This window comes from Peromyscus californicus, unplaced genomic scaffold (genome assembly GCF_007827085.1).
Source record: "Peromyscus californicus insignis strain IS unplaced genomic scaffold, ASM782708v3 Scaffold_5__1_contigs__length_169319896, whole genome shotgun sequence".
Taxonomy (NCBI): domain Eukaryota; kingdom Metazoa; phylum Chordata; class Mammalia; order Rodentia; family Cricetidae; genus Peromyscus; species Peromyscus californicus.
The window spans coordinates 8,148,766-8,289,850 of NW_026294573.1; the positions used below are offsets into that span (position 1 = coordinate 8,148,766).

General features: G+C 50.3%; 4 protein-coding genes across 7 annotated transcripts; 1 reads left to right on the forward strand and 3 right to left on the reverse strand.

Moving 5' to 3' along the window:
• Positions 1–20,038: 20,038 nt before the first annotated feature.
• Positions 20,039–32,696, reverse strand: Miip (migration and invasion inhibitory protein). Of its 2 annotated transcripts, XR_008213854.1 has the most exons (11): positions 32,587–32,696; positions 30,843–31,043; positions 30,256–30,606; positions 29,793–29,877; positions 27,410–27,518; positions 27,273–27,325; positions 26,793–26,922; positions 26,586–26,682; positions 25,710–25,844; positions 25,215–25,436; positions 20,039–21,318 (listed from the first exon to the last, which is right to left on the reverse strand). XR_008213854.1 is itself a non-coding variant. In XM_052717859.1 (10 exons), exons 2-10 carry the CDS (start codon positions 30,954–30,956, stop codon positions 25,365–25,367), a joined length of 1,146 nt encoding a protein of 381 aa, XP_052573819.1. In that variant the 5' UTR covers positions 30,957–31,043; positions 32,587–32,696; the 3' UTR covers positions 25,149–25,364. The 2 variants fall into 2 exon arrangements, 1 of the variants encoding a protein (XP_052573819.1); XM_052717859.1 differs by lacking the exon at positions 20,039–21,318 and having other exon boundaries at positions 25,149–25,436.
• A 6,731-nt stretch (positions 32,697–39,427) lies between these two features.
• Positions 39,428–69,891, reverse strand: Mfn2 (mitofusin 2). 3 transcript variants are annotated; one of them, XM_052716540.1, is made up of 19 exons: positions 69,672–69,891; positions 68,405–68,544; positions 63,311–63,489; positions 59,695–59,830; positions 55,702–55,864; positions 54,137–54,261; positions 52,783–52,891; positions 52,573–52,680; positions 51,545–51,698; positions 50,788–50,855; positions 50,546–50,667; positions 48,266–48,392; positions 47,824–47,928; positions 47,514–47,616; positions 46,715–46,935; positions 45,269–45,424; positions 44,115–44,311; positions 42,747–42,881; positions 39,428–41,307 (listed from the first exon to the last, which is right to left on the reverse strand). In XM_052716540.1, exons 3-19 carry the CDS (start codon positions 63,483–63,485, stop codon positions 41,238–41,240), a joined length of 2,274 nt encoding a protein of 757 aa, XP_052572500.1. In that variant the 5' UTR covers positions 63,486–63,489; positions 68,405–68,544; positions 69,672–69,891; the 3' UTR covers positions 39,428–41,237. The 3 variants fall into 3 exon arrangements, with proteins under 3 accessions (XP_052572500.1, XP_052572502.1, XP_052572501.1); XM_052716542.1 differs by lacking the exon at positions 69,672–69,891 and adding an exon at positions 69,465–69,624; XM_052716541.1 differs by lacking the exon at positions 69,672–69,891 and adding an exon at positions 69,140–69,266.
• A 5,316-nt stretch (positions 69,892–75,207) lies between these two features.
• Positions 75,208–105,143, reverse strand: Plod1 (procollagen-lysine,2-oxoglutarate 5-dioxygenase 1). Its single transcript, XM_052717889.1, has 19 exons — positions 104,972–105,143; positions 99,102–99,193; positions 97,972–98,105; positions 97,389–97,552; positions 95,805–95,917; positions 94,665–94,728; positions 93,318–93,415; positions 92,248–92,349; positions 91,589–91,720; positions 88,054–88,175; positions 85,868–85,972; positions 85,482–85,607; positions 84,598–84,739; positions 83,242–83,355; positions 82,392–82,457; positions 81,728–81,832; positions 80,402–80,548; positions 78,483–78,608; positions 75,208–76,037 (listed from the first exon to the last, which is right to left on the reverse strand). The coding sequence occupies exons 1-19, from the start codon at positions 105,045–105,047 to the stop codon at positions 75,882–75,884; spliced, it is 2,184 nt and encodes a 727-aa protein (XP_052573849.1). The 5' UTR covers positions 105,048–105,143; the 3' UTR covers positions 75,208–75,881.
• Positions 105,144–110,052: 4,909 nt separating this feature from the next.
• Kiaa2013 (KIAA2013 ortholog) lies at positions 110,053–116,296 on the forward strand. The gene is made up of 3 exons (XM_052717771.1): positions 110,053–111,195; positions 113,561–114,414; positions 115,582–116,296. Exons 1-3 carry the CDS (start codon positions 110,163–110,165, stop codon positions 115,597–115,599), a joined length of 1,905 nt encoding a protein of 634 aa, XP_052573731.1. The 5' UTR covers positions 110,053–110,162; the 3' UTR covers positions 115,600–116,296.
• Positions 116,297–141,085: the final 24,789 nt, after the last annotated feature.

Here is a 141,085-nt window from a genome sequence, read left to right on the forward strand (position 1 = left end):
CCTGCGTGCTAGGCGAGCAGTCTACAGCGGCCCCACCAGGGGTTTTCCTTGATAAAGCAGGCCTCTCCATTAGGTGGCTTCAGGGGGTCATCTCTAGTCTGTCTCATAGCTGGGGCTCAGGCAGCTGTACTGTATGTCAGGTTACATCTAACACAAGTTCTCATATCATTTGGTAAGCCAAGGTCTGTGTGTTAGGAGCTTGGTCTCCAGTGTGGCAGTGTGGAAGCTGCTGGTGGGTTCCTGAAGAGATAGGGTCAAGCCAGTAGTCCCTAGGTATTTGGGAACCTACTCTCAGAACAGATTTGGGATTCTTAGCCTGTGGATTCCTGTTCTGGGTTGTTGTTGTGTTTTGTTCTTTTTTTTTTTTTTTTTTTTTTTTTTTTGGTTTTTCGAGACAAGGTTTCTCTGTAGTTTTGTGCCTTTCCTGGAACTCACTTTGTAGACCAGGCTGGCCTCGAACTCACAGAGATCCGCCTGCCTCTGCCTCCCGAGGGCTGGGATTAAAGGCGTGCGCCACCACCGCCGGGCCTCTGTTTGTTTGTTTTGTTTTTGTTTTTTTCCTTTTTTGAGACAGGGTCTCACGTAGTGCAGGCTGGTCTTGAACTTGCTCTATAGCCGAGGATGACCTGCCATACCCCTTTATAGGTGACCAAAGCGAGTCTCAGAGTTGCTGAGTAACTCCCCTGAGGCCATCCAGGTAGGACAGCTAGGATTTGGTTCAAGCCTTGTCTGGCTCTCAGGCCTCCTGCTGTCTTCCTCCCCTCAGCCCCTCTTGCCCTGGCTTTTGCTCAGAAGAAAGAGCACTTGGGGAGGAGTCTTGCTCAGGCCCCATGGCTGTGGGCATACGACTTCACTTTGAATGTGAAGGTGATGTGTGTGCTACCATAGTCTCCATTCTACACGCCAAAACCTATGGGAAGCACTCCAGCACTTTCTGCGGGGCAGCAATGTGGTAAGGGGTGGGGAGGGGGGAAGAGGTGGGGGAGTGGGCTGTGGCTTGGGATTCCTCATGGGACTGAAGTTAAGAGGTGGACAGGGGCTGGAGGATGGATTCCCTGAGCCACACCCGTGGCTGTGGGCAGGTCACAGTACCTCCGAACTGTTGAGCCCTGACTGTCTCCCAACGAAATACGTGCAACTAAACAAGACAAAGACCACCATGTCTTCAATGACCTAGCTTCAGAAGTCTTCAAGTGCAGTTTCCAGAATATTCTGTTGTTACACAGGCCACTCTCCTCAGTGTAGAGGAGATTGTATACCCGAGTCAGCACCAGAACCAGGGAATCCGGGGCTCAGATTCCAGTTCCTTCCTCTACCTGGCATGTAATTCAGTGGGCAGCCCACTCACAGTTATTATGGGATATGGGATCACCATGCCTTTAGTGTGTCTGTGTGTTGTTCCTTTTAAGACAGTCTTGAAGCCAGGTATGGTGGTATATGCCTTTAGTCTGAGCACTTGGAAAGCAGAGGCAGGCAGATCTACAGAGGAAGTTCCAGGACAGCCAAGGCTACACAGAGAAAGCCGGTCTTGCGGCAGCGGCGTTGGCGGCGGCGTGTGTGTGTGTGTGTGTGTGTGTGTGTGTGTGTGTGTGTGTGTTCAGTCTGGTGTGGTGGCATATGCCTTTTGCCTTTAATGAGACCCTATCTTTAAAAAAATAAGAGGGGTTGGAGAGACGGCTGAGCAGTTAAGAGCACTGGCTGATCATCTAGAGGAGCTGGGCTCAATTCCTAGCACATGACAGCCCACAATTGTCTGTAACTCCAGGTCCAAGGAATCTGACACCCTCTGACACCACCACACAGGCATATACTCAGGCAAAAGCACCAATGTACATACAAAATAATAATAAAATAAGAATCTCAAATAGCCCAGGCTGGTCTTAAACACACTATGTAGCCAAGGATAGCCTTAGGCTCCTCATCCTCCAATGGCTACTTCCTGAGGGCTGAGATTAGAGATATGTGCCATCATACTTACCTGGTTCACCACACTTCTGGAAATTTGAGATTTTTTTTGTCCCCCAACTCTGGATCCTCAGGCCTCTGGACAAGCCACAGGCTCAGGTTTCACCAGCTCTAGAGCAGAGCCGTGCTCAAACTCAGGCTTCCACTTATTGCAGGATGTGTGATCCAAGACACTCACTTGTCCATCAGGGTGTTTTGGGCACTGTGGTGGGTCTGTGGGAAAGACCCAGGTCTCATGTTCTTTCCTGGACCCTCAGGCAATGTCAGGTGGGTAACCACTTCCTACTCCTCTGGGACTGGACTGGTCAGCCTGCTGGTCACATGTTTTCTTCTTCTTTTTCTTTTTTTTTTTTTTTGGTTTTTCGAGACAGGGTTTCTCTGTGTAGTTTTGGTGCCTATCCTGGATCTCACTCTGTAGATCAGGCTGGCCTCGAACTCACAGAGATCCGCCTGGCTCTGCCTCCCAAGTGCTGTGATTAAAGGTGTGTGCCACCACCGCCCGGCTGGTCACATGTTTTCTAAGGGAATAAATACTTCCTTTGGTCTCCAGCATCAAGTTAGGGCTTAGCCTAGGCTTCAGCCTTAGGGTCTGGAGCCTTAGTGGAGCCCAGGTTAGCTTCAATCACATGACTTTCCACCTTGGGCCTTAGCACCCTAATCTCTAAAGTGTAGGCTGGGAATCAGCAATCCTAAAGTCCCTTTGAGAAGCCAGGGAAGGACAGGCAAGATGGCTCTGGGTAAAGATGCTTGCTGCCAAGCCTAAAAACTTGATGGATCCCCAGAACACACATGGTAGAAAGAGAGAACCCTGCCACATATGCATACACATACACATCTGCACATAGCAAATAAGTGTTGAAATTTTTAAGTCAGTAAAAAGAGATGCCCTGGGAGAATGAAGGGATGGGAGGCTAAACCCTCCCTCAAGGCATCCCCATCGCACTGAAGCCACTGTGAATAGAAGTGAGTCATTTAGACTTGCCGGAAACCCAGCCTAGTCCAGTTTTAATCACAGGTTCTGAGATACTGAGCACAATAAGGAAACAGAACCAACGGTCAGTAGTGGCAGCTTAATTTCGAGGTGCGCACGGAAGTGTTTCTATAGGTGTGTCCATGTGAGATGGGGACCCTGTGCATCTGGACCAGAGGGTGTGTGGCATGACCTCAGCTTCGAAGGGAGAATCACCTCTCACATGACCTTTCTTCTCCCTTCTGGGAAGTTCTGCCCCTCCTTAGACATGGAAAATATAAGGTCCGAGTTTGCTGGTTTCTTGAGACGAAAAGAAACTACCAGGACACAGATTTTGTGCATCTTGTTCCATGCCTGGAAAAAGTGGGTGTTTAAGACAAAGTATGTGTATTGGTGAAATTATTAAGGCCACTCCACGTAGTTAAAAGGGAGTTTTATTTTGTGGGGTAACTCACAAGTGAAGGGATAGTTTACAGGGTCTGGGAAAGGTGTAGCACAGTCCGGCGATGTTCCCTGGAGAACTCTGCTCAGTCTACCTCCAGCGTCCAGGGTCCAGGAACCAAGGGAGCCGGCGCATCCGGATCTCAGGTCTTCAGGGTCCTCTCTCGGCATCACCTTGTAGGTGTGACGGTTATCGAAGCCTCAGTGGGGGTTGGAACTTCATATGTGGGCCTGAGAGAGTCACTCAGAGCCAGAACATGTGTTTAGCATGTTTGACATCCTGGATTCAGTCCTCAGCAACACACAGACAACACAGACATGGAAATACACACATACACATACGTGCATTATCACAGAGACACATGCATACACACATGCATAAACACACATGCACACAGAATGAGTAAATACCACATGCTTACAAAGTATGCACAGTAGGCTAACAAAGAGATCATTGTTTCCAACTCTGAGAAAATGAATACTCTACAAAGTGACTTGACCAACCAACGTGTCCAGAGACACAGTAAACACCCAGAGCTGTGGCTCCAGGGTGACACACACACACACACACACACACACACACACACACACGCACGCACGCACGCACGGCTGTCATAGCACACAGTTCCTGGCTGCCGTGGAACCGGCTCTGGACTCCCCAGGACCCTCTATTGTAAAGGAATTTCTCTAAGGAAACTCACCTCACCTAATGAACGGTTCAGCAGTTAAGAACAGTTGCAATTGCAGCGACCCAGGCTGGTTCCAAGCATTTACATAGCAGCTCACAACCACCTGTAACTTCAGTCCCAGGGGATCTGACACCCTCTTCTGACTTCTGTGGGCACCAGGCACACACATGGTACACATACTTGCAAATAGGCAAAACACTCATACACATAAAATAAAATGAATAAGTCATAAAAAAAAGTTTTTTACAATTTTGAGGCCATCTCGGGCTATACAAGACCGTGTCATAAGAACAATATATAAGCCGGGCGGTGGTGGCGCACGCCTTTAATCCCAGCACTCGGGAGGCAGAGGCAGGCGGATCTCTGTGAGTTCGAGGCCAGCCTGGGCTACCAAGTGAGTCCCAGGAAAGGCGCAAAGCTACAGAGAAACCCTGCCTCGAAAAACCAAAAAAAAAAAAAAAAAAAAAAGAACAATATATAGTAAATAAATATAAAATCAGCCGGGCAGTGGTGGCGCATGCCTTTAATCCCAGCACTTGAGAGGCAGACGCAGGCAGATCTCTGTGAGTTTGAGGCCAGCCTGGTCTCCAAAGCGAGTTCCAGGAAAGGCACAAAGCTACACAGAGAAACCCTGTCTCAAAAAACCAAAGAAATTTGTGTGTGTGTGTGTGTATAAAATCAATAGGTACCCTATTGTACCCCTGTAAAGCTGAATAATTTTTCTTGTTTTCATTTATTTATTTGTTTGTTTATCTGGATGTGGGAACAGGATGTATGTGGAGGTCATGGAAGAACGCCATTCATCCTTCTTCCCTAGGTGAGCACCTGAGAGTCTCCCAAGAAGCAGCCTGAAGGGTCTGATGAGCCCCCAAGGCCTGCTGTTATCAAATCACATTTTACAACTCTGAATTTTCCAGAAACCAGGACCCTAGGATCTACTGAACGTCAACATTCCAGAAGCTGGAAGAAGGGCTGGTGAATCTACCAGCCTGCCCCTCAACCCTGAAAAGCCATGGTTAGTCACACCGTTAGTCAGGGTCCTGGAGGATTCTGTTAATGTATAAATCATTTCTGGAGAAACCGCTTGCTAAGTCATTGGCAAGTGTCACGCCTCACATGGGCTGTTTTCTCAGAAGAACCCTGGAGAATGGGGCCAGAAGAGTCTGAGTCAGGCACAGCCTGGCTTCTGCTACAGCCCCGGCGCATGACAACAAGGTCTGAGCTGCCCGCCTCAGCCAAACAAGCCCCTAGGTGGGACACTGGAACTGAGCCCTGTCACATTTCCCCACTGGCCTCCTTTCTGTGTCTGGTACCATCAAACTTGTCCCTGCCACAGGGCCTTTGCACCTGCTGGTCCTGCTGCCTGAAACCCTATCTTCTCAGATCTTCAAAAGGCCACTGTGCTAAGTGATAGGCATATCCATCACCTTGGTCGTGGGGACAGATGTAGACATGTCACAACCCATAAACTTTTGTACTCTCAGTATCTCATTATTTTTTTATGTTTATTTATTGTGTGTGTGAGAGAGAGAGAGGAGAGAGGAGAGAGGAGAGAGAGAGAGAGAGAGAGAGAGAGAGAGAGAGAGAGAGAGAGAGAGAGAGAGGGCACGCACTTGTGGAGGTCAAAGGACGACTTGGGGGAATAGGTTCTCTTGAGGGCCCCAAGAACTGACTCAGGTCATCAGGCTTTGTGACAAATCCCTTTACCTGGTGAACCATCTGAGTGTTCCTCAAACTTGTATACTCCAAGGAGGTCAGTGGTGGGTGTGATGAAGCAAGTCTGTAATCCTTGTGCTTAGAAGGCTCAGGCAGGAGGATTGCTTTGAGTTTAAGGTCAGCTTGAGCTACATAATACATCCCAGGCTAACCTGGCCACAGTATGAGACCCTTTCTCAAACTAAAAGCAAACAAACAAAAAAAGCAGCAGGCAGCATACCCCTTTAATCCCAGCACTGGGAGGCAGAGGCAGGGGGATCTCTGAGGTCAAGGCCAGCCTGGTCTACAGAAGGAGTTCCAGGACAGCCAGGGCTGCACTGAGAAGCGCTGTCTCTAAAACAACAAGAAGAAAGATGAAAACAGGAGGATTTTAAAAAATTGAGGTTGGGGGTTGGAGAAACGGCTCAGCACCTAAGAACATTTGCTGTTATCGCAGAGGACCCAGGCTGGTTCCAAGCATTTACATAGTAGCTCACAACCACCTGTAACTCCAGTCCCAGGGGATCTGACACCCTCTTCTGACTTCCGTGGTCACCAGGCACACACACGGTACACATACTTGCAAGTAGGTAAAACACTCATATGCATAAAATAAAATAATAAATCTTTTTTTTTAAGTTTTTAAAAATTTGGGGCCAGCCTGGGCTATAAAAGACACTGTTCCAAAAGAACAAAAAATAGTAAAAAATATAAAATAGGCTAGGTTTACTATACCTTATTGTATTCAGTAAAGCTGAATAATTTTTCTTGTTTTCATTTATTTGTTTGTTTGTTTGTTTGTTTGTTTATCTGGATCGGGGCACCCATGTGGAGGTCAGAGGACAACTTACAGAGTCAGTTCTCTCCTTCTCCTGTGTGGAGTCATCTGGATGGTCCTAAAACAAAGTTTTCAGATGCTGCCTGCCCTCTTTTATCTGAGACACAGTCTTTCTGTGTAGCCCTGGTGTGTGCTACCTGTCCGGCTCAAATGCTATCAAAACCCTGGCTCAGGTAAAAACTCGCCTAGGGCTTCCTCTCCTCCCTCACTGATGGTGCCACTGTCACAGGCTTGCTTCCGTTAGGACAGGAGCAGGGGGACAGACCCTGCCTGCCTTTTGTGATGTTCAGATTAGTAAATTGTCAGGTGCTATTTAAATTCACCGGGAAGCTGGTTCCGGAAGTGGGGTTGTCCACCATCACCCCCACCATTTCTAGTACGTTTGTCTGAAAGTGTCACCAAGAACCCTTGTTTGGGAATGGGCTGGTCCCCTCAACTCTGTTACTGGGAGGGAAGAGAACAGAAAGATTCCCCAAGAGCAAAACCATGCATCATTGAGAACAGCTGGAAGGGCAGCCATTGCCAATGTGTTACTATAGTTACCACCGGGTGATAAGAAAGTGCCTGGATGGAGCCTGAAGATCATCCCTCGGAGAAAGCTCCATTAGAAATTCTAAAGGTGGTGGTGGCACTGGCCTTTAATCCCAGAACTCAGTAGGCAGAAGCAGGTAGATCTCTGTGAGTTTGAGGCCAGCCTGGTCTACAAAGCTAGTTCCAGGATGGTAAGAGCTGTTACACAGAGAAACCCTGTCTCAAAAACAAAACAAAACAGAAAGAGAGAGGCGGGGGGAAAGAGAGAGAGAGAGAGAGAGAGAGAGAGAGAGAGAAACTCTAGCTGACTGCCTCAACTTCCCCAATTGACTTCTGTTGGCTATTATGAGACCTCAATAACTGATGATGTCATCTCTCTGTTGCTATTTGTTCTGTTACTTGTAAGTCTCACCCAGGGGACCCTTGTTCTGCCCAGGGCTCTCTCTACTGGGAACTCCAGTTGGCTGCCTCAGAGGGGCTTTCCCATCGATTCTGCGGGACGTTTCGAGAGCCTGATTTTGTGATGTTTTGCCGCTATCACTTGCTATTTATTCTTTTTGGATTTCTTTTTCTTTTTTGAGACAGGGTCTCTCTATGGTGCTCGATATGTAGACCAGTCTGGCCTTGAACTCACAGAGATCCTCCTGCCTCTGCCTCCCAAGTCCTGGGATTAAAGGCGTGTGCCACCACTACCCGGCTTATTATTTTAACTATTCCTGCTACATTTCAGTTTCGTTCAAAACTGAAAGTGTGGCCAGTGTAAATCATACTTCTGATGGTAGATATAAACAAGTGGCCCTAATTGTGACCAAGGACAAGCAACCTAGGAGGTATGGCAGAAGAATGTGAGATCTGGGGGGAGGCCGGGGTTCCCTCCAAGGGGTTGTTGAGCAGACCAGGGAGGGCCAAAGCTGCTCAAAAGGCAAAACCCTGAGAGAGTTAAGTAATATGGCTAGCCCTGGGAGCCATCAACCTGCTGTCACTACCCCAGGCAGGAATACTTAGTGAGGAAAGACCCACCCATGGTGGACTAAGTCCACCCATGAGCGGCTCTCTCAGAAAAATCTCTCGGAGATTTCCCCAGCCAATGGCAACCAGCAGCCAGGAAGGCCAGTGCCAACCAACACTCCTCCATTTCAAAGAAAAGGCCTGAGGCTAAAGGACTGCTCCAGCCTGAGGCTCCTAGCCACGAAATCCTGGAGCTCTGGGGAAACTGAGGTGTTCACCCCCATTCAGGCTTCCACTGGAACCAAGGCACGTGATGTCACCTCTAGTGACAAGAACACCTGAGAAAAACTCATTGGTTGGCCATAACTCCCAACAACCCATTGTGTTTGGGTGCAGGTTCTCTGTCCTTGACGTGGAGACAGTCTGTCTGAGGAGCCACGGTAAAAAGAACAACAACAAAAAGGTGGCATGTGCCAGAGCAGAGGGGCACACAGGTCTGAGGTGGTCAGAACACTCGGGGTGCAAATGAGGTAGGGAAGTCCTAGTGTAGGTGAATTCGAGGGGTTGATGGCTTTGTCACATCCTGTGATCAGAAAGACCTCCCTGAGAAAGTGGCTTCTCGGAGTAAGGAAGGAAGCAGGCAGGCAGAGAAGGTCGGATGCAGCCAGTGCAAAGGCCCTGAGACAGGAGGGGGCTACCCCTGAGGCTAGCAGGGTGGGGATGCGAGAGGAGGAGGCATCTGATAAGGGGCAGAGGGTGGATGGAATTCTCTGTCTGCTGAGAGGCTACTCAGGAGTGCATCCCTCTCCAAGCAGTGGGGGAGTCACTAGAGGTCTGCTGTGTTGAAAATAGATGAGGGACAAGGGCACACAGGAGCTCTCTCCTACATCAAGGTAAAGGAAATAGAGGCTCCCACCAGGTAGGGGCAGTGAGGAGAGAAGGAACCAGATTCTGAACCAAGTTTGGGGTAGAACTGAGGAGGTTTGCTGATGGCCGGATATGAACAAGAAGCAAGAAGCGACGCAGTGAGCACAGACTGGACCAGGCTTCCTTGGAGCTGGAGGAAGGTACCAGATCTGAAAGAGGGCAGACAACTGTGGGGACAGCTAATTCTGACCATGGGGGCCAGTGAGCGGGGACAGCTTCTCTGAAGAGAAGTCTTCCTGAGACCTAAATCAAGGAAGAGGCAGAAGGGGATGCTGGGAAGACCTTAAGGAAGGCTTTAGGGGGGACTTCCAACAGCCTCAGGGGACCCCAGTGTTGAAGACAAGGGGAGTGAGCCCCAGCGGAGGCCAGAAGTGGGCAAAGCCAGTCCAGGCTGCTGACTCAGCTCTGAGAAGGAAAGGGGGCTCCGGACTGTGAGCAGCCCAATCAGACCGAGAAATGCTGGGTGAGAAATAGCTCTGGCTGAGTCATCTCACGCCTGCTGCTCCAAGCCTGCCTTGCAGTTCACTGGGCCTTCACGCTACCACCTCGGAGAGGGCCTCTCATCTCCGAATGACCAGGTCAGCCCCCTGGGGCCCCTGTGTGCGGAGCGCCACCCTGCACGGGCTCGAGCAGTGAGTGGGACCGCTCTTCCCCGCCTCAGCCGCTCCGCGTGGCCTTCCCCAGGACTCAGATGAAAACAAACACCCGGTTTGTGTCATGAAAGTCAGTGTGTAATTGGAGGTATCCAGGCGTGTAAGAGAGAAAAGGGGGGCAGCTTTTGTGGTCCAGGCTGCTGGAGGAGTTCTCTGTAATACTTGTCTAGCGTGCAGGAAGCCCTGGGTTCTAACCCCTGTACTGCACAAAACCCGGTGTGGCAGCATAAGCCTATCTTAGTACTTAGGGGAGTAGAGGCAGGAGGATCAGAAGTTCAAGACTGTCCTCAGCTAGACGGTGAGTCTGAAGTCAGCCTGGGCTACTTGAGAAGTCGTATCAAAAATGAGAGAAGGCAGGCATGGTGGTGGTGCACATCTTTAATGCCAGCTCTGGGGAGGTAAAGGCAGATAGATCTCTGTGAGTTCAAGGCCAGCCTGATTTATATAGGGAGTTCCAGGCCAGCCAAGGCTATACAGTGGGATCCTGTCTCAAAATAAATAAATAAAAGCCAGGTATAGCGATGCTTGCCTGCAGTTCCAGCACTGGGGTGGAAGATGGACGTTATCGCAGAACTTCCTTTGTAGACCAGGCTGGCCCTGAACTTACAGAAACTCCCTCTCCCCTGCCTCTGTTGGATTAGAGGTCTGCATCACTATGCCAAGCTTAGTCTCCCCAATGATTTTCCCTGAGAGCTCTCTAAGCCTGTAGGATGTTCTGTGTATGGAATTTAAGTGTGGGGATGCTGGACCCCCAAGGTAGGAGTCCCCCAGTCTCACGAGGGACTACTAGCAAGCCTATCCAATCTCTGCTCGCCTATCCCTGACTGGCCTCCAACATGCTGTATCAGTCAAAGATAACCTTGAACTTCTGATCCTCCTACCTCTGCCTCCTAACTGGGATTACAGCCTAGATTATGCAGTGCCGCGGTTGGGATGTGCTAGGCAAGCACTCTGTGGACTGAGCCACATCTCCAGCCCTGAAAACACTGTCTCATTGCCTTGGAATAGCAATCCCAGAGGGTGGGAAGCCTTCCTGTGCTGGGCAGTATATAGATGAAGACAGATCTCGGCGTTCCAGGGCCTTTTCCTGGACAGACAACAATACTTATTAACTTTCTGAGAGGTTGTGCACATGCCAGCCATCGCAGTGAAGGCCGACCACTCCTAATCTGAAAATTCAAATGCCAAAACATCCCCAAATCCAGACGTCTTCAAGTGCCGATGCCATGCTGTAAGTGGAAAATCCTGTCCCTGACCTTATGAGATGCTCAGTCTTTACTGTCATCTTGACTGGTTTGGAGTGACCTGGGAAACACACCGCTGGACATGTCTGTGAGGACATCTCCTCAGAACTTCAGCTGAGGAGGGAAGACAACCTGAATGTAGGCAGCACCATCCCATGGGCTGGGATCCTTGACTCAGTAAAAAGGAGAAAGTGAGCTGGGCACCAGCGTCCCTCTGTCGCTTTTGGGCTGCAGACACAGCGTGACCGGGCACCTCGTGCTCTGTCAGCAGGTCTTCCCTGCCTGTGGAGGGTGTCCCTCTAGGCCTTCCCCCCTGTGGAGGGTGTCCCTCTAGGCCTTCCCCCCTGTGGAGGGTGTCCCTCTAGGCCTTCCCTGCCTGTGGAGGGTATCCATCCCTCTAGGTCTTCCCTGCCTGTGGAGGGTGTCCCTCTAGGCCTTCCCTGTCCTGTGGAGGGTGTCCCTCTAGGCCTTCCCACCTGTGGAAGGTGCCTTCCCACCTGTGGAGGGTGTCCCTCTAGGTCTTCCCTGCCTGTGGAGGGTGTCCCTCTAGGCCTTCCCACCTGTGGAGGGTGTCTCTCTAGGCCTTCCCTCCTGTGGAGGGTGTCCCTCTAGACCTTCCCTCCTGTGGAGGGTGTCCCTCTAGACCTTCCCTCCTGTGGAGGGTGTCCCTCTAGGCCTTCCCTCCTGTGGAGGGTGTCCCTCTAGGCCTTCCCCCCTGTGGAGGGTGTCCCTCTAGGCCTTCCCTGTCCTGTGGAGGATGTCTGTCCTTGACCAGGAGTGCAGACAAAGCCTCCCTGCCTTAAGTTGTTTTTGTCAGGCTTATGCTATTTTATTGGGTGTGTGAGTGTGTGGGCCCACGTGTGGAGATTAGAGGATTCTTCAGTGCTCGCCCTCTCCTTCCTCTGTGCAGGACCATGGCACAGAACTCAGTCATCAGGCTTGTGTGGTGGCAAGCACATTTACCCGAAGAACCATCTCTCTCTCTAGCCCTTGTGTAAGGCCTTTTTTTTTTTTGGTCATAGCTGCATGTGTATAAAGCACACTTGAATCATGTGTTTGGATTTGTGCCTCATGTCCAAGATGTCTCCTTGTGTATGCAAATATTTAAAATTCTTGAAATCTAAACTAGTTTTAGCCTCAAACATTTGAGCCTGGGGACAGTGGGTCTGGAGTAGCTTCCATTGGTCTGCCAGGGATGGGACAGAGCACCAGAGACTAGGATGCTTACTCAACAGAAATCTGACTGCTCCCAGTTCTAGAGGCTGAAGGCTGGTGGTCTGGCTTTCCTGAGGGTCTCTGTCCTTGGTTTGTAGACAGCCACCCTCTCACAGATTCCTATGCAACCTCTTTGTGCTTGCACTTTGCTGAGGTCCCGTTTCAAAGGACAGCAATCCTACTGGAGTGGGAACCCACCTAAACCTGCTTACCTTCCCAAAGGCTTTCCCTCCAGATACATCATGTGATGGGGTGTCTAGAGCTGGGATGCACAAATTGGGGTTTAGGGGCACAGTTAGGTCCGTGCTCATTTCTCTGCTCCACACCACACAAAGCGGGCATTATAAAAGGTGTTTTGTAGATAAGATATTGAGTTGAGCTGGGCAGTAGTGGCGCACGCCTTTAATCCCAGCACTCGGGAGGCAGAGGCAGGTGGATCTTTGTGAGTTCGAGGCCAGCCTGGTCTACAGAGCAAGATCCAGGAAAAGGCGCAAAGCTACACAGAGAAACCCTGTCTCAAAAAACCCAAAAAAAAAAAGATATTGAATTGAGGAAGCCGGAGAGATGGCTCAGTGGTCAAGAGTGCTTGTTGCTCTTCCAGAGAACCTGAATTTGATTCTTAGCACTCACATTGGGCACCCCCCCACACACCACATATACCTACATAGGCATATACACATAAATAAAAATAAAATAAATATTTAAAAAATGATACTGAGTTGAGGCAGGCATGATGACGTGCATTATTTAATCCCAGAACTCAGGAGATAGAGGCATGAAGATCTCTGAGTCTGAGGCCAGCCACAGCTACATAGTGAGAACCTGTCTCAAAAGAAAAAAATAAAATAAAATAAAAAGATACTGAGTTCAGAAGTGACTTGTTCAAAGTCATATCAGAAAAAAGAAAAGCTAGGGGTCTAATCCAGGGGTAGAGTGCTTGCCTAGCATACATGAGGCCCTGAGTTCAATTCCCAGCAAAGGAAGGAGGAGGAACAGGGAAATGGAAGGGCACAGGGGAGGAAGAGAGGGAAGGGGAATAAATAGAACAGCTGCTGCCAAGCATCCCACACAGCTGCAGGAAGAGTGTGTGAGCGCCAACAGGAAGACCCCCCAAATCTGATGGCGGGGGATGGGGTGTGCACATGGCAGTAGTCCTGGAGAAGCTCTGCCATCAGCTGGTGACCCCAAGCAACCCACCAGCCTTGCCAGCTAGCTCTTATCATAATTCTCTGAAGCAGCACTTCTCGGATGTCCCTCAGCAGGCCAAGAGGAGGAAATTTGAATGACATACTTAACGGGGTCTGTCCCCACACTCCCTCCCCCATGACGTCATTTCTGGTCTTCCGGTCTCCTTCCTCTCTGCCTTCCAACACTTAAACCGCTGGGCTGGCCAGCAGGGAAGTCCTGGGCCTCTCCCAGCCCTAGTGGACTGACCAAAGAAGCAGGTGGTGGCCTGGAGGCTTGGGGTTTGAGCACCAGCCACAGTTCTGTCAAAACCACATGAGAGAGATCGAAAACAGCCCTTCGCAGTCAGAATGAAAAGTGGGACCAAGAGAAACTGAGTTCGAGGCCTCAGCTACGGAGAAGCCCAACGGCAGCTTCTGTGAAAGACACGCAGCCCCAAGGCTGTTAAATGACTCAGTTCTGGGGCCGTGGTGACGAAGGTGGTGCCTCCTCAGCACGTGTGTGTGCGTGCATGCTTGAGTACGTGTGTCGGGGCATGTGTGGATACAGGAACATGAGGGAGGGGCCTGTAAATAAAAAAAAAAAAAAACCACAGCTCTTCTCTTAATGGGAATTAGAGATAGTTTATTCTGGAGCCATTCATGGCTTTGGGGACATAGATTTAGGTTACCCTAATTCCATGTTCCAGAGTGGAAGCAGTTTCATGAAGTTTATAGTTTACAGAACAAAGAAAGTCATAAATCAAGGCAAGTTTAAAATACATGGGTGACTATATCAGAGAGGCAGTTTCAGTGAGACAGGGAAGTTTTTCTATATGATGCTAGCTGAGCTTTTGGGTTGGTGGAAACTGGTGGTCTACTAAGTTAATAGATTCTAAAAGGCTTTTGTCTATTAGTCACAGGATGTTAGGTGGGCAAGGAATGGTTGTTCCAGAGAGCTAGAACTAGTCCAAGATAAAGTAACTAGCCTTCGGACCTGCCTCATTCCAATCTCTCCACAGAACTGTAGTTCTAATCAATGGGTTTCTGCAGACACAGCTTCTTTCCAGTTTTCATTCACATAAGGGAGGGTGAGAAGCTGAGATTATGGGTCTATGCCACCATTTGTAGCACCTGTCACTCAAAGGGACATCCATGGTTGGAGATGAGCCCTCCCTAACAGGACCATTTGTCTCAAGACACCTACAATGGATCCAGGAAGACTCTCCCTCCACACAGGGTCACATTCTGAGGTCCCAGGTGGCATAAATTTTGAAGGCCACTACTGAGCCTCCTTCATGGACTCAGAATGTGGTGAACTCTCCCTGTATCAATGATCATGGAGCCTTTGAGAGGTAGAGGCTGGGGACAGTCTCCACCTGGAGACCCCTCTCTCAGGAGTTCTGGTCCAGCAGGGCAGGAAGATCTGATGAGCCCACCCAGCCTGGGTTGGGAGACAGAAGTGAAAAGACCCATGTGATGACCCAAAGGCTCTCAGGAGTCCATACAGCCAGGGGGGGACCTTCGACTCCTTTGTCTTACCAGTTGTAACACTCTGTCCTCCAAACATCCCATGCAGGGAGCGCTGGAACCCACTGGATAGGCAAGAAAGCAGGCTCAGGTTGAGCGTGTCCTGACTGCCCAAGGGTGAGGGTGGACACTGAGTCCCAGACAGAGCCCCACCACCCACAGCTAGCACTTGGGCTCAGGTTCAGGGAGAGTCCTGACTGCCCAAGGGTGAGGGTGGACACTGGGTCCCAGACAGAGCCCCACCACCCACAGCTAGCACTTGGGCTCAGGTTCAGGGAGAGTCCTGACTTACCCAAGGGTGAGGGTGGGCACTGAGTCCCAGACAGAACCCCACCACCCACAGCTAGCACTTGGGCTCAGGTTCAGGGAGAGTCCTGACTTGCCCAAAGGTGGGGGTGGATGCTGAGGTCCAGACAGAACCCTACCACCCACAGCTAGCACTTGGGCTCAGGTTCAGGGAGAGTCCTGACTTACCCAAAGGTGGGGGTGGATGCTGAGGTCCAGACAGAACCCCACCATCCCCAGCTAGTACTGAGCCCCTGAGAACAGGAGGGTTGGTTCTGCTGCCTCTCTTTGTGTGGACCAAAACCTCCCAGGAGGTGGAGGAGTTGGCAAGTGTTGCTGATAATCCTGATGGTGCAGACATGGATAGACACGGGAAATGACTTATCAAAGGAGAGAGACAGATGAGCTGGGAATTGTGCCAGGACTAGACTGAAGTCTTGCCCCAGAGCTTGAGAGGGGGTCACTGGATCTTTTCATGGGTCATTTGCATGACATGTATATGTGCAGGCTCGGTTTCCCCGACACTTAGCAGGAAGGCTTCCAAACCCGCAGGCCAATAGCTGGTCCTTCATGTGTCAATCCTTGGGCTTTTCCTCAGCTAGCCTAGTTCCTATTCACCTACCTCAACAGGGAGGGCCCCACAGACACACCAGATTTTAGACCAGGAAAATTCTTCAGGCCTTCCCTTATCTTCCTCCCCAGGCTGAGACTTGAGGGTGTGTCCCCAACCCTGCCCAGCAGACACAAGCATCCTTACCATGGGAGCTGGCACCTGTCCCAACAGCAGGGGGCTGGCAAAACCAAGCAGTTTCTGCTGTCTCAGGGACTTTTGGTGTAGGGCCCTGCCCCCCCCCCCCCCCCATTTTGGGTAGTTGTTGCCTTGCTTGTTGACCTTGACCAGATGTCCTCCCTTTGTTTATTCCCTGCCGGTTTCTACACTCCTGAATGTTTAAGGGAAGTTCCTTGTTTGTGTACTCTGCATATTGGGCGTAAACAGCTTAGATGCAAGAATGTAGGACATGGGTAGCGAACTTCTGTCCTCTGGGATTCTCCCATTGTGCTGTAAGCCTGTATTTAAGGTTTCCTCCCTCCTTCAATAAACGGCATTCGGCATTCTGCTGAGGCGAGTGACCCGCTGTCTCTTGTCTCTGGTTTTTGATCCACAGCATGGTGAACGGGTGGTGGTAGCACGGGCGTTACCGCTACAAATGGAGGTCCCACTGAGATCCGAGAAAGAAGGGACGTCGCTGGTGGACACCCGAAGGTAAGGCTGGCCAGCATTTTAAAGAAAAGAAAAGAGAAGAAAAGGGTGAATTATTATGTATCGGTGCAGCTAGCTGGAAGTCGCTCCTTGAGGAAGTTAATTGGACTGCTGAAGCGTTTGGGCACCACAGTCAAGAAGAGCAAGACAGCTAAAGATTTTAAATAAAGAAGAAAATCTTCCCAATAGAGAAGAGGGAAGGAAAGGAGATTTCCCATTAGAAAAAGGAGAAAATTTTAATCAAGAAAAAAGGATTTTCCTGGTAAAAACGGGAAAAATTTTGAAACTAGGCCTAAAGATTTGGGGGCTCTGTAGAGGAAGGATAAAGGAAAGAAAAAAGCCTCTTCCCAGTGGTAATGGAGAAAGAAAGGGCTCTTTCCGATATAAAAGTTTCAGGATAGCTAAAACTCTGAGCTTTTTCTGCCTGCCAGCACAGCGAGGCAGCATCTGAATTACAAAGAGTCGGCAGGTGGGCCTCACTGCTGCTGGCTGAACAAGCAAGCAAGCCCAGAGGTTAGAGTTTTTGTTATCTGTTTGCTTAATTTTGGTTTAAATGTTTTCTTATTTTCCCCTCAGAGTGGGAATAATTCAATATTTAGGATCCCTTTGTGGGAAATGTTTTTCTGTTTTCCCTTATGGTGGGAATAACTCATTATTAGTAGTCCCTTCATGGGAGTAAGAGGAAGTTTAAATGGGGAGTGCGCGTGTGCGGGCCTACATGGTGGACAAAGGCACAAGCTGCTGCACGGGAGATGGCCCGGAGGAGCAGCAGCGGGCAGGCAGGTACGCACCAGTGGGAGGCGCAGCCGTGAGGTCAGCAAGGTAAATGGACTCACAGGCGGACAAGCGAACAGAGGCCCAAAGAGGGACGGGTGCTAAAAGTTTAAACGGGCCCAACTTCTGGTAAAAAATGGTTTCGGTCAGGACATGGAATGCTAAGTCAATGCTGTTTGAATTTCCAGGGATATTAATCATTCATTGTGTAAAGGATGTTCTATCCTTTTGATTGTCTTAATAAATCTTTGGATGAATGTTTGGTCTTCATGGTAGATAAACTAAAGGAACAGGATTCATAATTTTAAACTATATATTAGGTATGCTCTTGTCTGTTGATCATTACTGAAAATTTGGCTCTGCTCTTTAAGTTGCTTTCTAGAAATTCTGGTTTAATTCTATAAAGTTACCTCTTCAAATCCTATAGAGATTGTATTTAATGCTTTTATAATTGGCATATGTAAAAAGGACCATGGAAATAAAAGCTGGTGTTAGAATTACTCAATTATTATTGCTTTCATATTTTAAATGCAAAATGGCGCCTATATGTAGAACTGGAAGCTTTGGAAGTACAAAAAATAGTTTTGACAAATAGTTATCGATGATACACAGCCTAAATTAAAAATAAAATTATGGCCAGGCAGTGGTGGTGCACGCCTTTAATCACAGCACTCGGGAGGCAGAGGCAGGCGGATCTCTGTGAGTTCGAGGCCAGCCTGGTCTACAAAGTGAGTTCCAGGAAAGGTGCAAAACTACGCAGAGAAACCCTGTCTCGAAAAACAAAAAAAAAAAAAAAAATTATATGGGATTGAGATTAAAATATTATTAGATTCTGGTGCTCGTTAAGGAAGGGGATGGCTCAACTGCCTTTAGCCTACTGGCTATGGGGGGGTTAAGACTTCTGTTGGTCTTTTCTGTGTCAAACACAAAGATTGCAAGCCCATCGCCACTTTGATATCTTTAGCAACAGTTAACTCTGCAGCTCACACACAGTTGAGCCTGTATGATAATGAGTATTCAGAGACGGGTAATGCCTGGGGGGCACTCACCAACCTAAGGCAGAGTGCCTGTGTGGCCTGGGCAGGTGTCTCCATGACAGGTAAGGTGACCTGCTGACATCCCCATGCAACCTAAGTCAGAAGCTCATTTTTTAGTTAAAAGGGGGACCTGTAGGGCCCTGGCCCCCCCGTTTTGGGTAGCTGTTGCCTTGCTTGCTGACCTGGACCAGATGTCCTCCCTATGTTGATTCCCTACCAGTTTCCACCCTCCTGAATGCTTAAAGGAAGTTCCTTGTATCCTGCATATTGGGCGTAAACAGCTTAGATGCAAGAATGTAGAACATCTGCAGCAAACTTCTGCCCTCTAGGGTTCTCCCATTGTGCTGTAAGCCTGTGTTTAAGGTTTCCTCCCTCCTTCAATAAACGGCATTCGGCATTCTGCCAAGGCGAATGACCCGCTGTCTCTTGTCTCTGTTTTTTGATCCACAGCCCCTCAATCGGACATGGTGAACAGGTGGTGGTAGGGTGGGCATTACCGCTACATTTTGGGTCTGGGAAGAGGAACCTGTCACTGTCAGTACCAGATCAGAAGGGGCCTGGAATACTCTGTGGTCAGGAAGGACTCAGATCTGTGCCATGATGGGAATGTTTTTATCTGACTGCCAACCAGAAGATCTCAGGTTCAATTCTTGGCTGGCTCACCGACATTTTGACAGGAGTTACTGGGGTCAAAGTCTGGACCTAGCAGCCCTAATAAGCCAGATTCGGCAACCTTTCCTCATTAGTCAATTTTAAAGCATAGTGAAAAGCAGAAGAAGGCAATGTATTCAATGTGGCCACATTGGGAAGAAGAACAAAGAAATCCAGTGATTCCCCCCAAGTCCACCTGGGTCCTGCCATGAGGTTTAGGTTATAGCAGAAGTCGAAAGCTGTGCAGGGCTAAGCAGTCAAGGTCAAGGTGTGGTGCCCCCCCCCATGAACGGCCCCGCCCAGGCGAGGCCCCGCCCAGGAGTGACCCGTCATTTCTTTTTCTTCTTCCTCTCCTTGTTTGTTTGCTTTTTGTTTTTGCTTTTGCTGTTTTGTTTTGTTGTTCGAGACAGGGTTTCTCTGTGTAGCCCTGGCTATTCTGGAATTGGCTCTGTGGACCAGGCTGGCCTCGAACCTAGTGGTCTGTCTGCCTCTGCCCTGAGTGTTGCTAAACTGGTTCATCCTTTCAAATCCAGTCTCTCTTGCAAGGTGGTCTGACAAGCCAGAGCTCTGTGATTACACTTTCCCTTCTCCCAGCGCGAGGCTCCTGGGCCAATCCCAGCTTCTCAGGCTCTTTGCTTCAATTGTTTGAAAGTCAAAGAGTAACCTGTTCCAGCCAGGCTGGCTCCATTTCAACCCAAACCACCGCAGGAACCTTCCTGCTGCTGTGGACCCAACCTCAGGCCATTTTCACTGGCCACATCAGTCTGGATTCCCCTTTTCGGTTTCCTGTGCACCTCAGCCGTGCTAACAGCCACCTCAGCGCTCAGGTGCTGGTCACAGGGAAAGCCCTGGTCACCCACAGCCTCTTCCTCTCTATGGACAGAGCTCTGAGTCCAAAAATAGTAATGAATGAAAAAAAAAAGAAATACCAACGGGTGGTGGTGGTGCACACCTTTAATCCCAGCACTCAGGAGGCAGAGGTAGGCGGATCTTTGTGAGTTTGAGGCCAGCCTGGTCTACAGGATGAGTTCCAGGACAGCCAGGGCTACACAGAGAAACCCTGTCTCAAAACAACAACAATAACGACAAAAAAAAGAAAGAAAAAGGGAAAGAAAAGACATGACTGCCCCTCGGTATGGTGGAGGAGAAAGTTTATTGTAGATAAAAAGGAGAGCATAGCCAGATGGAGACATCTGAGAGAGTCCAGAGTGCACATGACCAGGCTGAGCTGACCCATGTGGGAAGATGGAGTGGGGTACGGATGGGAAGGTTCGGGTGGGGGTGGGGGGTCACGTACAGCAGTCAGGAGGCCAAAGGTACAAAAGGGGTGGGTAAAATTTGGTTTATAAAAGGAAGAGCCTCTGGGGAAGGGCAGTCCAGTCCCTGGGCTGGAGAGTTCAGGGTAGAGGGCAGGTGTGCCAGCCATACCCTGTATCAGGTAGGAACTGAGGGATGCTGAGAGAACCTGGCAGCCAGATCTGCTCTGATGTGTTAAATAGGCACCTCGGCCATTTTCCCCAAGTTTGAGACCTAACAGGTAAGAAGATGCATCCCATGTGTGTTCCCAGACAGGCAAAGGCAAAATGCCTGGGAAGGCTGAACAAGAGTAAATTCAGCACCTTACCCTTTTCAGGATGATCCTGGTGTTAGTACAGGCTAGAGCAGAGGACAGGAAAAACTGAGGAGGAGATCCTTAATGTCTCCCTGGTGCAAACATCCCCTACTTACTGTGGTTCAACTTACAACCTACAATGCTTTCACAGGAATCCCATAGAAGCCATCCACACCTTGGTCGTATCTTGACTTTTCCATGGGCTGGTACGACGTGGCCGGATCCTCATTCTTGATGCTGGAGGGAGACCCCAGCTCAGATCCCAGCCGAGACCATGAGGGTAAACCATCCAGACACTACATGGGATAAAATCTGCAGCACCCTGGGTGGCTGTATTGTCCCCTTTACCTCTTATTGGCATTGTCACAGTTTTCTAGGTGATGAAAGCCAGGTCAAGAGGTCACACAGTAGACCAGAGGTCACAACACTGGGAGGGGTGTTTCTGAAGCCATGCTCTGTTTTCTCCATTTGGGCTGAAATGCTCAGAGCAAGCCAAGAACAAGGCCGAGGCGGACCTGGGGCTGGGCCAAAATGTGAATTCCCAGAACATCAGAGCATCATAGAATACTTGTCTTAGAAGAAGTCAATAATCGTGTATTTCATGCTACATATGCACTCAGGAGGGACAGGAGTAAAAAACGGAAGAGATCTGGTGAAGCACACACCTGTATCCTGGCACTGGAGAGGGAGAGGAAGGAGGATCAGGACTTCAAGGCCAATGCTGGAGGCTGGAGAGATGCCTCAGAGGTTAAGAGCATCGGGTGCTCTTTCTGAGGACACTGGTTCAATTCCGAGCACCCACGTGGCAGCTCACAACTGTCTGTAACTCTAGTTCCAAGGGATCTGATATCCTCACACAGACATACATGCAGGCAGAACACCAATGCACCTAAAAATAAAGAGGAATCAAGGTCAGTGCTGGGTTCATACAAAAATATGGATGGTTAAACAAAATGTGGAATGGACACATAATGGAATATTATTCAATCTTCAAAAATGAAAATTCTGAAGGAAAAAAGAAAAGCACACTGTAGTCTTACTATTACCTAGCCTACCACTCCTGGCAGCATACTTACTAAACTTACTTTCTTCCAAAAAATAAAATTACTAAGGAAATCCTGACACATTACAACATGGATGAAACTTACATTATATACAGTGAAATGAGCCAGTCAAGAAAGAACAGCTGTTGGTCGATTCCAGTTATATGAAGTTCCTAGACTAATCAAATCCAAAGATACAGAAAGAATGAGGGCTGCCAGCAGCAAGAGGAGACAGACATTAGGAGGTCCAATTTAAAGGGGACAGAGTTTCCTGGATGGAGTGAGGGAAGTTGAGCAAGAATTCTTGTGCTGACAAGAGGGTTCCAGCAAGCCTGACGACCTGAGCTTGATCCCCAGGACTGACGTAAAGAAGAGACCTGGCTCCACAGGGTTGTCTCCTGACTTCCACTCACACACATTAGCATGTGCAATTCCTCACTACAACAGACAGATCCTTTAAGGGACAAACTGTCCTTTTGGATTCCAAACAGACCACCACCTGATGCATTTTACCTGTCCTAAATCATCTGTTCACAAATGTAAGCCATCATTAATTAAGTTTTCTACTGTGGAAATTAATAATGAGAAGACATGTGAAAAAAACATTTTAATATTCATTTATCTTTATTTCATGGGTTTGAGTGTTTTGCCTCCGCATACGTATGTTCACTGTGCGAATAGGCCAGAAGAGGGCGCTGGATTCCCCAGAACCAGAATTATGAATGGTTAGGAGTCACATGTCGGTTCTGGGACTGAACTCTGGTCCTCTGTAAGAGCAGCAAGCACTCTTCACCATTGAGCCATCTCTCCAGCCTCAGAAGAGGGAAATGCTGTGGGATGTTCTATATGACAAATGTGTTGCTCTGATTGGTCAATAAATAAATCACTGATTGGCCAGTGGCCAGGCAGGAAGTATAGACAGGACAAGGAGGAGAATAAAGCTGGGAAGTGGAAGGCTGAGTCAGAGAGACACTGCCAGCCGCCACGATGACAAGCAGCATGTGAAGATGCCGGTAAGCCACGAGCCACGTGGCAACGTATAGATTAATGGAAATGGATTAATTTAAGCTGTAAGAACAGTTAGCAAGAAGCCTGCCACGGCCATACAGTTTGTAAGCAATATAAGTCTCTGTGTTTACTTGATCGGGTCTGAGCCGCTGTGGGACTGGCGGGTGAGAGAGATTTGTCCTGACTGTGGGCCAGGCAGGAAAACTCTAGCTACAGGGAAAATTGTTTCTTAAGTAAAAGGTATGATGTTGTATATAAATAAGTAAATAAATAGAAAATTTTAAAAAATAAGTGAAATAAACCCTCACATTAAACCAGTTTGGGGCATTAACTCCTTACTGCCGCATGACCTGAGTCACCCTGACTCAAGGGGAATGAAAGAAAAGCATTTTCACAGCTGCATGAACATGAGTCACACGACAGTACAGCCCTCTCAGCTAAGAAACTTTAAATAAAAAACATAAAGACACATGTTTAGAAGCGCAAGGTGGTAGACACCTGCATCTCAGCAGCCAGAGGCTAAGGCCTGAGGACTGCCATGGCTTTGAAGCCAACGGGGCCCTTGATCTCAACACACACATGCACGCACGCACGCACGCACGCAGAACACGTGCCTCTGAATGGTTCGAGTTCCCATTTGCTCTTTTTTGTTTTATGAATCTGGCATTTTTTTAAAAAAGGTTTTTTTATACGTATGGGTGTTTGGCCTACATGTATGTCTGTGTACCACATGCATGCCTGGTGCCTGCAAAGGCCAGAAGAGGCCATTGGAGTTCCTAGAACTGAAGTTACAGAAAGTTATAAAATACCATGTGGGTGCTGGGAATTGAAACTGGGACCTCTGGAAGAACAGCCTGTACCAACTGCTGAGCCATTTCTCCAGCCTGAAAGTAGAACTTAAAAAAATAAAAAAGATTCCGTGTATGTCCTTATAAGTGCGAAAGTGTCTCCAGAGGCTAGAGATGGGTGTTGGATTCCCTGCAGCTGGAGTCACAGGCATCGGTGTGCCACCCAATAGGAGTACTCCAATGCCAGTCCTCTGATGGAGCAGTGTCTTCGTTACTGTTCCACAGCTATGGTCAAACACCACGACCAAGGGAACTTAGAGAGGGAAGGGTTTGTTTGGGGCTCATGGTTCCAGGTGAGCGTCCATAATGATGGGGATAGCCCGGCGGCAGGGCAGCTGGAGCTGGAAGCTGAGAGCTGAGGACTCACATCTAAAACCACAAACAGGACAGACAGAACACACTCCCCAAGCCCACCTCCAGTGACATACTTCCTCCAACGAGGCCACACCTCCTAAGCCTATCCAAACCCCACGGACACTAGAGTAAACCTTCACATGCCCGAGAATATTCCCACTCAAACACAAGTACTATGTGCTCTTAGCTGGGAGCCATCTCTCGAATTTTTTTTTGAAAAAGCTGAAAAAAAATTTTTTTAGAGATTTATTTATTTATTATGTATACAGTGTTCTGCCTGCACATATGCCTGTGTGCCAGAAGAGGGCACCGGATTTCACTATAAATGTTTGTGAGCCACCATGTGGTTGCTGCGAATTGAACTCAGGACTTCTGGAAGAGCAGCCAGTGCTCTTGATCTCTGAGCCATCTCTCCACCTTGCAAAGCTGAAATTTAATAATATATATTATTATATATTATATAATATATAATATAATATAATATATTAATATATAATATAATAATAATAATAATAATAATAATAATAATAATATACCTAAAGCATACAAGGGATAGGAGAAACAAGACCCCACTCCCAAATCCCAAATCTGTTCCTGACATCAGAAACAGATTTCTTGAATGTCAGTTTCCCAATTTATCCTACCTAGGGTTGTGGGTCACCTAGTTTCTAGAACCGAGCCCAGAAATGGGCATGTAGATGCCAGGGACCTCAAGAGAACCCTTCCAATGGTATCAAGGAGAATGATCGCTCACTCAATATAAGACATATTTTTCAGTGTGTGTGTGTGTGTGTGTGTGTGTGTGTGTGTGTGTGTGTGTGTGTGAATGCAGGTGCACACATGCCATGGTGTGCATAAAAAAGTCAGAAGGTCACATTGGGTGTTGACTCATACCTTCCACCGTGAAGGAGGGGTTTCTTTGTTGTTTTCCCAATGTGTATACCAGGCTAACTGGCCCATGAGCCAGCCATAGGCATTCCTCGCTCCATCTCTCATCTCCCCATGGGATTACAGACACTCAGTATTTGGCTTTTACATGGATCCTGGGGATTTGAACTCAGGTCCTCAAACTTATATAGCAAGGATTCTTATCCATTGAGCCATCTCCCCCTGCCTGAGATACTGTAACACTGACCTTGGCTCTGGCCTGCCTTGGAGAACCACTCCATCTGTCTGGTAGACAGCCATCTATCTAGACCTGACAGTTACAGAAAAAGCTAGAAGCCAGAGCAGGGCCCAGAGGACGTGCCTGTATTCCTAATACTTAGGAGGATCAGAGAAGTTCAAGGTCTCTGGATACATTGTGAGTTCCAGGCCAGCCTGAGCCATGTAAGACCCTACCACAAAAAATACACAAAAAAAGAAGCCACACTCCAAGTGATGGGTGCTGGTGTCTCCCTTAGGCAAAGTGAAACCAGTTGAGGCTAGGACACCTAGACATCAAGGGGACCAGCAGGAAAGACAAGTTACTGGGGACAAAAGCTTTATTTACATACCACTTATCTCCTCCCCCTCCCCCCTGGAGTTCCTACCCCAGGAGGCAGAAGGGCCAGGGCCACGCCTGGACCCTCGCATCTGCCCAGCCCACGACACACAGCACAGCCACTTCCATCTTGTCAGGATCCAGCCTCATCTTGAGGGCTTCCATATTGTCCCTTCTGAGTGGTCAGTCCACAGCGCTTCTAGTTGGGGGAGCGGAGCTGGGCAACCTGAGGCTCTGACCAGATGGGTGGTGGGACCCGTGTTGGCAAGGCCTGGAAGGTGAATAGGGAGGTGTTGGGGAGCTACTAGGGGATAGATGAATGGAAAAATGTTAGGGGGTCACTTGGGGATAGGTGGGGTCCAGTATTAGCCTCAATTCCTCCTGCACCTTGGAGTGAGGGCCTCCTTCCTGAGTAGAGTGGAGCAGGTGGCAAGGAGTGCCGAAGTTGGAGGGACACCTTGTCAGGGCCTGAGCTCCCATCTCGATAGGATCTGTCTCACCCCGACACCTCCCACCCCAGGTTGGGACAGACCCTGGACCCTACCCCACGGGATGAGCTGGTGGCTGACAGATGTTGGCGCTGCGCTCCACAGGAAACAGAGGACCACAGGTCAAGACTCTTGGGGACAGAGCTTTTCTCAGGCTTTGGAGGGAGGATGTCCCAGCCCAGCAGACAGTGCTGTGGAGAGCAAAGGTTAAAGGTACCTGCCATCCCCAACTATGGAAAAGCCCCCTGAGCAGCCAGGGTCCCTTCCCTGGGGCAGCAGGTGTATCTAACCACTGGTTACCCTAGGTCACCCCAATCTCAGTCCCTATTGACCTGGCCACTCCAACCCTCCCCAAGATGGATGAGATGATGTGGATATTAATGGAGCCCTTTCCACAATGGACTTGGCCCCGAACACCTAAGTTGCATGACCTCACTAAACCATCCTCGTGACCCCAATCCTGAGGATGTTCCCTTTCTACCCACTATAGGGGAGCCAAAGGGTCTTTTCCCTCTTCTCTTCCCCAGTTGCAGGTACTCTGTCCTTCACCAGGTATGAGCAGGATACCCTTTGACTTCCATTCTGACTAGGAAATGGGATGCACGATGGAAACATAAAGGTTTGGGTTCAAATCCTTCTCTCCGACCAGCTCTACTCAGCCTCTGTGGCCTGTGTGGGGTGGGGTACGGCAGTGGCTGCAGTGACTCTGGGAAACAGCCCTTCTAAGAGCCACGCACGTGGCACCCAAGAACTCAGCGAATAGGGCCCATGTAGACACCCAACTTAGACACCACGTGGGGGACGGGTGTCACACCAGCCCGGTGAAACCAGAGGCCTGCTAGCAAGGAGCCTTGGAGCAAGGTCTCTTCAAGGCTAGCTCAGGATCCTGCCCACATATGCCTGCCTCCAGCCTCTTTGGGCAGGCAGCTTACCCGAGGCAGAGCCAGAGTGTCAGATGCATCAAAGCTTTTCCGTCTGTGAATTCGATACCGGTGTGGGGGGTCCAGGATGGATAGGGGGATGCTGACCCTGTGTAAGAGGCACAGCATCAAAATCAGCAGGGGCCACATTCTGTACCCTACCCTAGTTGTAACTGCCCACTGGGACCTGCTAGGAATTCCAGTGCTCTTGACACTCACCTGACTTGAGCAGGCTCCATCAGAGTCTCAGGGCCCTGTTGGTCTCGGGGTACCCCACACAGGCGGCAAGGGGTACCTGGGTCCACTGGCACAGGAAACAGGCGCCGGTTGATACGGTAACAGTACACACCTGTGAGGCCCATGAGACAGCACAGTTCCCCTAAGCCAGGGAATTTGTTGCCGGGGGCTCTGGCTGTTCCTAGTCACATTAGCCATACCATCCATTGAGGAGTCACTCTGTGCCACTTTTTTTCCAGCCCCTCTCCTCCCAAAGTCTTGGGTCCACACCTAAGTTCAGGGAGAAATGTCCTCTCTGGGGCATTGAGAGCTACACCCCACTATCTCTGAAAGCTGCTGGAGAGAGATGGTTACAAAGGGCAGGACCTAAGCCAGCCAAAGCCCCGGGCCAGAATGGATCCCACACTGCTCAGACAGCAGACTGCCCTCAGTCAGAGTGACGTGGTGGAAGTGTACACTCACACTCGTGGTCCTCTTCTACACCACTGCTCTCTTGCAGGTCTGGGAACACAGCTCTGGGGGCAGGAGGGGAGTGATAAGCAGGATGAGTGACAGAGTCCCCTACCCACCCTCGACACTCCTCATGAACCCTTGTTTACTCAGGGGAGTTGCAAACACAGTCCTCTTCGTTGGTTTCTCGAAACCTCTGAAGTGTGGAGAAGAAGGCCTCGGGTTCGCTGGTGACCGTAGAGCTACTGTCCAGGGTCCCTGGGTTGAGCAAAGCACCACTAGGTGAGTTAAGGCTAGATGGGCTGGGGCCCCACCTCGCCTCTAGGACTCTTCACCCACTGTGACGACCAGCTCTGAGCACCAGCCTGCCCTGATATAGTCAGTCATCCACGACAACTCCCTCACAGAGCCCTTACAGGGGCCACACACTCGTTTTATTAGAGACAGTATCTATGTAGCCCTGGCTGGCCTGGAACTCCATATATAGATCAGGCTGGCCTTGAACTAACAGAGACTGGACTGCCTCTGCCTCTTGAGTACTGGGATTAAAGGCATACGCCTCCATGTCCTACCTACTTTTTTTTTGGGGGGGGGGGCAAGGTCTCATGTAGCCCAGGCTGGCCTCCAACTCAACACTTCTGCCTCCACCTCCCAGTGCAGAGATTATAGGCACACACCTGGCTCACATTCTTACTAGCTGAGGAAGAGTGGGAAGCTAGACAAGGTTCCCACTCTGAGGAGGCTATATTCTAAAGGGTCCAAAGACTAACTAGTCACCAAAGAACTCTGTGATGTGATACTGAATGGTGACACCTGCCGGGAAGCTGGAGGCCGGGCGGAGCCAGGTGGCTGAGTGCCACAGGGCAGAAGTTCCGAGGGAGGTCTGAGAAGGTGACCGGAGCAGAGACCAGGGAAGTCAGGTGGATAAATCAAAAGGATACCCCAGCTGGTGAAGAAAGCGGGTGCTTGGCATGTGTGAGGAACTCAGGAAGGAAATGCGACCAGAGGACAATAGTGGGCGGGGGTGGAGGAATGGAGTCTGAGAGGATTCAGGGACAGGAGCGTCAAAATCAGGTCAGCCATGTTTTTAGAGGACACATCCTTGAGGCTGAGAGGTGAGGGAAAGGGGGGCAGTTAAAGGGAGATCGTGGATTCTAGAAATGCACTAAGGAAGGTCTAGAGAATGTACTCATGGTCAGGACATGAAACACATAAAAGGGAGGCAGAGTCGAGGCTAGGCCCAAGGTCATAGCCTGACTTCTTAAGTTCACAGAGATAGGAGGAAGAGGGGGCGCACACAGGAGGAGGTGGAAACCAGGATCCCGTTATGGATGTGGGATTAGATATTTTTAAATTACATTTTATTTTTATTTATGTGTGTCTAAAAAAATTTTCAGTGGGGTGTGGTGGCATACACCTTTAATCTTAGCACTTGGGAGGCAGAGACTGAGGGATCTCTGTGAGTTCAAGGACAGCCTGTTCTATATAGGGAGTTCCAGGACAGCCAGAGCTATGTAGAGAGACCCTGTCTCAATACACACACACACACACACACACACACACATTTAAGGTACTGGCTGTGTCAGGCGGTGGTGGTGCACGCCTTTAATCCCAGCACTCAGGAGGCAGAGGCAGGTGGATCTCAGAGTTCTAGGACAGTCTGGTCTACACAGAGAAAGCCTGTCTTGGAAAACAAACAAAACAAAACAAAACAAACCAACAGAAGAGCACTGGTTGCTCTTGCAGAGATTCAGTTCCCACCTCCCACACAGTGGCTCACAACCATCTATAACTCCAATTCCAGGCTCTGACGCCCACTTCGGGCCTCCACAGGTACCAGGCATGCACATGATGCACAGACATACATATACGCAAACACACACAAATTAATAGCTAAAATGAAAAACCAAAAGTGCTGTGGGATGTTCTGTATGACAAATGTGTTGCTAATTAGTCAATAAATAAAACACTGATTGGCCATTGGCTAGGCAGGAAGTGTAGGCGGGACAAGGAGGAGAATAAAACTGGGAAGTGGAAGGCTGAGTCAGAGAGACACTGCCAGCAGCCATGATGAGAAACAGCATGTGAAGATGCCGGTAAGCCACGAGCCACGTGGCAAGGTATAGATTTATAGAAATGGATTAATTTAAGCTGTAAGAACAGTTAGCAAGAAGCCTGCCATGGCCATACAGTTTGTAACCAATATAAGTCTCTGTGTTTACTTGGTTGGGTCTGAGAGGTTGTGGGACTGGCAGGTGAGAGAGATTTGTCCTGACTATGGGCCAGGCAGGAAAACTCTAGCTACACAAAAGCTAAAATGGCACAATTTCTGCTGCACGGCTTTAACACTCAGTACACAGTAATGAGGCTGTCGGGAGGACAGGAGCCCTCGGGTACCAGGAGAAGAGCAGCAGAGTGGAGATGTGCCCACTAGGGTTGGGCAGGGGCCTGACCTCTATAAATGCTCAAATATAGAGTGGCCCTGATTCATTCACTCATTCAGTTTCATGTGTGTCCAACCCCGCCACTCACCTGCAACCCAATCATAGCTCAGGTATGGCCGGAAGTGCCAGTCACTCTCAGGCACTGTAGACTCTTGGGAGAAGGTCACTTTGGGCTGAGGAAGTAGACGAGGAGGGCATGGGCTAGATCAGCAGGCCTGGCCCAGAGGAGGCCCCATTCCAGGAGAACAACGCACTGTGTCTTGACTTAGACTCCAGGGTGGTGCTAACCTCAGCTGGGGAGCTCAGAAACCGGAAGGTAAGTCTGGCACCACTTTGGATGTGGCTTTGAATAAGCCTGGGCTCCAAGCCTCAGTCCCTCCATCTGTACACTAGGCTTTGCCTCCTTCTTCCCAAAGTGCTAAGAACTAATAGCAATAACTGGACCTTTTGGAAGCCTCAGCCCTACAAGGGAGGCTTGTCCAGGAACTTTGTCAGAGGGGGAGACTAAGGCTCAGAAAGCTCTCCCTGATTTTCAGGCACTCCTGAGTTACCTTAGATGGCTTGCTTGGTTGTGACAGGATGGATTTTGGGACCTGTGGCTTGTGAGGTCCCGGACCTTTTGGTCCTACCAAAGGCACTGGCCCCTTCAGGCCTTCAGTGGCTAGCCAGGGTACTGAGGGAGGCCACAGTCCATCCTGGAGCTCTGGGTGCTGGCATGTGGCAGGTGGGAGAGAGTCCGCTCTGCAGCTGTCCTTGCCATACTGGGTCATGTCAAATGTGTCTCCTCGATGACTGTCTAGTGGGTCCTGGGAGCTTGGGGCCACTGAGGCGGTGGAAGAACTCTCTTGGGACAGTGGCATTTCTAAGTTGCCGCTGCTGCTGCTGCTATAGTCCAGGTGTGACTGCAAGAAAGAGGTCAGGTTACCCAAGCAGCAGCCTGGCCAGTGCCCAGCCACTCTGGCTCGCTCTGGACACATAGGTCTTCATTCTGCTGTGGCCTCTGGGTGTCCCAGCCCAGTCTCTTCCTCCCAAGGCCTCAGTTTTGCAACATAAGGCTGACCCTGGAAGCTTGGACATAGTCTCAGGGGGTAGGCAGTCTTTTCCTCGCCACCTGGGCATTACCAAGGGGACCGCCTACCTTTGACACTACTCTGGCCACTGACCGGCACATGGCATCATGCCCAGCCCACAGCTGCTTCATCAGCTCCAGGCTGAGCAGCCGAAGCCGAACGGGGTCTTTAGTCTCTGCCATCTTGGGCAAAGGTCACAGCTTTTCACAGCAATGTCACTGGCTCTGGGCTGCAGGATACTCACAGGAGGTGCTCAGGCTAGGTTCTACCTGAAGTCAAAGGATCAATGACAAAACACAAGGGAGGGGACCTGTCACCCAGGCCTGAATCAAAACCATCACCAGGATTCTCCTTTACTGTGCCGTCTCACCCTGGTTAGTTAACCTCTCTGTGCCTCTTGTCCTGACCTGATTACCTACCATGCTGTCACTAGGGTAACACAGGACAGTGCATGTTCAACTCCTAGTCCGGCACTCGATAAATGTCCATTACTACTAAGCCAGCCAGGATGTCTGGAAAGTCCCCAGCATTCTTAATTCCCATCTGCTTTATGTGCCAATTGTGCTGTTTCTTTCCCCAAAAGACCACACCTCAGAAGGCTGTGCAGGGCTGTGTTTGAATGAATATGGACAACAGGAAATGCTTGCCTGCTGAGAGACTAAGACTCCCATTGGGCCTTCCTTACGTGATTCCTGGGGCCTGTGAGGTGGCTCAGTGGGTAGAGGTGCTTGTGGCCAAGCCTGACGATCTGAGTTCAATTCTCAGGGCCTACATGGTGGAAGGGGAGAGCTGACTCCCACAAATTGCCTTCTCACCTCCATACATGTGTCAAGGCATGTGCTTGCCCATACCCACACACAAATAAAAAATTGTTTTTAAAATCATCATATAGAAAGAGATGAGTACAGAGTGCTAATTCAAAGATTAACAACGTGATACCTGGTGCTGGCGTCGAACCCCAGACCTGCAGCATTAAGCCTGTTCTCTGACACAAAGCTACCCCCCCAACTTTCTTTCTTCTTTTTTTTTCTTTTGCACCTGTACCCCAAGGTCACATAACTACTAAGTGTCAAAATAAGGGTCTGAACTAAAATGTGGGTTCCTGGTTGTTGTGCAGAGGCTACTCCTCCTGACATTCGAGCATCTCCCTCCTGGTGGGAGGAGGGAGTCTCCTCAGAAAGTCGCAACAGTTTTAAGGTTGCTTTAAACAACTTTGGATCGGAGCTGCCTGCAAGCTGTACAGGGGTGAATCCGAACCCACGCTAGGTGGGTTTGTCAGTGACGCAGCGGCCTGCCTTTGGGTCATACAAGTTCTCAAAGTGACCCCAACACACTCATGGGTGGACCAGCTACACCTGTGTGGAATCTCTGCTCTGCTCTGTTGGCTGTCCTCCGGGCAAACAGACCTTTGTTGACATATGACTCCCGACTAAGGGTCTGCACTTAGGAAAGCCCGGCCCTGACAGGGTTGGTAGGTTCCTGGGAAACCTCCCCCTCCTCCTGCCAGCTTTGGTCCTTCAGAGGTCCAGCTCAGAGACACCTTTCTGCAGGGGATGTCTGCAGTGTAGGGAAGCGCTTCCCACTTCCGTTACAACCACAGTTCCAGACTCCTCCACCAGCACCAGAGCTTTAACTCCGGGTTGGGTCAGAATCCCTGCCTGCTCTGTCCCAGCCCTGCCACCCCACACGCCCCTGGGGACTCGGGTCTCCATGCAGTCTGCAGGGGGCGAGCAGAGAAGCAGACCGCAGACTCTCACTCACGAGCACCCACGCAGGGTGCACATCGGGCCTGGGCGCTAGCCCTTTCTCTACCTGGTCTAGCTGGACGTAGGCACGCCTCTCTGGTCCCAAGATCAGGGGCCGCTTTGGATAAAAGGACTTGGTCGCTCTCCACCCGGAAGCCCAGGTCCCCAGCAGCCCGGGGCTCCGCCCCCTCTGGGTGGGGCCTCCGACAGTTGTCCTAATTGGGTAATGCTGGGGCGGGATCTCCACCAGCTGTCCTGATTGGCCAATTGGCTGGGCCGGACACCAGACAAACGTTTTTCGCATCCGGAAGAGGCAGTTTCAATTTGGGGGTGGGGCTAATGGCCCCTCGTTGCTGATTTGCTGATAATGTCAAGTCTACCAACTCGAATTTTACTGAATGGAAAGTACCAGAACTACAGGTTCTGATTGGTCAATGTGGTCCAGCTACGTAAAATCCGGATGATTGTGAAGCCTTGAGTGACTGCGGATGGGCGGGACAAGCGACGAAGGCAATGCATTCCATCTTTCAAGCTTTTTTTTTTTTTAAAGAGAAAATCATATGAAGCCTAGCTTTGCTTCAGACTAAGGGCTCCTCTCGGTTAGTGGGGGAGGGTTGATTTACAGGCCTCCCCTATTATGCCTGCTTTCTTTAACACTTCAAGTCTTTGTGAAGTGCCTACTTTGTGCCAGAGACATTGGAAGGCAAAGATTTAAAAGAGTGGGGACAGAGAGAGAAAAGTCGCTGGCAAAATTACAATATAGACAACAAAAATCTGGTCCTGTAAAATATAAACCGAAATTAGCCGGGCATGGTGGCGCACTCCTTTAATCACAGCTTTCGGGAGGCAGAAGCAGGGGCATCTCTGTGAGTGTAATGCGAGTTCCAGGACAGCCAGGGCTATACAGAGAAACCCTATCTTAAAAAAAAAAAAAAAAAAGATTTAAGCTAAAATGTAATTAGCTCAGACTGGCCTCAAACTGCTATGTTATGGGGATGATCTTAGATTGACTCCTTCCTAATCCTGCAGCCTTTACCTCCCCTAATACTGGGATTATAGGCGTATTCCAGCATGCAGTATGGAAGTGTGTTACCATAGTGTTTTGAAGGGCACTGTGTTTTTTTAAAATATTTCATTATTATTTATTTATGTGTGCATGTGTGTTTATCTGTATATGTGCATGTATCTAAGATTAGGGCCATCCCCTGAATCTGAAGTTACAAGCAGTTGTAAGCTGCCTGATGTGGGTGCTGGGAATTGAACTCGGGTCCACTGCAAGAACAATACATGTTCTTAACCACTGAGCCATCTCTCCAGCCCGGGCACTGTGTTTTTAATACTCCTAGCGGTTAGCTGGTTTCCTTTCTCCCTGTCACAGTCAGAAGGCCAGCCTGCCCCAGGAAGAGGCCGTGCAGGACACTTCCACTCAGCATCCTGGAATTTGGTGTACGGGGCCTGTTCTGCCCCCACTGTCTTCATTCAACAAGCACAACTTACTGATATTGCAAGCGCCTACTCTGTGCCAGGTATGGGGTGGGGCAGGGGAGCAGCAGAAATGAAGTGCCCTGCAAGAGCATTACAATCAATACAATGCCATGGGTGTGCTCATGCACACCTTCAACCCCAGCACCCAGTAGGCAAGGGGCAGGCAAGAGTTCAAGGCCAACAGCATGGTCTACAGAGTGAGCTCCGGGACAGCCAGGACTGTTACACAGAGAAACCCTGTCTCGAAAAACCAAAAAACAAATAAATAAATAACTTAAAAAAAATAGCTCTAGGAAAAAATGTTCTGAGTGCCTCAACTGTCACTGCTGCTGCCACTTATCACTGTGATCGATACTCTGCTGATATCATCCTCCAGCTTCGTTGACCTTTCAACATGGATCTAATACCAGCCACTCTACAAGGTGCTCCTAGGCTATCAGGACTGGTTTGGACTGCTGAGCTACCAGATTCTCAGCCTCTCCAGCATACAGATGGCCACTTTGGACCATCCAGCTCTATTGTGTAAGCCAGGCTAATAAATCCCCTTTTATAACACATGCATACATTGTTGGTTCTGTTCCTCTAGAGAATCCTGTATTGGTGAAATTATTAAGGCCACTCCACGTAGTTAAAAGGAGATTTATTTAATGGCGTAACTTACAAATTAAGGGATAGGTAGGTCGCGGGGTCTGGGGAAGGTGTATTGCAGTCCAGCGGTGTTCTCTGGAGCTCTGCTTGGCCCACCTCCACCGTCCAGGGTCCCGGCACAGAGAGAGCGCTGGCCCATCCAGATCTCGGGACTCCAGGCGCCTCCCTTGGCCCCGCCTTGTACGCCTGATAGTTGCCGAAGTCTCAATGGGGGTTGGAACTTCCAGATCAAAGCTGGAATGGCTACCCACTACAATCCTGCCTAATACAAATGCTCAATATAACACTACCACTGAGGCCTGCTGGACCTTCCATATGGTACCCTTGTTTACCACAGGCACCTCTAGGGCAAGCTCCCATCCTGTGGCTTCTTCCAGAGTTTTCTCTTGCCCTGAGATTCACTCACTAGACAAATATAGACTAAAGCCACAGCCACAGCCACACACACACGTAGCTAGAGTTTTCCTGCCTCGCCCACAGTCAGGACAAATCTCTCTCACCTGCCAGTCCCACAGCCGCTCAGACCCGACCAAGTAAACACAGAGACTTATATTGGTTACAAACTGTATGGCCGTGGCAGGCTTCTTGCTAACTGTTCTTACAGCTTAAATTAATCCATTTCTATAAATCTATACCTTGCCACGTGGCTCGTGGCTTACCAGCACCTTCACATGCTGTTTGTCATCGTGGCGGCTGGCAGTGTCTCTCTGACTCAGCCTTCCACTTCCCAGCTTTATTCTCCTCCTTGTCCTGCCTATACTTCCTGCCTAGCCACTGGCCAATCAGTGATTTATTTATTGATCGATCAGCAACACACTTGACATACAGACCATCCCACAGCGCACACACACACACACACACACACACACACACACACACACACACACAGCTGGGCAGTGGTGGTGCACGCCTTTAATCCTAGCACTTGGGAGGCAGAGGCAGGTGGCTCTCTGTGAGTTCGAGGCCAGCCTGGTCTACAGAGCTAGTTCCAGGACAGCCAGGACTATACAGAGAAACCCTGTCTACAAAAACAACAAGTATATATTTATAATGTCTTGAATTATCTATTGGGTCAAGGCTGTAGCTCAGATGTAGAAAGCATGCTTAGCATTTGCAAAGCCCATGGTTCCACTCCTATCGTACAAAGAAAAAAATCAAAGGGCATACAAAGTGATTCACTGTACCAACTGTTGCTGAGGATGGGAAAAACTGGAACTCATCCACTGCTGGCAGGGACATAAAATGCTGTAGCTACTTCAGAAAAAGTTTGGTAGTTCTTAATAGTATGTAACCCAGAAATTCCAGTCTGTGGTATCTACCAAGAAGGAGAATTTATGTCCATACAAAGACCTGTACATGAATATTCCTATCAGCCTTGTATACTGGTACCACACAAAAAAAGCCAAACCATCTGATTGTGTATCAGCTGCACTCACTAGTGTCACATAAAACAAAGGCCACATATTGTATAATTCCACTTACATGGAATGTTCAGAAAGGGCAAACCTATAGAGACAGATCAGTGGATCCAATGTCCAAGTCGGGTGGGAATGGGGTGGGGGTGTCACCACAGATGGAAATTCAAATTTGGGTTGTGTTTGGTTGCTGCACAATTTTTTAACATACTGAATTTTTTCTTCAAGACAGAATTTCCCTGTGTAGCCCAGGCTGGCCTATAACTCAGAGATCCTTAAAAGCGTGCACCACCATGCCCAGCTGGTTGAATATACTCTTAAAAATGGACTTGTCGGACTGCAGCACGAGCTGATAGTCCTAGCACTAGGGTGGCTGAGGCAGAATTTTAAGGTTGAGGACAGCTAGGGCTACACAGAGAGACCTTGTCTCAAAAATATGGTGGGGCCCAGGAGATGGCTCAGCAGGTAAATCTCTTTAGCTGTGAAACATGAGGACTCTGGGTCCAATCAATAGAAGGCATATAAAAGCCAGATGTGGCACACCTTGGAAACCCTAGCACCCTTATGCTAAGATTGAGGGGAGGTAGGTGGAGACAGAATGGCCTGTAAGCTCCCTGGCCAGTCTGGAGCATGTCTGGAAGCAAACAAGAGACACCCTGCCTCAACAAGATGGGGGGTGGTGGTGCGGTAAGCACAGACTCCAAAGTTGTCCTGTGGCCTCCATGTGCATGAGATGGCACATCAATGCGTGGGCACGCACAAAGTTTCAAAGAGAGGTGTGTGTGCTGGGGACGTAGCTCAGATGGCAGAGTGCTGGTCTAGAGTGCACAGAGCCTTGGGTTTGATCCCCAGCATGCACAAACTGAGCGTGGCAATGCACACCCTTAATCCCAGCACTCAGAAGGCAGAGGCAGGTGGATCTCTGTGAGTTCAACCTCGTGAGCTCCAGGCTAACAAGGCTACATAATAAGGGTAGAGAGAGGGCTCAGTGTTGACAGCCTTTGCTGCATAGTCATGACAACTGGTTTTTTGGATCCCAGAAACTACATAGCACCCCCCCCCATACACACACACACACACACACACACATACACACCAGCTTTAAAAGTAAATTTTAAAAAATGTGTGTACACATTGTGGTGTTTCAAAAGGTGTACAGAATCTGACCCTTTTTGCCACTCCTGTTGCAGGCAGCCCAGGCCAGGGCACCTTCATGGCCCCCCTGGAGTGTTATTGCTAGGGCCTGGCTGGTCTCTTTGGCTCCGCTCCTGTCTGCCTCCAGCGGCATCGCAGGCCCCTACTAAGATGTGGTTAGCTCTTATGAGCCCTCTCTCCCCTCAGGCGCACTTGCCTCAGGAAAACAAAACACCCCATTCTGCCCCGGTCCTATCTACTTTCTCTCTCACACACTACTTTGGCCACATTCCTTCTGTTCTTTGAAGACAATGAGCACACTCCCACCTCAGGGCCTTTGCACATACTCTATCTGCCACTTGAACAGACTACCCAGATCTCCCAGGACTTCACTCCCCAGACTGTATTCAAGTGTTACCTCAGTTAGGTCTCCTCCAACCACAGCATCCTTTTACCCTTGCACACATTCCTCACACACCTATCTTTTGACCTCTTGTCTTTTACCTAAGTGATCTTGGCTCTTATCCAGACAAGCTCCATAAGGGCAGGAGTACTGGGAATCAAACCTAGAGCCTCCTGCATGCTGGGCAAGACAATGGCAGGGACTCCTACCACCAACCACCACCACCACCACAACCACCACCACCACACACGTGCACACACACACACACACACACACACACACACACACACACACACACACACACACACACAAGGTTTCTCTGTGTAGCCCTGGCTCTCCTGGAACTTGCTCTGTAAATCAGGCTGGTCTCTGCCTCCCGAGTGCTGGGATTAAAGATGTGTGCCACCATGCCCTGCTTTTCTTTTTCTTTTAAGACCGTCTCTATGCAGGGTTGCTAGCCTGAAACTTGCTGTCTGGGAGAGGGGTTAGTCTCCATGGCACCCTGTCACTGGAGGTTAAAAGATGCATGCCCTTGGTTCCCCTCACTTTCCAGTGGGCAGATGAAGCAGGGATGAGTCTGGCCTTCCCTGAGAATAATTAACTCAGTGTGTGGTATGAGGCAAGGTCTAGAACACCTTTCCCTGTGAGCCACCACCCATTGGGTCAGCGTCAGCAGCAGCAGCAGCAGCTTGCTAATGACAGAAGCCACCCCCATCCCCTGCATGTGCGCACTTGGTAAACTTTGTTTCACATATACGTGTACTGGATCCTGGTGCATTTCTAGTAGAGGGGAGAGTAAAGAGCACATTTGAAAGCTGACAGGCTTGAGGAAAACAAGTGTTGGCTCAAAAAGAGGCTTCACCCTCCCTTTCTTCCCCTCCCTAATCAGCCCAAGATACTAGACCATCATCAGCACGTCTTATTTCTCTGAACTTCAGTTTCCAGAAAGGGGCTGAACAAGCTGAATTCTTAACACACCTTTGAATGTCCTAGAACTGTGTCCGCCCACAGGCTTCCAGGAGCATCTGAGCTCCCCCAAAGTCCCAGACTGCTAATGTGTGAATAGCACTACTCTCCTGAAACACTGGAGCAGCCCTTACAGAGCCCGTTCTAGCAGGGGAGCCAAACACAGCACCTCCTGAGATGACTATTCTGGAACACATGCATATCCTGTGTGCTGCCCAGGGTAAGCTGTCAGTTCAGGGTGACGGCGGCAGTGGCACTTGTACACAAGCAGAGGGGGCAGGGAGGGAGGGCTTGATCTGAAGAAGCAGAGAAGAACTTGGGCCTCCATCCTGGAGGGGCTCTGGATGCTTGGAGTGTGGCACAGGTTAACTCCAAGTGAAGGGCTGTAAGGGTAAGGGTGGGAGAGGGGATAGCAGGAGCAGCTTTGATGGAGAAGAGGTCAGGGTCTCAGAGATTCATACAGACAGTGACAGATCAGGTACAGCATGTGTGACGGTCAACTTCATGACCCCTCAAGTTTGTGGCCTGGGAATCTGGAACGATGTAGTTACCATCAGCTGAGCTCAAGAGTTTCTGAGACAGATAAGTGGGTGGGGAGACAAAAAGTAGCCACCAATGGCCTTTCCCCCTCTAAAGGGCCCTTCAAACCAGAAAGGTCATAGCTAAGTTCTCAGAAGGCCAAGTAGGGTGGCCCGCTGAGTCACTGATGGTTTACATGAAAACTGAGTGTGTGGAATTAGAGAGAACTCTGTACCAGAGTTACTCTGGATCTCCCGGCCCTCAGAGGCTGGCTGTGTCTTTTCTTCTCAGACCAGCCCACAGATTTTGCAGGGCCACTGCCAGGCAGAGAGCTCACACAGGGTCACAACTGGGGCTTTATTTTAGTTTCCAATACAACAGTAGAGATACAGGTAACTCAGACAGCTGCATCACCTTAAATATACCAGAAGCAAACTCACTGTGTCAGGAGCCTTTCGTGCCCCAGCCAAGACCACACAACAGTTAGCAGCAAGAAACTAAAGTGCTCAGCTAAACGTCTCAGGTACAGGCTCTCCCTGGTGGTAACAAATGGAATTTTTACTTATACAAGCTCAAAATTTCATTCATTACTCAGGGGCTATACTGAAAAAGAGTTTATTCTATTTTTTTCCCCAAAGAGAATACAACATTCATTGGGATGTGACACTGATTTGTCCTGACCCACTGTGATCCCATCTGTCCAGGCTGGCAATACACTCACAACTTCTTCCCATTACATGCTGACCTTGACCAACACCATCACCGTCCCAGCAGACAGGGTAGACTGAGGGGCAAGTGAGCACACAGACATGGGCAGGAGAGACAGGACATGGCCACGGGCACTCAACCAGCAGGACCTTGTCCCCGGGGAGCTCCTGGCTGTGGGTTTCTGGGAGGGGCTGGAGCCCCATGGTTTGTCTCTAAGACACTGTCTATCTGGTCGACAAAGGCTTCATCACCCCGAAACTGCTTTTCTAGGACAGCCAACCTTGGTGACTGGACTCTTCCCCACTGTGACCAGTAACAATTTCAACACTCAGCAGTGGAAGTTCAGAGTCGACTGGAGGCTAAGCAAGCAGCAGCAGGTTTCAGGAGCAGAAGAGGAGGTCTGAGGGTCAGGGCAGAAGGAAAATGGCTGCCAGGCTTCTCATGCTGTCGTGTGGCCAGCTGCAATCATTGGCACAGGGTTCAGTCTAGAGGATGGTGGCCACAGGGAGCTTGCAGCAGGGCGGGAGGAGCTGCAGTTAGGGAGGTGAGCTCACAGGCTTGCGTGCCCCTCAGTGCTAGGTCAGACGGAGGGCTCTCTTCTGTGCCTACCTCCTCCAGACATCCCAGGCAGCCCCCATCCTCCACCATTCCTCCTGCTACATCCTTTAACCACCTGGACCAACTAGCTCTCACTAATAAACCAGGACTAACAGGCCAAGAGCTGAAATAAGAGCAAGGGCCGCAATGGCAAGAAGGGAGGCAAGTCCCATCTCATCATGATGTCCGACACCAACAGCACTACCACATCTGATACCCTAATCCACATACCTTCTCCTGAGCTCTCCCTCGGCTCTGGCTGGCAGAGGTCCCCAGCTTCCCATACGAGCTGCCTGAATCTAAAGCCCAGGGCGTGTTGAGCCTGGCCGCCAAGCACAACCGAAAGACTGCAAGTGGGGAAAAGCGCTTAAGCTGAGGGCCAAACACAAGATACAAGTCCTAGGACAAACCTGGCCCTTCCAGAACTACCCTGAAATCTTCCGGGGAGTCCAGTCATCCCAACATTGTCTTTCTCGGTAGGTGTGCTCGGGCTGGAGAAGGTGGGAGTGTCTGCCTGATGCCTGTGAGGGTTCCCCTCAGTCATTCTGCAGGCTGCTACCCTTAAGAAGACCTTATCAAATGCACAGTGAATTTCAACCAAGTGAACATGATGAGCAGACACGGACATGCACGACTCCTTGGTGCCAAGCCGTCCAACCCTTGTCAGTCTCCTTTAGGGTAGGAGCCAGGGTCTTCCTGCAGGGTAGGGAGTAACTGGTGCTGCAGGGCTCCAAACAGAACAAGACGGTGGGGGCTTTCCTTCTCTCTGCAGTGGCCAAGGACTGGAGCTGATGGGAGGCGCGGCCCTGCCTCTTCTCAGTGCAGGCCTGCCCCAGCTGCCCACTATCTGCTGGGCTGCAGGTACTGGTGTGTGAACATGTTGAGTTCACTGTCCAACCAGCCAGCTTTATTCCTGTGAAGACAAGATTGCTCTGTACAAACGGCTGACAGTGACAGGTCACACTAGCCTGTCTGAACCTTCATTTAATCCTTCAATAGCACATTTTCCCACTTTGCAGATGAGGAAAAGGAGGTCACAAGATGATGGGACAGAGCCAGGCTTTTTTAAAAAGAGGTGGGCTAAGACAGAATCTCAGTAGCCCAGGCTGGCCTGGAACTCATAGCCATCCTCCTGCCTTAGCCTCCCATGTACTCTGATTATAGGAGTGAATCACCACGGTTGGTTTCAGGTTTTTCTAGTTTCAGGTTTTGTTGCAACCCAGATTCCCAAATCTCTGGAGGCCAGCTTTCTTGATTGACAAGTGAAGGTTTGGGTGCTGGCTCAGCCTGTCTTTGTGGCTACCAGCAGCAGACACTGTCCCGAGAGCCCCAGCAGGTGAGCAGTGTGTCCCTGGTGGTGGGCAGGAGGGGCAGCGAGCTGAAACCCTGAGTGCCTATTCTCTAGCTCTGTCCTCTTTGGAACTCTGACATCAGAGGTGGGGGTAGGCTATGCAGGTCCCCATGTGCTGATGACATCATGGCCTCAGCAGGCTGAGGACTTCTACCTTCATCTGTGGTTGTCATGAAATTATAGCCTCATCTCACAGATGAGAGCCACAGGGCACAAGAAAGCTGAGGGGATGCAGGGCCAGCACCCAGAACCTGGCTCCTCCAACTGATCCTCCTCCCAGCAAACTTCACAGTCCTATGAGACCACCAATCCTGGTCCTGTGGAGAGACCTGGTGCTAGGCACTCCTGCTCCTGGGCTCAGAGAGGAACTGAATATGACTGACATGGGTGCAGATCTCACAAAGGGCAAGGAGAAGCAAAGTGCAGCCCACCTGCACCCCAAGTTCGATCTGGCTATTTCCTGTGGAGCTCCAGACAAGGGACTCAGCTTTTACAGCCACTAATTTTCCTATTAGAAAACAGAGCTGAGGTGATCATGGTGGCACACACCTTTAATCCCAGCACTAGGGAGGTGGATCTTGGTGAATTTGAGACCAGCCTCATTCACATGGCAAGTTCCAGGCCAGCCTAGGCTACAAAAAAGATTCTGTCTCAAACAAAACAAAAAAAGGAGAACTGAGGACCCACTCCTCCGGGGGTGACAAGCTGGGGGGACAGCCTGTGCCAAGTGCCGAGGCCCTGCAGTCAGGAGGGCAGGCCACGAGCTGCACCATCACAGCACCGTCTCGCTTGTTTCCTGGGTCACTGGGCCCCATCTGCAGACGCCCTGAGGACAGTGACACTGTGTGGAAGCCTCCAGCACTGGTGCCATCTGCACTAGAGCCTGGCAACATCTCACAAGATAGAGAGCTGAATCCCCAGAGAGCGCCCGGTGCCTATACTGGAGACACCAGAGGGCAGACAAGTCCCAACTCCCCCAGCTTGGCCACTAGGCCACTCACCTGAGCAATTTGGCTTTGCTCTGAAGTGATTCCAGAGCCTCAACTTTCTTGTTCATGGCAGCAATTTCCTGCTCCAGATTATCTCGGGTGATGTCAACTTGCTGGCACAGATGAGCAAATGTCCCAGACAGTTCCCTGAGGGGACAGAGATGGGATCAACTGGGCAGATGGTGGTTTAGGCAGGATTCTACTGCTGGCCAAGTCTACCCAGAACAGAGCAGCAGCTGAGTCCATCCACATCTGCTCTGGCCTGAAGGCCTGATTTTGGTATCCTTCCCACCTCTGCTAAAAACATGAACAGCTTCTAATGCCCACATCAAAGACACTGGGCATCACCCAGGAGACTCATCAGTCCAGCTGTGAACCTAACCTGGACACAAGAGGCCAGATTCTGACTCTGATGCTCATCAGTTAAGTGGTAAGGAAAGGGTCTCATCTTTGAGTCCAAGTCTCAGAATCCTCTCAAGTGTGTGTGTGTGTGGGGGGGGGAGATTGTGTGTGGGGGGGATGCTAGGGATTAAACCCAGGCCTCTATGTGTGCACGGCAAGCTCTCTACCCACAGAGCGATATCCCTAGCCCTAGCAGTGCTCTCACTCGAGAAAGCACACATCAATAAAACCTCCTGCTCACAGCTACAAGAGTAAAGGGAAAGCTAGTGTAAGCAGGGTCTGCCATAGCACAGTTAGGACAACCAAGCAAACTAAGCATGTGGCTCATGTCTGCAATCCCAGGACTCAGGAGGCTGAAGCTATTCTGAGTTTGAGATTAGGCGGTGCAGGGCAGTAAAACTGCTTCCTCAATGTTCCAAGATGGAGCAACCATAGGGACCCCTGACCTACTGAGGCACTGTAACCAGGCTTTGATTTAGGATCCCACAGCTCATGCCCTTCAAGGGCAACCTTTAATATTTATTTACTTACTTAGAGACAGGGTCTTATGTAGCCCAAGATAGCCTCAAACTCCCCACATAGCCAAGGATGATCCTCCTGCCTCCACCTCCTGAGTGCTGGGATTATAGGTGTAAGACATCATGCCTGGTCTACATCATATTGGGGATCAAGCCCAGGGCTTCATGCATGCTAGGCAAGCACTCTGCCAACTGAGCTACATTTCCAGTCCCAAGCCAACCTTTAAAATCTATGAAGCATGTCCCGGTTCCCTCATTTTCCCCTTCCTTCCCCTCTTGGGGCACTGGAGGCCTACCCGACCTCAGCCCTAGACCCCGTCATCCCTGGAGGCAAAACTGGCACTACACAAAGTCCTGGGGCCCATGATGCGGGGACCACAGGCTCTCGGGTCAGGTTCAAAGGGAGGTGGGAAGAGCCCACCTATTGGGGTGTCCTTCCTCAGGTCCCCAGGCTACTCACTGCTGGACTTGGTGGCTGCAGTTAGAGCCAGTATAACTGATAATGAGCTGCAACTTCTCACTGGCATATTCCACAAACTGGCGCTTGAAGGCTCTCTCCTTAGCTCTGGTGGTCCAGGTCAGCCGCTCGTAGACGTAGAGGAGGCCATACAGTCCAAAGGAGAGGGCGATGAGTCTCCAGCCCACTGCCTTCCACACCTGTAGAGACGCATGGTCAATGTGGAGCAAGGTCTCTGTGACCCTGCTGAGGCTAGGAGGGCAGGGTCTCTCTGCAGCTGGAAGTGAGGGAAACTGGGTGTTGGCCACATGAGATAACTTAATGTTAGGATCACTATCCTGATCTAGGTGAGAAGTTGGTTTTGTTTTGTTTTGTTTTGAAGTGCTGGGGATGGAATTCAGGGCCTGGCAGGTGTTAGGCAAGCTCTGTACTGCTGAGCTTTAGTCCCAAACCTGAGAAACAGGCTTCTTAACATCATCCTGGCTGGGTGAACTTGGGCTCTTCATTCACAAAGGAGTTATGTGGTGTAAATTTAATCCACAGGTTGTGTGGCTAGGTAAACAAGATGCTATAAGATGCTATAAAAGGGTCTGTCAAGGGTCACAGCTGCAGTTCATGACCCTCTTCTAGGCCACTATCTATGGAAAGAGCCGGAGGATGCAACTCTCTGTCTGGGGGAAGGAGCCTCGTGATCCACCTTGTACTACATGTTGGAAAAGCAATTCCTGACAGTGTTTGTGACAGTCACCCTGCCTGTGGGGTCTGCCTCTCCACAGTCTATAAGGGCATGAGAGCTTGCCAATACCACCAGGAGATCTCAGACGTGAGGGACTGTGGCTGCAAAGTGTCTTGAGTCGAAAAAGAAGGCAGAGAGGGGAGGGAGTTCAAGGGCCAGGTGGGTCTCCTTCCTAACCTTTGGCTGTTCCCCATCCTCTGCTTGTTATGGAGGAAGAGGCCTCAGTGTCAGACGGGGAGGGTTCGAACTATTGGTGGGTTTTTGCAAGCCATATCCAGGAAATGGGAACATCCTGTTAGCTGTGTGATGTCTCGATGGAACAGCTGTGTGTGAAAGGGCTCCAGCCACACAGCTCCCCAGGGTAGAAAACACTCACTGAGTCCCCAGATCCCCCCTCCCTCCCCAAGCAGGCGCCACTGACCACTCCTCCGACCACGAGAATGCCCATGGAGGTCCTGGATGTCAGAGAGGCCAGGCCGGTAACCATGGAGACCATAAGCTCCTCCTGCGTGAGGGAGCCCTGTGGCAAGGGGGGCATACTGGGGTTGGCAGGTGTCAGAGGGACAGGACGCTGAACCTGTGAGAGAGATGACAAAGAGGAGAAGAATGTTACAAGTCTGTCATTCAGGCACACCCTCAATGACTCTCAGACTAGATGAGGTAGGACAAGGACTGAGCAGCTCTTCGATTCCCAAGAGGTAGAAGAGGGAAAAAGCTTTGTATGTACCACAGTGGGCTATCTGCTTCCTAAGAGACCCGCTAGCCCAAGGTGAGTTCTGTGGCAGGCCACAGGATGTAAGCCCTGGTCACTGGGCTTGTGCCAGCACAGGACCTGCACTAAGAGCAGTCATACAAACATTTATGTGAGTGTGTGTGTGTGTGTGTGTGTGTGTGTGTGTGCTCGCGCATTCACATGCAGAAACCAGAGCAGAATGTCGGATGTCCTCCTCTGCCACTTTCTACCTTAAGACTGGTCTCTCAATGACTGGAAGCTTCCTGTGTCAGCCAGGCTGACAAGCCAACTTTGAAGAAGAGTAAGTGCTTGGGTCCAATGAACCATCTCCTCCTCAGTCCCTAACGCACTTTTTATTTTTTTTTTTTTATTTTTTTTTTTTTTAGATTTATTTATTTATTATGTATACAGTGTTCTGCCTACATGCATGCTTGCAGGCCAGAAGAGGGCGCCAAATCTCATTTCAGATGGTTGTGAGCCACCATGTGGTTGCTGGGAATTGAACTCAGGACCTCTGGAAGAACAGCCAGGGCTCTCAACCTCTGAGCCATCTCTCCAGCCCCCCTAACGCACTTTTTATTCCAAAATTTAAAGTGGTGATATGTATTTATCATAAGATTTAATTTTATATTTATGATTGTTCTGATTACATGTATGTTTGTGCATCACATGTGTGCCTGGTGTATGTGGAGGTCAAGAGAGCACTGGATGCCTTGAAACTAGAGTTAAAGATGGTTATACACCATCATGTAGGTGCTGGGAAGGGAACCTGTGTCCTCTCCAAGAACAAGCCCTCTAAACTGCTGAGCCGTCTCTTTTGTAGATAAGAATTTGAAATCAACCCCCCACTCCCTCCACCCCCCCAACGTAGTGTTAAGGATCAAATCCAAAGGCTCCTGTATACAAGGCAACTTTTTCCTGCTGAGCTACGACTCCAGCCTCCAAGCGGCCTGTTTTGAAGAGTGCACACTTAGACAAGCACTAGAAAATCCGTCTGCATTTGTAATCAGGACAAGGCCAAGTTGACAACGGCAACAATGCTGACCAGTGACCAAACGGCACACCCCACTAGGAGGCTGATTCACGTATTTGGTGGCAGGGTGATCTCCCATGATGGGGAAAGGAGCTTCTTGCCTGATCACTGTAGCCCATCAAGGCCCGGCGGCTGTTCTTGGGGCCCAGGAACCTGTTCACCAGCATAGTCCATCCAAGGGAGAAGTGGAACTCGATGTCCTCCTGAAAGTCAGCGCACAGCTTGTCACAGTTCAGGTCATAGCTGAGGGAGAAGCACTGGCGAGGAACCAGCATGTCTATCTGACTCCGCACAGACACAGGAAGCAGGGGCTTCAAGCCATCTGTCAGGGGCACAAGCAGGGAGAGAGTGCATCGGCTCAGGCCTGTGCCACACCAGGGCCCAGCCTCAGGCACAGAGTCACACCAGCTGCTAGGGATGCTGCAGCTCTGTGCAGAAACCACACCCAGATGGTCACCTCCCCAAACCTGACAGGAGTCGTGCCAAAGTCTCAGCTTGTATACTGTCCCATGTGGCAACCCAAGTTCATACAGAATGAATTCAGGACACCGGAACCTGAAGGTAGTGAGTTAAATCACTACCACAGAAAACAGATGAGGAAAGGCCATCCTAGCTGACTCATTACTTTGATTATGTGTATGTGCATGTATGTGTGTGGCTGTGTGCTCATGAGTTCAGGTGCACATGAAGAAGGTCGGGCATCGGATCTCCGGGATGGATCTGAAGTTCAGGCAGTTGTGATCCTCCTGACATGGGTTCTGGGAAGCCAACTCAGGTCCTCTGCCAGAGCTGTACACACTCTTTAACACCCTGAGCTATCTCTCCAGCCTGTCTTACTTTAGATTAGCCTCATCTTGGATATGGTAGCCCCACAGATCCCAAGGTCCCTGTGGTACAAACCTATCATGTCCTGCTGCATAGTCTGCAGGGAAGTGGTGATGGCTGTGGAGCAGCGGTCAGACATGTTCCGGCCCAGGCCTTCCTCTATATGGCGATGCAGTTCCTGCCTCCAGAAAAGAGAGGATAAGAAAAGAGGCACCACCATCAGGAGTCTCTGGGGGTTCAACCAGACCACCAGCTGACCAAGGAGGTCTCATGTCTCTGTCACTTCTACTCAGGGACCCTCAGACAGACCAGCTAAGGCTGTGCTGCTGTCTACAAGGTGATTCTGCCAACAGTCCCTTCCAAGAACACGTGCTGCTTCACTCACATTCTTATAAACCTTGAGGACGACTGGGGATGGGTGGAAGTCCATCTGGTACTCATCAACCAGCACAGAGAGGCGTCTGATCTCTTCGGCCATGGCTGTGGACACCTGCAGCCAAAGGAGGGCACTGTTAGCATCAAGAGGACTGGGCTTTGCTTCGGCAGGAGAGGCTGCAGTGAACCGCACACCTGTCCCCACACCAAGCAGCCTCCTCAGCTCCTCTTGATTTAAAGATGCAGAGGTGGAAGAAAATGGGCAATCAAAACGGCCCTGGAAGGAGACCCAAGGGAAACTCTGTATTCTTGCAGCAGGGCCACCGAAAGCTTCCCAGAAAGCTGAAGCAGCCCCTGGGGTGAGATGCCTTGCCCTCAGCACTGGCTGCCACTGAACCTGACTTTGACTGGGAGTCCAAACCTCCCCACAGAACTTTCTCTCCACTTCTCACCTGCCTTTCCACTTCCTCTGTAATCTGCTTAATTCTCAGCTTATAGTCTTGAGCCAGGAGCTCCAGCTGCTTGTCAATAAATCTCAGCCGGTCTTGCCGCTCTTCCCGCATTTCCAGACAGTAAACCCTGAAAGAAAAAGCACTGCTCAGAAACCCACGTCCCCACAGGACTAAGCACAGGAGCCAAGGAAGCTGGGAAGCTCCCCTAGGCCGCAGCTCTCCTGCCTGGACAGGGCGTCTGAGGCGGGCAGAAGACAGCCCCTCATCCCTCAGGCTTCCTTTAGGGGAGGGGTGGTGACAGAAGAGAGGTGGCTAAGGAGGGGAGGGTTGACAACCAACAAGACGGCTCAGCAGGTCAAACGCTTGCTGTGCAGGCCTGACGACTTGAATCCAGTCCCCAGGGCCCAGAGAGAGGTGGAAGGAGAGATCTGATTCCACAAAGTTGTCCTCGGACCTCTACATGTGAGCGGTGCCATAGACACACAATCTATAACAACAGTGTGAAAAAAAGACTTTTTTTTTTTTTTTTTTTTTTGAGACAGGGTTTCTTTGTGTAGCCCCGGCTGTCCTGGAACTGACTCTGTAGACCAGGCTGGCCTCAAACTCACAGAGATCTGCCTGCCTCTGCCTCTCAAGTGCTGGGATTAAAGGCATGCACCACTACCACCCAGCTCAGGGTAAAAATTAAAAAAAAAAAAAAAAAAAAAAACCCACGATAACAATAACATAAGAATGTTCCACTTGTCCAGTAATTGGGAAATGAAATTAAAGAGAGAAACTAGCAGACACCTGGAGGAAGTGGCTGTGTCTCACGATGTGGTGAGAGCTACGGAAACAGGAGGTCCTCCAGACAGGCACAGCAGATGCTCTGGAGTGCCCCCACGACAGGCCGAGCAACGGTGGGTCAGGCACATGGTCAGTTCCCAGCACCCATGTCAAGTGTCCCAACAAGAACAAGGGGAAACCAGGCGGAGAGGCAAAAAGAGCAGGTGCAGTGTCAACCCAGTGACGCCATGCCTGAACAAGTGTGGCCCGTGCCCAGTGGCCTGCAGTCTCCACACTCTCCTCGAAGCACTTTCAGTGTTGGGTAGTAGGACCACACAAACTCACCATCACTCCCTAGGAGCAGGTGGGACCACAGAATCAAGGTTACTTAACTTCTTTTCTGTTCTGTTTTAACTTGGCCAACACTGTCTTCTCCAGCAGAAGTAGAATATTTGTACATTATTTCCTGTGCTTTTCTATATTTTATTTTATTTTTTGGTTTTTCGAGACAGGGTTTCTCTGTGTAGCTTTGCGCCTTTCCTGGAACTCACTTGGTAGCCCAGGCTGGCCTCGAACTCAGAGATTCGCCTGTCTCTGCCTCCCAAGTGCTGGGATTAAAGGCGTGTGCCACCACGGCCTGGCCGCTTTTGTATATTTTAAATTCTCAAACTTTTTTTTTCTTTTTTCTTTCTTTCTTCTTTTTTTTGAGACAGGATTTCATGTATCCTAAGCTGGTCTCAAACTTTATTATATACCCAAGAATGACACTAACTTCTGATCCTCCTGCCTCCACCTCTTGAGCGCTGGGATTATAGGTTGTCATGACCATACCCAGTGTATGTGCATGTGTGCACGCCTGTGTGTTGGGGCTTGAGCTAGGGTTTTCTGCATGCTTGGTAAACACTGCCAACTGAGCACATCTCCTGTACCCCACCATGTTTTGAAAAGTGGCACACATCTTTAGTCCCTGCATTCAGAGGCAGAGATAGGCAGATCTGAGTTCAAAGCCAGCTGGTCTATATAAGTTCTGGACTAGCTAAAGATGCACAGTTAAACCCTGTCTCAAGAACAACAACAAAAAGGTAGGCTCAGGCCGGATGTGGTATGTTGGGGTGGGGACCTGAAGTTCAAGACTAACCTGGACTACATAGCAAGAATCTGTTAAAGCAAGCAAGCAAACAAACAAACAAACAACAACAACAACACCCCACAAACAAATCAGTAGTCAAGGGCTCTTTCTGGCTGGTGCCAGGCCTCAGTTCTGAACCCTGTACCACTGAAAATTAAAAACAAACAAATACCACAGCCAAGAGCCCCGACAAAGAGCCCTCCCTCACTGTCCAGGCCAAGTGGGATGTCAGACACCAAGCAGCCCTCCAGGCTAGGTTGTCTACGCAGCTCTTACATGCCCTGGGTGTGAGCCCATGGACTCAGCCCAACATTGCAGATCTGATCATAGATGTATCTTAGCACTGTAATTCCCAGCACTCCCTCTACTTAGCCTTGGGCTCTCACCGCTGCTCCTGAGCCGCAATGTGCAGGGAATCCATGATGAGACGAACGGCCTCTGCAATCTGCTTGGCCCGGACTGTGTGCTGCTCAAATTTGGTCTTCACTGCAGACTGGGAAATGCACTCCTGGAACAGACAGAAGTACCGAGGGAGGTGGGGGCCAACACCTCTAAGGGCCAGGCTGTGGTTTTCACAGCCAGGGACAGGGCTAGAGAGGGTCACCACGTACCAGAATCAAAGACTTACCTCAAATCGCCTCTCAAAATTCTGAAACTCAAACATCCTCACTTGAAATCCTTCTGCAAGGGCGCCCCCTAGGGGAATGGCAGTGTTAGTGAGGAAACAGCTGTACAGAGAGGGAAATGGGGACATCCCCTCTCTAGGTTACTTTTCTTTTCTTTATTTTTATTTAACTTTATTTTACATGCATTGGTATGAAGGTGTCAGATCTCCTGGAACTAGAGTTACAGACAGTTGTGAGCTGCCATGTGGGTTCTGGGAATTGAACCTGGGTCCTCTGGAAGAGCAGCCAGTTCACTTAACCATTGAGCCACCTCTCCATCCCCTCTAGGTTACTTTTCTAACCCTGTGGCCATAACCACCTGACAAGGAACAACTTAAGAGAGGAAAGCAGCCTCACTCTGGCCCCGGTCTGAGGGGTACAGTAAGCCACGGCAGGGAAGGAAGGGCAGCAGGAACTTGAGACCGCCTGCCCAGACCTCACCGGGCAAAGAAACAGAAGGAATGCTGATGGCCCGAGCTTTCTCCTCTCAGCCCATGGGATGCTGCAGCTCACACTCAAGGTGAATCATCCCTCCTTAGGATTCCTCTCTGGAAATGCCCTCAAAGACACGACCAGAGGTATCTCCTAGGCGATTCTAAGGAGCAAGGCCCGCCCTCCAGGCTCTGCTCACTACCTCACTGCCAGACCAATTCCACCAACAGACCCAGACTCAACATTTCAAAAACCCATAGAAAGGAGGCTGTCAACTCTCGTAGTTACCTCCTTCTGGCATGCCCTGGGCTTTCTGGACCCTGGCACTGAGCACTTCCTTGGCAGACACGAAGAAGATCCTGTCCCCGGCCTGAGCTCGATCCACCACGCCCAGCTCGTCCACCAGAAAGCTGGTGCAGCGTTCCATGTGCTGCCGCCGCACCTGGGCCCAGACAGATGGGGTGCATGAGCAGGGCAGGGCTGGGGAAACCAATCCACATGGCTCAACCAGCAAGAGGGATAAAGCGTTTCCACAACGAAAGGTCACCCACCACCTCTGCTCTAGAACTGCCAGCCTCCCTAGTTCCTCTCTGGGGGCTCTTGAGGCACAGAACAGGCTCCAGACTGCCTCCGGTAAAAGTCTGCCTAGAACTGTTCTTTCCCAGAAGGAAAGGAGCCTAAACCTGGCTCTACTACACTGACAAGTCAAGTCTCCCAGGACCTTGGTTTATAAGACAAGTAGGCACCCTAGAGTCTCAGCTCCCAGGTAGAACTTAAGAGGGCTAAGAGCCTCCACAGAGCCCCACCGTGTGTCAGGCATTGTGAGCAGATCCCACTCCATCAGGTGTGGAGACAGGATCACAACCAAAGCTCCACTGCCAAGCCTCAGCAGCATCCGGACTCACAAATCCCTTTTATCTTTTATTACACACAAATCAGAGTCGGGAGCTGTCCTAAGAAACACCTATCCTTCATTCTCTTTGAGCTTCTTTCCCAAGTGTCTTCCTAAAGTCTGTTTCTGATTGTACTGAGCTTTTGTGAACCAAAGAGTTACTGGCCCAAGGGAAAAGAAAACCAAGGAGAAAAATAAACATGGCAGGGATGCTCTTCTGACCTAAGAGAAATCAAGGAAAAGAAAGGACGTGATCGGGAGGGGAAGGGAGTGACTAATGCCACCTCCTACATGGGTAATCTTTGGCAGTGACTTTAACTCAGGAAATCCACTAGATCTGAGGCTGCTTGGGGACATAGAGCAGATCTGAGTGGTTAGTGTTCATGGCTCATGGCAGTCTTCAAACTGCCAGAAAGACACCCACCTCCTCCATGTACTCAGGCTCCGAGGCAGACGCGTCCCAGCGGTTGTTCAGGATGAAGATGTTGGGCCGGGAGAGACGCTCACTCACTTTGTGGAAGAACTGCTTCTCCTAAACAAAGGCAGGACCTTGGTGGAGGAGCGGTCCTGCCAGTCAAGGCCCCACTAGCTGCCCTGCCCAGCAGGCCCAGGGACAAGGCGGAGGAAGAGTTACCGTTTGCATCAGTGTGGACTCTGAGTTGGCCACCAGCACAAAGACATCGGCATCCAGGCAAAACTTATCAATCCAGCTGTCCAGCTCAGTGGTGACATCGATCCCAGGGCTGGTGGTGACAAGTATAATCAGTATGGTCAGGCACAGGGCATGGGCCCAGTGTGTACAGCCCTGGGACTTGGAAGGTAGCCAGGCAAAGGAGGGGAAGGAAAGAGCCAAGCCTGCCCTCACTGGGGATCTTTCCTTCCCTTTCCCTGTCCTTCCAGATCACGGAGCAATTCGGAGTTTGTTTTGAGCACCTATCACTTTTGTTTTGTTTTGTTTTTGGAGACAGGGTTTCTCTGTGTAGCCCTGGTTGTCCTGGAACTTGCTCTGTAGAGTGCTGGGATTAAAAGCATGTGCCACCACCGCCCGGCAGCACCTATCACTTTTATAAAAACCTAACTTGTAATTTTCAGTTAGAGATAGACAACTGAAGTCAAGTTTTGAATTTCTTCTTTTTTTCAGTTGAGGTAAGGTCTCATATAGCAGAGACTGACCTTGAACTCCTGATCCTCCTGCCTCCATCTCTCTAGAGATGTAATTAAAGGTATGTACCACCATGCCCAACTTTCAAGTTTTTATTTGAGTCTAGGTCAAGGCCATAATATTGTATTGTTTCGTGCAGGTGGAACGTGTCCAAAAGGCAGGGCAAGGCTTTCCTTCAAGAGGAACAAAATGACCACATATGCTACCCAAAACACACACAAAGACTCTCTCTCTCTCTCTCTCTCTCTCTCTCTCTCTCTCTCTCTCTCTCTCTCTCTCTCTCTCTCTCAATTCTGGAGCCACCAGCCTTCCCAGAGCAAATGTCCTGGGGATTGCTAAAGGCCCACTCTGCCAAGGGCGGTTCAGACAAAGGCAGACAGAACGATTAAACAGGTCCTAAGCTGTCCCAGGCTAGTCTATACACTGTTGTGTTTTGGTGTCCAGAAGGAAAGAACTGAGGGAGCAAGGAGCCTAAACGTGCTTCCAAGGACTGTCTTATAGGACAAGTGCCTCTGAAGCTCCGAACTAGCTTGGACTGGCAGAACCCAAACAGTGACTGGCCTGTAGAGCCTCCCCCATTTCTCAGTGCCCCTATCTCTCAAACAGCCCACTCCTGGGACATCTGCAGGGCACTGATGCTAATGGGCATGATAACCAACCAGCCTCTGGAAGAAATCCAAGAGGCAGAAGGATTTGGTTGAGCTGTCTGAAAGGCGCCAGTACTTAAACAGAGCCGAGAGATGACACAGGGACCTTCGACCTGAATCACCCAGAAATGGAGAGCTGGTACCCTCAGACCAGGCTTCTCGAGTCTCTCCCCTCTCACCTGTCCATCAGCACAAGGTCGTCCTTCAGAAGTGGGCACTTGGAGTTGGGCCACATCACACTCACCAGGCTGCCTGCATGCAGCTGCTCGTCTTGGTGGAGAGCGTGGGCCAGCTGGTTCACTGTCTGAAGGTGGAGACAGGAAATAAATATCAGGTCAACAAGTGTCATCAGCTGGGCGATCTCCTGTGCCACCTGCTACAACACAGCAGCCTGGGATGGCTGACCAACTGGCTACCCCTTTTCCTTTAAAAAAAAAAAGATTCAAGGGCTGGAGAGATGGCTCAGAGGTTAAGAGCACTGGTTGCTCTTCCAGAGAACCTGGGTTCATTTCCCAGTACCTACACGGCAGCTCACAACTGTAACTCCAGTTTCAAGGGATCTGATACCCTCCTGGATAGACTGTGTGTGCACCAGGCACCTATGTGGTACATAGACAAACAAGCAGGCAGACACTTATACACATAAAGTAAGAAAATGTTTTAAAAGATTCATTAATTTTTTATGTATGAGTATTTTGTCTGCATATATATACATGTACCACCTCTGTGTCTGGTGCCTCTTTAGGCCAGAAGCTGGCATTGGATCCCTAGGAACTGGAGTTACAGATAGCTGTGAGCCTCCAGGTGGATGCTGGGAATTGGACTCATGTCCTCTGGAAGAACAGCCAATGCTCTAAACCACTGTGCCATCTCTCCAGCCCATGCTTTGAATGCTATATTCTTGTACATTTAGTTTAAATAAATGAAAGAAAAGTTTAATAAGTTAAAAAAAAGATTGATTAATTTTTATCTATGTGCATGTGTGTATACAGGTGTCGACAAAGGCTGGAGCTGGAGTTACAGAAGGATGTGAGGCACCTGACAGTGCTGGGAACTGAACTCGTGTCCTCTGAAAGAGCAGCAAGCACTCTTAGCAGAGGAGCCATCCCCCCAGCACCCCTTTCTTTCACTGCCCTCCCCACTTGGAGCCTCCTTCTCAAGCATCACCCTGAAGCTCAGTTGATTCTGCAACGATTAATTCTCTAGGAATCAAAATGCACAGCTGGCTCCAAGCAGAGCGGCGGCTGCTGGCTGTCCAGGAGAATGCCAGGGCACACTCAGGAGCCGCTCCCTGCTGGCTGTCCAGGAGAATGCCAGGGCACACTCAGGAGCCGCTCCCTGCTGGCTGTCCAGGAGAATGCCAGGGCACACTCACTCAGGAGCCGCTCCCTGCTGGCTGTCCAGGAGAATGCCAGGGCACACTCAGGAGCCGCTCCCTGCTGGCTGTCCAGGAGAATGCCAGGGCACACTCAGGAGCCGCTCCCTGCTGGCAAGCCCAGGAAAAACATATGTGCTCTCCCCGCTGCTCCCTGCACAGGCCAGCCAGCTCGGCCTCTCACCCTCAACAAGCTGGGCCTTGTTCTTGGTGCCCCACTTTTCTGACCCTCCAAACACTCTACAATCCTCCACAAAGTTCATGAGAATGGAGGTTGGGTGAGTCCTGTGACACTGATGTGTTAGCAGTTCCAAGTCCAGACTGCACCCACTGGCATCCAAGGCAGAGAGCTGGCCGGCCAGCACCCACCTTGACGCTCTTCTTCTCTTCCGAGCCCTCAGTGAGGAGGAAGGCCTCATGGCCATCGGTGCCCTCCACCCGCAGGAAGCAATTGGTGGTGTGGCCAATTCCAGACGGCAGAACTTTGTCCCAGAGCATGGCGTTGATCACGGTGCTCTTCCCATTGCTTGTCCTGGGAGAAAACAACACAGTCTGGGCTGTCACACTGTAGTGCCCAGCCTAGGCTCCGGAGTCTTACTCTCTGCCATGTCAGTGGCACCCAGGCAGCACTGGAAGGAGGACTCCATTTATTAAAACGGTCAGGCAAACATCACTCAGCCTGAAGCTATTATGTGCTCATCACTTCGGCCCAACTCTCGGGCAGATGGTGCAGCAGGGGGCTGGTACATGTGACCTGTCTCACAGTCCAGCACCATTCATTAAGCACTGATGGAAACTGCCTGTCTTCAAAGTAAATCGTGCTCTTCCCTAAACCATGGGCCCTGCCCCCAGGGTTGTCTTCCTGTCCAAATGATCCCATGTCTCTGCTTCCCAACACTGGGCCTGCTATGTGTCTATTTTCCCATCATGCTTCTCCTCATACATGAAGTCCTACTTCTCAGGCCCACCAGTGCCAGCCAGGCAAAAGGAAGATTCCGTTAGTGTTCTATTTAGCACACCCCTTTCTACATCCCACTTCCTGCACACAGCTCTACTTGCAGACTTGCCCACTCCAGGCTTTAGTACTAAACACTCACTCATTCTGCACGGCAGCCCCATGAGGCACACAGCTTCAGAGCCACTGATTTCCATGTGCCCAGTGACATGGGCAGACACTAGCACCCAGGTGAGGGCCAGGCCGCACCTTCCAGGAAAGGACGAAGAAACAACAGGCCAGAAAAGCTGAGGGCACACTTGAGACCACGAGTCATCAGGGACAGGACTTGAGACACAGTGCCCACTCTACACTACCATTGTGTGCCAAGCAACAGTTTATCTAGGAACCTTTAACCTATGTAGAATTTTAATTTTGTTTTTAATACAGGCTGGCTTCAAACCCAATATGGAGGATGACCTTGAACTCCACACACACACACACACACACACACACACACACACACACACACACACACACGCTGCCACCTCCAGAATGCTGCTATAGGTGTGAGTGCCATCATGCTGAGCCCCAGGGCTTCATGCATACCAGGCAAGCACTTACCAACTGAGACACACCCCAACCTCGGGTGTTAATTGTTTTTAGTGCCTGATTCTCCTTATTACACTTGAAACTCTTAAAACAAAGGGGGAAACTTCACCACACAGCAGTTACCGCTTAGATACGACACCACACAGACAGGGAAAAAGCCCAAGTAGTTGATTAGACTACATCAAATAAAGGACTGGACACCAAAGGCTATGACTGACTGACAGAGTGAAAAGGAACCTACAGAATGGCTGAGATTTACAAATATATAGAATGTATTAAGAGGGCTGGAGCGGTGGCTCAGTGCAGTGGTCTCAACCTTCCTAATGCTGTGACTCTTTTTTTTTTTTTTTTTGGTTTTTCGAGACAGGGTTTCTCTGTGTAGCTTTGGAGCCTGTCCTGGAACTCGCTCTGTAGTCCAGGCTGGCCTCGAACTCACAGAGATCCACCTGCCTCTGCTGGGATTAAAGGCGTGCGCCACCACCATCCAGCATGCTGCAACTCTTTAATACAGTTCCTCATGTTGTAGTGATCTCCAACCATAAAATTATTTTTGTTGCTACTTCATAATTGTAATTTTGCTACTGTTATTAACTGTAATATAAATATCTGTGTGTTCTGATGGTTTTAGGCGACCTCTATGAAAGGGTAACCTAAGGGGGTCACAACCCACAGGTTAAGAACCACCGGCTCAGTGGTTAAGAGTGTGCACTGCTCTTGCAGAGGAGCAGGGTCAGTTCTCAACACCCATGTTGGGCAACTCACAAGTACCTGTCACTCCAGCTCCAGTGGGATCTAATGCCACTGGCCTGCACTGAGACCTGTACTCAAGTGCACACACCCACAAGCATAATAAAAAATAAATGAACCTTTAAAGAAAACACACCAATATATTTAACAGCTTCTACAATGAAACAGTAACCAAAAGAATAACCTAATGAAAGAATAGCCATTTCTCCTAGATATATAAAAGGCCAATCAACACACGAAAAGCAGCCTGGCATCACTAACTAACATTAGGAAATGGAAATCAAACCACACTGGGAGCCCAACATGGGGGTTCCAGCACTGAGGCTGTGGCAGGACCATTTGAGCCCAGGAGTCGAAGAGCAGTTTGAGCATCACAGTGAGGCCCCCATCTCCAAAAACCAAATGAAAACAAAAATAAACAAAAACAAAGAACTCCACATCAGGCTGTTACTTCTCACCACAGACAACTGTTGAAAGGACGTGCGGATAGGAACCATGCTGGGAACTACACAACAGTGCAGCTGCGAAGAAACCAGCCGCGAGCGCTGCAAGCTTCCGAACAGAACGGCAGTGTTCTTCAGCAATCCCACTTCTGCATACAAACCCCAAGAACCAGAAGCAGGGACCAGGAAGGACAGCTACACACTTATACACATAGTGACATTAACTGTTAGAGTCAAAAAGCCAAAGAACAATGCAAATGTTCATGGAGATGAACAAATAAAAAGTCACATGCACTTGTAAAGGAATATTCAAACTTCCACGGGAAGGAGCTGGCCTGGGGAGATCTCCGGAACCCATAGAAGAGCCAGGGAGGTGTGGCAGCCACCTGCAATCCCAGCTCTCTAATCCCTGGGGCAACCTGGCTACCTAAACAAGCTTAGAATTGCTCAGCTCCAAATTGCTCAGTTTTAAAACGTGAGAACCTGCCTCACTAAAGTAGAGAATGATTGAGGAAGACACACAACCACCAGACTACACGCGCGCACACACACACACACACACAGCAAGTTCTGACATGTCCTACAACATAGACAACTGTGAGGATACTATGCTGAGACAAGCCAGTAACTGAATGAGAAACACTGTTGCACACGGTGGTGGATATGGCAGATGCCTTTAATTCTAGCACTCAGGAGGCAAAGGCAGGAGTATTTCTGTGAGTTTGAGACCAGCCTCGTTTACATAGCAGGGCTACATGGACAGACCCTGTCACAAACAACCTCTGAAAAATTCTGTATGGTTCCATGTATGTGGTATCTAGAAGAGTAATCAAGTCCCAGCACTGGGAGGCTGAGGCAGGACGACCACAGCAGCAGGTCTGAGACCAGAATAATGGTTGCCAAGGGCTGGGGCGGGTGGGGACCAGGAAGTCATCATTTATTAGGAACAACTTCTGTTCCACAAGATGAAAACCTCTGGGGACTAGCTGCACAGCATTATCAACATCTCACCAGGGACACATACCTTCTAATGGCTCATCCAGGAGACGGGGCACAGCTCGGTGACAGACACAGAGCTCAGCATGTGTAAAGCCCTGGCTCCATTTCCATCCATAAAGATTTTTTTTTTTAATGGTTTTTTTCAAGACAGGGTTTCTCTGTGTAGTTTTGGTGCCTGTCTTGGATCTCGCTCTGTAGACCAGGCTGGCCTGGAACTCACAGAGATCCGCCTGGCTCTGCCTCCCGAGGTGTGTGCCACCACAGTCCAGTGTAAGATGTGTATGTTAAGTATCACATTTAAACATTAAAAAGGGCTGCTGAGATGGCTCAGTGGGTAAAGATGCGTACTGCCAATCCAGACAGCTTGCATTTGATCCCCAGGACGAAGACAAAAAGAGAGAATTGACTCCCATAAGTTATCTTGACCTTCTTCACACATGCAATTTTGTGCACATCCCCCAACAAATAAATAAAAATGTAATTAAAAAAAGCAGTGTTCCCTTTTTAAAAAAATCAGTCAAAAGGAGCACGCCACTGCTCCCAGTGGTGAGGACCTCCTTCCTCACCTGTATCCAGCCCCACACCCTGGCTAGGAAAAGAGAAGCAGGAGGGCTTTGAAGTACTCACCGGCCAAAAAAAGCCACCTTCATGTGCCGCCTGGCCAGTACCTCGCTGATTCCCCTGACTTTGGACAGGTACCCTTTGACGTCCAGGACCTGCTCTTCTGTAGTGACTGGATCCAGTTCTGCATTCCTGTGGGTGTCTGGGAGGAGGATGACAGTGTGTCAATGTGTGGTTGGAGGAGCTCCAGAGTGACGACCTCCCTCGTTCGTTCGGAGGCCTCCTTCTCCAACACAAGAGCACCTCTGCTGACTCCCTGCTCTGCCACCAGGTTCAAGTCCCAGACTCCCTACTGTGGTCCTACTGTGTGGCAGCTATAAACAGACTGGGAAGCAAGAGTGACAGGATTCCCCCATGCTGCATCTTCTTTCATAAGAACAGCAGCATCTACTTCCCAAAGTGTCTAAAAATGAAATGAATTCAAATGCAAAGTACTGGGTGAGCACCTCAACACTGACTCTTTACTTCAGTGTTTTTTTCTTTAAAAAAGAAAAGTGCATGTGTGTGTGTGTGTGTGTGTGTGTGTGTGTGTGTGTGTACAAGCACATAATGGAGGGAGTTTATGTACATGTGAGGTCAGAGGACAACTTTCTGGAGTCAGTCCTCTCCTCCCACCTCCACCTGGGACCGAGGGTCTCATTCAGGTCACTAGGCTCGCTCAGCAAGTGCCTTTACCTGCTGAGTCATCCTGACAGCTCTCATTTTCTTTCTTTTCAGATTTTATTTATTTTCATGTTTATCAGAGTTTTGCCTTCATGTATCTATGTGCACTATACCTGTGCCTGATGCCCTGGAGGTTAGACAGAGCATCAGATTCCCTAGAACCAGTTACTGATGGTTGTGAACCACCACTCAGTGCTGGGAACAGAACTTGAGTCCAGTGCAAGAACAGCCAGTGCTCTTAACTACTGAGTCATCTCTCCAGCCCCATCGCTCCCATTTTGTATTGACAAATGCTTACAAAGTTCTCGAATACCAGGCACTGCTATAGTCATTTTGTTGGTTTTTTGGGTTTTTTTTTTGCTTTTTGAGACAGGGTTTCTCTGTGTAGTTTTGGTGCCTGTCCTGGATCTCGCTCTGTAGACCAGGCTGGCCTCGAACTCAGAGAGATCTGCCTGCCTCTGCCTCCTGAGTGCTGGGATTAAAGGTGTGAGCCACCATTGCCAGCCCCCACTTTTAACTCTACCACACCCTCTCCCCAAACTCACCAGCCTCCTCTCCCTCTAGGCCTTGCTTGCAACTATCTACCCCAATTCACTTGATGCTCTAAAGACCAGACACACTGCTGTGAAGTAATGTGGCTCATTTCCACTTGGCCTCAGGTCTAGCATGGCCAGCACAGGCCCAGGAAGCCTTCCCTGGCTGGCACACTGCCGCCTGCGCAGATCCCTGTCTGTACATTCATAGCATGCTGTACTTCTCCCCGATGTAACTGGTCAGCACACCTGTCTGCATTATCTACCATGTTACCATACGATGGTTGGACCAGCAGGTGCCACATCACTGGAGTGGATGGATGCTTAGAGGACTGTGTTGCTTTTCTCCAGTGCCCTTGACAGGCAGATGCGGGGGGGGGGGAATCACTACAGAAGATGAACTGAGCAAGATCCAGCCTCACCCTTCCACCGATAAGTGCTTCAGCTATCTGACAAGCAGATGGGTGTTTGGGCCTGCAGCAAACTTGCAAATTACCAGGCTGGCAGTCCCCGTCCCAAGAACACTCCCAAAGCATCTGGAGTATGACAAGTGGCATGTCAGAGACTACCTAGTGAGTTTTCCCTCTAACTAGTGCCATGAAAGGAAGTGACCCAGCCAACATGCTCCCATCCAGCAGTCACCCCACCCCAGATGCATCAACATTCCTCCCTTATATGGGCACATGGGCATGACCTTTGCAATGCTTCACAGGAGGAAGCTGGCTCTCAGGCACATGGCTCCACCGAACAACAAGCGCCTGCAGGCTGACTAGCTCTCATTATTTGCCTGGGTAGGAAGCCTCCTCTCCCCTGACCGGGGCAATCTCAAACACAGCTCCAACACTCAGCCTCTTTCCTTCCATGTGGTCAATAAACAAGGGCCTCATATTTTTCACAAAAAGACACATCAAAGAACTGAGACAGGACACCTTCCCGAAACACCTGCCTGTCCACAATATCATGTGAGTGAATGACTCAGAGCATAGAGGTCAGTCGGGCTCTGGGAAGGCAGCAGCCTGCTCATCATCTCTGCATACCTAGGCCCAGCTCAGGGAAGACAGAGCAGAGCTACTGCTAAATAAACAGGTCGTGACCTGCACTCATTTCAGCCTCAATCAAACATTCAATTACCCAGGGGACATTATTCTTTCCTTAAGCCCATGCCCAGGGCAGGGCACAGGTAGGTTAGCAATCTGGACATGATCCTTTTCTTTAAAGGGGCCTCATGTACCGGCTTGCCCATGTGAGACAATGAGCAGGCTGGAGAGATGGTCCACCTGAGCTAGGGGTGGACCCTTGCACCACTGGGTCTGCCAGGTTCTGCAGGTAAACCTGAAGATTCTGAGTCTCACATGAACCCCCCTTTCATACAAAGGAAACCAGAGACAGAGAAGACTCAGCACCTGAGTCTCCACAGACAAGCTCCAAACCTATAGCCAGACACCCTTTAAGGGAGCCTGATAGCTAGTGGCTGGAACTGCCCGCAGACAGAGAGGGGTGCTGGGAAGTAGTCCTCCACCGACAGAGGCTGTGCTCAAATTAGTAACTGGAGAAAATCCACAGTGACATGAGTTTCCTGCGTGCACTTCTATTGCCAATCTAAAAATACCAGCCAGAGCACCCTGTCTGGAATAATCAACATCCAACAAACAGGGTTTGGTGCTATGGCAGCCAGAACTAGGCCAAATAAAACACATAGGTTGTGGCATGAGAGACACCTGGGAAAAGCTAGTCACTCTGATACTAAGGCATCACTAACTCTCAAACTTTAGTCTACTTGCCTTTTAGTTTTCTGTTAGATTAGTTTTAGGAGACAAGGTTTCACAAAGCTCAAGATGATCTCAAACTCATCAGCAGCCAAGACGTTCAACTCTTGTTCCTCCCACTGCAACTCCAGGGCTGGGATTATAGGCATGCACCACACACCTCTGCATGTGATGGGGACGGAACATAGGCTTTGTGTAAGCCAGGCTTCACCAACAGAGCAATCACCACACCACTCCTCCTGCCTGCTTGCCTTTTTGATGAGGATAAGATTCACCTATCCCTGAGAGGACATGGTGGCACATGCCTTTAACCCCAGCTCTCATGAGGCAGAGGCAGGTGGATCTCTGAGTTTGAGGCCAGCCTGGTCTACAGATCAAGTTCCAAAACAGCCAGGGCTACACAGAAACCCTGTCTTGAAAAAAACAAAAAAACAAAACCAATCGCCTTCACACGTTTCTGTGGAATCCTAACTTAGCAGTTCACACCTGATCTTCCTGGCTCCTGGTACTCAGGATCCACAGGGCTCCAAGCAGAGCACAGGTGAGTGAAGGCAATGAGACACCTGGGCTTGAGTTTCCCTAAAGCAGGCCCACTTGGGACCCCCATATCCTGCTACTCGAATTTCTCACAGGGCTTGGCTGAGAAGGGGCCCAACTCACCTTCAAGGAAGCTGGCACTCTCTTGGATGTAGGCCCCCAGCTGCTCAAAAATGCCATTGATCTTTTTCTTGGCAGTAACGAAGTGCTTGAGTGGGGAAGCATTCACCTCAGCCATGTGTCGCTTATCCTTCTTGACGGTGACGATGGAGTTGCATCGAGAGAAGAGCAGGGACATCTCGCTGCGAGAGAACCAAGACTGTATGAACACAGGCACACTCGTGTTTGGCCAGGCTGCTGGGGTACAGAGGTGGGAAGAGAGCCGGGACCACCAAGAACATGGGGTACTCCAGACTCTCTCAAGGGAAGCAAGGTCCCAACACCTTTAGCAGGAAGGGCGTTCTCAGTTCACTTGAGCCCATCTTCGTGTCACACTGTGTGGATTCACAAATGCCTGGTTGCAGAGCCCCGAGCTCAGGCTTGGTGCTGGCAACCCTCGCCTTGCCTGTTCAACACTGACTCAGAGAGGGGAGGAATCTTGGGATGACACAATCACACACACAGGAATCCTCAGGTGGAAAAGTGGTCGAAACTGGACCTATCTCCTCAACACCATCACCCTGAAAGAGCATCAGACAGTGAAAGCAGAGTGCACTCAAGGTCAGGGTTACCCACACCCTTCCAGGGCTACTTTACGGTCCAGGAACACAGTGGTCCTCATTCCTAATGGGGCTTGTTAGTGTGCTTACTTACAGAGTAGAGACAAAGACAAGTGATCTTCAAGTGACAGAGATCTACTTCTAACACTTGGGAGCTGGAGCCAAGATCAGGAGTTCAAGGCCGGCTATGACTGCACAGTGAGTTTAAGGTCAGTCTGGGCTACAGAGATCCTGTCTCAAATAAACAAATAAATGACAACGACAGACTGCCAGTTTCTCCTATGATAGCATATGACAGAAGCCTACTTGGAAATGAAAGGTAAAACCCTGGGCATTTTGCTCTCTGCTAGTCTATCTTGCTCCTCTTTTTTTCAGTTTCACACATCTCCACAGAAGCCACGACACTTAACTCCAGAGTCCTAGAGATCCTTGATCAAAGGTCAAAGCATACACCAGTGTCTCCCAGGTGTTGTTGGCCCCCAAGTGGAGCCCTGGAAGGTCCTACTTAGAGTTCCAACCATGGAGAGAGTTATTTCACCAGCAAAGCCCGCAGATCCTGGGACATGGAAGGGAAAGGCCCTCCCAGGATGAGGGAAACGTGCAGCTGTGTGCAGCTGTGTGGGTCTCGTCCTGTCACTCTGTGCATGGCCACCCTACCCATGGTGCCTGCCATCAAGCCTCCACCCCAACAGCCCTTGTTCATGAGTGTGCACACAAGATAACCCAACAATGGTGTCAACAGCTGCAACAACACAAGGTCCTTAGCAGGAAGAACAGCCAGAAAAAGGCACAAGAAGCCTGAGTGCTACAAGCGGATCTTTGAGAAAGGCCACCTTCAACGTGGGCAAAAAGACAGGTCCAGAGATGGGGACGAACCTGTGTAGCTCAAATCAACAAACCTGTCTGCATGTGACAGATTCTGTAGGGCCCAGGGGAAGGAAGGGAGCACACTGCCGTTTCCACCTTCCCCCTTCTTTCTTCAGGGTGTGTGGTGGTGGTGATGGTGGTAGTGGTGGTGATGGTAGTGATGGTGGGGGTTGTGGTGGTGGTACTGGTGTTGGTGGTAGTGGTAGTCATTGTGATGGCGGTGGTGGTGGTGGTGAGATAGGTTCTCATGGAGGTCTTGAACTTCTCATTCTCCTGCTCTATCTCTCAAGTGCTACAATTATGGGAGGGCACCACCACACCCAGCTTCTGAGACAGACAGGCTTTCTCAACTAGGAAAGACAACAGAGCTCAGAGAATGGGCACTAGAAATAAAACAACTCAACAAAGCAAAGGAAGAGTGCCTTGAAGTCATGGGGTGGGCGGGAACACGAGAACAAGAAAGGGAAAGGGGAGGAAAAAAGAGTGTAGGATGGGGTAAGGTTGCACAAGACAGAGATTTTGAAATCAACAGCAGAGTCCCTGGGTTCTTCCTGCATAAATGCACGCCAGTCATTTCACGTTGGAACCCTGGTTTCTCATATTCAACAAATAAGATATGGTATGAATTGTAAGATGACTACAGATAATGACACGGGCAGCAGGCTCAGCACAGTCAGGGCTCAAAGGTAGATACACACCTCATGGTCTCCAACAGTAATAAACTACAGCCAGATCACAAGACTCTCCCCATGGCCACCCAGCAATCCAGCCTAGGATGCTGGGCGCAATGTTGGTGAGTAACCCTACCAACACATCCTGTACTCCCCCACCCGCTGCCATGGAAATGGAGTAAACAGGTCAGCTGGAAAAGATAAGCAGTGCCCAGCCCACAAGTGACTTGCTGTTCCTTGATAGCCACTGGGCTTTTAGAAGTGGGTGCTTCCAAGGTGCAGGCCATTGTCTTCAAGCCCAAACCATATAAACCAAGAGCTGTTAGTGTTCAGTAAATGCAAGACTCAAGGGCATGCACACTAGTAAAGCCAAGTGGCTGGAGGTTAAAGGCCTGCTGGGTGTTCAGGTGGTCAGGAGCTGCCCTGATCTCACACCTGCAGCTATGCGTGCTAGCCCTGCAGAAACCTACCACAGCTGGCTCCAAGCTTGAATTTCTCTGGCTCTGCTAATTTCCCAGGCACAGTGTCTGCATTTGACCTTGCTTTCTGTCTAGAAACCACTGTCCTTTTCCATTCATTTTGCATACTCTTACTTTCCTCCTAGACATAGCTCAAAGTCACCCACACGCAGGGGACACAACCTTACCAGATTTTTCGTTTGAACTGCTTTTAAAATCACTTTCTCTACCTAGGTACTGAGCCTCTCGAAAGCCAGGCTTTGACAGCATGGCATGGTCCCCATCCCACCTTCCTCATCCACAACTGTGAACGGTACAGGCTGTGTCAGTGAATACCACTGAGGGAAACAGCCTAAAACCTTCCACCCCTAAATACCCAAATCCACTTTTTCCTGAAAAGCAGTTTCTAGCTAAGTATTTGGAGCTCAGCCAGTCAAGAGAGATGAACAAATTTTTCACATTCTGAAATCTAATCCAAAGAGCAAACTGCACATATCCATGTGCACAAAAGGACTAAATTTGTAAATATATACACAAAAGCCCCCAAAGAACCCCTGCTATCTGGGGCTTTTCCTGTCAGTGAGGTAGTGGGACGATGCTGAGTTCCTGTCCCTCTTCTGGAAAGCCCTGATAGGCCTCACCTTACCACAGGGCTCACTGCAGGCATGTGGGGCCTGTCCCCTAAGTACAACTGGGCCAGAGGTCTGGTTCAACATCAGTTACACGAATTTAGCTATGCTAAATGGCACACCCTGAGTTTCTGTGACATCCTCAAAGTGCTTCGGATTTTGGAGCACTAACAGCAGTATTTCCCAAAGACTGATCTCCAGAACTCTAGTACCCAAAGGTCCATGCAAAAAAAGTTCCACATGGACATCAATGTGTGAAACACTAGTACAGCCAAATCATTTCTGTGCACACGAATGTGGCAGAGACCTGGGAAGGAAGGCAGACTTAAACACAGTGTCACTGCAACTGATTGGCACTGAGCAATTTATTCAATGATGATACTTTTTTTAATGGCTTTTTTTTCAAGATTTATTTATTTATATATTCTATGTATAGAGATGCTTTGTCTGCATGTACATCTGCACACTAGAAAGGGGGCATTGGATCTCTTGAGACTACAGTTATAGATGGTTGTGAGCCACCATGTAGGTGCTGGGAATTGAACTCAGGACCTCTGGAAGAGCAGCCTGTGCTCTTAACCCCTGAGCTATCTCTCCAGCCCTAGTTTTTTGTTTTTCAAGACAGGGTTTCTCTGTGTAGCCCTGGCTGTCCTAGAACTCTCTCTGTAGACCAGGCTGGTCTTGAACTCAGAGATCCGCCTGCTTCTGCCTCCTGAGTGCTGGGATTAAAGGCGTGCGCCACCACCGGCCAGCAGGAAGACACTTCTTAACAGCCTGGTGGTGCACAAGTGCATTCCTAGCACTTGGGAGGTGGAGGCAGGAGAATCACCAGATTGAGGCTGGGAAGGAGAGATGGCTCAGCCATTGATAAAAGTTCTTGCTGCCACACCTAACGACCTAAATCCAATCCTCTGACCCCACATGGTGGAGGGAACAAATTCCCACAAGCTGTCCTCTGACCTCCACATGGGCACTGGGACCCACATGCATGCAAAATAAATAAATCTGGACAAAAGAACAAGAAGAGAGAGCTTAAGGTCCTCAGTTAATCACGGCCAGCCTGTTCATGTGACCCTGCTTTTCTCAAAAGAAAAGAGGGGTAAGGTGAGAAGAAACTTCTAACAGACTTTAAAATTCCTTAGAATTTTAAAATTCCTTAGATCTCACTTTAGGGAAAGGCTCACTCATCTGACAGTCTTCTCCCACCTCTAGAAGTTGCAAGAGCACATTTACAGCATATTAACTTAAGATCAGGAAACAAACCCAGTTAGGGACAGAAACCAGTATTAGCACTTGAAGGCCATCAGAAGCTTTGCCTCGACCCAGGCTATTAGTGGAGGAGCATTAGGTGTTTGCACAGCAGCACGAAATTCAGTGCAAGGTATTTGGAGCCAGGTGTGGCCCTGAATCCACATCACCTCCTTACCCAGTTTTATGTACAGCAACTCCTAGCAGAGAAAATAAAATGGGTCCAGAGATGGTCTGCTGCACAACTGGAACAGAAGAGAAGCTGAGAAATTGAAACAAAAGAGTATACAGGGTAACAGACAGAGCAGACTCTTAGAGCCATGATAAGGAGCCAACCTCTGCCAAGCAGAGGCGGAGAAGAGCCAGCACAGGGAGGAAGAACAAGGGAAAGAGACTGATTCTTCAGGGACCTTAGGAGATAGATCCTGGCCATGTTTTGAACTGTCAATTAGTGAAATCCCATGGAAGCAGAAAGGAGAAACAGCTTCTTCCAACAGAAGTTGGAAGCGATCAGCTCTGTGTTCTAGGGTCCCATCCAAGAGACTTGCCACCCGAGAGCCCCCAGAACACACTCTTTTGCTCTCAATGCAGATCCATGGTGCTCCAAACTACAGCTTCCACTTACTTTTTAGCTGGTAAGAGACCTTCACAGGGTGGGCATCGTGGACATGGTTGGAGTCAAAAAGATGAAAAGAACTTGAGGTCTCTTCTGTGCTGACTCAGGTCCAGGTTGGCTACTGATGGTGTTGACTCCACCTGTCCCAACTTTTGGAAAGCAAAAGGGAGCAGTCAATAGGCAACCAGGAAGAAGAACCTAAACATGTGCAAAACATGTCTAATTAGGTGTTAAAGCCAAACTAACTCATCCCTGAGGGAAGTTACTCACTGAGGTACTTCGGGAGCAGGTGAGGAAGTGTGGAGGGGGAGGGGAAGACGATGACAAGGGACACAAACACAGGCATGCACAAACACATTCTTAGCCACGTGCTAGCGCAAGTGTCAATGAGGTTCCCGAAAAGGCACATCCAGCGGAGAGAGAGGGAGCTGAACCAGGACAAGGCCTGGCCGTGAGGACGGGGAAACGGTCAACTAGCAGGGGTGTGGAAAGAAAGAGAAGGAGACCTGACTGGAAGCCAGCATCCCAGCTGCTGAAAAGGAACCCCTTCCATTCTCAGGTCTATGGAATAAACTTGGGCTTAGAATACTTAGATGTATGCAGTCATGTGGCCAAGCTAAAACCAAGGTGCACGAGCTGTGACTCCAAAGCTCACTTGTGTTTTCCAACGTAAGAGACAAAAAGCGGACAATTCTGAAAGGAGGGAGAGATGACTGAGAAAGCAAACAGGGTGGGGAGTATTACAAGAGACGAAGGATGGCACTTTTGCCTTTCTGCATCCAAACAGCTATCCTTTTCAGTATTTTCTGAGGCCTTCAATGTGCTAGGTGCTAGGGTCAGTGACGGATCAGAATAACTCCAACCCTCGAGGGTCTTAACGGTGCAATGAGAAGTCATACAGGTAAAAGGACCTCCGCCATAAATGGGGTAGGCAGTGAACTGGGTCCTGAAAACATGCTGGCAGAAAGAAAACAGAAAAGTATTGGATGAGAACTGGGGAAGGGTCAGGGGTCAGGAATGTGACCACAGGGCTGGGAAGACCAGGGTGCGGGAGCTTCGAGGAGCCCACCTCCCAGCCCTGGGTCCTGCGGCCCGCCCCCTGCTCAGAGTCGAGGAGGGCACGGCGGCGAGGCCGGAGCAGGGGAACGTCCGTGTGACCCGAGCCTGAGCCCGAGCCCCAGGGGCCCCAGCGTCCCAGCGTCCAAAGCTGGACGGCTCAGGACTCTCCCGGCGGGGGCCTGCCGGTTCCACCACCCCGGCGCGCTCGCCCTCTCACCTTCACCGTCCCGGCCTCGAGGCGGCCATCACACCCACGACGTCACTAGCTGGCGCCACACCGAGAGAAGAGGGAGGGGAGGGGGCTGCGCTCGTCACTCGCCCCGCCGCACCCCAGATGAGCTGATGGCTTAGGAGCTCAGTTACTTCAACCCTACCACTCCTATGCGACAGCGTCCAGAGGCTCCGCGCTCTAAAGGAAGTCTCCGCGTGCCTGGTAACCGTCCCGCGTCCTATGCAGATGACGTAATCTTTTGGGTGGGGTTCCCAATGCATCATGGGAGTTGTAGTTTAGATGGGTGCCAGGCAGGGCGGGGTAGGGCGGAGCCTCAAGCTGTCAAGCATGGGGGTTGGGGGTGGGGAGAGAGGCGGGGACGACGACAAGGGTGCGGATTAGAGGTCTGCGTGCGTTTTCATTTGTTGCTTCAGAACTTGACCCTGTAACACTTGCCAAGTTTGAAACCCAGACTTGCATTTCAAAATCTGAGAGAAGCGTCTTCAAAGGGAACAGACCGTTAGAGTGAAGTAATTGTCTTTCAGTTGCCTTTGAGGCAGTCAAAACAGCAGCCACTATGCATCAGGCACCTACTAGGTACCAGTCACTGAGCTGGGTATCTAACATACAATTTTTTAAATTTTCACAGTAGTTCTAGGACACTCAGGGCATGATTATCCGACCTCACATGTCACTCACTGACCCCTAATTTTGTGCCAGGAACTAGAATACAACCGACAACCCCAAACTGGGAGGGCTCCAAGCCTGGGTTCTGTAACATCACCAACCAGCCACTTGTGGCTACCGAGGCCCTGAAATGCAGCTACTGCAAACTGAGAGATGCCCCAATGCTAAATATGAAGAAAAAAATGCAAACTACCTCATTCATATTTTTATACTGATAGCATGTTGTTAAGGCTTTGGATAAACTAGACTAAATGAATACATTATCTTAATTAAATTCACATCTCTTTTTACTTCTAAAAGTATAGCCAATAGTGGAGGTCCTAAAATGGCTCAGTGGGTAAAGATGGCTGCTACCAAGCCTGCCAACTCCAGTTCCATCACCAGGAACCCACATGGTGGAAGGAAAAAACTCCACTCCTGAAAAGTTGTCCTCTGACCTCCACACATGCACCACGGCTTGGTGTATCCACCCACACGCAATAAGGAAATTCGGCTGGAGCCCAAAGAGATGGCTTTTACAGAGGACCAGACACCCCCATGTCAGCTCACAACCATCTGGAACTACAATGCAGGGGATCCGACATCCTCTTCTCTCCTCCATGGGCACCAGGGACATGTGTGGTGCACTTTCATAAGTGCAGGCAGGAACTCATACACATTAACTAAAAATAACAAACAAAATCCTTAAAAGCATATAATATGGCTCGTTGAATATTTTAAGTTACCCAAGTGGCCTGCATTTGTGGTGCGTACTACATTGCTTTTTTGTTTTTCTTTTTTTGAGGCAGGGCTGCCACTAGGTGGTCCAAACTAGCCTTGAACTTCCTGCTCCACTTCCCTAGGGCTAAGATTGTAGTCAATCACCACCACACCTAGTTCTCATGTTATGTTTTCTACTGACTGGCTCTGCCCTACAGCTGGGGTAGAGTCATGCCACAAACAGCTTTAGAGGTAAGTTGGCACTCCAGTTATGAGTCTCCAGGGAGGTGAGTCAGGGGAAGCTGGTCTGTAGTCACTGCTCCCAGGGCAGCTCCTTTCTGTAATGTTTGACTCTGGACTGGTCAAACCCAGCCCTTGCCTTAGCGTCTGGTGCGCACTCAAGTCTTAGCTGCACTGAGTGTCTCCTCCTCCATCATCCCCAGCCTCCCTAGGGAATTCTCTGAGCACAGAATTGTAGACTCCATTTCCTTTCCCTTTAGCAGAATCTTAACCCAAGATGGAGGCCAGGAAGACCTCACCTAAAATATCTCCCGTCCATTCCTCCTGTCCTGTAACCTCCCTGCAAGCTTTGGCCTAGGCCCTAATCCCATCCTAGACAGCAGAAGGAACTTATTAGCCCATTCCCACACTTCTAATTTTACCCTTCATCTGGGCTTTTCTGAACCAGAACTCCAAACCATGAGGCCTTCCTTTAACCCCTCAATGACTAAGTTCCTCCAGTACTGCTGACTGCCACTAGCAATGGGTCCAGGGAGAGCTGGGGTCCACCTGCAGGAGGCCTTCCTTATGTCATTCTTTCCTATTCTGATTGACTTTACCATGGTGGATGTGAATTACATTTGTAACTAGAAAAATAATCACTATTAGTTAAAAACAAGCCTAGACAGGGCATGGTGATTCATGTCTGTGGTGATATATTGTGTACCCTGATACACTTGCCTGAGGATCAGAGGATAGAGCCAGCCACTAGATTAGACACAGAGGTCAGGCAGTGGTGGAACACACCCTTAATCCTATCACTTGGGAGATCCACCATCTGGATCTCTGTGAGTTCAAGGCCACACTGGAAACAGAGACAGGCAGTGGTGGCACATGCCTTTAATCCCAGGAAGTGATATCTGGGCAGAGAAAGGTATATAAGGCGTGAGGAAACAGGAACTCACTCTCTTTAGGCTGAGGATTTCGTAGAGGTTAAGAACTAGTGGCTGGCTGTTCTGCTTCTCTGATCTTTCAGCTTTCACCCTGATATCTGGCTCTGGGTTTCTTATTAAAAGACGATCTAAGATTCAAACAACACATGTCTATTATCCCAGCACTCAGGATGCTGGGGTAGGAAGATCACAAGTGAGAGGCCAGCCTGTAATCACACGGGGAGTCTTTGAACAAAACTAAAGAATCTTTTCTTTTTAAATTTTTAGTGTGTGTGTGTGTGTGTGTGTGTGTGTGTGTGTGTGTGTGTGTGTGTGTGCACGCATGAGAGCTCCATGTATGTCGGGGGTACATGTGTGGAGTTAGTTCTTTCCTCTACCCTTTACATGGTAGGTTCTGGGAATCGAACTCAAGCCACTGGGTTTGTCTGAGTGACTAGAGGATGAGCCGACTCACAGCTCCAGTCTACACAGTCCACAAAGGACTGCTTGTTTCCAAGTGGAGTTCCAGCCCCTTTCAGCTTCCTTATCGTTTGAATGTGCTCTCTGTGCTAGTCAGATTTTTTTTTTTGTTAACTTGACACAAGCTAGAGTCACCTGAGCAGAGGAAATCTCAGTTGAGAAAGTACCTCCCTAAGATTGGTCTGCAGGGCCAGGAAGCCGCACTCCTCCACAGCCTCTGCCTTAATCCTTGCCTCCAGGTTCCTGCCCTGACATCCCTCAGTGACCGAGTGTGACTTGAAAATTATAACCTGAAACAAACCCTTTCCTCTCCAAGTTGTTTTTGGTAAGGGTGTTTTATCACAGCAACAGAAACCTAAGACACCACCCATGTTCACTTGTTGCAAACTTAATTCTGAGAAAGTCCCGTTAATGGCATTTGGAGAGAGGGCTTCTGGGGAGTAAACAGAATTAGATGAGATCATGAGGCCTTAGTGGAAGAGAAATCTGAGGTAGCATGTACCCTCTGCCTGCCCATGTGATGTTCGCCACCATGGTGCAGCTCCCAGAGGTGCAGAACTCATAGACTTCTATGGTTTTTTTTTTTTTTTTTTTTTTTTTTGAGACAGGGTTTCTCTGTGTAGCTTTGCGCCTTTCCTGGAACTCGCTTTGAAGACCAGGCTGGCCTCAAACATCACAGAGATTCGCCTGGCTCTGCCTCCCGAGTGCTGGGATTAAAGGCGTGCGCCACCACCGCCCGGCGACTTCTATGCTTTGATTTAGTTTGTTAATTGTTTTTTTGAGATGGGGTGGTCTCTATGTAGCCCAGGCTAGCCTGAAACTTCCCATCCTTCCACCTCTGCCTCCCAGTGCTGGGATTATACATGTGCACCACCATACCCAAAGATATAAACTTCTAACCCAGTTATAGCCAACCTGTGGCCTAGGGGTCACATGTGTCCCAAGACAGCGATGAATTCAGCTCAACACATTTGTAGATGACAGCATCATGTCAAAAGTTTGGATACCCCTGCATGTTTACAAATTACCCAGACTGTAGTACTCTGTTACAGTATAGCAATAGAAAAGAGACAAAAAGTCAATCCTGAAACCTTAGCACTTGGGAGGCAAAGGTAGGATAGCCTGGGCTACATAGAGACGCCATCTCAAAACCACAATAACCTGCCCCCACTTTCTCCATGAGAAAATAAGACTAAGACACCTAGGGAAATAGTCCTTTACAGTTTGACCTGCCTTCCCCACCTCCTCCAGCCACCTGCATCCTCCAGGCCTCAGGGGACTTGGCTCACCGGGACCCCACACTGTGTCCCTCCCTCCCCCTCACACTAAGCCCCAGCTTCAGTGGCATCTGCTGACAAGCCTTCTCCAGAACTACTGACATTTTAGGATAAATCTTTTTTGTCCATAGTGGTTAGGAGCTGCCCTGTGCATTCCTAGTCTCTGTCTACTAGAAGCCAGTAGCACCCTCCTTCCCCAGTTGTAACAACCAAATTGTCTCAGACATGGCTAAAGTCTCCCAGGAGGCAAAAATCATATAAATTAAAGCAACAGCTTATATTAGCTGGCCATTCCCTACTGCTCTACACAGTTTTGTTCTTATGGCCATTGTGACGTTTGACGTTTCTCACAGAGTCCAGAAGGAAGCACACATGGTTCTTTTTCTGCCTTCCAAATACTGATGCCAATCCCTCAGGCAAGGTTTTGATTGCTTCAATCTCTGAGACTATTCTCAAAGGCCTGTTCCTACCACTCACTTGCTATGTTCCTGAGCCAACGACTCTTTCTCCACCTGTGAAGAAGAAATAGCCCTCACCCAGGAGGGCCTGACTTGCACCAGCTTACTGTAAGAGATGGCTAGATGGTAGTTCTTAGCAGGGAGTGGTGGTAGCATGCCTGTAATCCCAGATCTTGGGGTTCAAACAGGAGGATCCTAAATTAGAGTCCTGCCTGGGCTACATAGATGTTAGATTTTTGTTGTTGTTGTTTTTTTGTTTGGTTTGGTTTGGTTTTTTTTCAAGACAGGGTTTCTCTTTATAACAGTCCTGGCAGTCCTGGAACTCACTCTGGAGACCAGGCTGGCCTCAGACTCACAGAGATCCACCTGCCTCTGCCTTCCATGCTGGGATTAAAGGCATGTGCCACCATCACCTGGCTAGATGTTAGATCTTATTAGCAAATGCCCTAAAACCAAACCAATGTGCCCAGGGGATGGTGGGGGCCACCCAAAGTTCTGTTCTTGATATCATAGTCTCAGCTGCAGAAGGGTGAGCAAAGGCTATAGAGGCAATGACAGGCAATGCAGGTCTTGACAACTGAAAGAGTATGGCCCAACCAGTATCCAGTTCCTGGTAGAGACTTTTAGAATACATTAATGCACCCTGGAGGCCACACGGCACTGGGTTTGGGAGATGGGAGTCCTAGTGTCTGCTGACAGTCTGACCTACCAGCCAGAGGCCCTTACAACCCTCCCTGTGGATGTCTGCCAGTCACGTGCACGCTGGCCCACCCCAGGCTTCGCTCATACAGTGGTTTGAACAACGTTTAATAGAACTCTCATCTCTGCCCCTGTCTCCGGAGGCATTGGGACAGGGTGACCCAGTACAGTGTGGACAAATCATGCCCCACCCCCAAGCAGGGTCAGGAGAGAACCAAGCTGTGGCACAGATGTCTTTCCTGCCCCTCTGGGAGGATTTCTGAGTCACAGTATCAATAGAGAACAACTGTTAGTTCCGGCGACACAGACTGGGGAGGGAGGGCTTCAACAGTCCTAAGTCCAGGGCTGGAGCTGGGGGTAGGTATGCCCAGATCTTGGTGGCACTAAAACCTGAAACAGAATCCTAGGGGCTAGATCTTCCACAGGTATTCTGGGCATAGCTTCTGACTCTACAGTCTCCCAGGCAGCTCGAGCAGAAGTCTGACCCCAGAGAAAGTCAGAGGAAGGAGGAGGGCCGGGAACTCCAGGCATATGAACATTACCACCGTCTCCTGGGACTGGTGGGAGCACCATGGGCAGCCCCAGTCTTGGAGGGGCGCTCCATCTCTGGTCTACGCCCGATCTTTCCAACTGGCAGCTTCAAGAGCAACAGGAATTCAGGAATCGGAGGTTGGACTGGGTTCCTTGGGACCCAGAGGTCCCGGGGGCTGCTGGGCAGTAGTTGTCAATGAAGAGAAAAATCTAACAGAAGCAGGCACTGGCCAGTTAGGGATCGACGAAGGACACAGCAATATAGCGGGTGCCCTTGGTGGTGGGAAGCCCTTCATGGTAGTGTGTGAGCCGCCCAGGGTGCAGGAGGGCCCAGCCCTTCCTTGGGGCTCTCACGGAGCAGTTGTAGCGAAGAAATCGGCAGCCTCCGCCCTGGGAGAGAGGAAACACCAGTGAGTTCTTTCCCCATTCACACCCCTTTCTCCATAGCTCCCTGTCCTCTGTTCTATCACAGCCAAGGAGCCTATCGGCACTGAGGTCTGGGGATGCCTTGTGGAGTGATAGTCATCAGCTGCCTGAGAACGGCACTAAGAGAAGCAGAGGCTGACCTTGGAGTCAGGCAGCCCCGAGCAAAGGTCACCTTCATCCTTGACCCTTTACCAAGTTTATGATTGCCCCAAGCCTCAGGTTCTGCGTCTAGAGACAGCTGACAGAAATAAGTAAGAGTACACACAGAGTTTAGTTTAGCCGGGTGTGTGGCAGGGCCTGTAACCCCAGCACTCAAAAGGTGGAGGCCGAAGCATTAGGAGTTCAGTGCCAGCCTCAGCTTCATAGCAAGTTTGAGGCCAATCAGAGATACATGAGACCTTGTCTGAAAAGCAAACACATACATACATACATTCATACATATAGCTTAGTACTGCTTGGGAGTATGGCTCAGCAGGAAAGCACTTGCCTAGTAAGCAAGAATCCCTGGGTTCCTTTAGCTCATGACCAAATTACTCATTCCTAGAAGTACAGACACCTGGTTGCCAGGGACAGTCCTGGGTAATCCTGGCCTCTAGTCATACTAGATGTCAGGAACTACCACGGTCTGACACTTCGGAATGTCTTCAAGCATCGCTAATGTTCCCCAGGGGTCAAAACTGCTCCTGGTTGAGAACTCATGGCTCAGGGCTATACTGCTTCACTGTTAACTTGTTTCGTTTGGCTTTGTAAAAGACGGGTATCTGCATAGCCCTGGCCGTCCTGAAGCTCACTGTATAGACCAGGCTGTATAGACCAGGCTGTATAGACCAGGCTGTATAGACCAGGCTCCGGCCACTGCCTCCCAAGTGCCGCTACACCACACGTAACTTCCCACTGTTGAGTTCTTGAAAATCACAGTTCGACAGAGCAAAACAGTGCAGAGGCTCCTCCAGCTTATATTCTTGCTGAGGCCATTCCAGGTATAACTAGAATGTGATCTCCTTGATGGAGAATCCCATGGAAAATTACCCAACTCTCAAACTGCTTACGTTGTGAAGCTCCCTGTCACAGCTGCCACGTGAGATGACAGGATGTGGCTTCTGCCTTAAAAAAACCCCAAGTTCTCATGCTGGGCAGGGTGTAGCACATGGAAGGCAGAGACAGGTGGATCTGTGAGTTCGAGGCCAGCCTGGTCTACAGAGCTAGTTCCAGGACAGCCAGGGCCACACAGGGAAACCCTGTCTCAAAACAAAACACAACCATGTTCTGGACACTTGGGGGTACCACTCAGGTCCCTGAACACTTGTGTAATCCCAACCAGCTGGAATAAAGACTCCCAATTAACTACAAACTGTGTCTGACTGGCCATCTCTGGTGAGCTCCCTGTAACAATAGCTGTTTTGGTTTTGGATTGGAAGATGGAGTTCTCATGTAGTCTAGGCTGGTCTCAAACTTGCTAGGTAGCTGAGGACAGCCTTGAATTCTGATCTTCTTGCCTCTCATTCCTAAATTCAGGTGTGCACCAGCATGCCTGGTTTTATGGAGTTTGGGAATGAACCCAGAGGTTTGTACATGATAGGCAATCCATCACGCTACCCACAGAGCCACACACATCTCCAGTTTTTATGGGTGTCCTTCACAGTGCCTAGTCCAGGGCCAAGTAAGTCCAAAAGAACTAAAAAAAAAATAGTTGTAGCTGGGCTTGATAGCGCACGCCCTTAATCTCAGCACTGAGGAGGCAGAGTCAGGCAGATCTCTGTGAGTTTGAGTCCAGCCAAAGCTACAGTGTAAGGCTCTCTCTCAAGTCAAATTTTTTTTTTAATTGCATAAGGAATGGATGCAGGCCCAAGCTAGCTCACTAACTGGCCCTGTGCAGAGGCCTAGCTGAGGCCCTCAGAATGGCTTTTCTTGACCTTGATGCCTTCTTGGTTTCCATAGCTCTTTCTTCCAGCCACAAGTTTGTGCCCTACGCCAAGGCTAACAGTCCCCACACTCCCCCGAAAAAAGCCTTCTTCCTTCTCGTAAGGAGAACCCCAGACTCCTTCACCAGTAGCTGTCGCTCATTGAGTATGTACTGGGGTTTCTTATAAGCCATGACCTGGGTCCCCTCACTTGTTCTCACAACTCAAATGAAAACAGAAGGAAACAGAGAAGCCAAGAAACCTGTTAGAGGGCACAGGGCTACTGAGGAAGAAGTCAGGGTGCAGAACCACTGCCCAGACCTCCTGGAGTTTGTGCTCCGGCTCCTGTGAAGACGCTTACGCTGCCGAACTGTGCCTTGATCACACTCTCCCAGGAAGCTCTCCCCACACACCTGGCACCATTTTCCTCCAAGCCCCTGGGCCCTTTGCTCACCGGAGCCTGGCTCCTCCCTTCTCCAGCCTCGGAGCCCCGAGGCCCTGTGCTCACCTCATAATCTTCCCCGACCCTGTTGAGGGCTATGTTGACGGTGAAGGTGGAGGCATCGTGGTGAGGCATTAACGAAGGCTGCTCGTCAGGCTTATAGCGCACAACGAAGGCGAGATCAAACTGGGCCTGTGACAGGGCAGGGGACAGGAAAGCCGACATCTGTCAAGAGAGGCTGGGAGGGCCAAGGAGAGGTAGAGCGTACAGTGAGCTCCCATCTACTCTGCTATGCTGTTCACTCTCAGAGCGTGGGGCTACTTAATACCAGTGCCTGGGGCAGCAGCTGGCACGTAAGAGTCCCAGGAAGAATGTAAGGAAAGGAGGGAGGGAGGGAGGGAGGGAGGGAGGCAGATGGGAAGAGAGAGGAAGGAAAGGAGTCAGATTGAGACAGGAATGACTCCAACTCTGTTTGCCCTTTCTGGCCACTATATAGACTAATGCTTCCCTGGGAATGAGCCCAGCTACACTAGAGAAGGTGCGCTCTTCCAGAGGACCCAGGTTAGATTCCCAGCACCCACATGGTGACTCACAACCATCAGTAACGCCAGTCCAGTGCCAGGGAACCTGACAACCTCTTCTGTCCTCCTCAAGCACTGTACACTGTGGTAAACAGACACACATGCAGGCAAAACACTCACACGCATCAAGTTAAAAAGTCAGGCATGCCTGTGAGGCAAGGGAACTGCTTCAAGTTCAAGGCCAGCCTGGGTCTACACAGCAAGTTCTAGCCAAACCTAGGCTATTCAGAAAGACCCTGCCTCGAAAGGCCAGGAAAAGGGGGTGAGGAGGTAGAGCTCACTGGTGGAGCGCTTGCTTGGCATGCATGAGGACAGACTTGTCAATGATGCCACCAGAGAGACAGTAGGGCATGGAAAGGGCCCGCGGCCAGCTGAACGGTTTCTCTGGTGGCCTAGTGGGAGAAGGAAGACGAGGTTTAAATACACAGAGCACAGGGCTGGAGAGGCGGCTCAGTGGTCAAGAGCACTTCATGCTCTTGCAGAGGACCTAGGTTTGGTTCCCAGTGTCCACAGGGTGGCTCACAGCGGTCTGTAACTCCAGTTCCAGAGGATCCAGCACCTCTCTTGAACCCTCAAGCACCCATACGCAAGTATACACAGCTACATCATGCTTAAAAATACATTTTAAAAAGAATAAATTCACAAACAAACAGAGAGAGGCACAGAATGCTGAACGAACCAGGAGGTGCACCTCCAGAGTCCAAGTTACTCGGGAAGCTGAGGCAGGAGGGTCCAAAGTCCTAGGCCTGCCTGCGCTACAAAGTGAGTTCTAGGTCAGCTTGAGCAAGTCAGTGGGACCTTGTCTCGAAACAAAAAGGGAAAAAGGAGAGCCAGGATGTAGGCCTGGTGGTTCACACCTGCAGTCCCGGCTCTTGGGAGGCCAAGCAAGGAGGAGCATCTCAAGTTCCAAGGCCAGCCTGCGCTACACAGAGAGACCCTGTCTCAAAAGACCGATTTCTGAAGCCAGGCGGTGGTGTCCGGGCACACGCCTTTAACCCCAGCACTCGGGAGGCAGAGGCAGGTGGATCTCTGTGAGTTAGAGGCCAGCCTGAGCTACAGTGTGAGTTCCAGGCTACACAGAGAAACCCTGTCTCGAAAAATTTAAAAAAAAAAAAAAGTAACAAATAACTAACATAGGAATGACTCACAAGAGGCACAGTCAGAGCCTAGGACAGCACAGTGGACCCATAAGTGCCTCTCAATGCCCCACCCAGAGGCTTAGTGTACACACACACACACACACACACACACACACACACACACACACACACACCATTCCCCTCCGTACCTCACCTGACAGTGTGGAGATATTACTCTAGTGTGGGGACCAAAACGTCGAGCATCTCCCTAAAGCTGGAACTGTGCCCACCATCCCCCCAACCCGCTGCCTCCAGGCAGACCCACCCTGGTGTAGTAGCCAGGGTAGAGCTTCTCTGTCATGGGGGCGATGTACTCCACAAGGAACTTGTGCCACTCCCGCTCAAAGGTGATCTGGTTCATGTGGATGTCAATAGTGGGGACGTTTTCATAGCCGCCCTGGATACGGTTGTCCTGGAAGAGACCACGGAGAGAGAATCTAAGACGACACCTGGACTCCCATGCCTAGATACCCAGCCTCTGACTCATTCCTTCCCCTTGACCTTGGCACAGGATGGGACATTATATGACAAAGAGGAAAGGGGTTGCAGATGTCACTGAAGTCCTAATCCCAACTTGGCGTTAATCAACAGAAAGGTTATCCTGGGTAGTCAGATCTATCCCCAGAGCCTTTTAAAGGAGAATCTTGGGCAGACAAGTCATGGTGCCTGCTGGCCTTGGAGAACCTAGCTGTCCCAAGTTCTCCAGCTTTAGGGAACTGACTTGCTCCAACAACATCATGAGCTAATAATGAGACCCCAATCCATAGATAAAGAACAACTCCAGCAGACCCCGAGACTGCAGCTTTGTGAGGCCCCAGCAGAGGACCCGGATAAGGCATGCCTGGATCCTGGCCCTCAGGGAACTAGGAGACAATGAACGGGTGCTTTGGGAGTTGTCTTGGTGCTGAGAACCGAACCCAGAATCCTGCAATATTAAGCAGGTGCTCTGCCACTGAGTTACACGGTGTTTGAAGCCTCTTAGAAATGGCATAGAAACAGGGGGGAGTGGGGAGGGAAGGGCCACTATTCACTGAGGCTCAGGGTCCATGGACTGTCCCTGTCTGCCCAGACATCAAAATACCTAGGTTAGGCAGGTAACCAGGAGCGCAGCAGGGTCAGAGATCAGCCGACTGGGGGCACACAGATCTAGGAACTTGTGCATCTTTAAAGGCAATGCCAAAAGTTCCCAAGTTGTGTGTAGGCAAGGGACTCCTCCTTCTGAGAACAAATGTTCGTCATGCCACTTGCATCAGATGTCTAAAGAACTTGGACCTGGTACCCAATGCCCTTTGTCTCCCATTGGCCCATGTCTCCCCATTTCACATGCTTGCCCGGGGCAGGGAGCTGAAGCATTCAAACACCAAGCCGGAAGGGAAAACTCTGAGCCTCGCTGTAAGGCAGCTCAAAGCCACACAACTGGCAATGTCTGCTTGGGGACCAACACTCCCAGTTTCTAAACCTCGTGTTCTTGCCTGCTTGCACCCCGAAAGTAAAGAGTCCTGGGCAGGCTGGCTAGGTGACCAGAGGAGCCTAGAAGGGCATCCGAGGTGAAGGCAGTCTCCCCCTGCCTCCCAGGCGTCTATGGCACTACCTTGTTATCACCCAGAGACCACTGGCCATAGTGCTCCATCTCCTCCACCAGCTCATCACAGGCCGTCTCTGTGAAGATGGGGAACCAGTAGACATCCGGACAAGGCTGGGAAGAGGGAAGACGGAGCTCTTGGTGAGTCTCCCCCAGCCCCTCACCAAGCCTCAGGGGAACTCACTGAGTGTCCCCGAGGAGGGAGGGCTCAGTGGGTGCTGGTTAGACTGAGTGAGGGGCTGAAGAGGGACAGAGCTCGGATAGACTTTCCAGCCAAGGTTACAGCCACAGCTACCATCAGCCACGGGAGAGTGTACACCTAGGGCAGGGACTGCAGATGTGAGTGACAGGACAGAGGCCCCACCCCTCGTTCTTGGCTCGGAGGCAGCATGTGGGGATGGTCCCTCGTCCTCTTCCTTGAATTCCGGATGCTTCTGCCTCCATCTCCTGAATTTTGATATTACAGGCCTACACCACCATGCCCAGCAGTTCCATCCTTCTTGTCAAAAGTGTCTACAGACCTCGGCTGGAAAGTGCTGCTGAGGGGGAGGCCAATCCACCCCAAGCACTGCCAGAGCAGACAGACTGAATGGTTCCTCTTGCATCTTCCCTCACATTCAAGCTCCACCCCCATGGATCCCAGGGCAGCAACTGTGGGATATGAACCCCTTACCGTCTCCACCAGCTTTCCCGCCAGAGCCTTGGTGTAATTCTCATGGATGTACTTCTCTTTCCAATCCTGTAGAGAATGCAACATGGAATGGGGTTCCCAGGCCTGGCCTGAGTCACCTTAAGCTTAATGGTCTGGGATGCTCCCAGGGAGCCTCTAGCCTTCAGGTCCCTCAAAACATGAGTAGGTACGAACTCAAGAGAGGCTGGCAGGCCGGGCGGTGGTGGCGCATGCCTTTAATTACAGCACTCAGGAGGCAGAGCCAGGCGGATCTCTGTGAGTTCAAGGCCAGCCTGGTCTACAGAGTGAGATCCAGGACAGGCACCAAAACTACACAGAGGAACCCTGTCTCGAAAAAAAACAACAAAAATAAGAAGCCAGCAGGTTATCATATGTGCCTGCTGGGTGTGAGAGTGTTATCTGGATACACAGGATCTCACATCTGCACCTTCATGTATATTTGTGGGTCTGTATGTGGCTATGTATAGGCATGTACAAATTGCCCATGTCAGCCACACACCCCATCATTTAGGTATACTGTCATATACTGTCACAACTGCTGCTTGTGACACTTGATCACTGAGACATCCTCAGAGGTAAGCCAAACCAGGGAAGAACAATTTTAGAATCCAAGTAAGTGTGGCCCAAAGGTTAAAAAGACTCAAATAAGTCAGAGCTCCCTGCACCACTAGAGGGCGATGTGTCTAAGGTTCCCTCTGTACTAGAATAGAATAGCGCTCTGGAGGTGAACTTGGACATGTGGAGAACAGGTCACGCAGGCGTCTCTGGCCACAAGACCACTGAACTGGAGTCTCTGTGACTCCCAGTCCAGGTCCACCCACCCAGATCTCACCTCAGGGTTGCTGAACACCTCCCAGAGATCATTATGGAGGTGGGTGGTCTGGTAGTTATCCAGGGACAGCAGATGGCCAAAGGTGTGTCGGTTGGTCAGGAACATGAACACCTCCTGTGGAGAGTAGATGGTTAGAGAAGCCTCCTTACCCTGCAGACCCCGGGAAGGGGCAGTGCAGCGTTCCACCACCAGATTCAAGCTGACAAGATTAAAGACCTATGAGAACAGCGTGTGTCCCAGGACCAGCACAGCCCCACCCCTGGGGATGCAGTCAGGGAAGGCTTCCTGGAGGACTGAATATAAGAGAAAAGGACTCTCTCCCCCTTTCTTGTTTGAAGCACTGGGGATCGAACCCAGAGCCTTAAGCCTGTAGGGCAAGAGCACTCCCAAGGGCTACGATCCTGACATGTTGGTCACAGGGAAAAACCGAACCATACTGTTGATTAAAACAAATTCATCAGGGCAGGTGAGAAAGCTCAGTGGATAAAGTCTAACACCCCGAGTGCAATCCGTGGGACCCATGTAAGGGTGGAGAGAGAAAATCAACTCCATGAAGTTCCTCATCTCCATACACACACACACACACACACACAGAGGAAAAAATTCACATTACCGAGTGAGACACTCAGTTTGATCCCAACACTAGAAAAAAAAAAATCACAAACAATACACAGTGGAAGCAGGTGTCACGGCACATGCTTCTGCTATCCTAGCACTCAGGGAGCAGAAGCAGGAGGATCATGAGTTCAAAGCCAGTATGATCCTGTTTCAAAACAATATACAAAGCCAGGCAGTGGTGGCCCACACCTTTAATCCTAGCACTAGGGAGGCAGAGGCAGGCAGATCTCTGAGTTCGAGGCCAGCCTGGTCTACAGAGTGAGTTCCAGGATAGCCCTGTCTTGAAAAAAAAAAAAAAGAAAGAAAAGAAAAGAAAAAAGAAAACAAAACAAAAAAAACATTACACACACTAAAAAGATGAAGATGATGTGAAGGTCTCTTGGACAGACATACTTCTCAGGATACACTGAGGCTATATCAAATTTATAAATAAGCTGGATGTGGTGGTACACATCTCTATTCCCAGAATCTGGGAGACTGAGGTAGGAGGATCAGGAGTTCGTGTCTATTGTAGGCTAAAGGTTCTATCTTGATACATCAACAAAACACACAAAAAATACACAGACAGTGCAACACCTGGTCCCTGCAGACCTGAGGACCGGCCTCACACCCAGTGCCCAGAAGTCCATGCTGGCCCCTCAGAGCTCCTGGGCCTACAGTGACAAGATAGCCCAGTGTGCTGGTCAAGGCTGGAGGACCACACTCCTGGCACAAGGACCTCCCAAAAGCCACACTGACCTGCTGCCGGATATTGGCACAGAAACTCATGTCGGCATCCAGCTTGCTGTAGTGGAACAGGTCTACGTGCCGCAGCTCAGCCCGCAGGGCACTGCCCTTAATCAGGTAGATGTTTGAGATGTAAGGCACGTTCCAGACGCCGCTGCAGGAGAGAGAGGAAATAAGAGGGTCACAGTCCAGCAGGAGGGCTCACAGCCTGGAGCCGGAAAGAAAAGGTTGTATCAAAAATATGAACAAGCTGGGCGTGGTGGCACACATCTATAACCCCAGAACTTGGGAGAGGGAGGCAGGAGAATCAGGAGTTCAAGTCTATTGAACTTGAGGTCATAGCCGGTGTTTGAGGGGGGCATTCATCTGAGGGTGCTAATCTGCATTTTTTGTTTATGTTTTTATTTCATTTTGTATACATGCATGTGCGAGAGAGAGAGAGAGAGAGAGAGAGAGAGAGAGAGAGAGAGAGAGAGAGAGAGAGAATGCCATAGGACATGTGTGGAGATCAGAGAACCACTTTCTCGGAGCTGGTTCTCTCCTTCTATCATGTGTGTCTCAGGGATCAAACTCCAGTTGTCAAGCTTGGCAACAGGTGCCCTTACTCACCGAGCCATCTTGCCAGATCTAAGCTGTCTTTACAAATCTGTCTTTTATCTTGTTTCAGTGCTGGGCCCAGACCCAGGGCCTTGTAAACATTCTACTGCTGAGTTAAATCCTAAATTCGACAGTGCTAATCTCCTCTCCCACCCCAGGCCTGGGAGCCCAAGACAACTTTTAGGATTTCTTCTGCATGTCTGACTCTAGTCCTCTTTGCTTGAGGGCAACCAGAACAGGAATGCAGGGAGGGAGGTACCACAAACCCAGGAGAAGCGATGAAGGTGATGGGTACTCACACACGCCGACCCTGCACAATGTCCACGTAGTCCTCAGAGCGGGCGTAGTACCCATCTGCACTCAGTGCTCCCCAGAAGTTGGACCAGAGCCTCCCATGGCGGGTCATGAGTGGGGCGATGACATTCCTGAGTAGGGGGCAGGGGCGGACAATACTGAGGATGGGGAAGGGGAGGGGCCAAGCAACCTGTGATTTGCACACTGGGATCTCTACCCTTGTCATTGGGGCAGGACAGGCCTGGCTCATCAGAAACCTCACCCCTCCTATGCTAGGGACAGACTAGGGAAGGTGCCGGTCTGTCAGCCCTTGGAGTTTTCAGGCTGGGAGGCCCAAGAAGAGGGGCTTCTATTTGGCCAGGCTTTGCTCGGGGGCCACCCACACTCTTACTTGTTTTGCTCAATCAGGAGCCGTAGGCTGTCTGGCTCCGTCAGAGCCACATCAGCATCCATGCTGAAGTAGTAGGTGCAAGTCTGGTCCTGGCGGCACAGGTCTCTGTGACAGGAAAAAGGGTGAGGGGCAGAGGAAGGAGGAGGTCATCACAGCATCTCAGGCTGGTCCCAGAACTTCCCCAGAGACACCATATCTGTCTACAGTTTGACAAAGGGCCTTAGAACTCCTGTGAACTCAGGTGCAGGCTGGGACCTCAAAGGTCCTCCTCCAACCCTAAGACCCAGACCCCAGGCTTCTTAGCTCTCAGGTCAAGGACTTGGCAATGGCAAAGGTTTGATCTGGGGGAAGCACAGCCCACCGGATGGGGCTCCATGCTGCATGTCTTGAGAGCAACTGGGCAGCTGGACCAGCGGAAGCTGGGGGTATCCATCGGGGCAGAGCACTTGCCTGGCATGTATGAGGCCCTGGGTTTATTTCTAGTACCCCACATTAAAGAAATAATAAGAACAGGCTGGGTGATGGTGGCGCATGCCTTCAATCCCAGCACTTGGGAGACAGAGGCAGGTTAACTGAGTTCGAGGCCAGCCTGCTCTACAGAGTGAGTTGCAGGACAGCCAGGACTATTACACAGAGAAACCCTGTCTTGAATTTTTCTCCTAAATAATATAATTAATAATGATAATAATTTTTTTGAAGTATGCTGCTGGGTACGATGGTGCACACCTGTAATCACAGCACTAGGGACAGAAGAATCTTAACTTTAAGGCCAGCTTTGGATACACGGGGAGTTTGAGGCCAGACTGAGCTATATGAAACCCTGCCTCAAAATGCCAAAAACCTCCTAAAAATGTCCCTTTTGTTCAACTAGTCCAGGGTTCAGAAAATGACAGTCCCTGCCCTGAGGCTCTCCACTGCCAGCTTTGTTCTGCCCAGAAGCTAAGAATAGTTCTCTGTTCTTAAATGACTAGGAAAGTGTGTGTGTTGAGGGGATCAAAAGAAAATTATGCTTTCCTTCGAGGAAGTCAAATTTCAGTATCCTGAAATAAAATCTTTCTGGAACACAATCCCACTCATTCATTATACACCAGTGGCCATCTTTATGGGACAAGGGCGGACAGCTCGGCAAGGGCGACAGAGCCCGCCTTGCTGACTGGCAGAGCCAGTAACTATCCAGCCCTCTAAGGGACGTTTGCCAGCCCCAGATTAAGACAGAGGATTTCTTTTTTTTTTTTTCTCTGTGTAGCCCTGGCTGTCCTGGAACTTGCTCTGTAGACCAGGCTGGCCTCAAATTCAGAGATCTACCTGCCTCTGCCTTGCCAGTGCTGGGATTAAAGGCCTGTGCCACCACCACCTGGCAAGACAGAGGAATTTTAATTTTTTTGAAACAGCATGTAGCCCAAGCTGGCCTTAAGTTAGCTATGTACCTGAGGATGACCTTGAACTCCTGACCCTCCTGCCTAATTTCAGGTGTTTACTACCAGGGCCAGTTTATGTGGTACTGAGGATCAGACACAGAGTTTCACACATGCATGCTAGGCAATCACTCTACCAACATCCCCAGCCCTGTATCAGTGGCTTCTTGTGTCTTTGATTTTGTTCTGGTTTATTATTATTATTATTATTATTATTATTATTATTATTATTATTATTAGTGTGTGAGCACACCACAGCATGCAGGGTGTCAGAGGACAACTCTGTGAGTCGGAGCTATCCTCCCACAGTCAGGTGGTTGGCCTCGGGAGGTAAGCCCCTTTAGGGAGACATCATATTTTTTGTTTGTTTGTTTGTTTTTCGAGGTAGGGTTTCTCTGTGTAGCCCTGCAACTGTTCTGTAGCCCAGGCTGGCCTTGAACCCAAGAGCTCCACCTGCCTCTGCTTCCTGAATGCTAGAGTCAGCGTATTTTTAATCAGAGGTTGTCTCTGTCAGCCTTGGTCTACTTCTGGCCCTCCAGTCTCTCCCCTTTCCCTAATTTGCTTCCTAAATCCACATGACACTATCTGGGTGTCCCCAAGTTGTCCTGACAGAGACTACTTCCTCATTTCACAGGGGAGCCCTGAAACCCAGACAGGGACAGGACTATGCTGGAGACCACAGAGCCTTCTGAATTTCCAGCCTGCTGCTCCCAATGCCACGGCCCACCCGCCCACCACCATCCACGAAGAGAACCCCCAAGCCTGACTCACGCGCCCATGTTCCTGGCGTCCGCGTTGGCCATGCGCACCTCAGGACCCACTAGCTTCACGGACTGGTACTCACTGCCGTGCTCTGCCAGGAACTGCTCTACCTCAGGCTTGTGGTGTTGTTCCTGGGGGCGGGACGGCAAGGTGCAGATGAGGGTGAGGTTCCAGGAAACAGAACCGCCGTCACTTGCCAGGGGATGCTCTGCCTCTGGCACACTCCTGCCACCTGCATCTCTGAAGGGACTCTAGCCAGCCGGAGCATGACAAACATAGCTCTGGCAGGCCTCGCCCCTCTCCCCCATTCCCACTAGATTACATTCCTAACGCTAGTCTCTTATTTGGCCATTTCCTCCTCCTGAGGCTGACTACCAAGGTCCAGCTATCAAAGTACTGAAGTCCAGCCATCAGAAGCCCCCTTGGCTCACCTAATTAACATGCCCGATTAAAATGAAACACCTCATCCTAACACAGGTTTCCCCTTGTACCTTTATAAACCACCATTTGCCTATGAGCCACGTCTGTCTCCTCTCTATCCAGAGGCGGTCCTTTGTCCCCTCCGAGACAAATGCCCCATTCCTTGTCCCCTTCCCCTTCTCCCTCATCCTCTATCTCCTGTCTTTGTCCCTTATTCCTGCCCTCTGTCCTTCCGGGGAAAGAAATCTCCTTCGTGCCAAGAACTTGCTCTCGGGGTGTCCTGAGCCGGTTCTGTTCCCCTCAATCTGTCAGGTGTCCTTCTCTGGTGATCCTTTCACACCCATCTTCCCCGGCCAGGCCCCATAGGCCTCTTCCCAGCTTTATCGTCAGGACAGCTCCTCCTCCCAAGGACCCCACATCCAGAAGCTCTGATGATCTTTGGGGTATGGTGTCAACCAATGTACCAGGGGATCTAGATGCATACATGGACAGTCTGCACCTGCCCCCGCCTCCCAGGACACGGAGTGAACAGGCTTTTTATTTCCAAACCTAAGCAGGGATGTCCAACCTACTGACATTGTGGTACCACATCAGCATCATCTACAAATGCTATCCTGGGATGCACGTGGCCTAAGGATCACAGGTTAGGTCCACGAGATAGACCAACATCTGCTCTGCTACAAAGAGCTCATGACCCTGGATAGGGCCCTTCACCTGTCTCTACTTTAGGGAAAGATATCTCCTCCCTCAGGTCACTGGGAGCAGGCCACTGGGAGCCAGCACATAGTAGATCCTCATGTCTGTGACTGTTCTCTTTCTATACAAAGCGGAAGTTCATGCAGGGGAGCATGTGAGGGCAGGTCCCATTGCCTTTCCATCTGTGGTGCCTGCTGTACATCAGAGGTGAGTGTGAGGAAGCCAGGAAGGGAGCCGAGCTGAGTGGGAGACTGTGGGTCCCTGGGACAGGACATCTTGTTGCAGCTGGAAGGTATACAGGGGAGACACAGACAAGACAGCTGAGCAGGACTCAGAGAAGACAAAGGGCCCCATAGTCTGGGAAAGATCTGGCCAGTCAAAGACACAGCAGAGCAGAGGAACCCAGGCTTTACCTAGCCAGCAGAGTACTGAACCACCAAGCCTGCTCCCCACAGAGCTCAGGGCTCAGGACTTGTACCCATTTTCCCTGAAGGTGCTAAAGCAATGGAAACCAACTTGACTTTGAGCAGCTCAAACCCACAAGCATTAAGGAGACAGGAAACAAAAATGGCAGCAGTCAAGGTGTGGAGGTTTGAACGAGAATGGCCCCCACAGGCTCATACGTTTGAGCACTTGGTCCCTAGATGGTGGAACTGTTTGAGAAGGATTAGGAGGTGTGGCTTTGTTGGTAGAGGTGTCGCTGGGGGTGGGCTTTGAGGTTTCAAAAGACTCCTGCCATCCCTAGTGCTCTCTCTCTCTCTGCCTGCTGCTTGTGATTCATTCTAGATGTGAGTTCTCAGCTGTTCCTGGCACCACGCCTCTGTTCCACCATCATGCACTCTAACCTTCTGGAACCAATTTACTATTATTTTTATAAGTTGCCTTGGTCATGGTGTGTTGTCACAGCAACAGACAGGTAACTAAGGTGCAAGGGTACCCACTGTGTGCTGCCTGGAAATGGGGCAACCCTTTCATTCCTTACTGTTAGAGATAAAACCTAAGGATTTGGGATTGAAGAGACTGATTGCTCAGCCACTAAGAGTACTTGCTGAGCTGGACAGGCATGGTGGTTCACACCTTAAATTCTGGCACTGGGGAGACAGAGGCAGGCGAATCTCTGAGTTTGAAGCCAGCCTGGTCTATATAGTAAGTTCCATGACAGCCGTGCCTACACAGAGAACCCCCACCTCAAAAACACTGAACGAACAGACAAACAGTGGGTGCTTGCTGCTCTTCCAGAGGACCTGAGCTTGGTTCCCAGCCCCCATGTCAGACAGCTCACAACAACCTGCCACTCCAGCTTCAGGGAATCCAACACCCTCATCTGGCCTCCACGGGTACCTGCACTCACGTGCCCGTGCACACATACATACACATAGTTCTAAAAATTAAAATATTTAGAACCCAAGGTCCCCCCACACACTAGGCAAGTATACTACAGCTAAGCTACATCCATAGTCCTCTATAAAACGTTTTTTTTTTTTTTGTGGGAGAGGGGGAGGCTCACTATGTAGCCTAGGCTGGCATTGAACTTACAAACCTCACACCTAGGCCTCCTCAGTAGCTAGACAGATCCTCCCCACCCCCCTACTCTTCTATGCACTTCACAGGTCAACTTGTTTAACCCCTGCAGCAATTTAGTGTGATTATGTGGGAGCCCACAGAGGTTTCCTACTGAGATCTGAGCTTGCATTACCCAGCAGGGCTGCATAAGCGGATGGACTGACCATGTGCGTGGTTACCAGGTGTTTGGAAGGGTCTGTGCTTGGCTGTGCTGGGGGAGGTCTTTTGCGCTAACTCTTGGCATTCCTTTAAAAAGCCCTTTAGGGGCTGGAGCGATGGCTCAGAGGTTAAGAGTACTGACTGCTCTTCCAGAGGTCCTGAGTTCAAGTCCCAGCAACCACATGGTGGCTCACAACCATCTGTAATGAGATCTGGTGCCCTCTTCTGGTCATACATGCTGTATACATAATAAATAAATCTTTAAAAAAAAAAAAAAAAAAAGCCCTTTAGAAGGGACAGAAGGGGCTGGTGGATGAGGATCCAGGACCTCCCGAGGATATCCTGTGTTTCTATCTGTCTCTCCCCTCTATATTTCTATCTAAATCTCTTATCCCTCACTCCTCAAGAGTACCCTGAAGGAAAAGGTGGGGATGGGTCCCCCACAATTACCTCAATTCCAATCTTGATTTAATAAGTGAGAAAACAGGAGCAGAGAGCTTAAGGTTGGTGTCCCAGGTCACACCGCCAAGAAAAGTCACATTGCTGGGATTCAAGCACAGTCCGCCTGACCTGGTCAGCCTAGTGATGTGGGGACACAGCCCACTACCCACTTCCATTCGGCCCACATTCAATGGGATCCTCAGAGGTCTTAGGATCTCTAAGGCTGAGCTCTTGAGTCGAGCCCCACATGGCAGCTTCTACTCACATGGTTGTGAATGAAGAGCCGCATCTGTTTCCGGGGGTATCGTAGGCGCAGCAGCCGCAAGAAAAACAGGGAGAGGAATGGCGTGGGCTGCTCAATGAACACGCTGACCAGGACGGTGGGCAGAGCTTCATCCTGCAGAGGGAAGGATAGAAGGAGTCATGCAGGGCTTAGTCACTGCCTGCCACTGAGCCCCTACCACAGCCCAAGGAAACCTCAGGTGGAGGCACATGGCCGTGGGCAGCCAGATGCCCAGGTCGCGGAGCATCAAAGCAGGCCATGCAGGTGTGGGGCTGGCAGGACACATGGCGAGGCCTGTCTGAGAAAGGTACAACCAGTTCCCAGGCTCTAACAAGGGCCAGTGGATAGCATGACACCAGATCCTGGCTGGTGTGGTGTTCAAGCTGGGCCATAAAGGCTGACAAGGGCTCACAGCATAGGAAGAGGCTAGGGGAGAGTAAAGGGCTAGGGAGAAGAAATGGACTCGGACATCAGGAAGGAAGCTGGAGCCTGTGCAGTCCGGAGGAGCTTCCCGGAAGAGGCACTTGGGTGGTCCCCCAGACAGAGAAATAGCCTCTTTACCTCTCACCAGTGCACCTTCCCTTTCCCCCATCTCACGGCACTGTCCTCAACTGTCTCCCTCAGCTCAGGCCTGGCCTCACCCCAATGCCCCTGAGGCTGCGGAGGCCCTCATCGCACACGGTGCAGCCGGTCTCGAAGGTCCAGAATCGAGGAATGTAGTTGCCCAGGTAGTTCAGCTGCAGCTGTTGGGAGTCAAATGCAGTTGAAAAGGCCAAGTCAGCCACACCCCCAAACTAGCAAATTCCATCTCCCTCCTGCCTGCCATCTTTCACGGTCTTGGGGGGAATGCTCCCTCACCCAGAAGAGCAAGCAGCCCTGGAGTTGGGGGCTTATAAAAACCCAGATTCCTAGGGACTGGGCCTCACAGGATTCTAGGCAGCAGAGCTGGGTGGAACCAAGATCTGCATTTTTCTTTTTCTTCTGGGTTTTTTTTGGGGGGGGGAGGGGGAAGAGTCTCAAATAGTCCAGGCTGGCCTTGAACTCACCATGTAGCCAAGAATGACTTTAAATTCCTGATCCTCCTGCCTCTACCTCCCGAGTTCAGAGATTACAGGTGTGCACTACCATGCCTGGTTTATGTGGTCCCTGGTGATCAAACCCAGGTCCTCAGGCATGCTTGGGCAAGCACTCTGCCAGGTGAGTTACACCTCCAGCACAGATCGGCATATCCCCCTAGGGTCTCTTTCTTCTCCTGCCCACAGGATTCTAAGGCTGGTGACTGACAAATTTTCTATGAGCCATAAACCAGTCCTCCAGGACCACTTAGGTTTGCTGTCCCCAGCCACCATCTGTCCCAGCCCCTCCCACAACACCATGAGTACAGACAGCCACTTTATTTATGACGGATTGGTCCCTGGTGCAGGTATCCAATACACGTTCATTCAGTGAATAAATGCCATATCACAACAGCAAGATGGTTCTGGAACCTTCCTCAAAGCCTAGATGGGGACAGTGGCCTCTAATGGGTCCTGTGATCCAGCAGGGATGGACAGGGTACCACTGCCCACCACAGTGGAGAAACAGGCACCAGGCCAAGCTTGTGTCAGAGGACCCCAAACAGTGGCACTAACCCCAGAATGCAGTCACCACAGAAGCAGAAATGGGACTCTAGCTTCCTCCCACACTCCCTCAAGGTTGGGCCCCTCCTTACCTTGGTGGGCCCATTGCCATGGATGACCACTGGAAGGGTGTCATAGGCCAGGTTCCGCGCTCTCACATGGCCCATTTCAAACTTGAGTACGACTTCATCTGGGGACCAGAAAACACAGACCCATCTAGCGGCAGAGGGGCCAAGGCTGGAGCCTCACGGGCTGTGGCTCGGCGAAATTCATTTCACCCCTCTAAGCCTCAGTTTCCCCATCTTAAATTCCTTCTTTTTGTTTTTAAAGATTTATTCTTATTTGTGTGTGTGTGTGTGTGCGCGCACATGAGTGCAGGTGCCCACGGAGGCCAGAGGCATCAGATCCCCTGGAGCTGGAGTTACAGACGGTTGTGAGCTGCCTGACATGGGTACTGGGAACCAAACTCCCATCTCCTGGAAGATTTCCTAACCATTTTGAAAATTACATTGAGCCAGGCATGGTGGCTCACGTCTTTAATCCTAGCAGGCAGACAGATCTCTGAGTTCAAGGCCTGTTTGGCCTACAGAATGAGTTCTAAGACAACAAGGGCTACACAGAGAAACCCTGTCTCAAAATAAAAATGAATAAAATAAAAGTGACATTGATTTGTTTAGTGTCTGGGGTGTATATGTGGAGGTCAGAGAACAACTTGCCAAAGTCGGTTCTCTCTTTCAACCATGTGGGTTCTGGGGCTCAAAGTCCGGTCTTCAGGCTTGGCAGCAAGCGCCTTTACCCACTGAGCCGTCCCTTCTTCATGGGGTAAATGTGTGGCTAGCAAGCATCTGGCACAGCAGCATGGAAGGAGCACAGAGGCCACAGTGACCCCTCTCCTTCGTGTGGTGACTCACTGGAGCCAGAAGTGGGGTGGGGGAGGGGCAGCAAAGACTAGATCTTCCCAGCTTCAGACACAAGGTGCCCACCGAGAGGGGTGTGTACGACACGTGGTCAGTCAGGAAGACCCGTAGCAAAGCAGTCATCACCAGCCTTGGGCCCGAGGAGAAGGGGTCACTTGTACTGGCGTGGCCTGCATGGTGCGGTTGGGGCCAGATGCCTGCCATGGTTATCACTGCCTCCCCCTAAGCGGAACATCTGTGCTTCTCCCACCTTCTGAGAGACACAACTTTGCCCCCACAACATCTGGAGGGTCTCTGGGATCCGGGCAGGAGGCTGACATCAGCCCAGCGCAATGACCAAGGAGGATCCACTTGGTTTTCCTTCTTCGGTCTATCCCTGACAGGAATCCTCAACTCCTTCCAACTCATTCCTCATGCTTCCCACCTTAGCCCCTCTTCCTCCTCAGGCCCCACCCCTCCTCCCCTCTCAGATCTCACCTCCTCTTCTCTCTGGCCCCACCCCCTCCCGGTGCTATGGCTCACCCAAGGCTCCATCCAGGTTCTGGAAGATTCGGCAGCGGTGGTCCAGGCTGATATTGATTTGCTCCTGCAGGAAGGAGGGCCTGGGCTGTAGCAGGGACAGGCCCCAGCCAGCCGAGACCAGGTCCCCAGCACACCCAGCATGGGGAGCCTGTCCCCACACTGGCTCAGTCTGCCATATCCTGGCTCTATTCAGAGAAGCAGGAAATCTCAAGACTGGAAGGAAGCTAAGGAAACAGCTGGTCCAGCCATACGGACGACAGCCACATGACAGCACATGCTGAGGTGTGATGTTACTATATGTCAGTCTCCAGTCCTGGGTTCCTATGTACATGTATGAATCTGAGCTTCACACTACTCCTGTGAGAAATGCTAACAGTATGGTTTTTCACTCCTTAATACATTAACTTTTGGGTTCTGAGACAAAATCTTAGAATGTGCAGGCTGGTTCTGAGCTATGTAACCCAGGCTGGCCTCAAATCCATGATCCGCCAGCGTCCCACAGGCTGGAGTTACAGACACACCATCAGGTGTCACTTTGTTCGTCAGTTTTCATGTGGATGAGTGTTCTACCTGCATGTATGTAAGTGTGCCATGTGCATGTACCCACAGAGACCAAAGGAGGGTAACAGATCCCCTGGAACTAGAATTACAGAAATTGTGAGTCATCCTGTGGGTTCTGGGAACACAACCTGGTCCTCTGCGGTAGCAGCAGGTGCTTTTACCCCCTAAGCATCTCTCCAGCAGCATACGTTTATTTATACGTTTGTGTGAGTGTGTGTGCCACAGTCACATATGGAGGTCAGAGGACAATTTGTAGAAGTCTGTTCTCTCCTTCTACCATGCGGGTCCAGGAGACTGAACTGTCATCATGCTTGGCAGCAAGTGCCACTGAGCCACAACACAGGCCCTTGGCTTTGCTTTAACCCAACCACACTTCACCCATTACTCCAGAACAGTAAGCAATGACCATCTTATTTTAAAGCCCCCAAGTCTATGGCAGTTTGTCACAACAGCCCAAATGGACGGACACACCAACCCAGTGGCTCAGACCCCAGGACTGTCCCCAGTGCAGCCTGGCCAGTGAGATCCAGGGTCAGGATTCCCCAGACCCCTCTCCCCAGCCCACCTACCACCTCTTACCCTCTTCTCCGGGTCCAAGAAGATCTTGGTATAAAAAAGCTGGTCACTGTCACTGTCCTGGCCCTCCCACTCGGCCACCAGTTTGCTGAGGTTGGGGGCATAACCAATGAAGCCTGAGAGTGGTAGAAGGGACAGAGACACACTTCGCTTCCAGCCTCTGGGCTAGCTCCCTCCATTCCCCGCCACCTCCCCCACTTCACTCATAAACCTTACCTCTTCACTTCTGACTGAGGGGAGGTGTGGTACAAGCTAGCTAATGTACCAAGCATTCCCAAGATGCTGGAACCCACTGAACTGAACCCACTTAGTGCTAGGCCCCTAGAGAGCAGATCCACAAGGACCCCGGCTTGGATCCCCTTTATAGAGTCATCTGAGCAGCTTGGATCGGAGAAGAGGGGAGGCTGGAAAAATGTCACACAGCACTCCAGGGCCCGAGCCCTGACAAGCAGGGAGAGCCCCGAGGAGCTCCTGGATAAAGTAAGGGTTGCACAAGCAAGGAGGGAAGAAACAGGGCACGTGAGCCCTGGGCTAGAAACACACACACACACACACACACACACACACACACACACACACACACACACACACACCGACACCCCCCCTCCCCGCCCCCAGCCGCCAACCATGGCAACTGTGTTAGCTCTCTGGGTCAGTGAGACTAGTGGGTGGGGCCTGTGGGTTCTACTCTCCAAAAGGACTAGAAAGGGCTGAGGGCTGAAGTGCCAGAACAGTTCCAGTCACGGAGGGCCAGGCTCAGCATCAGGAAACGAGGAGGCACAGAGGGTGGTGGGTGTGGGTCTGAATAGATACAGGGGCTTTTAAACTGTTTTTGAGAAAGCGTCTCTCACAACTCTGGACAGCTTTGCCCTCATTAGCTAACCAAGGATGACCTTACGATCCGCCTGCCACCATCTCCCCAATTCTGGGATTGCAGGTGGCACCATATCCCCTACTCAGGGCTGGCCGTGGAACCCAGGGCTGTGTGCATGCTAGACAAGTGTTCTACCAACTGAGCTACAGCCTCAGCCGCTTTTTGTGTTTAATTTTTTTTTACACATTTATTCGTGTGTGTTGTGTGTGTGAGAGAGTATGTGTGTGTGAGTGAGTTGTGAGTGTGTGTGAGAGTATGTGTAGTGTATGTGTTAGAGTTGTGTGAGTGTGCACGTGTGTGTGTGTGTGTGTGTGTGTGTGTGTGTGTGTGTGTGTGTGTAGGTCAGAGGACAACTTTCAGGAGTTGTTTCTCTCCTTCCATCATATGGGTTCTAAGGATCAAACACAGATTGTCAGGTTTGATGGAAGCTATGCCCACTGAGCAATTTCATTAGTCCTGTCTTTTTTTTTTGGATACAAGTTCTCATGTAGCCCTGGCTGAGCCCCTGGACTCTATACATCTTTGGGAAGCAGAAGTGATGTGGAAGGTGAAGGAGTCAGGGGTGACTCGTTTCTCCAGCACAGCTGGATGGCCCTTCAACAAAGTGAGGAAGACATCCCTCAGAGGCTCTCTTTGAGACTGTATGCATTTGGAACCCATGACCCACAGTGAGGTCAGATACCAGACCCCACACCCTGCACATGGCCTCTTACCTCCAGAGCCCAGGAACCTCTTGCCGTCAGAGACTGTTGGATACTTGGCCTCCAGTCTCCGGTCGGGGTAGATGAGCTCCTCAGCTGAGAAGACCACCTGGCTCTTGGCCTGCTGGAACTTCTTCAAGAGTTCCCGAGGCCCCGAGGCAAACACCACATCGTAACTGTGGCCAAAGCGAGAAGAAGTTGAAGCAGGTCCAGAGAAGGCACCCACAGAAGGACACAGGGATCAGGAGCCCCTCACATCCTACACCAGTCACCATCCAAGAAATGGATCTGCAAGCCCTACCTCCCTCAGTCTGCCACATTTCCATGCCCAGCTGGGCAGGACACAGTCCCCATAATCCATGTCCTTGTCATATTCGAACATGGCTCATCTGTCACCTTTGGCAGCTCACACCTCCCATCTTTCACCAAGAGGAGTATTGGCCTACATCAAAGAGACTTATCCTGGGGTCTCTTAGATAAGCTTAGCTAGAGGGAGCCCCCCTTATATGTGATGTCCAGGTCTTATTTTGGACCCCCTGACCCCAATACCACCCTGCACTCCAGGGACTCACGCAGGAATTCCCAGCACACCCACCTGTCAGTGAAGAGAATAACCAGGTCCTCCTTGTCTGCATGCTTTTCCAGAGCCTTCTTCAGCAGCCGAACCTTCTGCCCTCCACCTGCTGACGGTCCTCTGTCCGAGCTCCAGTCCTCCCCCAAGCCCAGTGCCTGCAGAGAGAGGCCCCCAGCTTTGGTAGAGAAATATTCTTCCACCAGTTTGGGTAGTGGACATCTTTGCTTCCTTTCAATCCAATGTAGGGAAACAACTCCAGGTGATGCCAGTGGTGGTCATGTGACCAGGGACAACCAATCACTATCCTCCACTCCTCTGTCCCTCCCATAGCTAGAGCTTTGAGCATGTGACCCAAACATGGCCTATCAGAGTCTCCCCTGGGACTGCTGTGTTAAAATTAAGGCAAGGCTGTTATGATTGGCTAAGGTTGTAAAGTTCGGACGCAGAAGTCTAGGGCTAGAGTCACCACAATGGAGAGAGCCTGCTTCTGGAGATAGAAAAATAAAGCTCTTTGCTGCTTGGGACCCTGGATCCAGCTATGTCCGAAGTAACACCCTGCTTTCTCACGGGTCCATGATTTCGTGATGATACCCTTTATTCCTGGCTTCATACCTAGCTCTGTGTAGGCCACGATGAGGCCGATGTGAGTACATCTGTTTTCCCAGTGCCCAACACTATGCCTGACAGAAGGACTCAGAATGGCCCTCCAAGAGGAGGGCTGACTCCCGCAGGGCTGGGCCCCATGAACTGCCCACAGAGGCCATGAAGCCCATGCCTGGTAGACAAGCATGTTTCTTTGTGACAATGTACACATTCCAGAGGTCTTCAGACCACATCCATTCAAGATGCCCCAGGGGACTATGGGAATGATGGTTCCCAGGTCCTGCCATCCATGCTAGCCTTCCAAGAGAGGCCTCTGCATGCTACCATCCATGCTACTCCACATCTCCCTCTCGCCTCCTAGAATCCGGTCACACTCTGACCTTCATCCTAATTCCTGCCCTTCTTGGCACCTGAATCTGCCCAAGAGCCCTAACTGTGGGAAGCCCTAGCCCCTGGATCCCCCACCATCACACACACACACACACACACACACACACACACACACACACACACACACACTGTCTCTGCCTTACCCACGAAGCCCTCACCTGAACCTTGTAGTTGAAGAACTGGGCTGAACGCTTGAAGCGGCGGAAGCCCTCGGTCTCTTTTGTGGCCACAGTGAGGACCAGAAGGTTGTCTGCGGACAGAGAAGGACATGAGGGGCTGAATGGGGACAGAGGAGAGTCTTGAATAGCGGCCTTCTTCATCACACCTCTACAGACAAGGGTTCAGGCTGTGCCAGGGGCCATCCAGTGGGTTAAGGACAGAGTTGGGGCATAACCCTTGTTTCCCTATTCCCTGGGCTCCCTCTATGTGGAAACTGACAAACAGGACAGGCAGCACCCAGGGGAGGGCATCTGCACCCTGCCTTATGAAACCAAGTCTCTGGCTTTAGAGGGTGCAAGCATCATGGGGGTGGCGGGGAAGACGCCCTGAGTGCTGACCATGGGAGGATCTCTCCGGCCAGCGCTGGGCATTAGAGCGGGAATAGCAAATGCAGAGTTCACGAGGCCACTTGCTCTCTATGCATACACTGAGGGTGGACATACTCATCCACTCTGGTCTCCCCCAAGCCTACGAGGCTGACTCTCCCAATGCCATGCTTCCAGTTCAGGCTGCCTGGGATGGAAACCGACTTGAAATCCCCTCACCAGTCCATGTCTGTGGTCCTGAGCAGCTGGTACTCTTTCCTCCCTCTCCCTCCCTCTCCTTTTGAAAAGGGGTCTCATGTAACCCAACCCCATATCCGGCTAAGTGGTAACAAAGCTGCCGTGAACTTCTCTATTGATTTTCCCGCCTCCACTCCCAAATGCTGAGGTTGCAGGCATGGGCTACCATACTCGACCACACTCCACGAGCCTGGCTTTGTCAATACCCTCTTAACAAGGGACCTCTCCCCGCTCTGCAGTGTGACTTCACCCCTGCAACAGAACGTGCTAGAAGCATCCCCCAAGACATCGTCTGTGGGAGTCCCCAGAAGGCCCTCTCGACCCCACTGTGAGGCTGTGATGCCTGAGGAGTTGGGGGTTGGGAGCTGGCCTGCCTGGCTAGATCCTTGCAAACTCTGTGAATCCCAGAGCCAGTCATAACGACACCTCTCCCTTCCCTACTATCGAGTCCTGTGAATCCCACTCCTGCCCTTGGAGGGTGGGGGGCAGGCCCACTACTCTGTAGGGGTATTTGCTCCGCCCATGACCCTGGGCTGTACGGCCCAAAGGAGGTGGTGCTTGCTGCAGTGAGCTCAGATAAGAAGCTGGAGAAGGGACACAGGTCCCTTCCCCTGGCTCCTGGCTGAGAGGTGGATTTGCTCCTGGTCAGATCAGAGGACGACTTCTGCTGTCTGCTCCGTTCTGTAATTGTGAGTGTTATATGTTAATAAATTCTGTTACCCACTTAATAGACTCACGTGGCTGTTATGGCTCCTTTGCACCCAGGACTCCCATTTACCTAGGTGAACAGAAACACACACACACACACACACACACACACACACACACACACACACACACACACACACATTGCACACACGCACACAGAAAAAACAAAACAAACCCCAAACCCAAAAACCCAGCCAGGCCAGCGACAGGCAGGTAAGGCCTTCGCCTACCACTGGATGTAAGGAGTTAGAGCTGGGAGAACAAAAGGCCCAGCTCTCCCAAGCTGGCTGAGGCTGCATAGGCAGGAGGCTGTCCCTGCAGCAAGGGATCAATGCCAGCGGGGCAAGCAGGGATTGGCAGGACCCAGCAGGGTGGGCCTGGGGAGGAGCAGACAATGCCATAAACAGCTGTGGAGGAGTAACCTTAACCTCCCCACTTGACCCACTTGGGGGCCCAGAGAAGAAAGCTGATGCTTACATGAGGGGAAGGGCTGCCTCCAGCTCTGGCCTGAATGGTTAAGTCTCCCTGCAGGTGAGAAGAACCAGTCACTAGCTCTTTGAGGCCCTCTTGCCAAAAGGGGGGCAAAAGAGTGTCATAGGCTAGCATGTGTATACGTGTGTGTGTGTGTGTGTGTGTGTGTGTGTGTGTGTGTGTGAGAGAGAGAGAGAGAGAGAGAGAGAGAGAGAGAGAGAGAGAGAGAGAAAGAGAGAGAGAGATTGATTTTCTGGGTTCTCCAAGGGAGGAGGCCAGAGACGAGAGCAGAAGAGGGCCTAGGCAACAAGTCTTCCATTCTCAAGGCCCTGCTTTCGGACACCCCTAAGCAAGGATGGCTAACCTTAAGCCAGCAAGATGGTTCAGCAGGTAAAGGTGCTTGGCGCCCATCTGAAGACCTGAGTTTGATCCTGGAAGCCACATGGTGGAAGGAGAGAACTGACTTGGGCTCCTGCCAGCTGTCTTCTGACCTCAACAGATGTGAGTAAATGCAGAAGAGAATGAAGGAAAGAGAGAGAAAGAAGAAAATGCCCATTTCTTCATCTGCCTCAGGAAACTGGCTGATGGGGCTGAAGCAGAGGCCCCTGGCTTCCCAGACCTTCCTCATGCCTCCCAGGAACCCAGACTCCTGCCTCCTCTCCATTCCACTAACCTGTCCTCAACACTCACTCCTTCCCCTGCCTACCTCCTCCAGGCAGCCCTCCTTCATTTCACTCCTGATCTGCCCACTTGGTCGGACCAGTAGTTGATGTACCCATACGAACCTGGCCCTTTTCCCTAGGGCTACAGCTCTTCCCTGGGCCTTCCTCTCTCACACCAAGGGATAATACACTCTGTTGTTTAAGGAGCAACAGGAGAAGCTGATTTTAGTAAGAGTGGCCTTCAGCTGAGTCCTTCTAAGACGCCACATGCTGCAAGAAGCGAGCTATGTTCATCGCTGAATTCATCACTCCATGAGGAGCTAGGCATGGTAGCACACACCTGTAATTCCAGCATGAAGGAGATGGAGGCAGGGGCATCCCGAGTTCAGGGTCACTCGTCACTATATCCCAGTTCAAGACCAGCAGGGCCTAAATGAGATTCTATCTCAAAAACAAAGAAACAAACACACCCTCTAAGGGCAGTACTACTTTTACCTTCTTTCTACAGAAGAGGAAACTGAGGCACAGAGAAGATAAGGATGTGCCTAAGGTCACAGACCTGGAAGTGAAACAAGTGAACTGGCTAGCATTTTTGTTTTGTTTAGTTTGAGACACAGTCTCACTATGTAGCCCTGGATGGTCTGAAACTTACTGTATAGACTAGGCTGGCCTTGAACTCATAGAGATCCGCCTGCCTCTGGCTCCAAAGTGCCAGGATTAAAAGCATTTTCCATCATGCCTGGATGTTTTTTGTTTTGAATACAGGGTCTTACTAAGTGGCCTAGCCTGGCCTCAAACTCACAATCTTCCAGCCTCAGCCTCCCAAGGGCTGTGACTGATTACAGCACTGTACCACCATGCACAGATCACAGCCACATTGTTTTTGTTGTTGTTTTGAGACAGGGTCTCTCTACATAGCCTTGGCTGTCTAGGAATTCACTATATAGACCAAGCTGGCATGAACTCACAGAGATCCACCAGCCTCTGCTTCCGGAGCGCTGGGATTGAAGGTGTGCGCCACCATGCCCAGCCACATCCTCTTGGCATGAGCTCACAGAGATCCTCCTGGCTCTGCCTCCCGAGTGCTGGGATTAAAGGCGCGTGCCACCACCACCTGGCCCCACATCCACACTTTTAACCTGCCACAGTACTCAGCAGGGTAGAGCATCAGACTAAACACAGAATCCAGAATTCCTAGGGCTTCTCAGGCTCCTCCAGTGCAGGTATCCTCTCCAGTTCGCTCTCAGGCGTACAAGAGCTCTGGGCCACCCACACCGTGTCAACAGGAGGCTTAGGTTACACCAGGGTACCACCCCCACTTCCCTGATGCCTGTTTTGTATGCTCAACAGCCACCAGGGCCACATGGGCCTGGCACCCTGTAAGCTTAGCCCTCCCCAACCTGCTGCCCAAAGTCCAGCAATCATTTCCCCAGATGGACAAACTGTGACCCAGGTCTTCAGAGAAGAAAGAGAGATGGCAGAGCAGGGTGGTAAGGACAGATGGCTCAGCCAGTAATTTAGCCTCCCTGTGCCTCAGTTTCTTCATCTGCACCACAGAAATCATGGATAAAGGAGCCCACTTTCAGAGACTCTAGTGAGGACTCAACAAGTATCTGAAGTCTGAAGAGCTGAGCTCAGTGTCTGTCAGGTGATGCCTCAATTCTTGACACAGAGGGGTACCCTGCCAAGAGAGGGAGCTGTGCACCCTCAGGCACAGCCCTTCCCCTGGCACTGCTGGGTCAGGACACCTGAAGCCCTGTCATCAGCAGGGGCCTGTCTCTGACTTCCTAGAGAGCAGCTGAGGCTCTAACTGGGATGGTCTGGAGTAGAAGGGCATGCATCATCAGCAGGAGAAGGTGAGATGGAGGGGATGGAGGGGGTGGCCAACTACAGAACTCCAGGCTCCTGCCAGGGAGTGGACCCAGGCCCTTTGCACACATTACCAGCTGAGCCCTGTGGTCAGACTTCCCTATCAGATATTCTCCTCATCTATCTTCCTGCCCTCCTGGGTTAGACCCTCCAGGAAAACTAGTTAATCTAAGCACAGAGAGAAAATGCCCAGTGCCTTGGCTTTAAGGGGATTCGGGGACTGGCCTCATCTGAGGCATCTCTCATGATCTCTAGGAATGAGGTATTGCCACCCGGCATTGAGGTCATGAACACCAATATTCTCAAAGACTGTGCATCATCAAAGTTACTAGTGGGAGGCGTGTGACCCTGTGTATGTATAATTTAGCACAGAATCATCAGGCATGCAAAAGTCCGTGGTTCCCAGCACATGAGTTTCAAAGCCAGGTTCCTTCCTTTCATTCTTTTTTTTTTTTTTTTTGGTCAGGGTCTCGAGTAACCTAGACTGACTTCAACTCTTTATGTTGCTGAGGATGACCTTGAAGGTCTGACGACCCTGCCTTAACCTCCCTGAGTACTGGGGTTATAGACATGCATAACCATGCTCAGTCTCTGCAGTGCTGGAGATCAAATCCTGGGCTGCATGCATGTCAGGTATGTGCTCTAACAAACTGGGCAGCTTCTCCAACCCATCCAGATTCCTTTAACTATCCTATCATCCACCATGTCCAGGCCAGCTCCCAGGTCCTCCAGCAGGATGGGCGGAGGGGAACAGGATGCTCTGGAGAATGTGGTCAGTTTGGCTTTGCCTGTCTGGGGTGGTCCACAGTCTGACCTAGGTGGGGGTTGTCTCAGGGACTCAGAGAACAGTGCTGGGGTGGTACAGTCCAGCAAGGGGTGGGAGGACAGGAGCACTCACTCAGGATAGTGGGACACAGTTAGAAACCCAGTAGCCCTTGGAGAAGCAGAATGAGCACTTGGCCAGGAGTCCGGCCGACCTGGGACCAACCACTCTCAGCTGCATGCCTCGCTTACCTCCTTCACTCCAAAGCCCCTCCCTCACCCTAAAGATAACAAGAGCTCCGAGCTGGGCTCTGGAACCAGACACACCCAGAGATGGGGACGAAGCCATTTCCAATGCCCACAAGCTGTGGGGGAAAACAATCAACTCTGGAGCCTCAGTTTGTGAAGCTGGAAAATGGGGATGATATAAGCAAACACTCCCAAAGTAGCAAACGTGCTTAACTGGTGAGGCCGGGCTGCAGCAGCTCGTGTACGATCAACAGGAGCCTTGCTACTTATTATGGGAATTATCACGGGCTCCTCTGAGCATTGAATGGTGGTGGAGGGTGTGGGGTGCTTTGGCTATCTCCTCTCCTGCCCGCTGCACAAACGTGGGAATCGTGGCCCCATGAGAGGAAGTGATCTGTCGGAGTCACTCGCGGGCAAGTGGACAGATGACCGCAACCCAGCTCCCCCGCCCTCCCAGCCCAGGTCGCCTGGACACCCCGGTCCTCGGCAAGGCAGCCGGTCACCGCTCCCCCACCGCGCCCTCACCCTCCAGTTTGGCGTCGTCCTTCGCCTGGGCCAGAAGGAGCCAGGCCACGGGGGCCAGGAGCAGCAGGGGCCGCATAGCCAGGTCTGGGTACGATCCGCGGGCACTGAGACTCGAGCTGAACTGGAAACTTCGCGACCCGGCGGGCGGGCGCTGCCACGCACTGGGCCCGCCCCGGGGGCGGTGCCGCGTACTCCTCCGCCCGCCCCGGGGAAGGGTTTTCTTGCTTAGGCGCGCAGGTCCTCCAGACGTGGGGCAGGTCTTTATGGTCCCTGGGTCCTGTGGCCAGCCGGCCCGTGCTCTTCCCCTCTCTCTCTCTCCAAGGGTTGCAACGCTATCCAGAGAAAAAATTGGGCTAGGAGGGCGAGGCCTTGATGTCTAGAAGAGTGGGGCTTAACATTCACTGGGATCTGCACAGAGATGGTGGGATCTGTCGGGCACCTCAGAGTTGCCTCTTAGAGATTTCATTTTCTTTATGTCTTCCCCCAACTCCAGAGGTGAGGGTTTGAGCCTAGGGTGGACGCGGGTGTTGACACCGCTGAGGATGCTGGAACTATAGAAAGTCTAGCCCAGGCTCCCAAAAGGAAATCCCTTAATTCGCCTTTTCTGCCCCGGGAGGGAAGTCTGAAAAGAGTCAAAGAAATTCTTGCTGCAGAGGTTAATTGTGGTATGGATGTGTGGGTGGGTGGATGGATGGGTGGATGGAGTGAAAATTTTCAAGGCATTTTCACAGACACCCAGTGTAAAAACGGACCAAAGGTTTCCGGAGCAAAGGTTCCTGGTCCAGATGTCAGCTGTGCACATCCACATCTGGACGGAAATCCTGCCCAGCTGTAGAACAGAGCTCAAACAGGGACCCTGGATTGGACTCTAGGGCAGGATTTTGGGGGAAAGGACTCAGAGAGTTCAAGAGAAGTGGTCTTTCATGGGCGCTACTGTATCTACAGAATGCTAAGTGGGAAAGGCTGTCTCTTCAGTAAGACTCACTCATTAAAAACAGATTCTCAGCCTTGTGGCCAGGTAAAAACAATGCTGGGTGGGGTAGGGTGAGATGTGCCTAAATCCCAGCACCCAGGAGGTGGAGATAGGAGATCTGTTGTCCAAAGCCAGCCTCAGCTGCACAGTCAGCCTCAGCTGCACAGCCAGACTCTGTCAGGGAAAAAGAGAGTGAAGGAAAAGGAAACGCCAGGCATCTCAGATAAGCTGGAATCCCAGCACTCAGGAGGTGGAAGCAGGATCAGGAGTTCAAGACATGCTCAGCCATACAGCTAGTTGAGGCCAGCATGGACTGCATGAGACCCTATCTCAAAACAGCCCCCCCCCACCAAAAATAAATAAAATTGCAGACAAATGTTTGCAAAGATCATTTCCAGGTTGTGGTATAAAAATGTACATAATTTACACAGCATTTCTATGTCATATTATTTCTGGACGGTTCTTTTCTTGTCTCTTTTTTCCTTTCCCTTCTTTCTTTCTTGAGAAAGATGTACAATATTTGTACAACTGAGGACCATGTGCCCTTTGGGGAAAATGGGAACAGCCTGGAAAACTGCAGAAGTTTATTGTACAGAGGTTTACTTACACAGTAGAATTGAGGCCCAGGACTACCCAGCAGCAAGCTCAAGGTCACAAGACAAGCCAGAGGAAGAGGCCTAGAACAGAACCTAGAACATTTGCTTCCTAGCTGGGAGCTGCTGCAGCTGGGGTCAGGACTTGGTGCCAAGCTTCCCCCCCCCCCCCCCCCCCCCCGCCCAGCTGTTTTGGGCTCAGAAGGCTGCAGACTGAGATTCCAGACCCTTAGAAGAGGAAGTGCAAGGACGAAGGGAGGAAGAGTCAGCCAGCCTGGCTCTTTTTTGGGGGGGGGGTGTTTTAGTTTTTCAAGACAGGGGTTCTCTGTGTAGCCCTGGCTGTCCTGGAACCCACTCTGTAGACCAGGCTGGCCCCAAACTCACAGAGAGCTGCCTGCCTCTGCCTCCTGAGTGCTGGGATTAAGGCATGCACCACCACCACCCAGCTCAGCTGGCTCATTTTTAATGATCTCATTCCATGCTCATAATTGACTCTAGTCAGGCAGTTTGCATCCGTTTGCAAAATGAGAAACTGAGGTTCAGAGAAGCATCAGCTTGGCATTACACAATTGATGTGGGACCACAGTAAGGAAGCATCAGACAGTTCCCAGAGTCTAGGGAGACTCTCAATAGTGATATGCCCTGGACATTCCCAGGCACTCTCCAGAGTCTAAATTAAGAGGGATCGGTTTTAGAGACTGCCTGCCTCTTCAGGAGGAAAAATTCACACTGGCAAAGCTTTGCTTTACTCTTTTGGTGTCTGTTTCCTGTTTGTTTCACCAAAGTGCTTGAACTTGAACCTGGTCCAAGCACCATCTAGAATGGCCTGTCTCTTTAAGCAGAGGTGGTGGCTGCTGTCCAGATGTTGCTTCTGGTATTTCTAGTACGTGCTATGCGTGCTATGGACTGTTAAAGGCACAGGACTCCACTTTATTAGGAAGGTGTTGGACAACTGCAGGATGGGGAAAGGTGTGTGTGTGTGTGTGTGTGTGTGTGTGTGTGTGTGTGTGTGTGTGTGTGTGTCTCATTTCCTTTGTCGGCCTGTGAAGGAGCCACAGCTTCGTGCGATGACCACACTTTGAGTTGTCTGATGGGCTGTCATTTCCCACTGGTATTAGCCCCAATAGAATACTAGAATTCTCTCAGCTTTTTCTTTAAATAAAACAAATAATAAGCAAATATACATCTTACGCAACAGTTTCTGGCTAGAAAAATAAAATGCATATATTTATCTGCAAAGCAAATAGACTGGAAAAATGTCCTAGAAACAAGTACATTGGTTGCACCAGGGCTGGGGCCTCAGGAGGGAAGATGACTCTTTGGCGCTAAGCTAAATAGTGAACGCTTCATATGAGCCATGCAGTGTGTTAAACTTCAAGCACTTGTCCAATTTAAGTCTCAGAGCAAGCCTAATTTATTGTATGATACCCATTTTATAGGTAGAGAAACTGAGGCCCATGGGGTTACTTGCTGTGGCCGACTCCTGCCTCTGAGCACTCCCATACCCATGCCTTGGGGTATTTGAGGATGACAAGGAGTTAGGAGCACACGTAATAAATAAGGCTTTGATCTAGAAATCTGTCTTGATGAACTGCTTCCCAAGAAACATGCACAGAAGTAGGTCAAGATATACTTCCATTACACCAGTGTTTGTAGCAAAAATACTCACAGGGGCTGGGGTGGTGGCTCAGTGGAGGACCTGAGTTTGGTCTCCAGTACTCATTTTAAAAAGCTAGGCTCGGTGGTGTGCACTGAAATTCCAGCACCGGGGGGTAGGGACAGGAGGATCTCTGGGGCTTGCTGGCCAGTCATTCTAGCAGAATCAACAAGCTCTGGGTTCAGTTTCAAAGAATAGGATGGAGGGCAGGTAAGATGGCTCAGTAGGTAAGGGGGCTTGCTGCAAAAGCCTGGCAATGTAAATGCGACCCCTGGAACTCATCCAAAGGGCAAGGAAAGAACTGGCCTCCCAGAATTGTCCTCAGACCTTGTGTAGTACAAATATCCAAACACACATAAATCATGCTCACATGCACACACAATAATTATACATTTTTGAAAATTAAAAAGAGAGGTTAGTGGGATGGCTTGGGGGTTAAGAGGCCTGCACCCCACATCAAGCAGCTCACAAGTGCCTGTAGCTCCAACTCCAGGGATCCCACACCATCTTCTGACTTGGACAAACCACCCTGTGCATTTGGAGGTCAAAGGACAACTTGCAGGAGTTAGTTCTCTCCTTCCGTCATGTAGGTCCTGGATACAGAACTCAGGTTATCACGCTTGGTGGCCAGCTTGCACGATTTTAATCCTAGCGACTAGGGATGATAAGAAAAGAGGATGATCCCTTGGGCCCAGGAGTTGTTTGAAGTCCAGCCTGGACAACACAAGAGAGATCCTGTCTCAAAGATAAATAAATAGTAAAATACAATCAGAACAGGATGAGCACTCTCCCAATGGGACACTGGCTCACAACTTCAGCAAACAGCTTTCCGTCTGCTTACGGTCCACTACAAGCCACCTCAAATGACCATTTAATTGTCGACTGCAAATTTGCAACTGGCTGGCTGGCTCTGGATTGCCCAGTAGCCAAAGTGGAAACAATCGCCCATTGTTTGCCCCAATCCAAAGTGGAAACAACCACCTATTGTGTGCTGGAGTGCCCCAGTTGAATTTTTTCCCCCCTAGATGGATGCTGCAGGCCTTGTCAAAGTATGAAATCTTAATGTCTCATGTTATTTAATGAATTAAATCTCAGTATTCACATCAAGAAAACGACTTGATGCGCTCAGGAAACAGACAGTCCTGGGCTGGATTTATGACGTCCCACTCTGGTGTACTCGCAATCAGGCAGATTTGGGCACGTCAACAAAGTATTTCCTAGGAAATCATTTTTCACTAAGTACTCTTTTCTTCCTCCCCTGCCTTCCCTCCTCCCTCCACTTCCTTTCTCCTTCCTTCCTCCTTCCTTCCTTCCTTCCTTCCTTCCTTCCTTCCTTCCTTCCTTCCTTCCTTCCTTCCTTCCTTCCTTCCTTCCTTCCTTCCTTCCTTCCTCCCTTCCTTCCATTTACCCGTACTCACTGAAAAGCTAGGCTTAGTGGTGTGTACTGAAATTCCAGCACTGGAGGGTAGAGACATGACGATCACTGGGGCTTGCTGTCTTTTCTTTACTCAGGAATAGTTTTACAGAAACAGTACGTTTTAACTTTAGGGCTGTTGAAACCATCAGCAGCAAACGAGGCGCAACACATGTTGGATTTGGCTTGCTCTGTGATTTTCTTTTCTTTCTTTCTTTTTTTTTTTTTTAAACGGGAGATTTGGACTCCGGCCCACCCCTCTGCTCTCCTAATGCCTTCCCTCTCCCCCGCCCCGCCCCGCGTCCCGGCCACGCCCCCAGAGAGACTCCACCTCTCCTCCAAATCCCGCCCCCGGCCGCTTTTCCGTCTGTCGCAAAGGACTCGGCGACGCTTTACGGCTGGCGGCGTTTGACGGCTGGGAGGCAACCGAGAAGAAGGAGGAAGCGGTGGCGGTAGCTGCCGGGACGGCTGCGGCTGGCGTCGAGGTGGTCGCGGCGACGCGGGCCAGGGAGTGAGTGGCGGCGGCCGGGCGGGCGGGCTGGGCGGCGGGCCCGATGTGGCTGCAGCAGCGCCTGAAGGGGCTGCCAGGGCTGCTGTCGAGCAGCTGGGCCCGCCGCCTCCTCTGCCTGCTCGGCCTCCTGCTGCTGCTCCTCTGGTTCGGGAGCTCCGGAGCGCGGCGGGCGGCGGGCGGCCTGCGCTTGCCGTCCTGGGCCCACAGCGAGCCGGGCGCCGCCGAGCCGTCCGCCTGCCTGGAGGCGGCCACCCGTGCGTGGCGCGGCCTGCGTGATCGCGGCGAGGCGGTGCCGCTGGGCCCCGGGGTGCCAGCCCTGGTGGCCAACGGCTTTCTGGCTCTGGACGCCGCCTACAACCGGCTGTGGGTGACGCCCGGGGAGCGGGAGCCTGCGGTGGCGCCGGACTTCGTGCCCTTCGTGCAGCTGCGCCCGCTGAATGTGCTGGCTGAGGCTGGAGAGGCGGTGCTGCTGCTGCGGGAGGGCCTGCTGCGCCGAGTGCGCTGCCTGCAGCTGGGGACCCCGGGCTCGGGCCCTGCCTCTGGTGTCGCCGGGCCAGCTTCGGCCTCCGGGCTCTCCGCGGGGTCGGGCCGTGACTGCGTGCTACTGCAGGAGGACTTCCTAGCGCACCGAGGCCGACCCCATGTCTATCTGCAGCGCATCCAGCTCAACAATCCCACGGAGCGCGTGGCTGCGTTGCAGACTGTGGGGCCCACCGCGGGCCCAATACCCAAGTCCTTCACCAGCACTCTGGAGAAGGTCGGAGATCATCAGTTTCTCCTCTACTCGGGCCGGTCCACACCCCTTCCATCGGGGCTGGTGCACCTGGTAGTGGTGGCCTCTAAGAAGTTAGTGAACCGGCTCCAGGTGGCTCCCAAGACACAGCTGGATGAGACGGTGCTGTGGGTGGTGCATGTCTCTGGTCCCATCCACCCCCAGGTGCTCAAAAGCAAAGGAGCCAAGGAGCTCAAGGCGCTGCAGGACTTGGCAAGGAAGGAAATGCTGGAGCTGTTAGAGATGCCCGCCTCGGAGCTGCTTCAGGATCACCAGCACCTCTGGGCCCAGCTGTTCAGCCCAGGTGAGGCCTTGATGGGGGCTTGGTACACAGTCTCCACTCTGCACCAGTGTGCATACGGTCCACTTTAGAAATGTTCTCCATGCTCTGCAGTGGTCACACCGAGGGTTAGAACTTGGGCTTGTGTGAAGGGTTGAATCTCTTCCTAACCTTTGAATCTGTATGATCTAGGCTCTATATGGTCTTAGCTTTCTGAGCCTTAACAGTAAGTTTTATGGGGTTTTAATGAAAATCTGGGTGTAAAGGTTCAGTTTTATTGTTTGTTCTTGGCCTTGAGGCCTGACCTGAGCAGATGGAGGCTTTTGTTTTGTGTGGGAGGGGGTCAGTTCGTAAAGAATAAACCTTCAGGGAGGATACCCCACACCCCACCCCACCCCTCACTCCCTACACTTTGCTTTGCCCACCACAGCCTGCCTGGGCCTGGCCTCAGCTTCTAATGTTTGAGATTGCCGTTGTGGCTGCAGCTATTTTTACCAGACTCCTGGGGGCTTCTTCCAGTAGGTTGGAATGTGCATGCTAAATGAAAACTTTACTTTGTTGCTGTTGTTTTAATACTCTTATTTGTTCTTTGCAAGTGAAAACCTTTCCTGTCAACTGTTACAGAAAATGCAATCATAGTACTGAGTTTTGGTTTCCAGGGTTACAGGTATCGGCACCTGTGGGGTTGTGCAGAGGGAGTTTAGTTCATTCAACAGGTATCTATTCATCAAGTGCTTTTGCCGGAGGCTGTTGGACAAGTGAGCAAAAGGAGTTCTTGTTCAAGCAGTGTTTGCCTTAGTCTGGTGGGGAGGAAGACAGGAGCATGAACATTTTAAGTGAGACAGCTCTTAGAATGGAAAGTGCTGTGGAGAAAAGTGAGCAGTGGAGTGCTGGTGAGTGTGAGGGCTGGGAGGGCTGCTGTCTGCTCCCTGGATGTAGTGCCACTTAGGCCTGAGTCATGTGACAGGGAAGTGGGCATTCAGCCTGGAGACTGCCCTAAACAGGAGCAGGTTAAGCCTGGTGATGAGCAGGAACAGGGTGGTGTGTGAGCTTGAAGCCTTGAGGAAGAACAAGGAGTTTTATTGAGACGGGAAGGTGGGAGTCCTCAGAGTATAGACTGAGGGGGCATGGACACAGGTAAGCGGTTCCTGGGGAGCCCAGGGGAAGGAGGAGACACCGGGTTGTGACATGGAGATAGAAGTGGTGCACTTTGATATTTTGGGAGGTAGGACTTTTGGGCCATGGTTTGGCTGTAGGAAGTGAGACCTGTGGACAGCTCCCTGATTTGGGGGTGTCAACGGTTGCTTGGAAATAACTAGGGGGAGCCTTGGTTGGGGATGAAAGTTCACATAGGTCAGTTATGCCTGTCAGATATCCAGGTGCAGACGCTGAGGGGGTGGTTAGCCCTGTGACTCTAGAGGCCATGTCATTTAAAGCCACAGCACTAAAGCAGATTAAGGTACTTTCCTCTATAACCTCAGCGCTCAGGAGTGAGGCAGAAGGACAATGTGAGTCCAAGGCCAGCCTGTGCTACATAGAGAGACCCCGTCTCCAAATTGGAATAAGATCACATATTAAAATAGCTCTAGGAGGGACTGGAGAAATGGCTCAGTGGGTACAAGCACTGGCTGCTCTTTCAGAGGACCTGCTGCCAGCATCCACATGGCAGCTCACAATGGGCTATAACTCCAGTTTTAAGGCATCAAGGTCGTCTTCTGGCCTCCCAGGGCTCTGTGCATAAATTATGCACAGACACACTTACATATATACATACATACATAAAATATTTTTTTAAGCTATAGTTATTGGAGAGAGTGATAGAAGACCCAGCCAGTATTGGCTAGGACACAAGTGACACCTGGTTGGGTGATAAGACCTGACCCATGTGTGTTGTGCTCGGCTCTGGCAGGAGGTCCCACAGACCCTAGCTGGTCATGTTAGATGTCCTATTACTTAACTCTTTGCATCGCTGTGACAAAAGCAACTGACTGAAGAAGGTTTATTTTGGCTTGTACTTCAGAGGCACAGCCCATCGTAGTGGGAGAGCTGGATGCTGGGACTCAGCTCGCTGTTTCCTTGTACTCAGTCCTGGACCCCAGCCCATGGTGTAGGACCCCTAACATTTAAGGTGGATCTTCCCACCTCAATCTAGTGTAGAAACTCTTCCATAGACGTGCCCAGAGGTTTGTTTCTGTGATAATTCTAAATCCCACCAAGATGAGTGAAGATTTTCATCTCAGGAAGTGAGGATGGCTCTACCATACCCAGGGCACCAAATGGCTGTCCTTTATTACTGGACCCAAAGCTCCACCTTTTTTCGTCCTGGTCTTCCATTTCCTTTGCCTCCAGCCAGGCCTTCCCCTAATGTGCAGCCTTTGTGGTGTTACAGGTGTGGAGATGAAGAAGATTACAGATGCCCACACGCCGTCTGGCCTGACCGTGAACCTGACGCTGTACTACATGCTCTCCTGCTCTCCAGCCCCGCTGCTCAGCCCTTCTCTGAGCCACAGGGAGCGAGACCAAATGGAAGCCACACTCAACTATGAAGACCACTGTTTCAGTGGCCATGCCACCATGCATGCCGAGAACCTGTGGCCAGGCCAGCTCTCCTCGGTGCAGCAGATCCTGCAGCTGGCTGACCTGTGGAAGCTGACCCTCCAGAAGCGAGGCTGCAAGGGGCTGGTGAAGGTTGGCGCTCCAGGTATCTTGCAAGGCATGGTGCTCAGCTTCGGCGGGCTACAGTTCACAGAAAACCACCTGCAGTTCCAGGCCGACCCTGAGGTGCTCCACAACAGCTATGCGCTGCATGGAATACGCTACAAGAATGACCACATCAACCTGGCTGTGCTGGTGGATGCAGAGGGCAAACCCTACCTGCACGTGTCCGTAGAGTCCCGAGGCCAGCCTGTCAAGATCTATGCCTGTGAGGCAGGCTGCCTCCAGGACCCTGTGGAACTGACCTCAGAGCCTGGGGGCCACACCTTCTCTGTCATGGTGACACAGCCCATCACACCACTGCTGTACATCTCCACCGACCTCACACACTTGCAGGATCTGCGGCACACACTGCACCTCAAGGCCATCCTGGCCCACGATGAGCACATGGCCCAGCAGGATCCCGGTCTGCCCTTCCTCTTCTGGTTCAGTGTGACCTCCCTCATCACCCTCTTCCACCTCTTCCTCTTTAAACTCATCTATAATGAATACTGTGGGCCTGGAGCCAAGCCCCTCTTCAGGAGCAAGGTAGGCTACCTCTACTAAAGCCCCAAGCTCCTGCCATTCTCAGCTGTGTCCAAAAAGGGCAGCCTGGCCAGGGGACAGCCTAGGCAGTAATGGGATCTCCTTCAAGCCAGTGCCCACAGCTCTCGGGTCAAAGAGAGGAGTCCATTTTGACAGCAAGCTAGTTATGGTAGTATACTCCTGTTATCCCAGCATTGAAGATGCTAAAGCAGGAAGGTTGTGAGTTTGAGACCAACTTGAACTACATAGCAAAACAAAACAAACAAAAAAAAAACATGCCCTCAGTGGTCAGGCTCTCAGTGTGGGTCGGCTGATGCAATTATTTAGTCAGCCCACGGCAGCAGGCCAGCCAGGCCCTTCCTGCCTCTCCTCTCCCCAATAGTGCCATAGAAAGGTAGACCAGGTAGTGGATCTGTGTCCCGGCATTTAGGAAGCCCTGAGCCCATGCAGGCGATGGGCCAGTCCCCGCCACCAAGAAACTGTGGCATCTGGTTTCTGGTTTAAGGCCAGGCTTGCAGGAAAGCAATGCTTGGCCCTCAGGAGCAGGCAGCAGATGGAGGCAGGTCTGAGTTCCTCATGATGAGGGAACCAGTGGAGACTTGGGTGGAAAAGCGGTGTGGAGAAGGCCTTCCCAGTAGCCAGCTTTTGGCCAGCTTTGATAGGAAAGGTGAGTTCTGCAGCCTCTGGAGCCAGCAGGCTCTTTCCCTACTGGCCACTGGCCACCTACCCTTGCTCTTGCTTGACATGTATGTTCTTAAATGTTCACCATTCAGTTGGGAAGACAAACTGCCTCCCTGAGGAACTGCCCATGCCCCTCACTGCCATGCCAGAGAGAGCCCCATCTCTACATGGAGGTTCATGGGCCACTACATAGTAATTCTAGCCTGGCCATGGGCCGGGAGCTATCTATTTGGCTGAATCTGAGACATTGTCTCTGTGGTCTGCTCCCCTGCCAATGTGTGTATTTGTCTGTTTTGAGATGGCCTCGTGTAGCCAAGGCTGGCCTTGAACTTGCTATGTAGTAGAAGCTGGCTCGCACTTTCCTCCTGCCTCTACTTCCCAAGTGCTGGGATCACGGGTGTGCACCACCATACCTGACTTTTCCCCAGATGTTTCTGTAGCTGGGCTGTGGGTTGGTGCTAAATAGTGACCTCTTGTTTCATTGAGCAGGAAGATCCCAGTGTCTGAGTGAACCTCGAGTCCCGCTCTCGGCCACCGTTTGCACAAGACACCCAGCACTGAGCATCCTGCTGCTGCATGAACAGGGAGCCTTTGGAAGCACCAACCCTTTGTGCCTTGTGGGGGACAGTGACTCAGAAGCGCTTGTGGGTACAAGAGTTTGCACTGGAGGGAAAGAGGGCCGAGGACTCGTGTAAGTTTCCCAGTCAATAAAACAAACCCGTAGGGAGAATACTTGAAGTTGAGCGCACTCCTCCCACTTCCCCCCCGTCTTCTATCCCAGGAAAGAGATCCTCTTTAAAAGACTTGTTGAGGAAAAATTGTGTTCTTTTCCTAATTTAATGTGTTCTTTCTTGAATGGATTTCTAATTTATTTTTGTTGAAGTTTTGCTGGGTGGCTTTTCATCCACCTTAGATCAGGACTGTTGATGGCAACAACCGATCCCTGCCACTCCTTGGCACCCGGGGCCCCAGTCTGGAGGCTGGGCCTGAGCTCCAGGCGGCCACCCTGCCTGGGCAGGTGTGGTTCCCCTGGCCTACAGCCGGTTTGCACATTGCCTCCTTCTCACCTTGAGCCAGCGGGATCTGTCCTTTTGTACTTTGGGTCCCTGGGAAAGGTGTTTAACTTTCTAGTGATGGATGGTTGTGGGCTTTTGAAATACCAAAGCTTTTTTGTTTTTTTTTAAATAAATATCTTTCAAACTTCCATGAGTGATTTGTGTGTGGTTGAACCCTTGGACACATTCATCATACCCTCCCCCATTACTAGATTTTTAGGGTGGTGGTCTTCAGCGGTACACGCCACCTCAACAAGCTGTTTTCTCATGTGGCTGCTGCTGCAAGGCCAGAGCATCTGCCCTGCTGTGCTGCAGGCTCCTCCTCCCTTACCCATCCTAAGGGTCTGGACCCTCCAACCCTGGGCTTTTCTAGCTGGAGCGAAGAGGGTGGCAGACAGTGATGGGCCTTCTGCTCATCGGGGGGGGGAGAGAGAGAGAGAGAGAGAGAGAGAGAGAGAGAGAGAGAGAGAGAGAGAGAGAGAGAGAGAGAGAGATTTCCAGGGATGAGAAAGGGACTGAGTGAGGGATAGCAGCCCTCTGCTGGGGGCTGTCTTCCTTGGGGTTTAGTGGGTTCCCTGGGCTCCCTGTGTTTGTGACTCACCAGAAAGCCTGGCCTGCTTGCCAAGGATCTGTGTGTTCACCACAACAGCTGTTCAAGAGTAAACAAGGGAATAGGGCTGTGTTGTGGGCAGCCCTGGTTTTCATTGCTTCAGTCCACAGTGCTGGGAGGTACGGAGACACGGATACAGGCCAGGTTGCCTCTTCCAGAGAGTAGGAACTGCGCAGTAAGGGTGTCATTTACAGTGTGAAAAGCCCTGCAGTTGTATCAGACTGGAGGCTGCTGGTAACTAGGAGCCATTTGCAGGCCTGGAATCCTTTAGAAAGCAGTGGCAGGAAACCCAGGAGTTCAAGGTCATTCTGACTACATAGTTTGAGGCCAGCCCTGCTGCAAACCTCATGACAAGTTCAGTCTGTAGATGTATCCAACCTTCCCATCAAACAATAAACACAGAACCAATGCAAAGAAGAAAGCCAAGAGGTCAGAGCTAAGAGCCAAAACCTTACCCTTCCTCCTGCAGTGGTCCTACCTCTCCGAACCAGAGCTACCCCTGTGTTAAAGTCTTTATATAGAGTTCCTGTCCTGCCTTCTCATTGGTTGTAAACCCAACCACATGACCGCCTCCTCACAGCCTGTCTGTATAGGCCTCCAGGTTTTCCATGATTGGTATTAAGATTAAAGGCATGTGTATCCAATAATGGCTGTATCCCTGAACACACACAGACTTACCCAGCTCTGCCTACTAAGTGCTGGAATTACAAGCGTACGCTACCACTGCCCTGCTTTCCTATGGCTTGCTAATAGCTCTGACCCCCGGGCAACTTTATTTATTAACATACAAATAACATTTTAATATAAATAAAATATCACCATATCAGTCCCACAATGGACGGAGAGAACCAACTCTCAAAAGTTATCCTCTAATCCCCACATATGTTCTGTGGCCCATGTGAACCATCGTACACGCATAATACACAATAAAAATGTTAAATTGGCTTCAAATTAAATGAGGCCCTGTAAATTACAGCTCTCATTTACAAGCTTACACCAGGTATGGTGACATATGCCTGTAACTGCAGCACTGAGGATGCAGAGGCAGAAGGATTGAAGCAAGTTTGAAGCCAGCCTCTGCTACATAACAAGTACCAGGAGGTACCAGGCCAGCCAGGGCTACAGAGCAAGACACTGTCTCAGTGTCCCCACACCCAAAGCCCTCCACTACCTGTGTTAGGTATTTTATATCAGCGTGGTTTCATGTGGGAGGGAGGTTGCTAGGAGGTTAAGATCTCAGATGCAAACCAGGTATAGTAGTGCACATCTATAATCCTGGCACTCAATATGGACAGTAGTTCATGACCAGTGTGGGCTACACAGCAAGATGGTCTTTAACTCAGTTGCAGTCTGGTGTACATAGCGAGTTCAAGGACAGTCAGGACTGCGTAGAAAGACCCTGTTTCAAACAACAAAAACCCCTCGGACAGACAGATGGGGAGGGCTCAGTGTACTTAATATGTGCAGGTGCATACAGAGGCCAGAAGAGGGCGTTGGATACCCTCTCCATCACGCTTTGCCTGTTCCTCTCAGGCAGTCTTTCTTCCCAAACCTGGGGCTTGCATCTCAGGGAGGCTAGAAGCCGGCAAGCCCCTGTCTCTGCCACCCTCAGAGCTGGGGTTACATGTGGCTTCATAGGAAACACCCAGCTTGTTACATTGGTGCGGGGGATTTGAACTCAAGATCTCACGCTTGCATGGCCAGTACTTTACCCACTGAGCCTTCTCCTTGGGCCTTTTTGTCTGTTTGTTTGTTGTTTGTCTTTTGTTTTTGAGACAGGTTTCATGTAACCCAGCCTGGCCTTGGATTTGGTATATAGCTAGGGATGGCTTTGGACTCATAATCCTCCTGCTTCTACCTCCCAGCTGCTAAGACAGTAGGCATGTGCCACTATGCCTAGCGTGGCTTGTGACTTTAAATATTTTTTCATTATCTTTAATTTTGTGTATGTACCTGTGTGGATATGTGCCTGTAAGTACAGGTGCCCTCAGAGACTAGAGGCATCCGAGTCCCTGGAGCTGGAGTTCCTGCAATTGTTACTCAGCTTATGTAGGTGCTGGGAATCAAACCTGGGTCTTCTCAAAAGCAGTGTATGCTTTCAACTGCTGAGCCATGTCTCCAGCCTGTGAGTTTGGTTTTTCCTTTCTTCTTTTCTTTAAATTTTATTTTTATTTTATGTGCATTTTGTGTTTTTCTGTGGGTGTCGGGTCCCCTGGAACTGGAGTTACAGACAGTTGTGAGCTGCCATGTGGGTGCTGGGAATTGAACCCAGGTCATCTGCAAGAGTAGTCACTGCTCTTAACCACTGAGCCATCTCTCCAGCCCTGAGTTTTGGTTTTTGAGATGGTCTTTCTGTGTAGCTCAGGCTAACCTCCTGCCTCAGCCTCCTAAGTGCTGATTGTAAACAAGAGCCGCTATGCTTGAGTTTCTCAGGAGTCTTCCTCAGCATTGATTATAAAATGCACAGCCCATACCCAGGTGTCTAAGGCGGGCTCTGGCCTCTGCCATTCCCATGATGTGACCTCTGACCGTTTGCTTTCTGTTTCTGTTTCGGCCTTGCTGGCTCCTTCACACAACCCGGTTCTTCCCAACAGCTGGAAAATTGAAATGTTTCGCCCACTGCATGGCTTCTTGTACCCCATCCCTCACCCTGCAGCCAGCCACCTTTGATCCTTGTCGTTACTGTGGCACAGGTGTGAGTAACCCCACAGTACCTGTTTTGGGAACTCTTGTCTTCAGATGTAACTTGGAAGCCCTGTGAGGGTAACACTACTTGGGGGTAACATTTCAAGTGTTGTCTCTTCTCTTTCCGGGGTGCACAGTTAGTCTCCCCCCCCTCCCCCGTCCCTCCATTTATTTGTGTGTATGTGTTAGTATGCATCCCACAGTACATGTGTGGAAGTCAGAACAGCTTGCAGTACCCTCGGTTCCCTCCTCCCACTATGCAGGTCTCTAACCTCCTTAGAGGGCCAGGGTAGCTCACCAGAGGAGGATAAGACCTTGAGTTGGCACCTGAACGTGCCCATCCAGGGTAGAAATGGTGTGAGTACACCAACAGATCCAGGGATGGTTTAGGTACAAGGGAACAGAAATAGCCTGCTATGCTGGAGTTGACAGACAGAAGCTGGGGTTTGCCTACATCACCATCCACCTCAGAGGGTGAGAGTTGGCTCTGGTCCTAGTCCAGGGCTGTGATAGGAGAGATGCTAATCACCTCTGTCTTGATCACCATCATACTTTTAGCCAGTCTCCAGTTTCTTCCAAAACCAAAGGAGGACAGCCCCAACCCCTAATCCTACCTGCAAAAGATCGAGACCAAAGGAAAAAGAGAGTGACTTGCCAAAGGTCACAGAGAGGTGGCTAAGAGAGCCTGGGCCGGGAGGCAGGTGCTCCCTAGCAGGCTCATGTTAATGATTGTCTTGCTCTTCCGAGAAACACTATAAACCCTGACTCTCAGACGCCCCCAGGAACTGCAGGAATCAACTTGACCACTGGGGTAACAGGATAGCAAACAGGACTGGCAAGCAGCTGGGAGAGGAGGCTGTGGCTTCTCAGAATGAAACCTGAGGGCACCAGGCTGCATTCCCAGGGAAATAATCCTTCTGCACTGTGAATATATATTACTCTCATTGGTTAGTAAAGAACTGACTGGCCTGTAGCCAGGCAGGAAGCATAGGCAGGACAGCTAAACTAAGAATGCTGGGAGGAAGAAGGGCGGAGTTAGTGGAGTCGCCAGGAGACAGAGAGCAAGACATGCTGGAGGACAGGAAAAGCCACGAGCCACGTGGCAATACATAGAGTAATAGAAATGTGTTCACTTAAGTTGTAAGAGCTAGTTAGTAATAAGCCTGAGCTATTGGCTGAATATTTGTAATTAATATAAGCTTTGGTGTGTTTAGTTGGGAGCTATTGGCAGGACAGAAATTTCCACCAACAAATGTGTAGGAGGGTAGTAAGCTGGGAGAGTGGGACCTGGGTCCCATTTCAGCTCTGTCATTAGGTGACCTCATGCCTGTGGCCTCACTCAGGTGAGTTAAGTTTTCACGCTGTACATCTCCACCTGGAAAATGGGCCTAATAGCATCTCCCCACTTCACAGAATGGCTGGAAGTGCTGCTAAAAAAATGACTGTGGAGGAATGTGTGTGCTCTGTAAGTATCTCCCGCTTGGGGTGATCGTCTTACATACCATGAGGGCTAGCATTCCTTTACCCAAAGCCCAAGGACAGAATTCAGGAGTTCTGTGAACTCAGGTCTGAAAACCATCTTTTGTTTCATTTATTAACTTCAAACTGAAATTTAACATTTCCTCCTGTTCTTTATTTTTTTTAAAGATTTATTTATTATACATACAGTGTTCTGTCTACATGCCAGAAGAGGGCACCAGATCTCACTATAGATGGTTGTGAGCCACCATGTAGTTGCTGGGGATTGAACTCGGGACCTCTGGAAGAACAGCCAGTGCTCTTAACCTCTGAGCCACCTCTCCAGCCCTCCTGTTCTTTATTTTATATTATCTTTTTTTTTTTTTTTTTTTTTTTGAGACAGGATCCCACGTCTCCTAGATTGGCTACAAACTCACTATGTAGCAAAAGGTGACTTTGAAGTAAACAATTACTTTATTATTATTATTATTTTTTTTTTTTTGGTTTTTTTTTTTTGAGACAGGGTTTCTCTGTGTAGCTTTGCGCCTTTCCTGGAACTCACTTGGTAGCCCAGGCTGGCCTCGAACTCACAGAGATCTGCCTGCCTCTGCCTCCCGAGTGCTGGGATTAAAGGCGTGCGCCACCACCACCCGGTCTACTTTATTATTTTTATTTTATGTATATTGCGTGGAGCTGAGTGTATGTTTGAGCACCACATGCATGCAGGTACCTGCAGAAGCCAGAAGAGGGCATTGGGTCCCCTGGCACTGGAGTTATCAGGCAGTTACAGCCAACTCAGGGTTCAGTCCAAAGGGGCTGAAGAAGCCCCAGGGCTTCTTGCATGTTCAGCAATCACTCTGCCTACTGAGCTGCACCCCCAGCCCTGTAAATGGTAATGTTTTTTCTTTTGTTTGATTTTTCTCTCTCTCCTTCTGGGGTGGTTTGAATGAGAATGTCCCCCATAGGCTCAGATGTTTGAATACTGGGTCTCTGGTTGGTGGCATTGTTTGGTTAAGTTTAGGAGGAAGTATGTCACTGGGGGTGGTCTTCGAGAATTTAAGACTTTACTCTGCTCCCCATTCAATCTTTGCTTCCTGCTTGCAGTTTGAGATGTAAGCCCCCAGCTTTAGCCACCAGGTCTAGCTGCCATGTGCTGTGGGATAATGCTCTTGTACACTATAAAGATTCCTCACTTGAATAGTTTAATGAAATGCTGATTGGCCAGTAGCCAGGCAGGAAGTACAGGTGGGGCAAGCAGACTAAGAATGCTGGGAAGAGGAAGGGCGGAGTCAGGAGTTACCAGCCAGACACAGAGGAAGCAAGATGAGAATGTTGTACTGAGAAAAGGTACCAAGCCACGTGGCTAAACATAGATAAGAATTATGGGTTAATTTAAGTGTAAGAGCTGGTCAGTAATAAGCCTGAGGTAACGGCTGAGCAGTTATAATTAATATAAGCTGTGTGGTAATTTGGGAAATGGCTGCTGGGTATTTGGGAGTTGTTGGCAGAACAGAAACTTCTGCCTGCAAATGGCGCCCAATGTGAGGTGTATCCCGGTTTCCATTCCAAGGTCAACACATCTTTGAAGTAAACTGGTTGGTTTAGCTCGGGAGTTTTTTCTGTTGTCCAGTGTCTCTTCCCCAGCTACTGCCTCAGCCACCAGGTCTAGCTGCCATGACAGATTTCTATCCCAATAGAAAAGTAACTCTACAGCCAGACAAGGCTGACTCCTTCCCCAGTATTGAACTTCTCCCTGACAGGATTTCCTGTCAACAGTGGGGCTTATGGCTTCCCTGAAGAACACACCTTTCCAGCTCTCCATGCAGTTCTGTGATCACAGGACTAAACTCTAGCCAAAGATATCTATAAGAAGCTCATTCCTTTTTTTTTTTTTTTTTTTTTGCTGTTGTCCGTTTTTCTCTTTTGAGTTTTAAAAAATACTTTATTTTTATGTGTGTGTGTGTGTGTGTGTGTGTGTGTGTGTGTGTGTGTAGGTGAGCATGGAGACCAAAAGAGGGCATTGGATGCCCTGGATCTGAAGTTTCAGGCAGCTGAAAGCCACCTGACATGGGTACTGGGAACCAAATTCCAGCCCTCTGAAAGGGGACAACTCTGAAATGGAATTCTTTAAAATTTAGCCGGGCGGTGGTGGCGCACGCCTTTAATCCCAGCACTCGGGAGGCAGAGCCAGGCGGATCTCTGTGAGTTCGAGGCCAGCCTGGGCTACCAAGTGAGTTCCAGGAAAGGCGCAAAGCTACACAGAGAAACCCTGTCTCGAAAAACCAAAAAAAAAAAAAATTGTGTCTATTTGTTGTATGTGTGTGTGTCGGCCCACAGATGCCATAATATACACGTGGAGGCCAAGTGGCAGGGCTTGGTTCTACCATGTGTCCCTGGGGATCAAATTCAGGTCACTGGGCTCAGTGATAAGCACCACCTTATTGGTCCTTGTTACTGTTGGGATGTTAAGGGTTTGGGGGTTTGGTTTTGAGACAGAGTCTCTTATAGCCTATGCTGGTCTCAAACTTCTAGCAGTGCTCCTGCTTCACCTCCTGAGTGCTGGGATTATAAACATTAGCCACCACACCTTGTCGCTGGAAGTTTTCCTGTGTCCTGCCTGGTCCTGTAGCCACTCAGACACAAATAAACATACAGAGGCTTATATTAATTATGGCCATGGCCTATGGCTCAAGTTTCTTGCTAGCTAGCTCTTATAACTAAACTCAGCCCATTTCTAGTCATCTATATGTTGCCATGTGTTCCATGGCTTTACCTGTGTGCCTTGCTTGCTGGATGGCAGGATGGCACCTCTCCTGTCTCTCCTTTGTCCTTTCCTGTCTATCTGCTTGGATTTCCTGCCTGCCTCTAAGCTGCCTTGCCATAGGCCAAATGGCTTTATTTATCAACCAATCAGAGCAACACATATTCACAGTGTACAGAAAGACATCCCACAGCACTTCCCCCTTTCTGTCTAATCAAAAAGGAAGGTTTTAACTTTAGCATAGTAAAATTACCTATAACAAAACAGTTATCAAGCAAGAATTACAGTTATAACATCTAGTCTATTTGTATTTGGTGAATTTAAAGAAAATATTCTTTAAATACCCTATATTTGTGAGTCTAAGGTTTCATATCTAATTTATCTTTTAGCATAACCAAGGAAAATTATAACTATCTAGTCTTCAATTACATCAAAGACCCCAGAAGGATATAATATTACCTAAGTAAACAGGAAATACATTGTAAGCAACTTCCAAAATTCTGGAAATGACAGAGACAGCTGCCTGCCTGGACAGTCATCCAAAGTTCCTCTGTAATGTTGGGGCATCCATCTTCAGCCTATAGGCCTAGAGTCTCTCAGTCGCTTCTCTCTGTGTCCTGCAGAATATCTGGCAGTCTCCTCTGTGAAGCAGGAACCTGAAGGACCATTTCGCCTTGTTTTAGCAAATTCAGTGGTCATTTTTCCATGGGTCCTGCATGTCCAGTCAATACAACATTATAAATAAAGCTGCGGGCTGGAGAGATGACTCAGAGGTTAAGAACAGTGGCTGTTCTTCCAGAGGTTCTGAGTTCAATTCCCAGCACCCACAAGGTGGCTCACAACCATCTGTAATGAGATCTGGCACCCTCTTCTGGCCTGCAGGGATACATGCAAACAGAACACTGTATACATAATAAGTAAACAAATCTTTAAAAATAAATAAATAACTAAATAAAGCTGCATTGCCCTATGGCAGAGCAGGGTGGAGCCAGGCGGGAAAATCCAAGAGAGATAGAGGAAGAAGAAAGGCAGAGGCAGAGGAGATGCCATCCTGCCATCCTGCCATCCAGAAAGCAGCATGTAACGGCACACAGGTAAAGCCACGGAACATGTGGCAACATAGAGATGAATAGAAATGGACTGAGTTTAGTTATAAGAGCTAGCTAGCAAGAAAATTGAGCCATAGGCCATGGTCATGCAATTCTTAATTGATATAAGCTTCCATGTGTTTACTTGAGTCTGAGTGGCTGCAGAACAGGGAGAGACACAGGAAAACTTCCAGCTACAACTCCTGGCTCAACCGTTTTTGTTTTATTTATTTATTTGAGACAAAGTCTTATATCGAAATCCAGGCTATCCTCAAAGTTATAGTGATCCTCTGCTGTGGGATGGTCTGTATGTCAAATGTGTTGCTGATTGGTCAATAAATAAATCACTGATTGGCCCGTGGCCAGGCAGGAAGTATAGGCGGGACAAGGAGGAGAATAGAGCTGGGAAGTGGAAGGCTGAGTCAGAGAGACACTGCCAGCCGCCATGATGACAAGCCGCACGTGAAGATGCCGGTAAGCCACGAGCCATGTGGCAAGGTATAGATTAATGGAAATGGATTAATTTAAGCCGTAAGAACAGTTAGCAAGAAGCCTGCCACGGCCATACAGTTTGTAATCAATATAAGTCTCTGTGTTTACTTGATCAGGTTTGAGCGGCTTGGGACTGGCGGGTGAGAGAGATTTGTCCTGACTGTGGGCCAGGCAGGAAAACTTTAGCTACAATCCTCCTGCCTCAAGCTCTCAAGTACATTCAGGCATGAGCCATCACACCCACCTGAACAGTTATTTTTATAGAAAAAAGAGAATATTCATACTGACAATGGAGAGAAAGAGGGGGAAAAGGAGACATGGAGAACTCACATCAGAGGGCTGAGAGCTTAGAGGAGAAGGTAGAGGACCAGATGGAGAGCATGACACCCCCTGGGCCCTTGGAGATGGTGGAGGAGCAGATGGAGAGTGTGACACTCCTGGGAACTTGGGGACAGTGGTCTTGTAGTTCCTGGGGAGGAAGGAGATGCCTTGATCCCAGGGCACCATACTTCTCTTCCAGTTCTCTTTTCCATGGCTGTTGGTTAGCTCTTTTTCCTCCTGAGTTTCTGCCAGATGTGGGCCATTGAAGTGACTCTTCACAGCCTCAGTAGCCGGTTCTTGATTGGAAGGAAAGGGGTGCGAGGGAGGGAAGGAACAATTTTCCAGGAACATTGGAGAGGAAAAGTCAGGAATTCTGAAATGTGGCTGAGGGTGGGGAGAGACCAACCTCTTTAAAAATAATGCAGCGAGAGTCAGAGGCTGGGCACAAGACGTGGAGACACATGGTGACCAAATGTGCCATCCTGTAGGCCGAGTGTGGTGGCATGTGCCTTTAATCCAGTACTTGGGAGCTAGTAGCAGGAAGATCTGTGAATTTGAGGTCAGTCTAGCAAAACAAAAACATCCTCCGATGTGTACTCAAAGAAGCACCCAGAATGCACTAGAGACAATTTTATGGGCAGAAGGCAGTATTTGAACATGCAAGTACCAAGGTGGAGATGCTGTGCTCACTGAGCCACTGAAACAAATCCTGCCAAGAGGAAGCTTCCCCTACAGCTTGGGTGTCCCAGATCTGGGAGTTGAGCATATCGTGAACAATGGTCTTCAGCACCTTGGACAGAACCTGATCTCCCACCCAAGGCGTCCTCCAAACTGTCCTCATCTGGAACTTGCTAGACACGTTCTACCAGTGAGCCATATGCTTAGCCTCAGACATGTACATGAACCATGTCAGGCTTATAAGCCCAAATGGGGAACTGTTGAGATGGGGTCACTGGCTACACACCAGCCAGTGTAGCTCCCAGATAGAAGCATTTCAAAGGCTCTGGGGTTCTATGTGGCCCTGGATTATCCTGATTTCTGTTCCTATGTAGGATGGGGATCACTAAGTGCCCGATAAGGCTCATTTGTTGATTCCAGAAATACAACCCTCCATTCTGACCCCTGAGGGATCTCCACTCTCAGGAGTGGGTAGCACGGACTTCCCCTTCTTCAGTGGTGAAGGGACTAGAGAAACATTCCAGCTCCTTGAGAATAGGCACTCTGGTGTCCAAAGGACACCCTGGTATGCTGCAGGTGACCAGTCCAAGCCCAGACTCTATCCCTTCTAGGGCATCCAGTGTTTGGTCAGCAAGTCAGGATAGGTGATCAGGGAAGCCCTGGAGGGAAGGCTAGAAGCTGCCACCATGGAATGGGCTGAAGGTGGAGAGGTGTAGGAGCTGCCTTTGACATTGAGAAAAAGAAGCATTAATGAAATGCCCACGTTAATGTAAGACATATTCCAACCCTGAGCTGTGGGCAGGAAGGGGTGACGCCATTTATAGACACCACAGTTCTAGTAAGAGAATCCCAGCTCAATGTGGCTGAAGCAGAAAAGAGGGTAATTTAGCCTCTGCCCTGAAAAATGCTGTGCAACACCAGGCGTGGCTGGATCCAGGGTCCCAAATGCTGTCAGTGGGAGTGCATGTCTCTCTCTCCATCTCAGGGATGTACTTTCACCTTACAAGTCTCTCCACAACAGAAGAAAATGGCGTCCAGAGAGTCTGGGATCCCACATATCCCAGAGGAAGCCAGAGAACATCTATTGCCGTGGTGTGGGGGAGGCCACACACTTAAACCACAGAGACAGGAGCTGGAATGGGCGGGGGCAGGCCCCTTGGAGGAAAAGAAAGTGTAGTTTTCTTTCTTAGTGATTTATTTGTATTTTATGTATGAGTGTTTTGCCTGCGTGTATGTCTACGTACCATGTGCATGTCTGGTGCCTGCAGCGTTCAGAAAAGGGTTTCAGACCCTGGAACTGGGTTATGGATGGTTGTGAGCCATAATATGGGTGCAGGGAATCAAACCCAAGTCTTCTGTAGGAAGTAGAGGGCCTTCTGTCATATAAAGTGAGGGGGCTGTACTTGGTGGTCTCCAGTCCTAGGGTATGTTTGTTAGTTTAGTTTAGTCAACTAAACTAGCTAACTTGACACAACCTCCAACCATTTGGGAAAAGAGTCTCGGTAAGGAACTGTCTAGATCAGGTTGGCTGTGGCATGTATGTAAGGGACAGTCTTTTTTTTCCCCCCAAGATAGGGTTTCTTTGTGTAGCCCTGGCTGTGCTGGAACTTGTTCTGTAAACCAGGCTGGCCTCGAACTCAAAGAGATCCGCCTACCTCTGCCTCCAAGTGCTGGAATTAAAAGCGTGTGCCACCCCCACCCAGCTGAAGGGGACACTCTTGACCATCTTAACCGATGTGGTAGGACGGAGCTTGAAAGTAGGCAGCACCCCTCCCTGGTGTGAGGCACTGGATTTTATACGCAGAGAGAAAGGGAGCTGAGCACTAAGCATGCATGCCTCCATTTCTCTCTGCTCTTGGTTTTCCTTCCTTGACTTCCCTGTAACAGTGGACTGCAAACTGGAATTGTCAGCTAGGATAAGCCCTTCTCCCCCAATTATCACAGCGACAGGAAGTGGAACTAGGACCCAGGGCCTCCAGCATGCTGGGCAAACACTACCACCTGAGCTAGATCCTCAGCCCCTAATACTTTTTTTTTTTTTTTTGTTTTTTGAGACAGGGTTTCTCTGTGTAGCTTTGCGCCTTTCCTGGAACTCACTTGGTAGCCCAGGCTGGCCTCGAACTCACAGAGATCCGCCTGGCTCTGCCTCCCGAGTGCTGGGATTAAAGGCGTGCGCCACCACCGCCCGGCTCTAATACTTTTTATAACTAAAATTTTTATGGGTGCCAGGTGGCAGTGGCACACGCCTTTAATCCCAGCACTTGGGAGGCAGAGCTAGGTGGATCTCTATGAGTTCGAGGCCAACCTGGTCTACAGAGCAAGATCCAGGACAGGCACCAAAATTACACAGAGAAACCCTGTCTCGAAAAACAAAACAAACAAAAAAATTCTGTGGATACAGATGATTGTAGCAGCTGCCTCCCACACCCCCCTGCAGAGTCTAAGCCCGATAAATTTACCAACATATTCAAAACAAGTCATGTGATCTAATTTTGTGTGTGCCTCCACCATGTCCCTACTCACATCTCTCCTCAGTCTCACAAGACATCCTTGGAACATCCCCTATAAAATGTTGCTAGTGTATCTCCAGCAGGTGGCGCTGAAGGCCTTTTCCTTACCTGGGTGACCCGGCCTGTTCCTGGCCGAATAAAACTAAACAGATGTTCCACAGTTTCCTGGTTATACAGATGTGAGATCCCGCCCCAGCCCATGGCAAAGTGGGTAAAGGCTGTCTTTAGTTCCACTGAGTTTCTTTGGGGGCCTACATTAAGAGGTCCATTTGGCTCACAGACAGGGAGGGTCTGCAGCAAGGCAGCTTACTGTCCAGGAAGGGAGGGATCCAATGGGAGGCCTCTGAACTCCCCTTCCTTTGGGGGAGGTCCCATGTGTCAGGACTCCAAGGGCAGGCAAGCTCCAGTGGTGAGATTATGGTTTGGGGGGTTAGGAAACTCATAAATGGGACAAGGGGCCACAGGAAGCTTGTGAATGGGGTGTGGTCTCAGAGGAGGGGCAGTCTCAGCCTGGACACTGGAATCTACCCATCATTGACACCTGCTGGCCATTCCTTTCTGCATTCCACAGTGGCCCTGAAGGGTGGGGGCATCTGTAAAGCACCAGAGATGTCTGTCATGTGCCTCGTCAGCACCTCAGTGCTGATCTCCACTTGATCACTGAGGATGCTGGGAGAAGGGGGAAGGATGATGCGGGGCTCAGCACTCCTGGGAAAAGCAAGTTTGGTGCTGTGGGCCAACCGGCTCCTCTCCTCAGTCCCTGGCTTTGGCGGTAGACTGGGAGAGCATCCCCTTTGGAATAAAAGACATCCTAGCTTAGATCTGAGCTCTGCTGATGCTGCCGGACACTTTCAAAGGGCCTCACTTAGCTGGGCCTCCGTTTCCCCAGCTTATTAGGTGGGTGCAGCTGACCTACCCAGATAGGTTCACAAGGTCATGGTGACAGATAAGAAAATATGCTTTCTTTTTTGGGAGGGAGAGGTCTCCTACATATCAGGCTGGTCTCAAACTCACTGTGTAGCTGTGTAGCTGTGAACCTTGAACTTCTGATTCTCCTGTTTCCACCCACCAAGTCATGGATTACTGGTATGCACCACCATACCTGGTTTATGTGGTGTTGGGACTTCAAGGGCTTTTGAGTGCTAGGCAAGCACTCTACCAACTAAATCCCAAGCCTAAGATAATGTACTTTTGTTTGTTTGTTTTGTTTTTTTCGAGACAGGGTTTCTCTATGTAACCCTGCTGTCTTGAACTCACTCTGTAGACCAGGCTGGCCTCGAACTCACAGAGATCCACCTGCCTCTGCCTCCCGAGCGCTGGGATTAAAGGTGTGCACCACCACTACCAAGTTGACAATGTACTTTTTAAATAAGAAAAGCATAACTTTCATTTAGGCTGCTTCCCATCTCTCGCCATGGCTGTAGACACGATTTGTTTGGAAAACTCAACATTGAAATTCTTATGGTTGTTTCCATCTTTCTAGTGATGGAGATGGAATCTAGGGCCTTGTGTGTGCTAGGTAAGTGCTCTCCCATGGAACCACGCCCAGACCGCAACCTTTTTAGTAACATTTCAAAATCATATTTTTCCATAAAACTGTCTTAAGTGTTCCATAATGTCTTTGTTCTACTTCTGTATCTGGCAAAATGGGACCATTCCCCTAAGAGACACTCCTCCAGCACTCTGAGCTACTCACGTCAGGTCCCCATTGTCCTGCTGTGCCTGCCATACCCCCAGCTGACTGCCAGGCACTATGTGTTACTGGCTGGCATTACTCACTGCAGGAGCCCTGTAGGTATGTTTGAGATGCAAACCCACAGAGTTAGGAGTGTGCTCTGCCACCGGCCATGGTTCCCGGGCCATCCTGTTCTGTTCTCTCTGTGCTTCTGTTCGCTTGCTTGCTCCCACCCTCCTGACGCTGACAGCCAGCTCAGGAGACTGGAGCACTTGTGGAGCTGCTGGGCCCTGACTTCTTGCAGAAGAGCCGTTATCCACTCTCACAATAAGCTGCATGGTCTGTCCTGGGAAGCAAATGCCACTAGGCCCGTGGTTTGACGAGGCTTCCCAAAGCCCCGAGTCATTCTCTTCTCTAGCTGAGTAAAGCTAGCTAGCAGGGACAGGATACTGACCCTTCCTAGCCCTTCCCTCTCACCCCTTTCCATGCTGTTTTTCCCTACCCTGCCTATCATGACCCTATCTCCTGGGTGGCAGGGCAGGAGCCCTACTGGGTGGCAAGGCAGGAGCCCTACTGGAGGGGCCCTGGGAGGGTGCTCCACTGCTCATTGTGTCCTGGGAGCTCTTCTAAGTGGGGTTTGGGCTCTGATTGCAGGAGAAAGAACCTGGAAGATCCAGTCCAGCTTTTCTTCTTTGTGATGTATCCATTGCCCAGAAGAACTTGGGTCCTAATGGGCTTGCTCCCGGGAGCTGCTGAACCATGTGTCCTTACCACCAATCACTCCATTAGCTGGACACCCTTTAGGGAGCTTCTCCTGGGCTATATATGTAGCTCAGTGGTGAGCACTTGCCTGGCCTGCTCAAGGTGTCTGTTTCTATCCCCAGAACTGCCAAAGAGGGGTGGGGAGGTGGGGGTTCTTGATGTTGACTACCTAGGGAATGGGGCTGCTGGCTGGGAAGCACCCCACCAGCCATCTCCTGGAAGCACCTCCTCTGCCTGGATGTGGCTGGTCTGGCACATGATTGTCTCTCAGACCCTCTTCCTAGCTAAGCCACAGCCTTCTTCTGGGAATACCACCAAAACTCAGAACTGTGCAGTGGAGTGTCTGGGCTGTGACCTCAGGCCACCCTTCTGGGCTGCTCTGTGCTGTCAGGTGCTTTGTATGTGTGTGTGTGGGGGGGTCGGGGGGCTGAGACAAAGACGGTTGGAAGAAAATTGCAAGGATTAAAAAAAAAAAAAAAATCGGTTCCCCAAAATGGCTGACAGCCGCATTTCCTGAATTCAGATTACTGCTTCATCCCTGGCTGCTGTGTGCCCTTGGGGACAAATCTAGGTGGTTGTGAGAACTAAATCATGTACAGGAAGCAACTGACACTCAAGCAAGGGCTCAGGCCAGTAAGCCACTGTGTGAGTGATAGAAAAAAGCACAGGAAAAAAAAGGGGGGGGGGCGGTGCCTTTCCCTTAGCTCAAGTGGTCCCTCCACCCCAACTCCTATAGGCAGATATGGGTTTGTTTAGGTAGCCCTGATGTCCAGGGTCTGGGGACCTGGATTTGTGTCTTGCCTGACCATGGCAGATTGACTGGGAGGAGGAGGAGGGAGGGGAGGAGGAAGGGAGCACTCACTGAGGCTGGGCCAAGATGGCTGAAGCAGATCTTCTGATGGTGCCGGTTGCTGCCCTTGGCCAAAGACAGGCCCTCTTCATCCGGCTAGGTAAACACAGCAGGGACAGAGCCTGCTACACCGAAACCCATACAAGGCCTGGGGACTGCGCACCAGCTCGGATCACGGGGATGCAGGGAGTTCACCTCCTCCAAGGAAGGGGCAGGTTTAGGAGCGAAACCAGGGAGCTATTTCGAGAAGGTGTCAAAGGCCGGAACACTAAAATTAGAGTCTTGGTTCCTAAAAAGACATTGGCGCCAACCAAGGTCTGAGAAGGGGGCTCTTCAGTGCGGAATGTGACCCCAGGAAGCGCTCTGGCGATCCTGGGCAATGAGGTCAGCCTGCAGGACCAATGGGACCATCCACCGCCCTGTGGTCACGTGGTAGTCACGGGAGACCTCTCCCGTGGCCAGTCCCGGGGCTGTTTCCAACCACTTCCCCTGTGCACCAAGCCAGCAAAGGCGAGGGGGCAGAGCTGCCGGAGCAGGACTGACCTTCTGGGCTGTGCTTTTCCTTTTTTGACTGTCCTTTGCGCTTTCTGCTCCATAGAGGCAGCCATCTTGGAACCTGGTGTTTTGGCCTGAGAGATGACCAAGAGGGGCCTGGGATCCCCAGCCTGACTGGCCTTGGTTTTCACCTCTGTCACACAAGGGTCCTTTGTTCATCTCCTCTCCATTCAGGCCCGTGGCACTCTGCCACCTCAGGGACTGTGATGAAGCCGCTTTCCAGGGGGAGACACCAACAGCTGCCTGAAGTACCCTCCTCAGCCGCCCCAGGTCCAGAACCATCGGCAGTTCTGACTACCAGCCCACCTGTGACCAGGCGTCCCCAGAGCTCTCCCTCTGCCCTCCTAAGTTGTCTCCCCCAACTGTATTACCTCCTCCTCAAGGCCAGGTGAGGCTGCTCTTGCTGAGGACGTGGGTTCGGTTCCCGGTACCCACAAGGCAGTTGGTAACTATCTGTAGCTCTAGTTTCATCCATTTCCAGGGATCTGGTATCCCCTGCTGCCTCTATGGCCGCTGAATACATATGGTGTGGACTTCCATACATGCAGGCAAAACACTTCATGCACATAAAACAAAAATAAGTTTTTTTTTTAAGTTCAAGTTCCTGTTTTTAATAACAATAAAGAGAAGCCAGTTCCCTGTGGCTAGCTATCACCCTTCTAGACATAACTTCAGGTTTTCTTTGCTACGTGACTCAGGGCTTTTTACTTAACTGTTTTTTATTTTCCTACCACTGGTTTCTGGGTTTGGGTGGTTAACTGTGAGAGCCAACCACCATCATCAATATAGTAACAAAACACCACCAACAAAACTATTAGTCTTTTCTGTGTGGGGGTAGGGGTGGAGAGACAGGGTCTGTAAGCCATGCTTGAACTCGCTCTGTATCTCCAGCTGGCCAACCACCGCTCCTCACACTCCTGAGTGCAGGCATCACGGGTTTGAGGCACCATACCTGGTGGTCTTTAGAGACGTAGAGACTCCTGAAGGACAAGGACCTTTTAGGTCCCCTTCTTTCAGAAGGGTACAGAACTCAGGTGAGTGTCAGTAGGTTTTTGCTGAGCTCAGCCCTGGGAGCAGGAATGAGCCCTTCCCTAGCATCTCCCAGGGACCCTCGTCCCCAGGGACACATTTTCCCTAGCAGGGCTGGGAAACACACTCACTTCTGACTATCCCACTTCCCACTTCTCACACCCACTGTCCACTGGGGTATGTAGCGGATAGAGGGATGCGCCAAGCTTGAGGAGTGGTGCCTGCCTGGGCAAGGCATGGGAGAGCGGTGGAGCCTGTGTGGATGCGTACCTGTCACCTGCACTGGGCAGTTTGCCCATTCTTTCCTGCCTGCCTGCCTGTGGCCGCAACTCTGGCTTTGGTCCAAGTACTTGCAGGCCCCTCTGGGTCCCACGTGGGCGGTGGGCTGAAGAATTCCAGGAACGTGTCACAGCTGCTGACAACACTTCACTCTCTGCCTGTGACCCGTCCATGTGACTTCCTCCAGAACTATATGAAGAGGAGTGTTGTGGGTGGGCAGGAGCACCCTGACTCAATATCTAAAGACTTCTGGGCTCCAGCTGTGGTCCTGAGAAGCACCATGGTGTGTGTGTGGGGGGGAGGGGGCACAGATGAAAGCCAGTGGTCACAGATGGCTATCAGTAACCAACCCCCTCAGTCTTCCAGTGACCAGCAAAGGCATCAACATAGCAACGCACACAGAACTGCAGTATGTCAGGAACTGATCTGAGACGTTCACAAGTTTCATCTCATTTAACCAAGACTTTGATCTAGGAGTGTACCTCATCTGTCATGCCCAAAGCTCTGGGTTCCATCCTCAGCACCTCAATGTAAAACTGGATGTGATGGTACACACCTGTAACCCCAATACTTGAAAGGTGTTGGGACAGTAGGGTCAGAAGTTCAAGGTCATCCTCAGCTACATATGAAGTTTGAGGCCTGCCTGGACTACATAAAATCCTGTCTCAAAATAAAGCCTAAAAACCCCATAGCTTTTGTTCCCATTTTACTAATTGGGATGCTTGAGACAAGAAGTCCCCGAGTGATCTACCCCAAACCACACAGCTGGTGAGTGTTAGAGACAGGATCTGAATCTGGACTTAAAATATGAATCCTATGCCTGACCATGTGCTTGCCAGCTTCTGCTGCAGGGCCACATGAGTTGCCCCCTGCCCCAGCCTCGACAGGTGCTTGCTTCCCTGGCCTGGCTTGTGATTGAACACATTTGTGTGGGTACAGAGGAAGGCCTCACGAATGCACAACCACCTTAGCAGGAAGCCACAGCCTTGCCTGAAGGGACCTGCCAAATTTGGGGACTCCTGCCCAGAGGTATGAGAGATGCCTGGGGAGCCTGAGACCCTGAATCAGGCCGATCTGGTTGTGCCTTGGGCCAGCCTGGTAGCTGTCCAGTTGTGTTGTTGTGATGAAGTCCCAGGGCCTGGCTGAAGTCTGTTTGCCCAGTGACATCAGGGAGGACCATTTCAGTGGCTCTGATACCTGTGCTGTCACTGCCACAGGCTGCCCCTTGTTTACTTGGACTTCTTCATGTCCAAACGTCCCCTTTAAATTATTTTATTTTTGTCTTTTATAAGTGTCCCTTATTGTTTAAATATTTATTTTTTTTAATTAGATGTCGGGGGTGGGGTGGGGGAGGCAGTTCTGCTCATGTGTGAATGCAGGTGCTCTTGGGGTCCAGAAGGGGGGTCGACAGATCCCCTGGAGCTGGAGTTACAGATGGTTGTGAGTCACCTGACCTGGGTGCTGGGAACCAAACTGGGGTCCTCTTCAAAAACAGTATGTAAGCCTGGCAGTGGTAGCATGTTGCTGGACCCTAACGGCTCCCTCTGGGGAGGGGGTGAGAAGGTGCGGCGTCAACAGCACAGACACTGGGAGTCAGTTGAAGGCAAACAACCAACTCGTTTATTTAATAACGGGGAAGGCCTTGTATACCCTTCTCCAGCACCCAGTCTGTGTCGCAATCTGGTGGCATTGTGTGATGGTCCCTCTTTGTCTGGGCATGATCAAGAACTCTGACATCAATCAGGAACTCTGACAGTGACCAGAAACTCTGACAACACCTGTTTCTAGGCCCTCAGGCAGACTCTAAGTTGGCTCATAAGGAGGACGTTATGTACATGCCTTAGCAACTGGTCTGGGCCAATTTCCTCAACCCTACGTGCCTGTCCTACTACAGTAGTACATGCCTTTAATCCCAGCACTCAGGAGACAGAGGCAGGTGGATCTCTGTGAGTTTCAGGCCAACCTCTGTCTACAGAGTGAGTTCCAGGACAGCCAGGACTACAGAGAGAAACCCTATCTCAAAAAACTAAACCAAATGTGCTTGTATGTATGTATGTGCTTGTAACTGCTAAGCAGTCAGAACAGTCTTGTTCTTCGGGGTTTGATTTGGTTTGTGGGTTATTTGGTTTGTTTGTTGGTTGGTTTGTTTTTTTGGTTTTTTCAGACAGGGCTTCTCTGTGTAGCCCTGGCTGTCCTGGAACTCTGCTCTATAGACCAGGCTGGCCTCGAACTCACAGCGATCTGCCTGCCTCTGCCTCCTGAGTGCTGGGTTTGAAGGCTAGGGATCCACCTGTCCCAGCTTCCCCAGCACTGGGGTTATAGGCACATACCACCATGCCTGGCTTTTTATAGTCATTCTGGGGATCCAAACTCAGGTCCTCATGCAGGAAGTACTTCTTCCACTGAGCCATCTCCCTAGCCCTGAAGTCATGTTTTTTTTTGTTTTTTTTTTTTTTTTTTTTTTTTTTTTTAATGAAAGTTAAATAAGACGAAAACTGTAAATTGCTTGGCATAGTTCTTGGCACACTGAAGTCCCACGGGGGCTGGGTGGCCTTTTATGACCCCTGGAAGACTGAGGAGTGGTTTTTGACTACAGGTGTGTGTCACCATACCCAGAACCCAAATGTCCCTCTTATAGAATGCCAGTTACATTGGATTAGGGTCACCTCTAATGACTTCACTTTACCTTGACTCTCTAAAGACCTCTCTAAAGCTGGCTGGTGGTGGTGGCGGTGGCGGCGGCGGCGGCCTTTAATTCCAGCACTCAAGAGGCAGAGCCAGGCGGATCTCTATGAGTTCAAGGCCAGCCTGGTCTACAGAGTGAGATCCAGGACAGGCACCAAAACTACACAGAGAAACCTTGTCTCGGAAAAAAAAAAAAAAAAAGAAAAAGAAAAAACCAACAACAACAAAAAACACCCTGCCTCCAAATGAGGGCAAATCCTATGGGACTGGAACAAGCTTTTTTTCTAAGGGTCGTGGTTCAGCCTGTAATAGGGATTGGGGGAGCCGGGCAACAGCTTGAGACACACTTTCCTTTCCTTTAAGATGGAGTTGGTGAGGACCCCTCCTCTCCTCCCAGAATGCTAAATAGGAACATCTGTGATTGGCATCCTTCCTATAATAATCATGGCCTTGAAGCTGCAGGATTAGGAAGTTCCTGCATTTGCTACTAAAGGTGGGGAAAGGGCCTGTCCCTGGTCCATGCCAGCCCCCCTCACACCCCTGCGAGAGTGATCCAGCTCAGAGGGTTTTCTATTTGAGTGTAGTGGAGAGTTGGGGCTGGGTAGTTATTTTATAGTGAAAGATTGCTCTGTACATAGTAGGTGTTGAGTAATTTTGTTGGCCTCTACCTACTAGATGTAGGTAGCACCCCCTCCTTGGTAGTGATAGGAATAGTGTGTGGACATGCTGCCCTGAGGCTGCTGAGCCTCCCCCAACAGTCAGCAAAGCGCCTGCTGAGAACAGAGGAAATGAGAGGAGGCAGGGGCTCTGGATGCCTGGCTCCCCACCATCCTGCACCCCTTGCAGAAGGGCTGAAGAAACCCTCCTCCTCTCCTTCCTGCTTCTGTTGCTACATCCTGGCTCCCTGGGGTCACCTCAAGGTGTCTAGCGGTGGCCATAAACAGGCAGCGTGGAGTCCAGAGTGGGTGGCAGCAGAGGCTGCAGGAACACAGCGGCTTGGACATTAGCTGACACTTGCTGACAACTGAGACTTATCAGGGTGGGAGGCCCAGGCTCCAGACCTGCGGACTGTGGGGCTTTATCAGCTGCCAGAGTGACAGAGTTCACAGCCATGCTGTGGCTACCACAGGTGCTGACAGCCAGGAGCTCCGGGAAGGCAACTTCTCCACACCACCAGCTCCCAGCCACCAGGGAGGCAAGCTGAGCCAGGCCCAAGCAGGAGGGGCATACCCCAGGGACACTAGAGGAGAAGAGCTGGTGTTCACAAAGTGGGAGTGGGACAGAGGCTGTGATCCTGAGCTCAGGGACTGATTTTTCTTTTCTTTTTCCTTTCAAAGATTTTTTTTTTTTTTTTGTTTTTCGAGACAGGGTTTCTCTGTGTAGCTTTGCGCCTCTCCTGGAACTCACTTGGTAGCCCAGGCTGGCCTCGAACTCACAGAGATCCGCCTGGCTCTGCCTCCCGAGTGCTGGGATTAAAGGCGTGCGCCACCACCGCCCGGCTTCCTTTCAAAGATTTTATAATACGTTCACAGTTTCACAAAACTGCAGAATTTAAACCCAGACATAGTAGCACACTTCACTGATCCCAGCACTCAGGAGGTGGAATCAGGAGGTTATCCTGGACTACATAGGAAGTTCAAGGCCAGCCTGGGCTACAATGAGACCCTTTCTCATAAGCAAGCAAACAAATCAAAAACCAGTGAGGAATGCTTGCTAGCAGCTGGGGAGCAGAGAAAAGAGGTGTGTCTAGATAGGTGAAGGAATAAAACTCTCTCTCTCTCTCTCTCTCTCTCTCTCTCTCTCTCTCTCTCTCACACACACACACACACACACACACACACACACACACACACACACTCTTCACTGCCCTCTCCATCTCTGTCTTGTCTACCCTCTGTCTGGAATAGTTAGTGTCTTGTAGCTGCTGTGACTAATTGCCCAAAATGTGGTGGTTAGAAGCATCACAACTTTTTATTTATTTTGTGTGTTTATCTATTTATTTAGACACAGTATCTCACTCGATAGCCTGGTTGGCCTTGAACCTGTTATGTAGTCTAGGCTGGCCTCGAACTTGCAGCTACTTTCTTGTCTCAGCATCCTGAGTGCTGGGGTCATAGGAATATGTTTTTTTGCTCCCAGTTACCCAGAGAGAAGGGCTCCTTTTCCTTCTCATGGTTCTTCAATCTTCCCCGTCCCTATCCTGTCTCAACATGGCTACCCATCATCATGAAGACCTCTGTTACAGGCTAGGAAGGAGATGGACCTCACAGCCAAGTTAGTAACACACCTGGAGGCCCCTGCAGACTCAAGACTGATACCCTGCTGTGTATTTAGCCTGTTTGTTCAACCTGCCTTTAAAACAATGTAGCGACCAACCTTACTTGCCTTGGTTAGCCCGTTCAATCAGCTCTTACAACCTAAGCCAATGCATAGCTTTAACCTTGAGTTGTGCACTCTTTTATGCCCTGACCCAGAGTAAGGCATGTGTGTGTGTGTGTGTGTGTGTGTGTGTATGCGTGTGTTATGCCAATAATTCCCTGAAGACATCAAACAAGTTGAGAGCAGCCTTGTACAAAAAATATCCACCCCGAACGCTGAAAGCAGCAGGGAGATGGTGTGTTTGCACAACTGTTTGTCATCTGAGTCAGTTGGAGTCAGTAAGTTTCAGCCCTCCTAATACTGTCAAAGATTTCTATAAAGCATCCCCATTCCTTCCCCCATGTGACACTTTCGGTGCTGTTCAATAAAAATAGAGAGCAAAGTCCTTTGTTAGGGATAGACAGCATTCAGACAAGGTGGCATTCAGGCGGGCACAGTTTCAGACTCATACAACACACTACAGATGAACCAGAAGCCATATGATCCAAACAAACAGAAGAGAAGTGGAGAATTCAAACTTGGGCTTGCTCTTGGTCAAACGACTCCAAGAGCAAGCCTGTGGGTTTTTTGTTGGATGACACTGATGCACTTTGGTGCCTCCGTGGCTGTCTTTAATGAGTCTACTCAACAGGGCTTAGGAAGGTGAGTAAGACCCTTCTGAGTCCCTGCCAGGCTTGAGGGGAGACAGCATGCTCAGAATCCTTTTCTGATTTTAATCTTCCACGTCTGGACAGATGGCCTCCAGCCTTCAAGACACCAATGACACACTGTTTATGTGAGCAGAGGCCAAGGTATACATCTGCCTTAGTGTCTCTCCAGGGAGAGGAATTGACCTTTTCTCCACTAAAACCAGAGGCTGGGTGTCTGGACAGAGAGGTGAAAGGTCAGTCAGAGCCACGTGTGTCTTAGTTACTTTTCTATTGCTGTGAAGAGACACCATGACCAAGGCAACTTAGGAAAGAAAGAAATTATTGGGGACTTGCTTATAGTTTCAGGGGGTTTGTCCATGACCTTCGTGGTGGGGAGCATGGCAGCAGGCAGGCAGGCATGGTGCCAGAGCAGTAGCTGAGAGTTTACATGTTGAGACAAAAACCATAAGGCAGAGAGAAAGAGAGAGCTAACTGGGAATGGTGTGGGCTTTTGAAACCTCCAAGCCCACTCTCAGTGATATCCCTCCTCCAACAGGTCCACACCTCCTAATCCTCCCGAATAGTTCCACTAACTTCAAACCAAGCATTCAAACATTTGGGCCTTTGGGGGCCTTTCTCATTCAAACCACCATATTCCACTCCCTGACTCCCACAGGCTTGTAGCTGTATCATAATGCAAAATGTATTTGGTCCAACTTCAAAAGTCCCCATGATCTTTCAAGACTGTTTAAAAGTCAGTCAAAAGTCTCTTCTGAGACTCAAAACAATCTCACACTACCACCCCCCTTTTTTTTCTGAGATGGGGGTCTCTCTACACAGTCTTTCCTGGAACTCACTGCATAGACCAGGCTGGTCTTGAACTCAACAGAGATCCACCTACCTTTTCCTCCTGAGTACTGGAATTAAAGACATGAACCATCATGCCTGACTCAAGGCAATCTCTTTATTGCGATCCCCTGTAAAATCAAAAAGCAAATCATATACTTCTAACATACAGTGGCACAGAATATACATCACCACTCCAAAAGGGAAGAAAGGGAATAGTGAGGAAATAAATACTAGATTAAAAGATGAAAATCCAGCAGGAAAAACTCCAAACTTCCAGTTCTATGTCTAATGTCCAAAGGCTTAGTTGGCTCTTCCTTCTAACTTTGCTGGCTGCAACACACTTCTCTCTCTTGGACTGGCTCCACTGTCTGTAGCTCTCCAGGGCAGGTAAACCACATTTCTGGTACCTCCAACATCCTGAGGTGGCCAACACAATCCAGGCTTCACCTTCACAGCTTCATGCAATAGTCTTTTGGGGGCCCTGATGCAAGGACTCCCCTGCCACACACACACCTGGCCTCAGCATCTTTCTTTAACTGAAACCCTTTTCCTCTTGTATCTTTGTGACTCTAAAATCAGAACCACAGGGATGATGCAGCCAAGGCCTTGGCCTGTTGGGGTGGAACCTGACCCCTGCCTTGAC

Bases quoted from the DNA above. Each gene is read 5' to 3' on its own strand.
- Miip (XM_052717859.1), bottom strand. From the start codon at position 30,956: ATGGCAGAGACTAAAGACCCCGTTCGGCTTCGGCTGCTCAGCCTGGAG. The intron at 29,878-30,255 runs GTAACTCAGGAG...CTACTTCCTCAG, and splicing joins AACCAAGCAAGCCATCTAAG to CCCAAAGTGACCTTCTCCCA. The intron at 27,519-29,792 runs GTGAGTGGCGGG...TGCTCAACCCAG, and splicing joins GAGCTATGATTGGGTTGCAG to GGACCCTGGACAGTAGCTCT.
- Mfn2 (XM_052716540.1), bottom strand. From the start codon at position 63,485: ATGTCCCTGCTCTTCTCTCGATGCAACTCCATCGTCACCGTCAAGAAG. The intron at 45,425-46,714 runs GCAAGAAGCTCC...TCTCTCTCACAG, and splicing joins TGATGGGCTACAGTGATCAG to GTTCAGCGTCCTGTCCCTCT. The intron at 44,312-45,268 runs GTCAGTGGCGCC...GCGTCTCTACAG, and splicing joins TTCTCGTGGTCGGAGGAGTG to GTGTGGAAGGCAGTGGGCTG.
- Plod1 (XM_052717889.1), bottom strand. From the start codon at position 105,047: ATGCGGCCCCTGCTGCTCCTGGCCCCCGTGGCCTGGCTCCTTCTGGCC. The intron at 91,721-92,247 runs GTGAGGCCAGGC...TTCCCTCTGCAG, and splicing joins GCAGCCTCAGGGGCATTGGG to GATGAAGCTCTGCCCACCGT. The intron at 76,038-78,482 runs GTGAGCACAGGG...CCTCTCTCCCAG, and splicing joins GGGTCGGGGAAGATTATGAG to GGCGGAGGCTGCCGATTTCT.
- Kiaa2013 (XM_052717771.1), top strand. From the start codon at position 110,163: ATGTGGCTGCAGCAGCGCCTGAAGGGGCTGCCAGGGCTGCTGTCGAGC. The intron at 111,196-113,560 runs GTGAGGCCTTGA...GTGGTGTTACAG, and splicing joins GGCCCAGCTGTTCAGCCCAG to GTGTGGAGATGAAGAAGATT.